General features: G+C 42.3%; 1 protein-coding gene and 1 long non-coding RNA gene across 9 annotated transcripts; both read left to right on the forward strand.

Annotated features, from left to right (window-relative positions):
- Window positions 1-1216: 1216 nt before the first annotated feature.
- Window positions 1217-73558, forward strand: LOC120499308. The gene is made up of 3 exons (XR_005626844.1): window positions 1217-1617; window positions 68587-68672; window positions 73376-73558. It is a non-coding gene; the product is annotated as an uncharacterized LOC120499308 (long non-coding RNA).
- Window positions 73559-85928: 12370 nt separating this feature from the next.
- Window positions 85929-127640, forward strand: TPD52 (tumor protein D52). Of its 8 annotated transcripts, none has more exons than XM_039702944.1 (8): window positions 85929-86068; window positions 115454-115569; window positions 117169-117317; window positions 118201-118302; window positions 119312-119338; window positions 123616-123657; window positions 124986-125034; window positions 126146-127640. In XM_039702944.1, exons 1-8 carry the CDS (start codon window positions 86047-86049, stop codon window positions 126260-126262), a joined length of 624 nt encoding a protein of 207 aa, XP_039558878.1. In that variant the 5' UTR covers window positions 85929-86046; the 3' UTR covers window positions 126263-127640. The 8 variants fall into 8 exon arrangements, with proteins under 8 accessions (XP_039558878.1, XP_039558880.1, XP_039558879.1 ...); XM_039702945.1 differs by lacking the exon at window positions 85929-86068 and adding an exon at window positions 94514-94566; XM_039702941.1 differs by lacking the exon at window positions 85929-86068 and adding an exon at window positions 109798-110255.
- Window positions 127641-144179: the final 16539 nt, after the last annotated feature.

The following is a 144179-nucleotide window of genomic DNA, read 5'->3' on the forward strand; positions in this document are numbered from 1 at the left end:
TGACTCTTCCAAGATAGCTTCTGAAACTGATGGATTGTTTTCCTATCCCTAGAGTCTGTATCTCTGCATTGGGTGTTCAGTAAGGAGGATTCAAGATTTTTTAAAAGAACTTTCAAGGCTCACTAATATGATATTTTGTGTTATGAAATCTATATTCTTAGCCATGTGAAAATTTCACTTCAAATACTTCTGTATATTGAGGGATTTTGTAAACTGGAAGTTGGCTCATAGGAGAGAAGGTGCTCCTATCTCTCAAAGCATTTCTCTGCTGTGGGAATCAACCAGGAAAGTGAATGGATTGGAACTGGAGCTTTATTACCAGGGTAGAAACAAGTGCACATTTTTCCTGATACCCCAGAAGTGGAAAAATAGATCATGGCAAAAAATAAATATTATAAGCTGTCACTTTGCAGTTTGAACTCTGCTATTCCACAGCACAAGTACCAGGAAGAGAATACAATTGAAGCTAATAAGGAAGAACTCAGAAACCTTGATGCCATCCTTAGTTTGCAGTTCTCCTTACGCTCAGGTGTCACTGAAGTACACATACCAAAGTAGATTTTGGTGGCACGTGTTCAGCTGCCTAGGGAGCACTGAAAGCCATGGGAGGACTTGTGTGTGCTGGAATTTCATTGCTTCCAGCCTGGCACAGGCATATCTGGTCATTTCACAATCCTTGTCTCCAGATTACAATTGGAGAAGACTTGAACATGTAATTCCTATGAGTAGAAACTCTCACATTGGTTGTGTCAGCAGAATGTTTGGACTAAATCAGCAGCTGTTTCTGAGGTAAATTGAACTCAAATTGAGCTTGCACAATAATTCATCTTGGAATTACCTTGTAAATGATATTTGGAAAGGTAAATCACAATCTTTTCAGGTCAATTACTTAGTTTTGCACAATCACATGCTGTGACCTTAGGTTACAAAGATATGAATGAAAGCTAACTATCCATTGTCTGATACCTGTTCCCTTCGCTGTGACCTTAGGTTACAAAGGTATTATGAATGAAAGCTAACTATCCATTGTCTGATACCTGTTCCCTTGCATGCTCTTAGTACACAACAATTATGAGATAATGTGCCTTAATTTAGCCCATGGTGGAAGAATTTTCAGTGTAATTGCATCAACTTTGTGTTTCCTGAAGAGTAACATATACACGTGGACAGGTGTTGTGTGTGTAAGAGGGTATAACTTGTGCTTACTTATAAATCTCTGGATAACAGTGTGTACCAGTGTGTACCAGATGTGAATGTGCCCCTTGAAGGTTTTGCCAGGTTGTACCTTCGTGCCTCCCCTCTGATGCAGCTGTAGCTCAGCTGGTAAAAAGGTTTGTTTGGGAGCACTTTCATTTGCTTCAGGCAAAGCGAGCAGGTTGGTTTATACCCTCTTTGTTGACTAATCCATCTGACTTGTTGGAAGCACACGAGGGAGTGCTCACTTAATTCCTTCTGCCAACAGAGCTGCGGGGGTGGAATCTCTCGGCAGAGGAGTGGTAAGGAACAACTGGAAGAATGATCATGTCACCGAGCAGCCGGCACACCTGTCTGCGAGCTGAGTGCCAGCGCATGACCTACTCCTGTCTGCACCATGGGTTTTGTAGCTCTTCCAAACAGGTCTGTGCCTTTCCTGTTACACATTCCTGGCTTAAATCTCCTTCATGCTAAGTTCTTTTATACCACTCTGGCAATACAAAACAATTTGAAAGCATCCAGAGGTGTAATAGCAGCCTTATTCAACAAAATATGTCAGAAGGTCTAATAGGTGAATTTCAATAATTGCAAAATTAAATGCATAATTTCCTTATCCTGAACTTGAGCTGTTCCTGTCAAGGATGCCAGATGCACAGGCAGCACCTGGATGCAGGGTGGCAGTGCTGCCCCTCGGCCCAGGGACAGTCTGCTCTGGGGCTGTGTCACTCTGATTTTACACTACTGGTGAAAGTTCACATCCAGGGAGGGGCTCCAGACTTCATTCCCAGTTTGTACATTTTCTCGTGGTCATGTGAGTGACCTCCTGTTACTCTTAAACCTAGAGGGGTCCAGTGGCCCACAGGCTTCTGAAAGGGGTTTTGTCTGTCTGGCTGTGAAGAGCTGTCCTTGCCACCCTCTTTCCAAATGTGCCCTTCCTGTTGCAGAGCCTTCCCCTCTAGCTGCATCATCAGCTTGCCTGCAAGGCCCATGGGATGCATAGTGCTTTCCCTTCTTTCATGGATCCCCTGCACTGTCTTTTCCTAATCTCTTTAGATTACATTTTCTTGTATTTTCATGTTGGAGTTCCTAAACATCCTTATGAAGTGATTGTGCTTTATCTACCACTGTTGTTGTTATGACTACTAACTGTCTCTTCTTTTGGAAAATTCTGCTTAGTCTGATCTTAATGTTGTAGCTTCACATAACTGGTTTTTATCGTTTCTTTTTTTCCCATTCTTTTTTTTTCTACACAAGGACAGCCCTGCTTTTTGTTTCAGTCTGTCACTTGCAGCCTAAATGATTTTTTTTCCAGTGAAGTACTTGAACCTCTAGATATTTTCGTGTGCTTCCATGACTTCCATGAAGAAAGAACGTAAGATTTTGCTAAAAAATTATTTTTCTGAAGTAGAAATGAAAGACCTTACCTGAAGCATGCTACAGGAGTCTAAAATCTGCTCATTCATTGTGGCCAACTGCTCAGATGATGAAGGGATTTTTTTATTTTTTTTAATTCCTACGGCTACAGCTATGACCAGTTTAATCTTCACAAATGCAGGGCATTTCCACTTAGCTTCAACCTCTTTTAAAGTAATTTAGCATGTTTATACCTAAGATTTTTTATTCCTTCTGATTCACAGGTTTCTGATCCTTTTGTCTGTCTGGGTTAGGTATTTCTTCTGAACAGTGATCAGTTCTGAAAACATCTGGTTTTCAACCTTTGCCTGACTGAAAAAATAGTACATTTTTGTTCTTTCATGTCTTTTGTTTCTTTGGTGGGCCTCCATAGTAGTCCTGTATTTTTCAGTCTGCAGCTTGGATGGATGTGCTTTATCAGGCAGTGAATGAGCTGTCAAAGATACTCTCTAATCAGGAAGGGAACAAAGTCCTTCTGGGTACTTAAGCAACTGCATTTTCCCTGTGACTTTGATCAGTGCCCCTTCAGTCAGGTTACAGCCTCCTCCTAACACTGACTGCTAACTTTGGGTAATCCAATGTATCCCTCTCTTTTTATACAACTATCCAATTCTTGGTTTTCTGGATAATCTTACACACTTTTCCTACTTCAAAATCTGTTAGTGGACCAATGGTACTCTTTATCTTAAGCTACCAAAGTTCACGGAGGGCATATATCTCCATTCAGCCTGCCTTATATTAATTACTGAGCAGTTATTAACACTTATCAGGGGCTGCAGAATCTCAGCTGGGTGGAGTTAGTCCACACAGTGTTAAACAGGAATGAATTTGAAAATTGTTCTTATTGAAATGTCCTTCTTGTAGGACAATGTTTGTGGATTCCTTTCTTGGGAGGAGATAAAGAAGCTATACAAGCCAATTAATTACTGGCATACTTTGCTAATCCTGCAATTCTATACAGCAGCCATAATTATAACTGTATTTGCTGAAGGGAATTAAAAAGATTCCTTAGAATATTGTATATAGAATAGCTTTATTCACTCAGAAAATAAAATTTAAATCAAAATTCCTAAAACTGAGTGAAATGTGCCAGCAAAAATGGTAATGCCAGGCCAGTAAGGAACAGGGCTAGCACTCTCAAATGTTAATGGTGCTGAACACAGTATAGATGTTGCAATTTCTGCTGTTGCCAATGCCAGACAAAGTTGTGCAAATATTTTTCTCTGACAGTCTGGCAAGCAATGCACAGGCATGGCTGCAGTGCTACTGCAGCAAAACACAGGCAGAGTCCAAAGGGAAGAGGAAAGTGAAGAGAATCAACTTTGATGCAGGTTCCAGGAGAAGGAGGGGCAGCCCTGGCTGATGCCACCCTGCTCTACTTTCAGTAAGAGTTTTCCTCAAGGTCACCACCTGCAGTGTCTCTGAGCTGGCCCTCAGCCCAGACAGCCAAACCCTCAGGAAGATGAAAGTGGGCTCGAGACCCTGACACTCCATTTTGCCCTTAGAAATATCCCCTGCCAACTTCAGCAGCCATTCCCTGAGCTAATGCTCCCTTTTTTTTCTGTTTTCCCAAAGCAGGCTAGTGCAAGCAAGGGAAGGACTCCACAGCAATGCTGGCTGCCTCTGCACTGCCCTCGTGCCATCCTTCTCCCTGACATTGATTTTCCCAAAGCCAAACCATCAAAGCTCTCAGCTGTGCCAAAACATTTCTCGCCACAAACAGTGCTACAAGGGGCTCCCACGTTCAGTGTTGGTGACCTTACACCTAATGCATTCCCTGATCTGGATCAGAATCCTAGTAGGAATGCCCATTGTTATCTTGGACACTCCCTTAAGGCCTGGGAAAAGGTTGCTGAAATATTAGTCGCTGTTCCCTTCTCTGTGGCATGGACCTGAAGTGTGTCTTAGAAGCATCAGCACTTCGGGTGCCACCCTGAATTGTTCTTGCTCAACATCCTTTTTTTCCCTCCTCTTCCTCTTCTTTGTGGTACGGACAAGCAGTTGTCCTAATCTGCTACATCTTAATGTTCTGTGGGGAACATTGTTGCTAAATTGGCGTTTCAAAAAGGCATCTCTTGTTTTCTCTAGGAGCTCCTCCCCTCCCACATCCCCCCATTTTTATAGTACTGCTAAAGTGTGAACTCTGATGCTTTGTGAAAACCTGGTTTAGTCGGGAAAACTTCAGGCTTACCTCAGTATAATACAAGGCTTTTCTGGAAGGTGTGAATAAACTGGAAAATATCTAATTGGTTTTGTGTGGCAGAGAATGGGTTAAGGTATAGTACTGTTGAGATTAAATCAAAGTGGCTACTTCAGCAAAAGTCTTGCAGACACATCTCTGTGTATGTATTTTCAAAGCTAGTGCCTTTGTAATAATTTGATTTAATCTAGGGAGGCTACATATTCAAAACCAGGTGCTAATGCTAATGCACTTAGCACAGGTCACCCAGCCTGTGTCAAATCAACACTCACATCAACAGTTCCATTGTGCTTTCAAGGACAGGACATAAAGGTATCAGCTCTTGAACCAGAAGACTCTGGAAGACAGAAGTGGTTCTCAGAGAAATTACTTTTGAAGAATTAACTGTCCACTGCAGTTTCCTTGGTGGGAATGCACAAACCCACAGTCAGTTCAGTCTACAGTTTGGGAGCAATTCTGGGTTTTGTGCTGGTACTCTAGAAGCAGCTCATGAGGGCAGCAATATTGAGTCATTCCTGGCCAGGAGACTCCTGTGTTCGCAGATCTGTTGTGCTCTATTCTCATATTTCTTACACCTCTTGGTTAGAGCACAGCTACATGCTATTTCTGCTGGGGATTCTTGGCACCAGGGAAATCAATGTGGAATAGGAAGGCTGTAGCAACTCTCCACAACAGCAGCAGTTTTAAAAGCATGCTTGATGGTTATATTAGAGGTTTTTTTCCATTGGTTTATAAATACTGATCGAAATCTGGGATATCAATGTTATTAGGGTGCACTATCATTAGGGGATAGATAGGGCTCTCTAGGACAGTGGTTTCAAAAGGTTTTGGTAGTGTACCCCTATCACTAAAAAAAACTTTGAGCATAATTCCCAATATATTTGTATTTTTTATTTATAAATTATATATATATCTAATGTCATAATGATATATTATGCATGTTAGAAAACAGAAAAAATTAAAACTAAAGGACTAAAGATAAAGATAAAACTAGAGCTAAAGATAAAATTAATTATTTATTAATGGTACAGAATGCATTTTCTTTGTGCACCCCAGTGGATTATCTTTCATACCCCTTGAGTCCACACACCTTGTTTTCAAAACCAGTAATCTAGAAGATGGACTAAAATTCAAGATGAAAAAACATTACAAAAATGAAAAAAAAATTACCCCCTTGGCCTTAAAGTATCTCCTTAATGCAGGTGGTTAAAAACTTTTAAAGTCTGGTCCAAGAGTATGGAATTAATTCCCTCAGGAGCTAAGACAATTGCAAACATCATCATCCAAATGTAAACAAGGTTATTTAACCTGCCTTTATGACATAAATACATTGCAACATATACATTAAAGAGAAGCATCCAAATTATCAAAGCAAATCCTCCTACAAACGTCTCCCCTGGGGCAGAGGAAGAGAGAACAAAGGAGGTGTTGCTTAATGCACTACTGGAAAGCAAGTGGGTGTTGCTGCAATGGGGTGAGAACGTGGATAGACTGGCGTGTGACAGAAAACCGAATCTGTTACTGTTTCTACTCTATTAAAAAACGGGCACCAGTGTGAATTAAATGTTCATTTCAGGTCAACAGACATTATATATCCATTTTTTAATTGGGTACTACTTGTTTTGGATTTTCCTATTGTTTTCTTCCTTCCACAGTGGCATCCTGACTGTAGAACCATGAGTAAATTACTATAAACCATGAACTCTAGCTCTGGCTGGCTGTAAAATAACCTAATTTCTTGATTTCACTTCAAGAGGCTTTCTTGGGTAATATTTCAGTACAGCTGGATTGCTTTATTGGCACAGCTCTAAATATAGATCAACTTTTAAATTGCTTGCTTCCAAAATTGGTTCAAAAAACTATTCTGAGTTGTAAATTGTGTTAATACACAGGACAGTGAATCCCAGCCTTCCTGGGGGTACAGTACTGTCTTACCTAAGGGTGACATTTATTTCATCACTGATGCCTGGCAAACTCCCCTAGCTGCTGCATGAGGTGGGATGAAGCTGGAATCAAGAATTTCTCTGCTCCTGAGTCCTTTACAAAAGGAAAAATGCTAGAAAACACAGGTTACATATTCCCACCTTGTCTACATACAAATCATTCAGCCAGGATCTGTTTTCCAAATGCATTTAGGAATGGGAAGAGACTAACTTTGTACTTCATCCACTGCTTTCCTGATGATGACAAGAAAGCAGGCTAGGTTTTTGAAGTGATTAGTGCTGGCTAGAAACTTCCATTCTACATTGGAAGCTGTACTTTCTGGAAATAAAAAATTAAATTTTATAGGCCGTCTTTTACTTTGTCATGATATCTCTATCATGACAGAAATGACATCTCTTACTGCAGCACAGGGTTTCCCTCTGACTGCTCTGGCTGATATGTTGTAAAAGATGTGGTTTGTCCTGCCAAAAAGTGGGAAAGAATGGGGCAACTTTACTGGAAACAACAAACTCTTTCTAACTGTGGAGGTAGATGGCAATGGAAAATGGAAGTCTAATGCTGAGATGACTTGAAGCAAAGAGTTTTAGCCTTGTTTCAATGTGATTTTCTACCCTGATGTTTCCTAAGCAAAAGCTTTGGAACTTATGTCCTGTACCAAGAGGAGGTACCTTGAAACTTCTCCAGTACCTTGAAACAGAATGTGTAAAAAGTTGAGTACAGCTATTGATATGTTTGAGTACAGAAGAATAACAATTGGTGAAAAATACAAACAACTTGTTTGACTAGTATAACAATGAATACAACTGCAGCAGAATTTCCATCTGTTAATAGATTCAGAGAATCACAGAATGGTTTGGGCTGAAAGGACCTTAAAAATTGCCCAGTTCCAACCCCCCTGCCATGGTCAGGGACATCTTCCACTAGACCAGGTTGCTCAAAGGCCCATCCACCCTGGCCTTGAACACTTCCAGAGACAGGGAGTTCACAACTTCTCTGAGCAACCCTTTCAAGTGTCTCACAGTGCTCATTATGAAGTGTTTAATGGTATCCAGCCTAGACCTCTTTCAGTTTAAAAATGCTGCCTCTTGTCCTGTCAATCGTAGGCATTGCTAAAGAGTATCTCACCAACTTTTTTATAAGCTACTTCTGAATGCTGAAAGGCCACATTAAGGTCTCCCCAGAACCTTCTCTTTTCCAGACTGAACAACCCCAGCTCTCAGTCTGTCTGCATAGGACAGGTGACCCAGCCCTCTGATCACCTTTGTAGCCTCCTCTGAGCGCACTTTAACAAATTTGTGTCTTGCCTTTTGCTGAAGTCTTTTCCTTGGTGATTACTAAGTGCCTTTATAATGAAAGAAATGCAAGAATATCAACTGTTTTTGGGATCATAAAACAGGGTGAAAAGGAATAATGACACTTCCCCATTTCCTGAAGGAAGTCTGAATTTAGCTTTATGTAGAACAAATCTACCTTGACAAGTTTTGCATAAACCTATCACTTAACTTTTCTCAGGTATTAAATGCTTCTGAAGCTGATCTGAGTGTGAAATAGGGCATTTCAGTAATATTTCCATAATATGATGTGTAATAGCTCAGGAAGTATACTAGCAACTTGCCTCTTGTCCACTTTTTTATAAATAATGCATGTTTTGTATCAAAGCCAATATTTTAAATCTACAACAGACATGGAAGGCACAAACAAATGTTCATGTGGGAAAACAAAAATGCAGGATTAACTCTGTTGGTATGAACTATTTGAATCTTGAATATATTAAACCTTATTTGTGAGCAACTGTTAACTTTGCAAGTAAAAGGCTAAAGAAAAAAATAAGCTGTAGTATGAAGGCAAGTAGACTGAAAGATTTGTGATTAGAAAAAGTATGACTTTCTAGTATTTCTAGAAGCGTGCCTGAAGAAATCAGTGAATATTATTGAGAGTTACCATATTGCTCAAAGGGCTGTTACAGAAACATGTCTTCTTTTTTTTTTTTCTTTCAGAAATTCTTGGCCAAAACATCACCACTAGCCTTATTTGGTTATATTTCTCTATTTACAGATTTGCTTGTGAATTTTTCTACTCTTTCAAGTGAATTAGTTAATTGATGTTTGTGCCATGTTTTCAAGACAGAACTACCTACAATGAGCTACAGTAACCCATGACTGCTACTTAAAATCTAATCTAAATTGTATTTTTCATAACTAATCTGGAAATGAGCCTCAGTAATAGTAGGATTTTACACAGTGCAAATGTTGCCTCAGACTTCTGGAAGAGTCATTGCTGAATGTTCCTGCAAATCTTCTAATATCAATTTGGCCTTTACCCTCATCTTAAAAAAAAAAAAAAGAAAAAAAAAAGTCATATTGTCAAGTTATACAGGCAATAAAAACATACAAAGTTTCCTACTCTTGTGGTTTTGCACTTAATACCAGAAGGCTTTTTGGCTGATGTGTGCAACCCAAGAGACACAGATGCAGACTGAGTACCTTGACCTGCAGCTAGGCACAGCTCTTGTTGGAGCTGGAAGCTCAGGCACAGAACATTCTAGTGTTACATGGCCTGGAGAGTGTGTTAAACCAGGTAGTGCTCATGGGGAGAAGAGGACTGCCGACCTCTTAGCTAGGCCCTGCTCTTCTTCCCCTCCTAATACACAAACCCTTGGGCATTGTTGTTGATGATAACAAATAGCTCTTACTATGGTCCTACTGTTATGTTCAGGAAGAATAAAATTGCAAATTTGAGTGTTCTGTTTCAGTTATGCATTCAAAGGCAGGAAAGTTCACTAAGTTACTGTGATGTTATCACTCAATGTCCCACTCTGTATCACAGGTTAAAGCACACATGCTGCTGTTTACACAGTTTACAGCAAGTTTTCAGCTCCATGTCTTTAAAAAGTGACTTATGTTTTACTGTTATATCCACATCTGACTTGCCAACCCTCCAGGCAGCAGCAGCAACCTGCTCCTGTGCTGGGAAGTTGCTCCTAGTAGCCTCCTGCAACAATAGATGATGGAATTACATGGTTTGCCTGGGAGTTCTGAGGGTGCTGTCAACTCTGTCAAATTTTCAGGACAGTGGAACTGCACTTCTTAGGGGTTATAACCCTACGCCAAAGCTGGGAATTAGTATGGACAAAAATCTTACAACCTGCATCAGATGTCTTCAGTCTGTCACATCACCAGCAAACCCATGTGACTTGCCTTCAGAGGTCAGGTATCACAGCTGACACATCCCCTTCCTGTCCCGGATGTCAGATTTAAATCCTTATGAGATACCAGGGTAGTTACATGCAGGAACAGGTCTGGTTCCTGTCTGGATCCATGTAGGACAGCAGGGAGAATAGAGGTGTGATGAGCCTGCAGAGTGTGTCAGCAAACACTGGTGCACTTGGAACCTTCTGCCCTGGGATCAGCAGGGGTAGACAAGATCTCTCACAACAACTAACTACACTTTAGCTGCTGTAATATCTTCCCCTCCCATTTTTTAGTTTTGTTGATTTTTTTTGTTTTGTCTTGATTGTTTTTTGCCTTTTTTTGTTTTGGTTTTTTGGTTTTTGCTGTGGGCTCTTGCAGAATGTCTTCAGCAAAGCTGGCAAATAATATTTTATCTGTGGCATCCAGCATCTGGTGTCCACTGGAGATGTGTGGCCACAAGCAGAATGCCACACATCTCAAGAAGAATTTTGGCCATTAAATCAGACCACTTGTGGTTCAACTCCTTTTAGATGATCCCACATACTAGAAAAATTTCTGTATAGAATTCTCCCTCAACATGCTTGTCCTAGAATTTCCTGCAAATAACATGGTGACCTTGGGTAGGCAGAGTAGCTGGTTATAGACTTTGTGTGTCTTGTTGTGATTCCTTGTCTTCAGTCTTCTTGTTTCACATTCTGGCATCTGTGACACTCCTTAGCATTGACTGGTTCCTGTTTTTCATGTTGCTGACACCTTTGGCTGTTGAATGGAGCTGGAGGAAGTCCAGGCTTCACACTGGTGCCTAATTCTTCAAATCAAATCCATCTTCACAGGTTTGGTTAGGCTTTTATTTTTGGTTGATGAAGATAGTGATACTTAGGTTGCTAACAATGATGTTTGTTATCTTCACAAAATTGTTTCTGCCTTTCTTCTGCTCTTTTTCCAAGGCCTTTCTTTTGTTTTCAGTCTTCTGTAATATGCATGCATATTGCTACATTTTTGGCTGTTATTTTTTCTTTACTGTCTGATCTCCTGTTCTATTTATAACCTATGTCAAATATTTTACCCTTTGTGTTTTAGTGGGTTGTCCTGGTCCCATATCCAGCAAAATTCTAATAAAGTCTTCAGTAGGTAGTCAGTGTAACAGTCTCAGTCTGTCCCCAGCAAGGGATCCTTGCTATAAGATCTGTGTCAGGAAGAGGTTCCTGTGTCCCTGCTCCTCCAACAATTGAGATACTCCCCAGACACCATCTCAGTTCAAACGCAAAGATGAACCTGGCCATGTGTCCTTTGACATGTTTTCTTCAGCATGGACAAGTTCTTCTACACCTTTCCTGTTCCAGAGTCTTGCCATTGAAAAACCCCACTTTATTTTTGAATCTGAGTATTTTCTGTCCTGTCTTTATCTTCTTCACCCAGTGGGAAGGTGAGTTCTTCGCTTTTCTAAGAATCTGTCATAGGCTGAATAATCATTGTGTAACCTTCCTTCCTTCCTTTCCTCCTTCCTTCCTTCCCTCCTTCCCTCCTTCCCTCCTTCCTTCCCTCCTTTCTCCTTCCCTCCCACTTATGTCCACCTTTCCCTTAGCTAGATAATGTCTTGTGTTAATATATCCCGTCTTACATTCCTAACTAGTCCATCTCCATGACCTGCACTGATGAAGCTTTCTCTGTGTGGTTATGTTCCCTCTCTTTTCCTCTCTTCACAGACATTCCTCTGACATAACTCACTCCAGATTTTCTTAAGGCTGTTTTATAGGCTGTTGGCACTTGAGTCTTCTTTTATTTTCTATCATTCACATGAGCTCTTCTATATATTTTTGGTTATTTTTCACAAAACATCTGGCTTCCCTAAAATCTGCATGCTATAACCTGTTTAAATAGTTAGCTGTTGTAGCACTACTATCCACAGCATACTTGCATAGTGAATATCCTGCATTTGAATAAAATGTTTGCAATGATTTGCAAAGGCTTTGACTTTTACACTTGTAAGCTGTGGTCCATTGTCTACCACTGCCATTATCAGTGAGCTATTTCTGGCAAATACCTTGACTGTGACGTTGGTTATATGCTCATCAGCTGTGTCGTGTTTCTGGATAGAAGAAATCATAACTTAGAGACAGCGAGTAAATTTTTTCCACATGCAATCACAGACCAGACAGCCTCTCTGCAAACTGTGTGGTCAAAGTGGGGTCAGCTGGAGCAGGTACCCCAGGACCCCTGGGGCACCCCCAGACTGGCCTCCAGCTGGGGCTTGTGCCTCCCATCACAGCTCTGTGAGCCCAGGTCGTGGCCAAGGGACAAATCTGCATACCTCAGTACAAATACTTTTTCTAGAACAGTAGTGTACACAACATTGTATTCTGGTCTTTGTTCTAACATTTTTCAAGTCACAATTGGTAGTAGCAAAATTTTATCCATTTGCTATTCATCTCCTTCTTGTAAATTTGTGGGGTTTTTTCCCCCATAACTTCTATGCTTGTATTTAGTATTGTTTTTTTCTTGTCCTCATGGGCCTGTCTGGCTATGGTGAGTGCTCTGCTCCTGACACCAAGGGATCAGGAATATTTTGCTGGTACCCAGGGTGTCCTAACTGGCATGTGAGAAATCCATTTGCACTGATGGATAAAGCACAGGGTCTACAGGACAGCCATGCCCTATGGGAGAAGTAGATGGGGTCTGTAGGGCACTCTGAAGGAAATAAATTACTTATTTATGTAACTGAATGGAGTCCCTATTACCAAATCCATGTTTTTAAACCCTTCCCACTTGCTGAAATGACTACAAGCATTTCTTTCCCAAAATAACTGTTCCCCACACTCTGTATTGGTGGTCTATAGCAGCACACCTGGATTTTCTTCACAAAGTCTGCATGGTGACTGCAGATACCAGAACAACCTGCTTGAAGTTTGTGCAGAAAATAATTTTAGTATTGTAAATACAGCAGCTGTGGGGAGCTGGGTACTGCTGATCTGAGCCTGTTTCCAGGCTGCAGGCAAGTCTTTATGCTTATCTTCTGGCAAAACAATCTTCTTGCCTTGCGAAGCCTCTCCCTGAGCTTTCACTTTTGCTCTAGCTGCATATGCTGTGTATCAATCTGTGGTTTGCTAATTTAAACTGCCGTTTGTTTACCTCCTTTGTCCTTCAGAATTTGCTTTGGGTCTTTTGCTAGGCAGCAGAGCACACATGCCTGCTTTGTAGAGAAAAATAATTTAAATCCAGGTTTAAGTCAAGAGCTTTTTTTTTTGTCTTGATTCTCTCCTTCATATTGCTCCAGATGACATAGATCTTCTGAGGGCACTGAACCAAGAAGTAGTTAATCTGTGGTAAGTGGCCTTAAAGTGTTGACTCTTCTATGTTTATATATGTGTGTATGTATATATACAAATAGCTTAAAGAAATATAATATATATAAAATATATGTTTTTATCCCAAATTCAGTATTTGTAGGTCTGCAGTATATTTAGGGTATGTCATGTCAAGAGCTTCTCTCCCTACATGTGCATTGCAGGTTTATTCTCTCTGTTCTCTGTCTCCCATCCAACAGGAGTCCCTAAAGGACTGTCCTGCTCACCTCTCTTGCACACTAGGGAATGGGTGGGAGATTATAAAATCAAAGAATCACTTATGTTGGAAGGCACCCTAAGGACCATCAGGTTCCAACCCCCCTCCATGTTCCTTCTAGTGGAAGGGGCACCTTCCACTAGACCAGGATATTCAGAGCCCAGTCCAACCTGTTCTTGAACACTTCCAGGGGTGGGACAGCCACAACTTCTCTGGGCAACTGCTCCAGTGCTTCACCACCCTCACAGTAAAGAATTTCTTCCTAATCTCTAATCTAAACCTACTCTCTTGCCGTTTGAATCCATTCCCCCTGTCTTGTCACTACATACTTTTATAAATTGTTGATGGCCAAATCTTAGACTTAGGACAGGCACGAAAAGTTCCCACTTGTCTGGTAAAACAAAAGCAACACAGGAAAGTGTGGTGAGCTGTGATGGTCTTTGGTTCCTCATTTCTCTGCATGGCAGGTGTCTGTCCCAGCCTTGCCTGGGAATGAGAGAAGAGATCATATGGGATGTTACAGCAGTGTATGCTGTCAATCATCTTTGATGAGGAAATACAGTGTTGATGGACTAACAAGAATGACTTCAAGAAGAATCTGTTAACGTAAGCCTGTAGCTAAAGCTGGGCTTTCAACACAAATCAGCTGATATAAAACTTTTAGCATATTTTTGTCAGAAGGGCTACTGTAGCCAAAAAGAAAAAAAAAAAAGAAATTTTTCCTGATCAGCTTCCCCTTCTGTAAATAGAAGTGGTCACTACTTGTATAATTTGAACTTAATGCAGGATGTAGTAATAAGTCTAAAGGAATAATACATATTTAGTCTAAACTTCTGCTTAGAGAGAGGTTTAAGTCATACTTCAAAGGTTTTCTTATCTGGAGTGAATGGCAACAGATCGATAGGACAGAGGGATTCCTTTACCACCAGTAGACACACACTCTTGTGTACAAAACAGGTGTTGCCCAGAGTTCCTGTAAACAAAGGAAGAGTTTAATGATATTTGTCACTGGAAAATCATAAGGCCCTTGAGCCTGATTTTCCCTGTAATGTCAGGAGAGTGAGACTTATCCAATCCCACCTCCCTGTGCCACAGCCTCAGTTGTGACACTGTTTTGAAGAGAAATTATGCCAAATTGATTTCTCTCAGTAGCAGTGGCCATTTTGCTGCTCAGAGCTGTTTTAGTGAGTTACAATTTGAGGTCCAGCATGTCCAACCTCCTGCTGTGCTGCCCTTCTCTTGCCATGAAATACATACTGAGTTGTTGAGGGTGAAACTCTGGTCTTCAGCATTCTTGCAGTTTTTTAAGTGCAAAGATGTGAACCGTCCTGGCTGAGACTTTGAGGTAATCTTCCTTATAGTTCTCTTCACCAAACTGTATGGTTTTAACACCAAGTAGCTGACAAAGTGGTGGTTAACAGGGCTGTAAAAATGGTCTGTGTGTTATAAAGACAATATGGTGCCAGGAATTTGAGACCTTTTCTTATGAAGACCCTCAGCCAACCATTATCTTAGGGAAAAATATCAATGGCAGCAATTGAGGCTGAGCAAAGCCATCCCAGGGAGTCTCTGGGATGCTGGCTCACCAGGCTGGTGGCAGCTCACCATGGCAGCTGGCTCACCAGACTGGTGCCACCCTGGCCAGTGTGGCAGCTGAAGAGAGGAGCTCAGCCTCTGCAGTGGATTTGGTGAGAAGGAGTCACAGGTCCATATATTACTGCTTTGCTCAGAAGATGACAGCAGAGTCTGGAACATTTCAATTTCTCTTTTTGTATACAGGGCATGAGCATGAGCCACAGACAAAATGGTCTTTATAAGGCAACGATTCTGGGGTGCCTGGGGCAGCACTAAGGGGATGATCCGTGCTCTGCCGCAGCGCAGCTGCAGCCGGCTGGAGGAACCTGGCACTGCCCTGCACTCATTCCCCTCCTGGGTGAAATGGGGGCTGCCTGGGGTGGCTGCAGTGGGAGCCTGTGCAAAGGCACTGCAGCAAGGTGGGGTGTTCCAGTGGAGGGGGAGCTCAGGGTCCTGCAGATCAGTATCCTGGCAGCCACGGTGCAGAAGGAGCCAAGCCTGGATTGCAGCTGAGGGAGGGTGAGAGAAAAGTAGTTTGCAACCTAAATTCTTGGCAGCAGCAGAAGCTGAATGAAATGCTGTTGGTGTTGCTACAGCAGTGGTCTCCGAGCTGCATAGCAGCCAGGATCCCCACTGCATTTGGAGCTAAATCCTTCCTACATGACTGGCTCGCTGTCATCTGCCCTTAGCCTGTGCTGTGGCCACTTATACAGAGGCATAGTATAAGGCTCTCCTGGAGCCATTTTTTTTGTCCCTGACAGGTTTGGATTGGTCTCAGTAACCAGAGGCTACAGTCTTTTCTCAAAGCTATTTGGTATTAGTCATCCTCAAAGTTTGCTCTCCTTGTTGTGTGGCCATGCTTGCTCTGCATGTACCCGTGCTCTGGAGCTGCCTCCCTCCTCTTGCATGTCCTGAGCACTTCTTTCTGACATGCAGAGTCCAGAGCTACAGACTACCTGGGGTTTTTTCCCAGAAGATAATGCATGCTTTGAAAGGAAATCCACCTTAGAGAAAAACACAAATTTTTACTGAACTTCAGGCTGTCTTGGAAGTCTACAAAAGACAGAAGAATGTTACAGAGAGAATTTAATACACATTTAAGTGCAACAAAAACCAACAAACTATTCAAGAACTGTAAGCAGTGGGAACCATGTATATGAGATTTACTTATTATGTTTCAGCTTGCTGAGGCAATGTAATATATCTGCAGCTAAATCTGAAGTTTTATATCTTCCTCATGTTGAGAGGCTGAATGCACCATAACATTGTTCTGCCAGGCATGTTTTGGATGATAAAAGCAGCATATGAAACCTGGGAAGTGCCACAGGACTGCTTGACCTCAGACAGCACGGTTACATGGACAGAGAAGATGTTGGAGCTGGTGCTTTGTACAGTGAAGGAAGGACTCTGTGTTTGGAACTGTCCCCGTCACGCAGCAACAGCTGAGTCAGATAGATGTGGTAGAGATGAAGTGGCTGGATGCATTCGGTGTGTGGTCTTCATGAGTGGTAAATAGTGTGAAAGATTCTTCATAGGAACACAGAATAAACTGAGTGGGAAGGGACCCACAAGGATTACCAAACCCAGCTCCTGGCCCTGCACAGCTCCACCCCCTGCACATTACAACATGTGCCTGAGAGCATTGTCCAAACACTTCTTGAACTCTGTCAGGGTTGGTGCTGTGATCACTTCCCTGGGGGGCCCTATTCCAGTGCCCAAACACCCTCTGGGGGAAGAATTTTTTACCAATACCCAACCTAAAGATCCCCTGACACAACTTCAGGCCATTCCCTTGGGTCCTGTCACTGGGCATCAGAGAGAAGAGATCAGTGCCTCCCCTTCCTTTTGCTCTCATGAGGAAGCTGCAGATTGCAATGAGCTCTCTCCTCTTCTCCAGGCTGAGCAGCCCAAGTGACCTCAGCCTCTCCTCATTCAGCTTCCCCCCAAGGCCCCTCACCATCTTCATGGCCCTCCTTTGGGCACTCTCCAGTAGCCTTATACTGTTATGTTGTGGTGCCCAAAACTGCACACAATATTCAGGGTGAGGCCACACCAGAGCACAGCAGGACAATCCCCTCTGTTGCCCTGCTGGTGATGGTGTGCTTATGCACCCAGGACACAGGTTCCAGAACTCATTGGGGAAAACATAAAAGCCCATTAATTTCACTTTCACAGTCATTTTCTGGCCTTGTCTGAACTCACTGTGTAACATTTGTTATTCACATTTCTTACTGTAGATTCCATGTTCTTTAATGAGATTCAAGTGTCTGTGCAGGGGAGTAAAACCCCAAATTGGAAACCTAACTGCTCTCCAGGTTAGAAAATTAAGCTCACACTGCTCAACACCTAGATTCAGCAGTGTTAGATCTGTACAGGTTCCCAAAGGACTGAAAACATAAACCACTTATCTTTTGGAGTTTGTAAAGATTCTGAAAACAGCTCAAGAAAGTTCAGCTCCTGTGAGAGTGTGTCTGGGGTGTTTCATTACTGGGAGTGTTTCATTCTGCATTTAATCATCCTGGTTTTATTATTAACTTCAGGAGAGTTAATCCTGATCTACTCCTATACAGGTAACAGCAGAAGCAAAAATTTTTGCAACACTTGAGACTAACATAATGCTCCTGAACAGAATAATAGATGTGAGTTAATACTGAGGAGCTAAGAGTTTGTACATGTACAAGTAGCAATGCTTCCTACCTCATTACATGGAAAAGTAAGCATTATTCCCATTTTTCTGTTTAGAAGAGGGACACAAAGAGATTCAGCAACCTGCCGAAGGTGAAGGTGGCAATTGTTGGAAGAGCTTGAAATAAGATTTTATTTCTTGTGACTTCTGAGTTCACTGCACATAGAGACATCACAGAGTATGTCAGGACATGGAGGTGCTCTGGTTAAAGCTGTGGATAGCCACCCACTAATGACCCGATTGCAGGTCTGCTGTGAACTCATGATTGTTTTTGTGTTGAATTACCCAGTAATGTTAATGCCATCTGGACAAGGACGGATAACCTGATCAGGAAAAAAAAAAAAAAAAGAAAGAAAAATGAAAAGAAAGCCTTTAGGGATAAAACTTCCCCTTCAAACCTCTTTTGAGCATACTTGAACTGGCAGAAGGATTTTGCACCACTTCAACACCTTTTGTCAGATAGCTGTGAGGCATTTCAGCTGGCATCAGGAGCCCTCCCAGAGGAAATGGCACCCCATGGAGTCACTGCTGGGTGTGACAGCCCTGGAAGCTAAGGAGCAATCAAATGCCAAGCCTATCTGATGGTTTTTTCCATCTGTTTCTCTACCAGTATGCAACAGGAAACTTGCCACCATTTCAAGGGAAGCAAATTTGTGTGATCCTGTCTATGTCTGCGTGTCCCTGCCATCACCTTCCTTCAGCCCTCTCTCTGCCTGCTTTGAGCACACTTCATACAAGGATATATGACTTGATGCAAAATTATTTTCCTGCACAACCCAGTATAAATAAATTACCAGGAAGAGGAGAGAACTGAATTTGAGTGGGCATGAGATCCTCCCTAGTGACTTCTGATGATTGAATCAAACAGGTGAGCTTGGTGGAGAGCACAAAGCTGACAACCATGTGTACCATGAACTGAGTTAAGATTTTATCCATAAAAGATAGCCAAACAAGAAACAAAAATCCTCAAGATAAAGGACTCATTAGTATGCTACAAATGGAAGCTGTTGGGGAAGAAATGAGATAATTAAGGTAATGAAGAGTGGATTTAAGGTACTCATTTTTTTTTTAATCAATATTTGGGTTTTATAATGTTGTGATTATGTTTTTTTTCCAAGCTGCTCCATGGATCTTAGGTTTTAGATTGTCATACCCTCACAGATTTTGAGATAGGAAGGTGCTTAAAGAGTCCATCTGTATGTACTTAATTGTAAGTCATATTAGCTAACCTGTTTACTCAGGAAAATAAGTGTTTAGGAATGTCTTTACTGATGAAAATCACATATTGTTAACTGAATATGTGTTCCTTCTCCAAGCATAAAGTATTGAATTATTTTAAGGTAGAACAAAGACACTCAGAGTGTGTTTTGGAGAGAAAAAACCCAAAGTTTGATAGAGATATTTTAGGTTACCTCCTTCACTCAGCACACATGCTCCTATTTTAGTTTCTCCAGGAATAAAATGATACTGGAGACACCAATCCTTCTTTCATTCTTCAGCTCCTAAGCAGAACAAAGTGGACAGACTAACCATGGATATGGCCCTACTACCTAATTACAGTGTGTCAGCAGCAGCACATCCAGCAGAAGTTTTCTGATGTCTGCACAAGGCAGAAGGACAGTCAGAGCAGCCTTTACAATGACACCGCTTTGTTCTTGATCCAGGGCTCTGCAAACTCTCCATGGCTTTAGGGGTGTAGCTTTCCTTCTTGGTAGTTGCTGTCAGTCTTTAATCTCAGTTCAGTATACAATATGCAAGGTTCAGAGCTGCAAATGCTGCTGATATTTCAGTGGGGAGAGGTACTATGGATGGGAAGGAAGAGAGGGAGAAAGGAAGGAAGCAAGAAATTAGAGGAGTGGCAGAGGAAGGGTAGGAGGATAATAACTGGTTCACTGTTATTATTAGATTACTAAGACAAGTGCTTAGACAAGGAAATAATTTTACTGCTTGTGCCACTGTAATTATTTCTCCTCTGTGCATACTTAGGATGGCGCTGATTTTAATGTCATAACCACATGAACACAACTCATGTTCTCACTGATAGGGCAGCATAAAATGAATTTAACAAGAGCAAAACAGCAATTGGACAGATCTATTATTTCCTGACTTCTAAGTGCCTGAATTTACCATCCAGGCATCAGTAGTTTTAAATAGCTTGAGTTTACTGAGTCAATGCAGTTTATAAAGCTCTTGGGATCAGAAGAAGGCAGAGAAGCCTCTCAAGTACCGTGCCAGGAAGCTTCACAGCCAAAGCAGTGACAGCTGGAGGTGGGAATTGGAGGCTGCTGTCAGTTTTTAAAAGATTGATGTGTTTGCAGAGCAGGACATCATGTTAGTGGCAGAAAAAAAGCAATCTTTTATCCCACAGTAAGGAGTCTGATGCAGAAAGCAGCACCTGAACATCAGTTCTGCTGTGCCATAAGCAAAGCAACCCAGCTTCCAGGCTATCACGAGGATCCCTCTGACCAGCTTCCACAGGTCCCACAGGTTTCAGTTGCTGTCTGGCTTCCAAAGATCAGCCATAGTGTGTTCCCCAGATGGAACTGGTTAAAGAGCTGGTTAAAGCTCTTTTCTGACATGAGGTTCAGTCTGTGGACTACACAGCCTCCAACTCCTGTACTTTGAAGGACAGTAACTGTGTGAGTTTCAACTGTGTTCCTCCTGGCACCTGTCCTTGAAGGAGGCTCTGTGGGTATGACTCTGAATGGATGAAGGGGCATAACTTTTTCCCAGGTTCTGGTTGTTGTCTGTGAAGGAAGCAAACAACACACCCAAGCAGACTGAGCTGCTGCTGGGGTGCACACAGTGCCTGTGCTGTGCTGTCAGGGGAGAGGGGGAAGTGTCTGAACTTGATTACTCTGCAGTGATTGTACAGAGCAATACTGGATTGGATTGCTTCCCAGGGCCAAGTGCCTGAAAGTATGATGAAGTGGCATCTATATTCCACCTCTTGTTTTTTTCCTTCCCACAGAACCTTTCTTACAGGACTTGCCAAAAGGAGAAGACAGTTTCCTTTCCTGCACTTAAAAGGCATATGGGCTTCAGTGTGAGCAGCAGAAGGAACTTAGCTAAAACAGGGTTTTCTTATTCACCATGTCATTCCTGAAATTTGGTCTTGCAATGTATTTGTAAGGACAGTACTACTGTTCCATGAAGCATTAATGCATTCAAGTAACTTTAAGGAAAAAGGGTAGGCCTTAAGGTCAAATGCATTCTGGAGTTAGGGCCAGCATTGAGGAAACCACCAAGGCCCTAGAGAGAAAGCAAACAAATTGTGTAAATAAATGGGTGAGGCTTATCAGTGCAGAGAAATACGTGATGGGGAAATATAACAAGACCAATAATATGACATGAAAGATAGTAATATGTCTAATATTCATGTCATAACATTATGACATGTTGTATTATGACATGAAACATAATAAAAAGACATAAGAACAAATAACAGAGTTAGACTCTCATGAGTAGTATCCAGTGAAAGGACAAGAGGAGATAGGCACAAATTTAAATACAAAAAAATATTTTTAAATATAATAAAGAAGTTCTTTACTCTTCAAATCCTGGCACAGGCTGCCAAGAGAGGTGTGTAGTCTTTCCTTGGAGGTATTCAAACCCCAAAGAGACATTGTCTTAGCAAACCAGTTCTAGGTGAATGCTTTGGGCAGGGGGTTGGAATGGAAGACCTCTGTGATTCTGTGTCTCTGTGAAATCCACTTACAAAGCAGGTGAAATGTGGCAGCCTTAGCAGCACTGTCCCCAGTAACAGCTAAATCATCACACTGAGAGCCTAGAAGCCACAGGCTGAATGCTGAAAGGCATCAGTGCACACTGGAAATCCTGCATTAGTGATGTGATATAATGCATTCATTAAATAGCTTATGAAGAGTTGTGGTAAACAACAGGTCAAAGATCTATCCCTGTACTGTGGGATTTGCTCACTAATAAGTAACACAGAAAAACAATAGATCTGTGTACTGATCAAAACATCATAAGACAGAAGTGGAAATCCATGCTTTGGCCACAGTCCTGGGCTTCAGTGTCTGTACACACAGCCATGATTCCTGCTTAGCCTTTCATTAAATACAAGCAGTTGAAACAGAAGAAAACACTTTTTAAACAAACACTGCTATGGAATATTGTGCTTAAAATATTATGTGTGTACTGTGACTTCTTGGGCACAGCTCAGTGGAAATTGTGCAGTATTTCAGTGCCTGCAGTTTGTGAGCCAGAATCATCATTAGTTAAGGAACCTTGAACTTTTGGGGTAATTTTTAATGATGTATTTCAATGACAGTAATTTTAATGGAGCATACATATATGAATAAAATCTCTATATCCTCTTTTTTCACACTGTGTTTTTTTAGGCTGAAGATCTTCTTTCTTGTAATTTTTCAATGGGGTTTAAATTCCTTTCTATATCTTGTCTCACACTTGCATCATTCCTTAGGTACCAGAGCATCCTATGAAATCTGATCCTGCTGGCTTTAATCTTTGGCTGGCCATTTATGTACTGAACGGACAGGCAGGGCAGCTACAGAGTCTGGGGTCATGATGGGGAAGCAAGAAAAGGTAGAAATGTGCAGGTTTTTCCTCTTTTTTTAATCCACTTTTTTTTTTTCCTAAGACTGTTTACATTTAAAATCGTAACTTTTGTGTGGTTTAGTTCCTTGACATTGGAAGTAGCAAAGGGCTCACTTGCTACTTCTAGATGTTATGTGGCAGTGTTAATAGTAACATACTTGTTTATAATAGAAAACCTTTCTTTGACAGCAAACATCTTTATGTTGAACCACACAGTGACTGTTGTGAATATATTTACCTCAGTCTTTCCATTAGTCTTTGATGCTAATCTAGCATAATTGTCAGATATTAACCATAGTGTTAAAATAGATTACTGAGACAAAGTCCATTAAAGTAATCAATGTTTGATCTTAGACAAAAGAAACTTCAGCTGCCAGCACTTGGAGGTGAGAGGCTGAGTTCACTGAACACAGCAACCCTTAAATTGTATCATTAGCCTTTATGGACTATTCTTGTTTGTTCTGTGCTGAAAGGGCCTATTTCCGTTCTGGTATCACTGCTCCTTTGGAAGAACTCCAGCATCCCTATGAGCTCAGGGCCACTGCAGGAGCTGGCACCTGTGCTTAAGGCACTGAACTGGGAGTTGCAAAATCAGAGGCAGATCTACTACTCTACCTCAGATTTCCTGTGTAAGTTCTCTATACAGCCCAGTCCAGAAAAGCAACCAGGTGCCTAACGTGCAATCCAGGTGGAATTTGGCCACCTGGCTGCAAGTGACAGCAAACCTGCTTCATCCCACAGAATCTGCTCTTCTGGGACACTTGAAGACGTTTTTGCCTGTAAAATTCCTTAGGTGGCCTCTTTGCCTAGCCTATGCTGGGCACATGGTTGCTATTTTATTTACATGTTTGGTCTCAGTAACTGCACATCCCTGCCCTTCAAAGGGCCTGTTCTGATAGATGATTGTGCCTTACTCAGACCATTCACAGTCAGCAGCAAGGACAGGCATACACATCAGAATGTATCCTGATGCAGGGCTGCTGGTGGTGCCAGTAGTGCTTTCTTTATATGAAATATCTTTTTCTACAATCCTTAACCCTTTTCCCACAGGGTAGAAGACCACAAACATGAAGCAGTATGGCAAAAGCTTTTGTTTACATGACTTGGTCAGAATTAAAGTCTAGTTTGTTTAAACTTCCAGCACCAGATATCCTCACTAGCTTTGCTTCATGAGTTGTACCATTACACCTCTCAGACACATCACTCAGGCCACTTTGCAACTAGCTATTGGATTTTAGGCTGTAACTCTGATATTGGATGTATCAGAGGTCCATATTCAGTAACCCAATGTCTGGGCAGATAGTACTTGCAGAGGAGGCCTCTGCTCCTGCAGCAATCTCCCCCAGGGACAGCTGGTTTTTACAAATGCTTCTGAAGTATCCTGGTGACAGTCCTGATGGTACATCTGCACTGCAAACTGCTGAAACCTTTTTACCACAGATCTGTGTGATAAGACTGCAAGCAATATCCCTGTCAGACGATTTCAGCAGTTACAGAGAGATAAAGCCTGGAGGAGAATGTGCTATTTCAAATGCACGCATATATATTTATTTTCTAATTTGCTAAGGTTTAAGATTATGCAGATATACAGCAGCGGTTTAGCCTGGAGTAAAGGCAGCTATGGAGTGTGTGCAAACATAAAAGGGTGTGTTGTTCTGGCTTCTTGTTTAGAACAGTTATTAAGGTCTGAGGGTTGGGTTTTTTCTGAAACACATGCAGCAAGAAGAATAAAAGCTGGCACAATGCTATATAGAGCTGATTTTAAAGGGTCATTTGAGAAGCTAGTGCTCTCCCCTGACTGCTCTCACTGAGTGCTTGGCCAGACAACTGAGACCCCATGGCTCTCACCCATCATTGCTGCAAAGCCCTGCCAGGTGAATGGCCATTGGGGCTGAGGAGGCCAAAGATTGCTCTGAACTGCCTTGAGTGCGATAGGAAGGAGACACTGAAAATGAGACTAATGGTCTTCAACTGTGTTACCAATATTTGCATTTACATTTAGACACTGTAGAGTAACACATATGTCCTTGCACATGGAAGTTCTCCTAGCTGGCAGATAATCTGGGAACAGACTGGACATGAAACAGCATCTTACATAAATGAGTATCCAATTAAATTATCATCCTAAGGACTTATGGTTAATGGCCCAGCTTTCAATAATTTCAAAATCTGTGGGAGATGTAACTTCTGCATCCTGACTGCAGGGTAGCTGGGAGGTTGTGAACTCCACCCACTGGTGACCTACATTTTGGCTGTCTAGTCAGCCTCTTCCCAAGAACTGCTTACCTCAAGCATCCACTGGCAAATTACTGAGCCTTCACTCGACACTCCTAACCACACACAAAGCAGCTCAGTTCAGGAGAGTCTTGCCAAAATAAGCACATTGTCATTGGAATGGCTGTCTGAAGGCAAAGGCAGTTAAATATTTCTCTGGGAGATGTTTTTGTCTTGCTGGAAGGTAAAAGGTCCTCATTTCCATGTTGATGTACTTCCAAACTCCATCATTTTCATGCAGAAATCCTTGTTCTGGGATAAACATTGAAAAGCTTGACCTTTGGGTCTCTTTCTTTCCTTACACAGAACCAGGAGGAGCAAAGGTATGCTTGAAGGATCAGAACCATGGAAAACCAAGTTCAGCATGCTTGAATTAAAGCAAACCAAAGCCCAGTGCACTCCCTGCTTGAAACTTTGGTGTATCCTAATTGCCCCTTGCTATGCTGGGCCTCAGTCCCACCCAAAAGCTCTGTCCACACCTGGGGAGGCATCAGGTTTAGAGTGAAGATGGCCAAAGCTGTTTCCTTGGTCCTGTTGCTCCAGCTGTCAGTGTAGGCAGGCTGTCATTGCTTATCTGGCTGCTAAATCCTTCACAGCTCTACATGTGATGTCTTACAAACATTTTGGAATCAACTAATGTGCAGATTTGCAAACTACTCATATGAATCTGTGCCTCTGCTTGCAGTGTGTCTTTTCAGAGTCAAGGCAGGAAACTGGCTGCCCAAAGTCATGAAGTTTTGGGGGAGCAGAGTGGGAATGGGCTCCAATCAGGGATGCTGGACACCCTGAGTGACCAGTGGATGGATGGAGGGAGGGTGTGGGTATGTGCAGCATCTGCCATTTCTGTGCTTTCTGTTCTCTGTCTAAGGGCTCAGTGAAGAATGACCAGGGTTTGCAGTTATTTTCAAGGGTAGATGGAGTGGGAAAGTGGATATCCTGGTACCTGGTGGTCTGTGGTGAATGAGTAAAGGGAGATACAGTTCTGTGGAGGCAGTAGAATGTACTGGAGGCTGGGAGAGAGGGGTTGTAACCAGGACCCACTGTAGGACAGAGGTGTGGAGTTAACCTGTGATTATTTCAGGAGAACAAGAGAGCAGAAGGAGCTTTTTCATCCAAAACAGGAGAGTGCTGTTCCACTGATGCAAGGAGTCACTGATGGCAGCTGAGATTTTCAGGTCTTTCTGTGCTTGGTTCCTTGTGTGATGGCAGCATTCCTGTCCCTGGCTGCTCAGGAGGCAGCAAGGGAGCGGCTGGAGGCACGTGGCTTCCGCCCAGCTTCTGCTCTGCCCAAGACAAGGAAACCTCAAGATGAGATAAGGCAGGTCTGATAGGGAGATTGCGTATTTTCAGATTTTCCTTTCCCTCCATAAGATAAACAAAAGAAAGGAAAAAGGAAAGTCTTCAGAGAAAAAAAAGTATAGGGTTGAAGAATACCACTAAGAGTCACTATTTTCTTTTTTTTTTGCCATTTAAAATATTGTTTTTCTTCTTTGAGAAAACACCAATTGTTTAATTGACTCCAAAAAGGAAATGGATTTTCTATTATTTTATAAGAACCCAGTATGCTGACATTTCCATCCTGAACTAGAATTAAAACAGCTGCAGTGAGAAAACTTAGTGTATTTTATTCATCAAAGAACTGAGACTATTTTGAGGGAAGGGTTGAGAGAGGCTGTAGTTTCATGTTACATTTTCTTTGTGAGCAGTGCAGCTCTGGGTGTGTTTTGTTTTGAATTTTTTTGGGGATTTTTTAAGCCAGTGAAAAGGTGTGCTCGCTGCTCCGGTTTGCCAGGCACACAGTCACTGTTGGCACAACTGCCAGGGCAGCAGGGAGAGTGTATGGGGGGGCAGACAGGCCTGTCAGGCTTTGTCAGAGAATAAAAGAGAACATGAAACCATTACACTGTACATTTTTCATTAGTGAGATGCAGTCCTTTGTATAACTATAACTATGATGTGTGGTTAACAGTATTCATTGACACGGTGTAAAAGCAGTGGTTGGGAGGAGAGGAAGAATCTAGTCCTGAAGGAAGAGACCCAGGTTTATTGTCTGGCTGTATTGATACTCACTGTTGTGGGTTGGGCTACTTGTTTTAGTAAATAGTCCCACAAGTTCAGCTCTAGAAAATAGAGCTGTTTGTTCTTTGAGATAACTGCTCGTTGTCTTGGGATGCAAAAACTTCAGTGTCCCATGACATTTTGGGAACTCTCTTAACTTTGCCTTAAATCTGTATTTGTGCTCATAGGAGAGACTGGCCTGAAACAATGTTTCTTTATGCAGAGGGACTTCACTTCTATCCAAAATAATCCAAGTCAGGTAGCTGAAATAATTTGTGCTGGTGACTGTTGATACAGTAAAAGTCCACGGATTAATGTTGCATAGCCACTATTTGAATAGCTAGGAGAACAGGTTTCTTGCATGCATCAGTTAATTAAGGGACAAATTATAAAGGCAACTGAGCATGAATTACTGTAAGGCTGAATTCCTGTCATCTGAGTCACCCATAGAAGGAGGAGTTCAAGGAGTCCTTGTGCAAACACACACTTAGCCAGGGTCTGGGGGCTGCCTGGCACGGAGCAGGGAACTGGGACTGGCCAAGGGCTGAGGGCACCCCATCTTTGTGCACTGATGTGGCCTCAGGGACTCTGAATGAGCTGGAGCACCCAGGGGTGCTTTCTGAGTCCCACAGAGGAAATGATTTATCAACAGGAAACACCAACATCAAGGACACGAGGGAGTGCAAGTCAGTGGAGATCATCTGAATGTTCTGTGTTAAAACATGTTCATAAAAAAAGATTTAGAGACACAAACCTACAAAAAAATCACCATGAACATATTCTTGCCCTAAGAATTTAAATAAATTACAAAGCATTATATTTTACATATATATATATGAATCAGTTCTGATATAAATTTAGTTTGTTATTTTGCTTCCATTTTTAAACACAAATTCTTGTAAAAGAAAAATGACTGACCAACGTTTGCAGAGAAGGCAATTCCTCAATTAATACCTGCATATTTGTCTTGCATGTTTCCCTTTGAAATCTGAGGCCTGTAAATAACTGAAGAAGTAGATCTATCCTGACAAGAATGTTTGCAAAAAGTGTAACAGCACAAATCTACAGTAGAACTCTGATTCTCAATGTAAAGGCTCAGGTAGAAGAATACTGAAATGGTGTGTGACCTGTTGGTCAATCAATATATTAATTCTCAGATTTGTAATGTTATCAAAATTTTTCATTAATTGCTGACTTGTAGAAATAATCAATTCATTATTTCATATGAATTAATTCATAGAGGAAATATGTATAATTATACTTTTTTAAAAATTTAATTCTGATGAGTCTACTTTTTTATGGAAGACAATCAAAATAGAATTAGTCTAGGGCAAAACAAAAAAAAAGGAGAGAGCAACAAATAACAATCAAAATCTGAAACATTTCAAGCATTTCAAAGATATTTTACTCCTCTAAACAAGATTAAAGGAACAGAGGAAGACACATGCTATGTTCCCACTGCATTTTGGTTACTTATTGGTATTTTAAAATGAATCAGAAATTACAAAGAAGAGGAATTTAAAAATCTAATCTGAGAAAATTAAGATTAATATACCATTGATAATGAGCTTTAACAGAACATTATATACACAATTATTAAAGAACTAGGATTTGCAGTCTAGTGAATGCTATAGGGAATCTGTGTGTGAGTATTTGTGTGTTTGGACATGTACACACATATACACGCAAGTATTTGTGAAAAAGAGAATACGTACAAGTTGTGGTGGAGAAAGTTTTTAAAAGGCAAAACCCAGAAGTGCAAATTAGGCAGAAGGAGACTGTTTTGAGAACCAATAACTTCTGTTTCTATTTTGCTTGTTACAGTCAAACCAATACACCTAGAACTAAAGGAAAGCAGTTGCTGGAGGAAAGCTGTGATCTCAAGTAGAAAACACAGAACAAACAGCCTGTTCTGAGTCATGCAGTTAACAAAACACATTGCTGTCCTGTTTCTGTGAAATTTCTCTTTCACCTAATGTCCCAGGTACAGAGAAACCCAGGGCCATGTTCAGAGGTCTGGAGGTCTTGGGGATGGCAGGTGTCTGTTTAACTCATTCAAGCCCTGAAAAGCTATTTTCAACTTGTTTGGTTGGTTTGCCAGTAGATACTTGGCCAATAACATAAACCACATCTTTGATGGTTCATTTCCTCCACATCTTTGATGGTTCATTTCCTCTACATCTTTGATGATTCATTGTAAATCCCTCTGATGAATGGGGTGTTTGGACCAAATTCCTTGCTGAAGCATCCTTTGAACCCCAAGAACTGGAAATCCTTGGTTCTATGAAAATGGATTTTTGTATCAAATACAGTGGTTTTGGGCTTGAAATAAACAAAGGCCAAACTTCAGATGTCACTCCTTATCACCCTGCGTATAAAGATGTGGATTCTTGGTGTAATTATACCTCAGTTCTGTTTTCAGCACCTAGTTGTACCCTGTTACAATTACCATGGGGGATGTTTTTCATCTGTGGAGACAGAGCTTGGCCAGCCATTCCACCAAACACCAAAGGTGGTCCATGTAGAAAGCTTACTTTGCTGACACCCAGTGTAAATATGATTAAAGACCATAGATGCAGGGGAAAAAGGTTTGTCCATCAGTATGAATCAGACTGTAGAGATGATTTTAAACCATTGGGTCCTGGCTCCCAATACCCACAGCTGGCCCTCTGCCAGCTCTGGCTGCACAGATGTGCTGCTCTGCACAGACCAGATGTGCCCCTCTTTCAGACCACAGCTTTGAGTTCAAGTCCTGTTGGCTGCACACTGAGATGGAGCAGCTAAAAGGCTGAATCCATCTTTTCATCTGGCTTTTATGCTCAGCCTTGGGAAAGGCTGAATGCATCTGCTTCTGGCTTTGCAGCAACTTGCATCCGGTGCTCATAGTACATCCATAGCCAGAGCTGTATCCAACCTAGATTGTGCTGACCTTCTTCTGTCAAGGGGTTTTTAAACACAGTTGGACAGACATGGCAGCCAGTTTGATGTCTGCAGTTTTAATAAAGCCAGGCACTCACACTGGTGCCTGAGCTGCAGGAGGACAGGCTGTGGTGTCAGACCTCATGTGGTTTTGAAATAGTTTCTTGTGGCATGTGTGATAGCACTGCAGAAACCAGCTCCCTCGGGCTTCTAAACACCAACACTGCATGTGGTTTCTGTAGGTAATGCATCCTCCCTGTGCTCCCTGAGCCTCTGTGCTACTGCAGTTGCATATTAATCTGAAATTTAAACATCGCTGATGCACAGGGATCCTCCTGACCAGTTAGGTTTTTTCTGTCTCTGGATGTCTGTACATTAGTGTGTGCTGACTCTTCTGTTTTGATCCTAATATGTTAACCAGGTGGATGTGGTGTCAGGCATATGGTAGGGTTTACCTTTGGCATCTGCTGGCAGAACTCACTTCCTAAGGAAATGTCAGAGGGGGAGTTGCAATGGACATATTGTTCCCCTCAGACCCTGTGGCCTCTCCTCATTGGGAGTAATTTTTCTGCTACATCCTTGGCAGAAGGAAAAGCTAAAGCTCAGAAGAGCTGCAGTATTTTCACTCAAGATTTACTTTTAAAAGTAACGAAAAATGTAAATAGAAGATTATTTAAGAGAGTTGAGTGTTTGGATTTTAAAAATTTTTTTCATAGTGCTCTGATCACACTGTGAGTGAGGTCAGTGTAAAGTAAGGCATGAAATGCAGCATCCCATGCAGTGAGTACAAAGTGTGCCACTTTCTTTGCAGCCAACAGACAACAAAACTTGTCATGTTGTTAAGACCTAGTCCATTTTATTACCAGAAACAGGACAGCAGCTATGTTAAAAACAGCTGTGTCTTCAGGAAAAGCTCAAAAACCTCTTCTATTCTCAGTGAACATGGAATTTTTTCTCGCCAAACAGCCACCCTGAGTAAGGCGTATTCAAAGCCCAGGCTGTCCTCACTTAGATGCCAAAGACTGAGGAAGAGGGAGCTCCCTCACCCCACATACCCACGGGCAGCTGCTGCTATCTCCCCATCTCCTGTTTCCAAGCCACAGTGCAGCATTCCTCCTGCCTTCCTGCCTGTGCAGGCACTGCAGGCGAGGCAGCAGTCACCTCCCTGCTCCTTGGAGAAGCTTTTTCCTGGAGCTGTGAGGGCAGTGGAAGAGAGCTGGGGCATCACTCCTTAGCTGGTCCATTGCCACTGTGTGCACAGCGCCAGCAGAGCACCACGTGGATGGGTTCATTTTTCTTTAGAAAAAGGCCATACAATTAATAAATTAAACAATTAATGAATCAGTTCAGTATGATTTCCCTGGAGGCTACCTCCCTGGTTGTGCCCCACTTCTGAACGCTTTTCCTCTTTATGGAGGTGAGGGATCTAAACCAGGCTGAGAGAAGTCTAGCTTGTGTTAGCTTACACTTCCTTCAGCTTCAGAAGGCTTTGCTTTTTGCAGTTTCTTAACATTGTGCTTAGGTAAATTGAGTGTTTATAGAACTAAAGACAGCTGTGGTGTTACAGGATGACCCTGATGACACGTAAGATTTCTCATTTATCCATTTCTCAACATTTTCTGCTGCTAAAAGTAACAAAATAGTATTATTAGTGATGCTGGGAGAATCAGTGAGAAAGTCAGAAAGCAGTATAGAGGAATGGGTTGGTTAGTGGTCACACCATGAAAAAGAAATTAGTGGTTCTCAAAACAGTCTTCTTCTGCCTAATTTGCATTTTTTAGTTTTGTCTTTTTTCTGTACCTTAAGTCCCTCTGTGCAACCGGAAACACTGAACAGCAAAGTCATCTTTTTTTAGTATTGCAGTCTTTGTACTTTGTAGTTCATTAAAAGGTGGTCATAAATGTGAATGACTTGGGGAAATTGAACTGGCCTAAGATCTTCCCTGCTTTCCCAGTTCAACTGGTTTGTTTCTCCAGAAAGCAGGATCTGGCATCTTCTGACCTGTCAGGAAGGTTTCCAGGCAGCTGAAGATTTTCTGTTCCAACCTCAAAATCTGGCTAGTGATATCCAGTCTGGAAGTGTTAAATATTTGATCACTTGGTATTGTCATGAGTTCCTATCTCAACTGATGGACATCATAGGCTTGTTTTGGGGCTGGATCAGGTTTATTGACTGATGGAAGTGCTTGGACCCTGGCCATGTTATCCAGGGAGCTAAAAGAGGCATAGCCAAGAAAACAGGTGTTGCAATTCAGAACTGTGCTCTGTCCTTGGCTCTGTCACAGAAATTTTGGACAAGCTGTTAAAATCAGGCTTTTCCAAAGTGGCTACTGATAGTGTTTTACTCTGCCAGGCTGCCTGCTTGAGAGCTGGCTGCTTCCTTCATGAAAATATTGTGGGCATCTCTGACTGCATCTCAGCTGTCAGCTGTGAAATGAGAAATTCACAGCAATTCTCTTAGAGGCAATGTGAAAAAATGAATTAATTTGGGGTTGTGTTGTATTTGGATAACAGGATAACACTTCTTCAGGACAGCCTGGGAACAGATTAATAATTCTGCTTTCAGATAAGGGTCTCAGTAGTGTGTAATAGGCAAGGGAAGAGAGACTTAAAATGAGGATAGACCAACTGTTCATATACCTCACCTTCCCATTCCCAGCTGGGCAGCAATTCCAGCAAAATAGTATGTTCTAGTGTGACTAAATAGCCATAATCTAAATGCAATATCTTATTTCTATCCTTTTAGTCCTATCTATTGTTTGTAAATATTTCACTTTGCAGCTTCTAATGTTCTTTTAGCCTCTCTTTTTTAATGGCAACTAGTATTAAAGCCCTCCAAATTAATCTAAACAAAATTAACATCTCATTTCATTGAGGAAATGGCAATGTTATCAGTACTAGTATCCTCAGAAAATAAAAGCACATGGGAATAAAATGAAAAAGGTAGGAAAAGGTGTCCTCTCTTCCTGGTAGGTGTTACTTTATCTCCAACTCTTCTGCAAATGCATTAAATCTCCTTTTGCTTTGGCATTCCAATTGCCTTCTCCCACTCCCAAGGGATTCACACAGGGCAGAGGAGGAGGAAGTGAAGAGGGGTGGTGCAGTTTACAGGAATTTTATGGCTGTAACTCATTAACGAAGAACCCGTCTCCAGTGAGTGGAACAACTTTAATGTTCATTTTGCCCTTGACATTTTTCTTAGACTGGCACAGGCTTAAGGTGATGCCTACTTTGAATTTCATTATAAGCCCACTTCTGATTCTTTTTTTTTAACTCTTTTTTGAAGCAGGATGTCTAGTTATCCAGTAAGTGGCAGCAAATGGCTTAAAGATTACTGAACAGTAAATTGTTATCCAGAGAATCTTTGACCAGCGAATGAGCAAAAGTCATGGATTTCTGTTCATGACTACAGAGGGTGCAAGAGGAAGGAGAGGTGTGCAGTTTCCATGCTTGTTAACCCTCAAAAAGATCTTGCCCTTAAATTTTGTGTCAGTAGAACAACTACTGTTCACAAGATGCTTTAGCAAAAACTATGCTAAATTCAGTCTGAAAGAGCTCAAGCTGCCTAAACAAAAAGAAACTTTTTGGTGATGTCTAATTCATGTATCTCTTGTGGGAGGTGAAGAAGCAAAAAACTGAAGGAAAAAAAAGAAAACAAAAAGAAAGGAAAAACAAAGGCAAATGGTATGCAAAAAACCCCCACTTTATCTCAGGGGTTTTTTTAATAATGAGGAAGGTAAGTAAGTAGGAATAAAAGAAACAGTCATAAAGAGATGCATTTCGATGTCATCCTCTTCTTTTCACTTTCTTTCATAAAAAAGAGAACAAAAACCTCCAAACTGGATTACAAATGAATATATTTATGAAATAAAAGGAAATGGAAACAAATGTTTTACCACAAATTGTGGCTAAATAACACTTAATTTTCTAAAAAGGAAATATGAGAAAGGACTGTCTAAGAAAAAAACCACATCTGGTAAAAGTTATGTAAAACCCGAACAATAGCATGTTGAAGCAGCAATTAGCAAGAGCATCCTAACAGTTTTCTTCTACTTCTAGTAGAGACGGTTTTTCAAAGTGGGAAGACATCCTAGATTCATCTGTTTCTGAGATGAAAATCTCCAGGTCAGTGGGCTGGACAGCAGTGCAGGCCATTAACAACCCATGCTAAGGTGTGCCAGAGGTGACTGGCAAATTCCATGGGTCCTTGTGGGCATTCTCAGGTGGGGTCAGAGTTCCTCAGTAGTGAACACTGTGCTGGAAAAAGCTCAGAGTGAAGCACTGAGTGCCATTTGCCAATAGTAAGGAATGAACCTCCATGGTTTTCTTCCTCTGCCCAGGCAGATACAGCTGTTTATCTGCCTGACACGTGTAAGGGGCTGCTGAGCCTGCTTGTGATCTAAAGGGAGGCAGTGGGGCTGACAGGGTGTGTGACACCATCGTGCAGAAGATAATCAATCCAGCATTGGCTTTCCATCTATTGGCATGCACATGGCTGAGACAGACATATGGATGACAGGGATGGCTGTGAACTGCAAGTGACCCACAGCAACTAAAAAGGGAGTCATGCAATGAAGCTGATTCTCTATGAAGTGTCTTTCAAAGACATCCACTGAGATTACCCTTGAAATAGATGACAGATAATGGATCCTGCTGAATCCATCAGGATCACTTGAAGCTGCTATGATTGGGTAAGGGACTGGAGCCATCTCCAGCAGGGCAGACTTTGCTGTATTCAACCATAATTTAGTTCTCTGTGGGTCTAGATGGTACAGTGTCTTCAATTTTGAGTGTTGTTCAAGTGCACCTCGAAAAGAGGTCAGATCCAGATGAGTTCTCCCTTCCCAGCTATGATAGCACAGTTTAGGATGGCTGTATAATTCTAGGGCTTGCAGTTCTGCTCTACTGATGGGTAAAATTCAAGAGGTTAGTTTAAAGCTCTAGAAGAGTAATGACACCTAAGCTTTCCCTTTTGTCATGATGAAGTCCCAGATTGCAAATCTGTGTGTGCTGGTGTTATGTGAGAAGTAGCAAAGAAACTTCCATCTGGAAGGGATTACCTTGGTCTCTCATGTAACCCCTTCTGTCATAGGCAACCCTGCCATGTTCCCTCAGAAAGGTGTTGCTCAAAAGGAGGAGCCAGTGCAGTTGCATTGCCTTATTGCAGTACAACAGCACTGCTGCGCTGTACAACGCTCTCCCAGGTCAAGGATCCCACTTAGCCCAAAGCAGAGCCTTCCTCTGAGCTTCTGCTCTCTGAACCTCATTTTTAAACATGTCTCTTTCCTGATGGAGGTCTCTCTTCCATTTGGGTGTCCTGCTTCCCACTGGGTAATAATTGCAGGTAGAGTGGGAAGTGAGGATCAGCACAGGGCCATGAGGATGGAAGAGGAGGGGCAAAGTGCACAGAGGGAGAATAAATCAGGACACAATGAAAAGTAGTAAAAGTCAGATGAAGAGATAAAAAAGAAGATAAAGAGATAAAACCTGGCAGGCTGTATAAGTGAAAAGAGTAATATTTGGGATTTCAGAGGATGCCTAGGCAAAACCTTGCAGTTTCATGTTCGCATTCCCCTTTGTCTCACAAATACACCTCAGGAGATGCATCCTGTGGTCATGGTTTCCTTTTCCATGGTCATTACATATTTTCACAGAGGAAAAAGACATCAGAGTACGTGATCGTAAGTATAGATAATACTGACAAATGTCTCATGGTTGTTCTGTAGTTGACATCTGTGTATGGATTTTGCTCCATTGCTCCCAGCTTCACAGATGCCAGGTCACAGTTTTCTGTTTTAAAGTTTTACAAGCTTTTGGCAGTTGACTTCCCCCACCCCACCCTCAGCTCTCACAATCACTGTCATGATTGAAGTGCACAAAAGAAGAAAGTGTGGATTTTTGCTATGGAAAGAAGTTTTTCAGAAAACATGTCTGAAGTGTTGTCATAGTCTGTACTGTTGGGCAGCACCAGATAGTGCACTGTTTTCAGCCTGATCAAGTCAGAAAGAGGCAGTGGTGCTGAGGCCATAAGATGGACTCTGAGGCTTCTTGCTCAGGCTGTATGTCTTGGTTTAAATGTTCTGTTTCTTTCACACCAGCCAGGGCACGCTGTGCTGTGCTCCCTGCATCAGGCAGGCTGGTGTGTAATTAACCACACAGGATGATGCATGAGGAAGAAAGACAACCAGTAAACAAGACAATCTATGAATAGCAGTGAAAACAACTGTATAATTAACAGCCTTTTAATTACTTTTATTAAATCCTGGTTGCCAGTGGTTTTTAGTACCACTCCTACAAATCTGAGAGATAAACCATACGGTGGCGAGTTGCCCAAGGTTCTGTACCAGGATAAGATGGACTTGATCACATGGCTACTGGCCTGTGTCTGAGGGTAGTCAGGGCTCTGTGGCCTCCAGCAGTGACATGCTCACTGGGGAGATGGCAAGCTGAGGAAAATCCACAAAGCAGCATGGTAATCCTTGCTGTGATTTCCTGGAAGACAAGCAGGGTAAGTACCGAGCAACTAGACTATTTCATATCCCTGGGAGTCTTCAAGGCCAGGCTGGATGGGGCTCTGAGCAACCTGGTCTAGTGAAAGGTGTCCTTGCCCACGGCAGTGGGGTTGGAACTGGATGATCATAAAGGTATCTTCCAACCAAGGCATTCTGTGTTTCCATTAATATTTCCAAAATGTCCCTCTTGCCAGCTGGCTAAACAGGAAAATTCACAGTGCTTCCCACAGCTCCGGACAGTGGCAAGTGGTTTAGCTCCAGCATTAGCCTGCTTCCCTGGGGAAACTGTGATCTCCCAGTGACTGTTGAACCTGTCCAACTGCATTTCAAAGAAGGACTTGAAAGGGCACTGCTGACCTTGTAGGCTTTCCATGAAGGTCAGCTACTGTTTAAATAAGAAAGACACAAAGTCACCTCCTTCTCCAGGAGGATGGTCATCACCAGCAGCTCAACTACAGCAGCAGCAGCAGTGCTGGGGCTGTGGCTGGCTCCAGGGAGACAAGCAGGAGTTGGGGGAGCTGTGAGGAAAGGTGTTGGTATCATGGGAGTCTGCTGAGGGTGAGAATTTGAGCTTTCAGGGTGCAAATCCACTGGAAAAACAATATTAATTAATTTGCTGCTTACATGAAACCTCCTGAAGTTGTTCTTACAGAGTTTTCTCATCTGCAATGGAGGCTGAGGGTTTTGTCAGGAAAGAGTAGTGAAGACATACAGCTGAAAGCCTTGGGACTGGAGGTTAGTAAGCTGCTCCTAGCTATGGCCAAGGCTTTCCATACAGCCCTGAACAAGGCACTTAATTTTTCCATGCCTCAGTTACCTCATTTGTAAAACTAGAATAAAGATTACTTTTATCACCAACTACCAATTTGGTAGTTCCAAATAACATTTCTTAATCAGTGCCAGATGTACAGTATCTCACAAGCTTTTGACTCCATCTTTTCATAAACTTGGTATCAGATTCTGACTTTTAGATAATAATCTGCCTTTCTGTACAAATATTTAAAACAATGACATATAAAACTGTGATAGAGATAATGGTCTTTAAGAAGGCAGCTGCTTACAAACTGTTACCTGACAGAGGAAGATTATTCGAGACCATACTATCAAAGCCAAATCTTCTTCTTTATTCAGAGGAAGACCCATCCCCACTGAGATGCTGATGATAAGGTCCTCAGCCCCTAATTGCCTGAGGCACCCCATTGAGTGTGCCCTCGGGGGAGAACAGATTTACCAAACAGCTGCCTAAAACTCATTCAGCCTTTCAGGGGCATCACATGCAACTCCGGAGATGAGTTCTCACAGCCACCAGGCTCTTCCTTTTTCAGCTCGGTGCTTTCTGTGTGAGATGTTCCTCTCAGAAAGGGGGTGTGTTGTGCAGAGGCTGTGTGGGACAGGATACACCCAGTGCTTTCAGCCAAGGGTCAGTCTGTGCCTCGCCCCTGTCCCCAGCTGTGAGTGTTGCTATTCAGCCTTACTCTGGATGGCTTTTTTAACTTCATATTTGGGACACCATGAGTGGCTGTCGGATTTCATCTCCTCCTTTTTGGAGAACACCTGAGGCAATAACTTTATTGTCACACAATGTGGCTTACAGGGGAAAACTCTTTTACTTTTCCCCCCCAGCTTCTCTACCAGGCTCATTCACCAAATTCCCCTTCCAGAATTAAGAGCTCAGCATTTGAGGGAGAACACGTCAGAGCACTTCTATATTCTGGTAGCTCCTTTTCCTTCCAGGGCTTTGCAGCTTACCTTGCAAAACCAGGGCCCTCCAAGACAAAGTTCAAAAATGACCAACAGGGTGTGAGGGTCAGGGAGGAGAAATGTGCTTCCAAATAAGACCTTTGTGTTTATAGATGGCCTCAGATTCAACCGATGACCTTTTCTTTCCTGGTGAAGTCCCATATCCAGAAGGAACTGACAGCGAGTTATATCTCAGTTAGCCAGGAGTTTTGTGATTCTTTAAAAATTTTGTAATGAATTATGTTTAATTATTTAAGGAATGTTTGAATGTTTTACTTTGCTGGTTTTGATTTAGATAAGTGTTGGTTGAGTGTCAGTAGAAAACTCTAAGAAATTAGCTCATTGCACCTGCTGTGCTTCCAAATAAGACCTTTGTGTTTATAGATGGCCTCAGATTCAACCGATGACCTTTTCTTTCCTGGTGAAGTCCCATATCCAGAAGGAACTGACAGCGAGTTATATCTCAGCCAGGAGTTTTGTGATTCTTTAAAAATTTTGTAATGAATTATGTTTAATTATTTAAGGAATGTTTGAATGTTTTACTTTGCTGGTTTTGATTTAGATAAGTGTTGGTTGAGTGTCAGTAGAAAACTCTAAGAAATTAGCTCATTGCACCTGCAGAAAGGAACCCCATGGACACCTACCCCTTAGAGAACTTAATCAATAGATGAAGAACAAAATTTAATAAAGAATTGTTTGATATTACATAGTTAGAGATAAATTAGGTGTTATAGAACAAGAAAGATACCATGAGGAAATTAAGTAGTTAAAGGTCTGTACACCGCAGAAAACTTGATTAATACATTGCAGGTGCAGTGAGGGAGCCACTCTGTAGGCTTGTGCACCCCAGAAAACTTAATCAATAGTAATTGTCTAGCTAGGACAGCAAATTTAACAAAGCACTGTTTAGCTGGATAAAACTTGAGTTATCCATTAAACAAAGATAAATGAGGTGTCCTCGTAGTAATTAAAAGAAACAAAACACCTACACCCATGATGCAATAAACTGGGTGAACTTTTGGGAGTGTCTATAAAAAAATCTTGGCTGTTATAGTGAATATAAATGTCTGAAAATGGTTGTTTCTTGTCTATGGTGAATAAATTCTTGATATGTTCCAAATTTTGACTCAAAGTTTTTATTAAGAATGTTTGTCTAGCAGCTTTTTGCTGTTAGATTTAAAGCTCTTTGTTTCAGAACCTGTGCACCTGTAGTAAAGGTCATGCCAAGAGTCAGGGAGGTCCATAGTTGCAAGGTGCACAGGCCACAGAAATCCCTTGGGAAGGCTGTTGGGGGCAGATGCCTTCACATCCCAGCAGGACCACCCTCTTCATTCACCTTCCAAAGGCTTCAGCCAGCCTGAGCAGCACCTTGTGCCTGGCAGGTGTGCTCTGTAAAGTATCCCCCGAGCTTTCAGGTTTGGCAGCATTTCTGAAAGGCTCTGCTTACCTTTCCCCAGCGAAGCTCAGCCTCCCTGAGCCACACAGAGCCCCTAAGGGCAGGTGCTGTCCTTGAGCCAGCCTTCAGCCTCCTCTAACCAGCAGCTGTGCAGGGATCTGCCATGCCAGACTTAGAATGCTGAAAGAACAAACTGAGGAGCTCCTTGGCTTTGAAAGAAAGAGATCCTCATGAATATTCCTGCTAACCTAAGGAAAAGTGACTGTGTATCTTTTGTCTGCCTCTAAACCCCTGCCAGGCTCTCTTCACCTACTCCCTTCTACCACCAAGCACAGATTCAGGTGGAGTGGAGAACTTCATTTTGTGCAGAGAGAGACCAAAGATGGCCCTTATCCCTGTCTCCTGGGTAACCTTAGGACGTGCAAACATGGATTGGATTTTGTGGTTGTGCTCATAGGATAAGGACTGAACTACTTTGCTAAGCTTCTCAATGCTCAAGGAGCACTAAGCCAAATATAACTTGCATGGTGAAATGTTATTTATGCAGAGGATTAACAGATTGCTCATATAAATGTGTTTATTTTGATTGCTTATCTGCCCTGGGGAGGGCAGAGGAGCAACCCATGTGATTTTACATCTAATTGCAACACCTTTTCAAAGAAAACTTTGTTAGCATGACTGGAGTTAGACTGCAGATCTCCAGTTTCAGCTGAATCCACTTACAGTACATGACATTCTCCTACTAGGCTTTTATATCTTATTTGCCTGTAATATGATTGTTGGGTTTGGTCTTGTTTTCTACTTTTCAGTAATGCTACACTGAGAGTTACCTACCTGAGTGTTCTGGGCTGATAATTTTTGTCACTCTTTTGTTGATGGGAGAGGAAATAATTAATCATTGGAATCAGTTCAGGCTTTGCAGCATTACACACACCACTAAGTATTACTGCTCTTGTTTCTGGAACCAGAGTCAGGCTACATCTGCCAAAAGCATCTGGCTTTCTGAAACTGGCATAGGTAGTCCCCAGCTCTCTGCAAGAGCTTAATTTGTCTGTGTTTGGAGGTCAGTCTGCTTAATGTAAGCCTGATTTATCTAGGTTCTGACTCCACCTTGGATCTTCTCTGTGATGCTACAGTTTCTAAGGGTTTATCCCAGTTATCCTTTGCCAAACAGAGCAGCTGGTCTGCAGCACACTGTGAGATATCCCTGGCTGGGTCTCCATCTCTTTCCTTCTCACACATTTACTGCTTTGCCAGGGCATGATCCTCCTCAGCTTCACATGTTTGATAAGCAACAAGAGCTTCTCATGACAGTGACAGTGCTCATCCATGATAAATGGGCAGCTCTTGGAAGCACTGGGGATCTCCAGGTCCCTGTGATGTCAGAGGATGGGGGCAGTGGGGAGACTGAGAGCACGTGGCTGTCACACAACATGCAGTCAGCTGGAAGCCCTGCCAGGAGCCCAGGCCTGTCTCACAGCCATGTGTCAGGGCCAAGGGCCAAAGAACTTCTGGGCTGTGCCTTTCCTCTTTACAGAATGCTGAATTGTAATCAGTCGGGACTGTGGACCAGCTTATGACTGCCACCAACAACTTCTGTTTCATTGTGTTTGAAAATAGACCATAATGGATTTCAATGTATTGAAATAGCTGTTTGTTTTAATCATGGTGTGGTAAATCTAAAACTCAGCTCTAACTGTGACCAGGCATCACTACCTCTGTCTGCTGCATCTCTCACCTGTCCCCTTCCCTCTTTCCTGCAACTCAGTGTGGGTGCTGAAACCCACTGGAGATCTGGAGTGGACACTCCAGCAGGTCATTGTCCCTGGCAGAAGCCCACTGGAGACCTGGAGGGGACACTCCAGCAGCCTCCTGGCAGCAGGACAGCAGCCAGGCATGACAGGCTGGGTAGGAAGGGGATTTACAAACTGGACTTGAGGGAGAGAGCTTTGAGCCTCTGGGCTGTGTCATCCCAAATGGTGGAGAAAAGGTGCAGGAAGTGTCATGTTCAGGTCTCCCCAGGGAATGAATAGCTGAGAAGTTCTGCAGGTGAGCCACTTTGGGTGTTGAGCTGTTCTTTGTTTTCAGGAATGCTGTACAGCTCCCTGGGAGAAACCCTCCCACCTCTGAATTTCACAGGGTTTTAAATTCATGGGTCAGATGACAATCAGGAAGACCAGATGCCTGTTTGTGCTCCCCCACTCCCCCCTCCCTTAGCAGATGAGATGAGATGAGCCAGCGTGGGAGGCTAAACCTGCTATCCAAGCCATTTTTTGTTCCTTTTTTTGAGGTTTGTTCAAATGAAGGAATGAAGGAGCCGGTTGACATTTCATTTGCAGGTCTCCTCTCCCAGGCAAACAGAGCAAAATACAAGAGCTTTTTCTCCTGCCCAGCTTGCTGTCCTTCCAGCTGAGTTCCCAGGCTCCCTGGGGCTTGTGCTCTGCATGGAGCTGACAGCAAGGGCCAGCAATCTGTCAGCTGAGCTCTGCTGCTGCCCTGCACACGACCTCACCAGCACAGACTGCATCTCACCGGCCTACTCGGGACACATCTCTCACAGTTTATGCTAATTCTCTAATTTATCTGTGCCATCTTCAGACCTGGACACAAGCAACTGAGGTGCACACTGTGTTCAAGAGGGGTCAGTTAAATTTTAGATGAAAAACAGTAAGGGATATTCACTGATACCAGGAATGGCTGCATACCACAGGCTTGCCACATCCATCTGTGCAGGGATAAATCTACTGACTGGAGCATGGTGATGGTGCTCCCAATTTCCAGTGAGATCCAGCTGTGTGACTTCAAGGCTAGTAAGGGACAGGTAGCTTCACTGATACCAGGAATGGCTGCATACAACAGGCTTGCCACATCCATCTGTGCAGGATAAATCTACTGTCTGGAGCATGGTGATGGTGCTCCCAATTTCCAGTGAGATCCAGCTGTGTGACTTCAAGGCTGTGCTGCAGATGTGCATAAAACGCCATCTGGATATAAGGGGGCATCCAGCTATATGGAGTGGGAAGTAATATCAGCAGATGCAAAAGCTAGAGACAATGCTCTCCTGGGTATTTTTGGCTGTTGAATTTACTGTGTCACAGCTTTGGGATCCAGATCTTCTAATATTGCAATTTTTACTGGTTCTTGAGCATATCTGACAAATTCACAACAGCAATTTATCACCTACTCTGCTGCTGATAAACCTCAAGGTATAAACCTCAATGCAGTTTGATTCCCGCGGTCTTATCTTCTATAGGAATTTCTGGTTTAGGTGTAATAAAACTTATCAGTGTAAGTGTATTAGGCAATAGCCCTGGCATAGTTAATGCAGCTGATAACAGCAAAAAAAGCACAAGCATGTGCCGATCTTGCTGTAAGAGTTGAAATAACCCATCAGATATTAATTTTTCAAGACGCAAACTGCATCTATAAATGAGTGGCCGCCCACCTTTCTGAGAGGCGATCAGGCTTTAGTTTGCAAACCATTTGGAGCATGAATTGTCCCTTGTCTCAGACCCCACAAGAGCAGAGCCTATCAGTGCTGTGGTTAGAAGAGCCTTCAGGCTGACTAGTCACACCACAACTTGGGTTTCTTCCATGTGAGCACTTAATTAGATTGAACTCTGCTAATTTAAGATAACAAGATAAGGTTAGCCCAGTTAAGTGTTTGTGGCGATTTTATCTGCTATCAGCGGTAGGCTTTGTCTTTTTCTCTTACGTGTGTTTGACTTGCAATTCCCCAGGAGGAGTTATCAGCTCTCACCTGGGTGAGAAGGAGCCGGGAGCTGCAGTTCTGCAGGGGGCCCTGGAGAGAGGGCGAGTCCTGGAGCGCCCCGCAGACCTTGGGGGCACCGGTGGCCCTTCTTTAAAGCTGGCTGGGGCTCCTCGCCTGCAAACAGTGCTCACACACACATGCACACGCGTGGGTCGAGCTAGACCCAGCTCTGCACTCTGTTTTTTTAAAAGCCTTTTGATACCATGTTTCACACTCTATGAAGTGAAGACAAAGACAAAAAGATTCCGTGATTCAGCGGAAGCTGAGATTTCCATCTTATCAGCTACTTTCAAGATAACTGTTAAAGAAGTAAAAAGAGGGCGGGGATGTAAAATCATAGAGCTGAATATTTTCTAAAGTACCAGGGATTTCCAAGGTAGGAGCAGAGCTTGTGTCCCAGAGAGGGGAAGCCTGTGGCTCTGACCCACGCAAGGGCACGGGATGGAGGAAAGTTGCTCCCCTAAGCCAGGGAATTGCTGATCCCAGAGTAGCTGCTGTTTCTGTCTCAGCAATCCTGGAAACAGCCACCAAGATTTCCTCCAGAAGCTGGAGATGGGAGATGCTCCCAGATGAGCAGCATCTCCTGGTTAATGACGTGCCACTGGGACCACACATCTGCTCCTCTGGTGCTGGTGACCCGAGACTCAAGAGATCAGGACAAACCAAAAGTGCTCTGACTGCTGCTTGTGGTCTCATTGCATCTGCCTGGAGCTGCAGTAGGAGCAGCAGCATTTCCCTAAGCTCCATTTGCATTTTATAGGAGCTGACTTCAACCTGCTCCATGGTTTGGAAGGCAGAAGGGAGAATAAGGATACAGGGCTCAGGTAACACTGTTCCTCTGTCAAGAGCAATGAAGATGGAATGAATCAGCATATATAAGAGAAAAGCCATTTTTCCTTCTTTGTTCTTGTTATATTTATTCTCATTAGTATTATTCTCAGTAGTATTACAACAAATTAATAATATAATCATCACATAACATTAACATATATAATAGCTATTATATTTGTTGATAGTTATTATATAAGATATAATAATAAATAATTAGTATAATTATTAACAGTATTAGGCAGAAAAACTATATGCCTGAAAAAACTTCCTCTCCTGAGAATGGTGACTTCACATCCAAGTACAGTGAGAAACGCTGAAGGCATGCAGGGAAAATGTCCTCCCTTCTGTTGTGTGCTGTCTCATAATAATAATTTGGGGCTTCAAATATGGAGCACAACCTCCCTCAATCCTGTACAAAATAAACACTGAAAAGAAACAGTCTCACCCTAGAAGTGTCTATAACCTGTGTATGAGGCATCTGTCCTACAGAGAAAGGATGTTGTTTTGGAAAGCTACCACTGTGCCTTGATTTTAAGTACCATAGTCAGCTGAATACTTGCACATTATTTTATTACAGTTCTGGAATTTGTTCAAGTTAGCCTTTCCAGCTTCTCCTCATCCTGTGATTCATGCAGGTGTCACAGCACATTTAGAAATCAGTCCTATCTGAGGTCAGCCTATCTATAAAATTAGCTACTTGGCAGATGTTGGCACCTCAGCTATTGTAAATGACCTACTGCTGATTACTGATAACACATATAACATCCAAGATAATTTTGTCATGCTAAAGCTTACTACTTCTTCTTCTTTGTTCTGCCTTTCTGAGTTAGAATCTGCAAAAATACCTCAATACTGTAATGCTTTTTTTTTTCCTTGGCTCTATAGTTTCTTGACATTCTCATCTTCATAGGTTTTTTTCAGATGTGGCTGACAGGGGTCTTGACTCACAAGTTATCCACTTCTCTCCAGCTGGTGTCCATGACCTCCAAGTGTGCCTCTCCCCTCCCCTTTAAACATAGACATTGAACTCTTTTTTACATGTTTTCAAAAGGTTTGGATTTTAACCACCAGCAGATGCAGTGATCAGTGATCATTTAGTATCCACATTTTGAGACTAACTTCAGTAAATGGCAGTAGCATGGGACAGATTATGTGTATAATGTATTGTCACTATCACATTTATTCAACACTAATCAGATATCTGTAATTCTGTACTCATTAGTTCATTGGTAAATGGAGCTGTGCTGCCAGATAACATTCTCTTTTTTGGCTATAAAACAGTTTAACATTTAGGTCCATGTTTGGCACTGGGATATTGTAGCTCAGAGAAAAAGTTGATGCTGTAAACTAGTGGTGCTGACTGAAATGAATGCTCCCCCTGCTCCTCTCTTTGTTTGCAGTGAATGGCAGCACCACAGAAGCAGCAGCCAGGGAGCATCGAGAAACAGCCACAACCTTTCTGTATGTGCAGCAAAATGCTATGCTGAGAATAAATATTTGTCATACCCTACAGGTCCTACAAAGCTGCAGATGAAAAAAAAAAAAAGGAATCTAGTTTCAGGCAACAAAGAAATTAGTGCTACAGCTGGATTTTCCCCATATTTATGTACTACATCCCCATGTAAATTTTTAAGAAAGTTTCCAGCATGTTCCCCTGAAACATGAGAATGGGGGTCTATAATATTAAATATTAACATAGGACCTGGGTATTAATGTTTGACCTTATCATTAATCTAAAATTGGATATTTAATAAACATCATGAGACAGGGAAATCTCTTCTAATAGCATCTTGAATATTTAAAGTGCAGCTTCCCCTGCTCCATTTCCTGCAATGAGCTTTCACCATAGCCTGTGCAAGTATTTGTCTAAAACATGAACTTCATGCCAGCTCTCTTTAATCTTTTAAATATTGCTGGTAGCACATTTTTTAGTACATCAGGTCTTTTTAGGTCCCCCTTGCTATCTCCTCTCCTCTCCTCTCCTCTCCTCTCCTCTCCTCTCGCGAAGAGACAGGTCCTGGCACCTTTAACTTACAGTAATACAGTTGCAAACAGCATTCCCAGTTTAGGATGCCATTGAAATGGGTAAGCATTTAGCTTTTGCCCCTGAGCTGGGCCTGTGTTAGCTTCTGTATAAGTAATAGGTTTGTCTCCATCAGCATGGGCAGAAGATGAGCTTGGACTCAATGCCAGCTTGGGACTATTGCAGAATACAGCGTGGCTTTTTCTGTCTTCTCCTTCCTCTGAAATATTCCCTCTGTGTTCCCTTTCTGACAACTATCTGCATGTTTCACTACCAATTTAATCCTGAAGCAGGAGAAGACAGATGTGGTGAGATGTTTCTGGTGAAGCCTTGGTATGGAAGGCAGCAATGGCACCATTTTTGTGCAAAGCTGCATGAGTACCACAGGGTGAGCACACACAGCATGATCAGAGGTGTGTGAGCCCTGCCCTGTGGAGATGTGGAAGTGCCAGCTGCTACTCACAAACCTAGGGGGGTGTGTCAGCTCTTGGAGCTACTGTAATGAGTTATGCACTAAATGGACACACCTGAGAGCCAGGACATCATCCAGAGGGATCTGAATGAGCCTGAGGAGTGAGCCCGTGTGAAACTGGTAAGAGAAAACCAGGCCAAGCACAAGGCTGAATCTGGGTCAGGGCTGCCCCTGGTGTCAACACAGGCTGGGGGATGAACAGATTGAGGGCAGCCCTGCTGAGAAGAATGTGCTGGTGGATGAAGAGCTGGGTGTGAGCCGTGTGTGTGCACTCACAGCCCAGAAAGCCAGCCATGTCCTGGGCTGCATCCAAAGAACCCTGGCCAGCAGGTCAAGGGAGGTGACTGTGCCCCTCTACTGCAGCCTGGTGGGACCCCACCTCCAGTGCTGCATCCAGCTCTGGGGTCATCTGCACAAAAACCCCATGGGCTTGTTGGAGCAAGTCTAGAGGAGCGTCCCAAAAATGACTGGAAGGCTTGAACACCTTCTCTATGTGGAAAGGCTGGGAGAGTTGAGGTTGTTCAGCTTGCACAAGACAATACTCCAGGGAGAGCGCATTGCAGCCTTTCAGTACTTAAAGGAAGCTTTTAAAGAAGATGGGGACAGACTTTTTAGCATGGGCTGTTGTGATAGGACAAGGGTAATAATTCTAAAATAAAAGAGGGTAGATTTAGACCAAATATAAGGGAGATTTTTTTTTTTTTTTTTGGTAATGCGGGGGGTGAGGCACTGGAACAGGTTGCTCAGAGAAGTTGTGGGTGACCCATCCCTGGAAATATTCAAGGCCAGACTGGATGAGGCTCTGAGAAATCTGGTCTGGCTGAAGATTTCCCTGAACATTACAGGAGGGTTTGGACTAGATGACCTTTAAAGCTCACTTCTAACCCAAAATATTCTGTGATTCTATGAAATGACGAATGTCATTGCATGATTAATGTCTGTGACCTTCTCATGAGATTGCTTGGGTGGAATAGCTTGTTGAAACTATATTTTGATAACTTCCCTCCTGTACAAAACCATGGACTTCATTGGTAAAAATTGGTGCTTTCTATTAAAGCCTAGTTAGTCCTGTAGTGAATTTAATAATATTAATGCAGCTGGCCTAAAAAGGTGTATGAATTTTCATTTCTTTCTCCTACTGGCTGGCCTTGCCAGTATGGTGAGCAATGTGGTAGAAGGAGCACTGGCTAATTGTCTTATTCTAACAGAACTTGTTCACCTTTCTTATACTTAGATAAGGCAAGCTTTTGGTAAAGACTGCACCGAGCTCTCGATACAAAATAACTGCTTAGCTAGAGGATGACAGTGGAGACTGAAAAGCAAGAGCTCAGTGCCAGATGAAAGCCTTGAGGAGAGGATTAGTGCGTGTGACTCATGGCAGTAAATCCAGCCCAGTGTTTAGTGTGGGCTCAACCAGAAGAGTCTCCCCTGCAGGTTCCCCAGTCATCTTTGCAGCCTCGGGTTACCAGGGTTGTTAGCCCAGTTGCAGTCTTCCTTGGCCAGTCTCCACTGCTTCTCCCAAAAGTTCCAGTGCCTGTAGTGGGGATCGTGCAGCTCCCTGCACCTCCTCTTTCCTGGGGTGCTCTGGGGGAAACACGAAGCAGAAGCACAGGAAAAGGGAGACGATGAGCTGGGTATGGCCATCCCCGAGGCAGAAGAGTGCCCTGGCATTAGTGTCAGTGTTTGTGGTGATGCTGGCACAGAGCCCTGGCTTCCACCGCCGCGACCCCGCAGCAGCGCTGCACTCGTGCCATGGGAGGAGGCCACGGGAGAGCCACCAAAATAAACACGAGCAGAGAGGGATTACTGCAGCATAGAAAAATCTTTGTGGCTGATTTTAGCAGTGGAAGACCACAACAGCAGTGTAGTTACATCCAGGAAGGAAGTGTGTCACATGCAGAGATCTTTATGCACAGACAAGCAGTTCAGAGTGGGAAATGCATAATATAAATAGCTCCTTAAAGTCTGGGCTGGTGCAAGTTCACCTGGCCATCTATCCTAAAAATGCTTAGAAAGTAGTTCTAAAAACACCATGTGCAGTTGCTGTGGGATAAACTGAAGTTTAAACTTCCATTATGTTCCTGTAAATGAACATTAAATTAGTGAGATGAGCACCAGTCCACTAAAAGAAAGAAAAGAAACTCCTTTCTTTGCTCCTAAGACTGACTAAGGTGAGAATGGAGACACATTCACACACAGGACTGTACATAAACTGTGGAGTTTGAGTAAGGGAAATGAGATCAGTAACAGTTGTTAGCTATGAGTCATCCCCTCACAGTTTTTTGGAGCATGGGAGTGAGCAGCGTGTTCCAAGCAATATGCTTACTGGAGTAAAAAATTCAGTCACCACGGCCTATTTACATCAAACAATATTATTGTGGCTATGGCCTCCAGGGAAGAACTGAGCTGAAACCATAATGCAACTTTTGATAGCAAATAGAAGTAAATAGAATGACTGAGAGGAAAACTAATTTAATGAATGTAGTTTATTTAAATATTTATAGAAAAAATTTTGCTCCAGTATGTGTTCTACTGAAGGCAAAATGTGGCTCTCCCCTGTTTAAATTATGAGGCAAGTAATTTAATTTAATTTAAGTTAATTTAAACTAAAAACGGTTATTATTAGATCCTGTAGAGTTTATTGCAATATCTAATTTCTAGATGGCTGCTTTCTTTCTTCTGCATATGGAATGCAGAGCTAAGCACCCCAGCTTCCTTTGTGGTGTATCAGGGAAGGAGAGGGATGCAGAAAGAATAAGAAACTGCATACTTATTTGCTGGGCTTTTTTGTCAGCTGCAATTTATTGTGAACTTGCAGCTTCTTTGTTCCTACACATCACTTCTCTTCTAATCTAAATTTAATCTATTTCAAGCAGTCCTTTTCCTTGCCAACATTAGTGTTTTAGTTAAGGGATGTGCTTTTGAAACAGATTGTCCAGTTGTCCTCACCTACTGCATCTGGTGTTGCATGCTTGGAGTCTGTAAGCTAGATCCCTTTCAGATTAAATTAAGCCATGAGATCCTCCAGGAGCACATTTGAGGTGTGTGAAACACTAGTGCGTGCTCAGCCCACTGGACCAGATGAGCTGGTCTTAAGTAACCCTCCTAAAAAGCACCTAATGTAGAAGTCAGGCTTTCAGCATGAGCTGTTTCATTCTGCTGTTCCTTCCTATAATGCTGCATTACTTGTTGTGCAGACAGAGCCCTTCTCTCAGGTCACTGTAGGCTGCCTGGACTGAAATGTTTTTCTGCTTCCCATTTACCACTGGCCCACAGCGAGTTCTCACCTTCACCAGCATTCAGTTGCCTCTCTGGAAATCATATGAAAAAACCCTCTCTATAAAGTGCAAATCCAATATTAGCAGGCAGCTGACACATAGTGAAAACAAGTCATATGGTTATGGAAATAAAAGTGAGAACCAGCACTTCATTGATTTGCAGGAAAAACTTCTTTAAAAGTTCAATATGTGTCTGTTTCACATCTCCTTAGGGCCATAATCACTCATATTTTGAACTCTCCTAAAAACCTGGTAACACAGCTGCACATGAGAGAACAGATTTCTGGCAAATCCCAGCTACCCTGCATCAGTCCAGGCAGGCATTTCTGAGATACCTGGATGTGACTGTCCACGACGTGATTAGCACTGTGAATATGCTGTGTAGCTGAATGCCTGCCTGGCTCAGAGGATCAGGGTGTGCAGGGGATTTGTGTCCCGGAGCACTCCTACTGCCAGCCTGGCAGGTCCTCCCCTCTGTGTCCCAGCTGTCATTTCCCGTGTGAAGAATCACGCTCAGTGGGATGGAGAGGCAGAGCCCTTGTTGGGAGCCCACCCTGTGGGTGTGCAGGGCGTGCTCAGAGCAGAGGGTGTCCCCCATGCAGGAGAGGGACACAGTGCAGATCCTGATCTCTCAGGCTCGGGCACTTCGGTGTTAGGCTGAGCTGCTCTCCACTGCCAAGGCAGAGCAGCACCACAATCTGCTCTGAGGAAACACTTTAGGTGTTTGCAACAGGATAAACAGGCAAGGAAATGGAAGCAGCTCCTGAAATTAGGAATTTCCTCACATAAGCAGAGTGGAGCAGGTTGCCATGAACATAATTTCAGGGCACCTGAAGTTTCTGAAGTGAAACCTCTTTGAACTCACCACATTTTAGCAACACAGGGGGAAGTACAGAATAATTAATGTGCAGCAATACAAGCTTCGCTTATTTCAAATAATTTTCCTTTGTAAAATTTCTCATGAGTACTGTCCTTTAATTACCATTCACACAAGTGATTTAAAGCCTATCTTACTGCTCTAGTAGAGGCTATTTACATTTGAAATCAAATAACCTGCTATAGGCAAAAGGCAGAGACCTCATTAAGAACAGTGGGTAATCTATGTAGGGTTTCTCCAAGTCAAATGGAAAGCGAAAAACAGCCTCTGAAGGCCATGACAGCTCAAAATAGTAGGAACTTACATAAAGTGTATCAGGAGCTAAAACTTGGCCTGATGGTAGGAACTTACATAATGCATTGCATATAGTGTATCAGGAGCTAAAACTTGGCCTGATGGGATGAGTTGCGAACGCTGAGGAAAGCACACTGGCTGCTGAAAGCATATGAGAGGCTGGAAGCCAGGAAAAAATAAGGAAAAGTAATGGAGAGAGTTGTCCTGGGACAGATCTCCTGGAGACAGAAAATTTGGGCAAGCAGAGCTGAGAGGAAAAGCTGTCTTGAAAAGAGTGAGCAATACAAATATGTGCTGTTCATTTCCAGGTTGTTTTGGGGACATAGGCATGCATGCACTTCCCTGTAAACAAACAGGACTGCACAACCAAGAATAACCTTACTTATATAATCTCCTCTTGCTAGAAATAAACCTACACTGCCATTGAGTATTGGCTGACTGAAACTAAGCAGTCACATAAAATGAGCAGGTTTGAACCAAAACAGTCATATAACATGAGCAGGTTTGGACAGCCAGCTCCTGCTGCATCAGCTCCTTTGCTGTACCTGGCCCTTCATGCACAGGAATGCAGATGGAGGAGGGTCCCATGTCCCTGGGAAGTGACATGTCTGGTGAACCAACCCACCTCTGACCAACATCTTAGATCTGAAAATGGTGGCTCCTGATTGCATATTGGATATGCAGCCAGACAATCCAGCCCAGGACTGTCTCCAGGGAGCAGGAAGCAGCAAAGCAGCAAAGTGTGAGAAGCTGCACTGCGGTTACAGGGTCAGCTGAGCACTCTGACACTGCTTCTGAAGCCAAGTGTGTATTCCTGCAGTGTCACTGATCTAAAGGAAGAGCTCGGTTTTAAAGCCTTGGAGTGCAGCCAACAGGGAATCTTTCTGTGACAATGATCCTCCTGTAGCTCCTCACAGATGACACATTTCCCTGGGCAGGCAGGATGCTGGAGGTGTAGTCCTAAACATTACTTTCAGCAAGCCATGAGAGATACACAGAATTTCCTGTGGAATATTGAGTTTGTTTGGGTTGGTTTGTTAGGGTGCATGGCATTTAACATATTTTACAATGGTCTTTTACAACAGAAGGGTGAGAACAGAAATCTAGCTAATTTAGGAGTAAGCTTGCTGCATTTGTGCTGGTACTTGGATGATGTGGTTGCTGTAATAGCAAAGGGCTGGCCTCAGCCTGTTTAAAGCATCCCCACGGTCCTCCTGCTGCAGTGTGTTTGAGGCTAAGCTTTCTGGCAGTTTACATGGTCTTGACCTTTAATATCGCTTGGAGATCACTATTTTCAGGTGCCACAATACTCATGTTGTGTAATACAAGTTCATGGCACAGGCAGGAAGCTGGGCTCTCACACAGGCATAACCTTGTTACCTCACAAGAAATAGGACCCACTAAAAGTATGGTAGGGACTTAAGGGGGTGTTTCCTGAGCATTGGAGGAGAACCTCACACTGAGGTCATCTTGGAACAGCTGTAAAACTTGCCCCCTCAAACTTACCTCAGTCCTGTGCCCTGAGAAGCAGAAAACTGTCCAGTGAGCAATAAACTGCATCTTCTGTAATCCCTGTAGCTCATGCCTCCTCCATGGTTATCAAACACTGCAGCTCTTTCCTTGCTTATAAACTCCAACACTGATAACTGAACCCCAAAATGTTGTTTTCCTGAGAGATTCCTGTGCAGATTTGGGCTGTGCTACTGCTTGGTTTTGGCACCAACCACCTAACTCCCTAGATGATGAGCTCTGCCTGTGTTTACAGAAGTTTAGCACCATTTGATTCCTCTGCATCTGCCACAGGTACTGGGTTTGTGCCTGCTTAGCAGCTCCCTCCACTGGCTCTGCCCATTCCCTACCCAGCGTGGGAGGCAGGTCTGGCTTGCCCCTTGTTTTTGTACAAGCACCAGCAGAGCTGTGAATGCACATTCCCAAGGGCACTGTGCACAAGCAAAGGAAACAGCAGAAGGGCACTTGGCTGTGGGATGTGCACCCTACCTACTCCTGCTGCTCCAATCCAAGTGTTTGTCCCATGGCTCTGTCCTCCATCCCAAGATGTGATGCTAGATAATTCCCACGGGATCCACATGGAGCTGTGTCACTCCCAGGCTGAGAACTCCCATCTGGGGCTGTGAGCACACATCAGAAATACAGTTCAGGATGGGTTGCATTAGGATGACAAGTTAAAGTCTTGGAGACAACAAAGCAGGACCCTTTGGGGTCCACAATCAGCCATGCTACATCCTCTCAAAATTCACTGCCTCACATGAGGGGCTCTTTGGCCACTTCCCAGCCTTAGACCCTGCAAATCCTGATCCCACATTTCTGCACAAGCAGCTTTTGAAAGCAGGTAACAAGGCTGCTACTGCAGCCTTTCGGGTGGGCTGTCAGGGAATTTCAGGGGCTGCAGCTTGAGCATGGTCTGCCAAGCAAGTAGTCAAGGCATCAAGGAACCAGTTGGGACAGCTCTTGCAGAGTGTTTTCCTGCCTGCTCTGCTGTCCTTATGCCTGCCAAGGTGGCACAGTGCCTGCCAGCCTGCTGCCAACCCCCTGTCACTGCCAGCCCAGCCAGTGCTACTGCCACGGGGCACCCACTTCTTGCTACATATTCACTCACTCCTTTATGGAGGTGTCTGTAACATGTTCACACTCTGGTCTCTTTGGTCAAAGTCTTCTGTGCTTAGAAAATAAATACCCAACAAATTCTTTGTGCAGCCCTGGGAGCATTTATCCCGAACTAGAGATGGTGAAGGGAACTATGCCATACCAAAACTATACTGCAAACATACTTTGTCCTGCTCATACCTGTACTACATTCCTTTGAATGCCTGAGATAAAATCTTGTCCCATGTGGGAAATCTGGAGCATCCTGATCTGTACAGACTCCAGTTTAGGCTGAACCTCTGAGGTGGATGACCTCTGTAGCTGACATGTAGGTCAACACAAATGCATTCAGGTTTTGTGGTCACTGCACTGGAACTCCAGTGCAGCTCCTTGCCAGTATGGGGCATCACCTTTATCCCCCTGCCTTTCTGTAAGAACTTGGTGCACAGTGCTCACCTGTGCTCCATGTGTGTGGTATGAATAAGTCAGAGTCTTGGAGGAAATGATACCTGAAGGGCCTTGCAGGATAACTTGCAAAGACTTATGAGAAAAGTGTCACGCTAAAGAGCACGGGATTTGCCCAGGAGCTGCAGTTCAGTGCTTCTCCAGTGGCACCCTCTGGTTGACCTCTCAGAGCACTGCAGATATGACTCATGATTGCTCACAACACCAGTCATCAGCAGGGGGATTCCTTAGGTGTACTTTCATTTGCTGTGCCAGGTTACTGCTCTGCAGAACTACCAAGGTCTTGGCACTCAGAAAACCTGAAGAAATTTAAAGCTTTGTTCAAACATACTGGCCAAACTATGCATGCTGAATATTCACATGGCTCAGGCTGTTTCAGGGGTGACTGTGCAAGCTATATGTTGGGTATAAGTTCTCTTGACAAGCCCCAGCAGAATGTATTTTAGTTTCAGGCTCAGCAAACTGTTACTGACATAATTCAGTCAAAATACAACATGATCTAAAGGAATATCACTGCCTGCTCACTTTCAGGGTAACACCCCTTGTCATTTGGCCATGAGCAGGTTATCTTGCGAAAACCCCAGATGTTTCAAAGAAAACTAAAAGTCATGCCCACATGATATAATAACTTTCAGAGAGATTGAACTGGGGAAGTTTTACCTGGGTCTTGCCCAGGCTAGTGTGTCTCAAGACCAGATGTCCTTTTCCCCACAGATGTCTCCAAGGCAGCTATTTCCAGATCTATCTTTCCTTAACTGTATTCATGTAGTTAGAGCTGTAAAAGCCAGGTGGGTCAAATTCCTATGGTCAGACATTGCCATAATGACTTTCAACTTTGTGCTTTACCTCACCCCCTGAAAATCCTACAGGGAAGAGTTCTTAGTAAAAATCTCTTGTCTGCTGGAAGTGGGATGGACTCTTATACAAGCAGCACAACTGTCCAAGCCTGCTCACCACCTGGAAGGCAGACAAATAAAAGGGGGTTGGAGAAGGAGACAGAACACACACATTTAAATGAGTTCTTTGATATAAATGACCCCTGAGGAAGATCTGTTTGAATTTAGTTGGAAAAGGTCTTATTTTCTACAGGGTCCTCTATGAAGACCCAGTGACCATTCAGGTGTGTCCACAAGGACAGTGATAGTGTTTGCTGCTCCATGAAGACCTCTGGTGTGTGCAGCAGTGAATCTCTTGTTTTTAACATAAATGGAACCCATTTTTAACACCCTGCTTAATGGTACATTTATGGCAAAAGAATGACTTTAGCAGAGGATACAAAATGCTATATTTAGAGACAGACTTGCCTGTCATTTGGAGGTCTCTAAGTAATGAAGCTGTCACTTTAGACCCTCATCCCTCAGGAAAATGGGCAGCTGCACCAAGCCTGCAGGCAAGAAGTGGTGACAAGACCAGCTCTTGCCAGGCAGGTCTAGATAAAGAGTTCTTCCATCAGCTTCACATCACTGGAACAAGAGAAGGAGAGGAAATCTGCCCATCCTAACAGAGAGCGCTGATGTCATGGCTGTGACACCATTTGCTTCAAAAAAGGGATAGAAAGCAAAATCATAGGGACATTTGAGTTTGTGGATGCAATCCTTCATTGTTGGTGATTGTTACATCACAGTTTTACCAGAAAGAGATATGAACAAATCCACAGAGGTCACACATTATTATTGGCTTCATTATAGGAAAATCCCTTTTTGAGCAGTAGGTTGCAACTTGCATATAACCATGTAATGAGTAGAGACCCAAAAAACCCCTTGTGTGTTGCAAGTAATGCTGAAATTCCCATTAATAAGTGGCAGGTAAGGAGACTGAAAATGCACTTTCATTGAAAACAAATGTTAATTCTCAGTTCCATAGTTAGCACTATGAGTGACAACAGTGACATGAGGAACAGATTGAATATAAATGGAACATGACCAACAGCAACATTTGAAGTGGCTTCTAAAAATGGGAACAGGAACTACAGAAGGTCAAGCAAAAAAGCTCAGTACTTTCCTGATGATGTATTACTACCACATAAAATGGGCTTAAGCCACAAAAAATGTCAAGTGTGCACAGCACAGGCAAGCCTTCTGTTGAACTCTCGGCTGAAACAAAGGTCTCATTTAGGCAGAAAGAATTTCTGTCAAAACAAACACCCCCAGTGTTACTTATCTTCCTGGGCATCTTTAATGGCCTTGGATTTCTAAACACAGGCCAGGAGCCTGTGAATAGCACAAGGAGAACTGTGTTCACCAGAAAGAGAGTGAAGCATCAGTCTGACAAACCTTCTGTCATGCTGCAGGACCAAGAGAGAAGATGCCTTTTCCTCCTGTAACTTTACAGGTATTCCACTGACTGAGGAACCTAGAGATAACCCCAGATATCATATGATCACCCAGGACAGTAAATAATCCTCACTACTCAAGTCACTCATAGGCTGGAATCTTGCTTGTGCTTTGGTAGTGATGAAGAGCATAATCCTACAGCTCTGAGAGTCATTTAGTCCAACCTGGTGGAAATGCTGCCTCCTTCTGTTCTTAGCCTTCATGTAGCTCAGCTCCAAATATTTCAGTTTTATTTAGAGGCAAACAGGAGGAGCCTCATCAGAGGTTACTTAGCTCTGAGCTGTCACCTGCATCCCCTGCCTTACTGCCCATAAAGCAATCCAACACAAGCACTGTAGGCTTTGGGGCAAACAAAGAACATTATTCCAGGTTCTGGTGCTGATCCTTGCTATCTTGGCACAGAGAAGCCCTCTCTCCTTCCTGTTTTGACAAAGTTTTATTTCACATGCAGCACTGACAATTATGAAAATATTGTGCTGGAATTCTGGACAGACAGCTCCAAGCAGAGAGACATTTTGAGGCTGTCCTGCCTGCTCCCCATGGGTAGCATAGAGCCCACTTACAGCTCTGGAAAATCTGCAGGGAGCTCTGGCCACTCTTCCCACTCCTCACCTGAGGGCTCTCACCCACATCTCTCACTTGGGAATCACAGAATCACATAATGGATAAGGTTGGAAGGTAGCACAGGGGGTCATCTGGCCCAGCCTCCCTCGAGCAGAGTAATCCTAGAGAAATATTAACAGAATGAAATTGTTAAAACAGAGTGGAAGGGAATGCAGATCAGCCAGGACTGTTTTCATCTACTGTCCAAAAGGGGTTGTATGTGACAACCCTTAAAACCATGGAAAACACAAATAATGGATAACTTTATATTTTCAAAGCATTCCAACACATGCTCTATAAATGTCAGCTGCACCATGAAAAGGCACAGTGCTGTGTATTTGTAGCTCGATTGGGAAGTGAAGTGAAATCTAATAATTGCTACTCCAAAAAGGGGAGTCTTACTGACATACTCTTTTTGACTTACCACAAGAAAAGAAAAATTGGAAGATTGGACTGCCCAGGACACCCTCCAGACACAGTACAAGTGAAACATATTTGTTGGGCACAACATTTCAATTGTTTAATCTGTTTTGTTCTCGATTTTAACTGCCAGCAATGAAATGTGAGACTGGACTCTAAGAAGCAAAGATCAGGAAAAACCTTGAACAGTAAAGTGATTATAAATGGAGTAGAAATGGATAATAAATCACAGTGGATTAACAGCAAGAATAATGCATGAGACCTAGTGACTATCAAATTATGTGAAGTCATTTGCTGTGAAGCAATTACCTCCCACAGCATTTCCGATTCTCGCAGTAAGTGGCCAGCTCTATTGATTCAAGATACCTTAATAACGTCAGGAGCTAACAAAAGTGTTTCCATGCCTTGGGAATGTGATTTTTGTTAATGCATTACTAGCAGATACTGCCACAGAATATGGGACAAAGCAACAAGAACACAGATGAATGCAGGTTTACTACAACTGCGTTACTAGTACAAAAATGCTGAAGAATATGCTGATTAATTTATTTCCAGTTGTTAATTTATGTACAGTTGTTACTTTAGCTTTAGTCTCAGAATTGCTATTGCCTTCAGCTGAATAATTTTAAACTGTTTTCTTTCAGGTAGAATTTTAAAGGGGAATCTCTGCACTTCTATATTTATGAAATGTTAACCTGTGCTAAAAAGATGAGTTGGTATAAAGCAACTGTTTGCCAAAAAAGCCACTAAATAAATAATAAATAAATGCAAAATATTATTTACTATCACCTGAGAAAAATTTACCAAGTTATCTGCTTCTGTGAGAGTATTAGGTAGCAGCTTTAAAAAAAAATGTTTACTGGTACCCAGATTAAGCAGAAAGAGATGAATTGTAATTTGCTCATCTGGTTTTTGCAGCTCTTCCCTTCAGTTCAATATCTTTGCAGGCTTCAGACTTGGGCTGGGGAGCTTTATATCAATGATACTGCATGGCTCATTGCTCTGCCAGCAAACAGGCAGATTTCAAAGCTTGAGTGTTCACATACTTTGGGAAGCAGGCACACTGGTGCGCCCATGTGTGCCCTTACTCAGGAGCTACGTTTCTAAAGGGACATCATTGTGGTTGTTCATGGGCTCTCTAAGGCCAAGGATGGACACAAAATGAAAGTGTAGGATTTGTCTTCTTGTTTTTGACCAAGAAAAAAAAAATCTAAAAGAAAATGCTTTGGACATACATTTCAGTCACTGGACCACAGATCAGCAGCTGGAAAAGTCTGAATTAAAACCCAGACTGGCAATGCCTTCTAATGAAAATGTTATTGTTCCTCTCTGCTGTAGCACTTTAGATGCTGTAAAGTCACAAAGTCAAAGCCATTAAAATATTGCACAAACAAACAGAAGATAAAAATTACAGGGGCAAATACAGTGAAATCATTGTGCAAAGCCAAAATCTCTGCAAACACAGAATTTTGAGACGATTTATCCAGCTTCAGAAAATTAGAAGTGGTGGGGAAGTTCTCATAGCATGTACAGCTCAAATTCAACTACATCCCTTGTTGCTTGGAAGTCCGGTGGATGAGCAGGTGAACTTATAAACTAGCTGCCACTTCAAAAACAGCCTTTCTGAAATATGGATACCCTGTGGCTTAACGAGTCATAGGGTATAGATTACCTTTTGTTTAGCCTTTGCCTCTGATTTCTGCAGGGAACCTGCTGCTCTGGGCTCATCCTTTTCAAGGCCTCTCTGTCCACAAGCACCACTTTGAAAAGGAGCACAGTGAAATGGGAAGGGAAAAGCAGATTGAAACGTGCTTGAGAGCATGAAAGCCACAAAGCTGCCGAAAACAGAGCATGGTGAAGCTTTAGCTGTGTTGAGACATCAGCTACAGTGGGAAACCACAAGCTACCAAGCTGCTGAGAAAGGTGGGCAGCAGGCAGTGATGAAGGCCATGTCTCCACTACACCCTGCAGTTTGCTGTAGAGTTACTTTTTAGAGCTTGGGCACCAAAGGGAAATGGTAAAATGCCTATAGATACACAAAGGGAAAACATTTAAGTCAGTCCTAACGGTACAGCTGGAAGCCCTCTGGAAGAATTGTGCACATTCCCTCCAGCTCTGGATGTCATAAAAGACACCCCCCACCTTTCCATTGCTTGTCCATTCTTAACTGAGGCTCCTTTGTGCTCACCAGGTGTGGTCTTCAGTGGTGTCATCTTTGTGATTGTGCAGGATGTGATCTGCTTCAGGGAGTAATTACAGCTGGCGAGGAGGCTGCGCTCTGTTCCCTGAGACTTTGCTTTAAATATTGCAAAAGTTTGCTTTTAGAGCACATGAACATGGGAGGGAAAGAACATCACTTTACACTGCAGGAAAGGCTAGAGAGTCAGTCTCTGCATTCTCCTGGGAAACAGGAAATTACAAAAAATCATTAATAGGATAGAGTAGCAAGGCCATGCTAAATGTGACATGAAATGATCAGCAGCACGGTGTCAGCACAGCCATGGCTGAGTGTAAAACAAGAACAGACACACATTTATTTACATACTTGCATCTGTGAAAACTATGTTTGTTTAAATGGATAATGAAAGTTATCTTGTAGTGTATTTGAATAGGGAAACCAGTATTAGCTGTGCTAATGAAATAGCACTTTTGATAATTTAAACTGCATCTTTCCTAGTCCTGCCTGGAGAAATTAAGGATTTTGCACAGCATACTGTGGTTCTGGGGTAAAAAATGCCCATGGAAAGGGTGTTGTTAAGAAGAAAAATATTTGGAGGGGAGACACTGCTGATGAAAGGGGGGAACAATTCAAACAAGGAAGAAGAGATAGAACAGAGCAGCATTCTTCTTACATCCATTTAGAAACCTCTTCTGAGGTGCCCAGTCACTCCTTTGGGAAGGTGTTTGTGCTCTCTTGGATATCCCTGCTCTTTCACCCTCTGTCAGACTTCAGTATGGTGTCTCCCAAATCTCTCAGAAGAATGCTCTGCTGAGCATATTTCCATTTGGATACTGCTCCATTTATCCCAATGGGGATAAATGGGATACAGTGTCCAAATGGAAACATGATCCTGCTGCAGCTGAATGTATTTACAGAGAATTGAGAATAAGGAGAGGAGAGCCCAGTTATTCCTAGGGTGACAACCATCATTGTTTATCATCAATTTGTTATTAAAAAGCCTGAAAACGGGCAGCTAGAATAGATCATCTGAAGTATTTAGTAGCACTTTTAGCTTTGATGCTTTTTTCCCTTCATCTTCTCTGTGATTTTAAAATTATTTTGCTGTTCCTCTTGAAATTTTTCACTTTTTTCCCAGTCCTGATGAGTACATGACAGATCAGCAGGTGGTTCCTCCCCATCTACCTGGAGACAGTGGATCCAGCTGGCACCCACTGGATCTTTCCTTTCCTTTCTTTGTTCTAGGAGCCTCCAAGGAGCTACAGGGCCAACAGATCTTTGGTCCGGGCACTGCTCAACTCCCAGTATCAGCCTGAGACAGAGGAGCCCCTCAAAAGCAGGGTGTGAGGGTTAGCAGGAATGGAGGGAGGATGAATGATGGAGGAGGTATTGACACATGGACTTCATGCAGTGGAGGTGTCAGAGCTCTGTTACTGCAGAAATATAATAGGGACAATATTTGGGGGAGGGAAGGATTATTCTGAAGCACTAGATTGCTTATTCTTCCAGTTATTTCAAGTGCTGTAATAACAGCAAATGCAAACTGTCAGCCTAAGGTGAGTGGAAGTGCAAACAAGGATCTGGAGCGCCATCAGCCGCAGCGTGTGCCTGCTCTACCCCCATGTAAATATATCAACCCATGTGAATGATTTATGCATTTGGACTTGCTACATTTCCTTCTCTTTTCTCCCTGCTGCCCTCACTCCCTGCAGGACTTTCACTCCTCCTTCCTGCCTGGTCTCCTGTGTTGCCTCTGGCTGCCTGCCCCTGCCTGGCCTGGCAGGGCTGGACAGGGTCCCAGGGCTCCCCAGCTCCACTGCCACCACCCCTGGGACCTCAGGAATGCTTCATAGGTGGCTGTGGAAATTTAGCAGCGTGATGGTTTTCATGGGAAGGGTGGGTTAATTAAGTCATTAAATATTTCCTTATCTGTGGCAGGAAAAATTAGAGAATTACCTTTATTGGAAGTATTAAAAAGAGCTTCTCTGCTGTTTCCTCCTTGTTTCTCTTTCATACAGACCCCAGCATTTTAAAGTACAGTTTCAAGCTTTAAACTAGCTTGTGTTATGTTTTGGTTCAGCTTGTGGTTTGCTGTACCAATTCTGCTCTAGCATTTTGGAACACCCCAAAATAATTTCCTTTTTCTTCTCCTCTACTACTGCACCTGTTATCAGGAGCACGTTGGCATCTCTTTGGTTGCTTTCACCTATTTTACAAAACAGAAAGTCTTACTCATAAACATAAAAAATTTAATTTAAGCAATTAAAAAAAAAAACAACTTAACTGGAACCCACTGCCATAATTTTAAGACTTTTCCCCCAGTAAGTAGTTTGGGGAAATGGTGGCAGATGGAGGCAGTGACAGTTTGGTTTGTTTTTCCAAAAGGGACTGAGCCTGGCTGAGTCAGTAGTGTCCAGGACTGAGCTTGAAGTGCTAAAAGGCTTTCCAAACAAGGTCTGATGAAAAAGTTGAGAATACTGTTCTTTAGAGAAGGAAAATGTTGTTCCCTATAATGGCAGAGCAGCTGAGTTTCTGTTACCTTTGAAAATAATTCAGTGCTTAGGAATACATATTGCAAGAGTTATATCATAGATTCTGCAACAAACATTTAAATTGTGCATTTTCCTTCATTATTTTGTGAAACATTCTTCTAATTTTTATTATGTTTATTAGATTCCTCTGTTGGAAAAGTGTAAAGTAATTTTCAAATAGAATTTGCAAAGATCTTAATTTTAAATTCAAATAAAATATGGTTAAAACCCCAAACTCACTGCTCTGAAAATCAGTACATGTATTTTGAGGAATAGAATGAGATACTGTGTATTTATTCAAAATTTTTAGCTCTAGTAGCCGAGACTTCACATTTTCAGACTCTCTCAAATATGAAGCTTTCTATTTTTAAAATATTGCAAAGAAAAGTTTTAAATTCCTTACAACCAAATGATTCCTGGAAACGTTAAAGAAAACACTGGTCAAGGGAACACTTTCTGTAGAATTTCAAAAACACAAAGCAAGTCTCATTGACTTGTAAGAGTTACTTAAAGCAAAAAATATCTGTACCTACATCTGGGATTTCTTGAAAAAAATCCCAACAACTAAACCCCTCCCCACTCCTCAGCTCCCCCTACCCCCACCCCAAACTAAAACCAACAAAAAGAAACCAAATGAAGGGTGAACCTGGAAAAACCCCAGCCTTTTCAAACAACTCTGGTGTTCTTTTTGTGCAGCTATTGATCTGATGGTATTTCAAACGCTGGGGGCTTGTCAGATCCTTTGAAGTTCCTCCCCTGCTGCATTTTAGTTATAAATTTCAATTTTAGAGCGTGGTACTGCTAACCTCAGAATATTCATTATTCTCTTCCATGTTATTTTGGTACTTTATACATAAACTTAATTTCAAAATTAGGTTAAAAAGTAGTCTTTTCTATAAAGATAGCCTTCTGAGGAGCTCTTTTATTTACTTGCTTGTTTGTTTGCTCAGGGGGCTGTCTTTAGCTGGAGTTGCCAAGTCCTCTTCTCTTGTAATTAAAAGGTATGTTTGGAAGAAAAGGAAAGTATGCAGTGGTTTGTTTATTCAGGAGAAAATGTTTGATTTAATTTAACAGATTATATTCTTGAAAAGGAACAGGGACAAAAATAGATCCTGAACCAAATTCTGCCTTGAGCTACATCCTGCTTAAGCACTGCCAGAGCCATGCTGGGGAGCAGGTCCCTGAGACAGGGAGGTTGTGCTGGGGTCGTGTTCCATCTCTGCAGGAACATCAGGGGAGATAAAAACCCTGCTCCAATAGCTGGGAACACTGCCCTTTGGTCTGCTTTTCTGCCAGCTTCAACATCTGCCCCTGCCGAGGGGACGAGCTGGGGAATGCTCTCTGCACGTGTGGCACCCCCGTGGTGGGGAGGCTCCCGGGCTGTGAATGGCTGTGGACACCCCGACATCCTTCCTCTGCTTCCTTCTCAGCTCCTGATCTCCACGATCACAGCACAAGAGAGAGCTGGGGAGTGGGGAAGAGTGCAGACAATTAGCATTGGTCTTTACTCTCTCTTCTAAAAAAGCCCAAACCACAATTAAAGGATTTAAATTATTGGGAGACATAGCTGCATATTTCAGGAAATTAGGATATTCCAGTCAATTAGAAAATAAAAGAGAAAGGAAATAAAAGATTTCCCGGTGTTCGTCATCTGCTATGCATTGCCATGATTCAGCTTTTCCCTTTTTTGGGTGGAATGAGATGAGAATGGGGCGTTTAATGTTTTTAGAGCTGGACATCCTAGATGGGGAAACTGATAACAGTGCCAGTGCAGGGGGAGGGTATTTGTCTGCTGTTCACTGAGAGAGAGCAGCAGCTACTGTTGAGGGTGCTTGTGTTCAAGCTCTGCAATTCTCCCAATTTAAAAGTTTGATCTTTTGATCCTCATTTCAATCCTTTCTTTACATGAGGCGAAACACTGAACAACAGCAGGTGCAGAAGGTAGAAAAAAACCCGAGATATTACACAAAGTATTTTTCTGGTCTACAGCCATTTGCAGCTTGGGACCACCTTAGATAGAAGGGATGATTAATATTAAACAGTATTTGATGGCTTTTTCTTTCTTTTTTTTCCCAATTGTTCTCTCAACTTATGACAGCTTTCCAGACTCCTGGTGTCCTGTGACACGGAGCTTTACAGCTCGATGGTGTACAGTGTTAAGAAGTACTTTCCACTGCTTTAGCTATTTTGTTTCATGCCTTATGATGTTTTGTGCTCTAAGAGAAAGTTATTATCTGCTTTTATTTTCTGCATCAACGATGATTTTATCACTCTCTGCCGTTAAGTCCCCTGCCCCCTTAATTTCTTTTCCCTGAGGGACAGATGACCTGGAAAATGGAAGGGTATGAAATCCTCCCAGGTACATTTAGCAGAACACACAGTCACAAACTGTCTCCCTGTAAAAGCAAAAGCAACAGCCTTAGTCTGCACCCAGAGTCTTTCTTGAAGGAAGAACATATTTGTGCAGGGTAACACTCAAATTTGAGTTCTAAAAGCAGGACCTTGACCTTCTGCCAGTCTAGCTGAACCAGCTTTACAAGTATTATAAATCCTGGGCTGGTTCAAAGCTCTTGAACAACTACACTTTGTTTTGAATCACAAGGAGCAACAGAACTTTCACACTGCATTCCCAGGACTGCTTTAGGGACAAATTTAAACTTTGGAGAAATAAAATGTTACTTTTAGTTTTTTTACATAAAGTATCTATATGGGGAAAGTATTTGTAATATTAGCAGCTAGTGTTTCTCCTCTGGCTCTTCTTTCTTTAGTATTAGCTGACCATATTTCTCATCAAACTGCAGCTGCTCTCTAGTATGGGTTGGGGGGCTCTGTTTTCCAGCTGTATTTAGGATATGCAGGAATTTGAAGGTATTAGGAAGGTCTGATGCTATTATGCAATGCTTCTACTGCCCCACCTGCAGGCCTTAGGGCTTACCTTTAAACCTACTTTGTTTGAACCAAAGAATTCTGCATTTTAGGGGCAGAGGTGTGTTCAAACTGTGTCCTGGCATAAGTGGAATTGAGCACCAGACAAGAGATTTTATTGCTCTTCGGTTTGGGAATAATTTTACATTTAAGAAAGTCAAAACACTTGTATTACACCCCTAAACTGCAACATTTGGTTTGACTACAGGTGTTTTCCTGCATCACTTTGCAGTCCCAGGTTACTCTGGTTACATCTGCAGGTGCCCAAGACTTTCTCCCTTTCTGGAGAAAGGGCTTGCAGAGGCTGTAAGATAAAACCAGTCCTTGCTTCCCTGCAGCAGGACTTCTGCATGAGACCCCAGAGTGAAACCACATTTACCTCAGACATAGCTGAGAAGAAGCTCAAGGACAGCAAGGAGGAGGGGGCAGCTGGGAAGCACTAAACAAATCTGCCTGCATGCCCACACCTCATTCTAGTCAAATGGCCTTGGAAAGTGTTTACAGACAAAAGAGTTGTGGATCGTGCTCTTTGGCTGTGCTGGGAATTACTGTAGGAAATCAGCGTAGAAAGCCTGGGTTAGTTTATTAGCTTCACAAATCTTAGCACGTTATTTTGCTTTCTACAAAAATATTCTTGTGCTAAGAGGCTTTTGATAGCGGGGCCTTTCTGTGTAACATTACATTTACTGCTGGTCTTATTCTGGTAACAAGCAAAGTACAAGGAACAAGCACATTGCAAAGCAAAGCCACAAACCCCTCTGACTCTGCAACTGCTTGCAAAACAGGACTGATAACTGGATGAGGAATCTGATCATGCTCACAAGGGAGATAAAATTTATTTCAGATTCAGAGAAGGCTGTAGCAAGGTGCTCTCTTATTGCCAGTCAGGTCTTGCTGTTGCTAGGTGGGTAGAGATGCCCGTGCTGCCCTTGGCTGGCAGGAGGCTGCAGGGTGAGGAGCACTGGGGCTGCACCTGCCAGGTCCTGGTGGTGCTTCACAGGTGCACTTCCCGTGCTGGCTCAGAGTGTGGTGTCAACAGGCAAGAAGGCTTGCAGAGTACAAACACCCAGCACCCATTGCCCATCTCTGCAAGCAGCTGTCACCCAGATGACCCCTGAGACCTGCCTTGCTTATGCTGCTAATCAGACTCCTACTCCTCTAGCCAAGAACCAGTACTGCCTCTGCCAAGAATCAATAAAATGCAAAGCAGCCCGCAGCCAATATGCAGCCCATTAGATACTAGATCCTCATGCCAGGGTGCTTTCCTGTATCAGCATACTATGAAACCTGAGAGGAATATCTGAAAAGGAATCACTGCCTCTAGGCACTCTAGAGTCTTACATCTCTATGCAGTGTCCTTGGCTTTCCAGAATGGGGTGTGATCAGATTTTTAGCACTGTTATCACAGAAACTAAGCAACCTGGAATGAGCTGACTCTTGCTATCCCTCAGAGCCATGCTGCTCCTGGCACTGTGCAGCCTCAAAGAGAAAAAGTGCCCACTGTGACTGTGAACCCTCTCCCAAACTTACACGCTCTCAGTGTTAATTACTTTTATTCAGTAATTTAAACATCTCTACAGTGTACAAGTTATCATATTTACTGCTGTTTGCTTTTTTTAGTACATGCAGTTTAGGGATACTTTAATTGCATTCTGTTTATGTAATTTATTTATAGGACTATTTCTATGAACATTTTGTGTTTGTCACAGAGAATTCACAAAGTATTTCCAGGACAGCTTTTGTATGGATTAGGAACCTACCTCGGCCTTGTACCCCAGCACTTAATATTCATAGGCCAAAAAAAGCACAACAGGTTGCACTGATAGTTCCTAACACAATCAAATGTGGTGCAGCAAAGAGGTGTATGCACCCCATATAATGTGTCCCACACAGTCAGGTTTTCAGAAGGGACACCAAAACCTCTGGAAACTCATTGAGTCTTCATGTCCTGGCAAAGGCACAGTTCCCTCTTTTGCTTTCCTACGCGCTGTGCAGGATGCAGTGCAAATTATGTCCGAAACAGATTCTGGTCTGTTTTCTTAATATTCTGGTTAATGCATGCTGTGTACAGCTCATCTTCCCAGGCTCTTTCATTAAGTCTTCAGGGAGGAGAGTTAAACAAGTTTTGCCCTGTGAGGCAGTAGAAGGCTTCATTGCTTTCTGCAGGAAAGGATGGTGTACTTTTATCTCGGGATAAGTGCAGGAAGGCTGGTTTGGTTACCAGGCATCTGACAGAAGAGGTTATGGTGCTTTGGGCTGCCACAGTGTGAGGACAAGCCCACATGTTGGAGGCTCACACGATCCTGTACTCACCATCTAGCTGCCCTATGGCATTCATTCTCCCTTGGAGAAAATACCTGAGATCTTGAGACACAAGCAGTGGCATTTAGTGCCCTAACACCATCACAGCACGTGGAGCTGCCATGCCCACAGCAATCTGCTGGAAATGTGAAGGTGTCACAGCCTACCTGAGCAGTCAGGTGGGGTGGGGAGAGGAGAGCCCTTCAATTTGTCCCATAAAATTGTGTGAAGTTGCCTCTGCCATGTGCTCCAACAAGACTTGCTGAGCAATCCTGCAGCATGCAGAACTCAGCATAACACAGAGACATCACTGTGCCAAGCACACACGTGATGGAAAATCCACCAAGCATTCCTAGGAAAGCAGGAGAAACTCTTTTGTAAAAGGTTTTTCTAATGGGGTGCTCCATTTCACGTCAGATAGTGTGAACCTGAAGGAAATAATTTTGAAAATATATCCACCCAGGCATGCAAGGCAGCCTGGAATTAAGTAACATTCTTGCCCTTGGGGTGAACTCTCCCTGTGTGTGCCTCAGTATCTGACCTTTTCACAGTGTTTTTGTGGGAGACACACACAGCAGGAAAGACAGTGAAGGGAGAATTCCTCTCTCCAGCACTTTGGGCAAGTGTGGTTCTGCATTAGAGCTGCAACATTTCTGCTGTTAGTAAAGGAGGAAGGAAAAGAAAGTGAGGCAGCCCTCGCAGCTGGTTCTCCCCTACCTTGGCTAATGTTTGCATGGGAGCAGGGAGAATCATTAACTGCCCCAGACAAGTTTTACTGCCTCGAGGTCACAGAGTAATGGTGCACTGAAAGGCCACAGAAATGCAGCAAAACAAGTCTCTTGGTGCTGGGGAGACCAGAGCATTTTGCCCAGGAAAGGCAGAGCTCTGTGCACTCCTATAAAGCTGCATCCAGGTTTGTTCCTGGGATCCTTCCTGGGTCCTTCATCTGTGATGCTGACATGGCACAAGGACATGAGTGGTGGACTTTCTAAAACTAGCTTTTTATTTATATGTTATTTCTTTATTTATTTTAATTTTTATCATTTATTGCAGTTCCAGGGAAAAAATTAGCCCTAGATGTCTAACCTGAGTTATCACTTGCTAAATTTCTGACATCCTAGCCTAGCAGTCTCCAACAGACTTGTTTTCCTTTTGGATGGCATGCTCCCTGTTCTCTGGCTGGTACCTGTTTTGCTAGGAGGACTAAACCCAGTGCTCCCCCTTGAACACCTGGCAGCTCCCTCACTTGCAGTGTGATTAATGAAACCTCTTCTCCTGACTGACAAGAAACTCAACAAGTCTCCTTTCTCCATGCCCTTGAGTACATGCAGGGCCTTTATCTGAGGTCACTTTTTTCTTGTAGTCTACAAAGCACAAGCAAGGCTTGTCCTCTCAATGTGTGACTCACCTTTTGCCCCTATTTCTCACTCCCCAGGCCAGGTGAAGATAAAGAGCATTTGTGGAGGAGGAAAGCAGATTCCACCTCCACAGCTCCAACCACATGCCCTCACCAATAAATAGGTAGGTGCTGCCCTCCCCTAAGGACATCCCCTCTCCTATCTCCCTTGATTATGAGTCAAACTCCACCTATTCCCCCTGGCAGTGCTGGCATCCTATTTCCAGGACAGAGGTTTGCTGCTTTCAGCTGTGCATGGTGCCTGAGATCCTTGAGCCAAGTCGAGTCACAGCACTGCAAGCATGGCTGCTCTGCAGTGTCCTGTGCTCAAGGTTTCATCCCAGACATCACACCAAGGTCACAGTACCTTCCTCCCCACTCACCTTCCTCCTGCCTTCCTTATGTGCATGGTATCCATGTGCAGCGACATCCATCCATCCATCCATCCATCCATCCATCCATCCATCCATCCATCTTAGAATTTACAAACTTAAAGGTCAGTAGATTTCATTTGGCATCAGCAGAAAAAACACACACCAACCTTGCAGAAAGACAGATGTGTTACCCTGCATAGGTTTCCTTTGTGCAATGTAAGCATGACCCTGAAATTTCAAGGCTTCTGCTCACCTGCGTTTTTGCTGCAAGAAAGCTGGAGTTGTTAAGGTGCTTCCAGCATGCAATGCCCTCAATATAATGTAATTAACATTTTGACCACTGGATGCTACTCTTGCTCCAAACATCTGCACAAGGGACTGCAGTGTGAAGACTTACTGGCAATGCAATCTTGTAATTTTTTAACCTAGAACCTAGTTAAATCAGTCAGTGACCTGTGAAGAGGTGTTTATTGCCTGCCCACCAACTGAAGATGAATAGTTAGGAAGTCGTTGTGGGGATATAAAGGAATGTCTGCATCAGCTACACACCAGCAGATGATTAAATTAATGTTAATGGACTGAGATTTCAGTAGTGAAGAAGTGATTTTTCAACCCCTTAGGTCTGGGATTTCTAGCACATTGACCGAGACAAAGAAATGGTTTTGTATGCATTATACCAGTGTGCCCAAAGCCCAGAAACAAACCACATTTTACTTCTGACAATTTATGCTGCTCTCTACTCACTACCACACCTGTCCTAGAACAATTAGTAAGCCTAACTAAGCAAGTTCTTTTATTATTATTATTATTATTATTATCATCATAATCATGATCATAATCGTAATCATTACTGGCAAACATTCTTGAACGTTTCCCATTCTCTACTTATTTTGCTCTCTCCCACATTCTTCCCCCCAGCCTTTCTGCATGGCTCCCACACACTTTGTCCCTGCTACTTTCACTGATGTGAAGCAAAGCCTTCCCCTCAGATGAGCACAGTTGTTATGGCTGAGACATGCCCAGAGCAATTCATCATTTATTGATTGGTATCTCTGTGAAATACTTCCCTTGTGCACACTCTGTTGCAGGAGCCCCTGTTTTCATCTTCCCCAAAGGAGGAGGAAAGCCTTTTAAATATGATAGTTTGTCCACCCTGGGCACCATGTGGGCAGCTGATCTATCCTCCTACAGGTGGACACAGCCTACACCCTACACAAAATGAAAGAAATTCTGTACCTTTACTTTGTACTTGCACAAAGACGATTCTGCTGCTCTCAGTGTTTTCTTTTGATTCCTCACATATTGCAGGAAACATCCAGGAACAGTTCCCAAGCAAGGCAGGGTTTTCTTACAGTATAATTCTATCTGAAGACCCAGTAGCTTATTTACACGTTATCTTATCATCCCCCAGTTCTGGTATCTATGAGCAGGCATCTAGAAGAAAGGTTTGGCACACTTTTCTGAGATCCTCATGTGATCCCTGGGCCAGTTTGGTGTGTCTGTAGATACACCTTGCTTGAAATCAGAGTTAAAACAAACTCCTGTTCAAGACATGAAAAGTATGAATCCTCACAGACGGGACCTAAATAGGGAACAACTCAAGGGTAATTCACATTGCCTAAATGTAAATGTTTAATGCTCCTAGAGGGATGAGCCAACTGAGACATGTCAGAAAACTAATCCAGGAAGAAATGAAACTCATGATGAAAATGCTGGTTTCTGGCCATTTGTGTGTTGAATGGCAAAGGGAAGGCTTAATCACTCTGCATACCAATGCAGCATAGATTTATTAAAACTGAAACCAATCAAATGAAAAAAGCTTTCTCTTTTTGACTCAGTGTTATCACTTACAAAGTGGCCGGCCAAAAATTCTGAGCCAATTCCCTTATCTCATCCTGATAAATTCTTAGAGAATAGCTATTTAAAATAGTTTATTTATCAAACTTCCTCTCTCTCAATTTTGTTTCTACCTTTTCTCTGAAAGACTGCTATGGGCTGATGTGATATTTTGAAATAGAAAACGTGGGAGCTTTTTAAACTGACATGTTAAAGTTCTTTCATATTTGAACCTCCTGATCTAACTCTGCTTGCTTGCTAGGACAGAGCAATCTACAGCTGTTGCTACACGCTTGCCTGTTGTCATTATTTATACACCAGATTAAGGTGAGGGATAATAAATTAACAAAGTGTAGCTCCACAGTGCATGATCCTCAGTGCTTTAAATTGGAACTGTCTCTGATGGGCACAAGAGTGATGAGAGCAGAATTTTGCCCTACAGGCATATTTTTCACAACCTCATCTGTTGCCCCAGATACTAGGGATGGAAATGTCCATTTTGCTAATTTTTCTTTCCTTTAAAAGCATTTTTCTCTTCTTTCTTGAGACTGTTCCAAATGACATAAGAAAACAACATTCAAACCAGGGCACAGTAGTGGAATGCATGCTACAAGCCAGAACAGCATAAAATATTCAAAGAAGGAATACATGTGTATTCAGGCCAAGTGAAGAGAGGGATTCCTGCAGTCAGGAATCCTTTCAGTGGCTTGAACAAATTATTACTCCTTTGTAATCATTTGCCAAGGATGCCCTCTTCTTTTAGCTCTCTTCAACTGAAGAGCTGGTGGCCTGACATTTGGTCCCTGGAGTCTTTCCATGAGATTTGCCTTCATCCCATGTCAATCCTCTTTCCAAGAGCTTGAAGAAGCAACTTTATCTTCCTGTAACCCAGAGTATGGAATGCAGGACACCCAGAATAGAATAGGTCAAGTTCAAAGCATGAGATTATCCCCCTGAATTTAATAAAGAGCTGATTTCTTTGGGATTCCTCATGAGCTAGTCAAAGTGAACTCTTAGCTAGATTAGCTCTGACAGTTTTGGAGAGAAGTATCCACCTGCAAGCCAGAGCAGCATCTACATCAGCTTTACCTATAAGATCTCCAAGAGCTGGTTTCTTTGGGATTCCTCATGAGTTAGTCAAAGTGAATTCTTAGCTAGATTAGCTTCTGAGAGAAGTATCTACCTGCAAGCCAGAGCAGCATCTACATCAGCTTTACCTATAAGATCTTTGCTTTCCTCTATCCTTTTTTTTCTCACTCCAGGACTATTATATCCTGCTGTGAGCTAGAAAAACATCTGTTCTGGGTGAAGATGGAAATGTGGGATGCTATTATTGCAAATTATTTCCCTTTTAGTGAATCCATTTGATTCTCCATTCTGGCAAATTCAGGGCCAACAGTCTATTTCAAGGTTTCCTAATTGTGAAAAATTCCCTCCACACATACTTTTGCCTTTTCTTTTTCTGCTCATATTCTGTATGTGATATTGCACAGTGACAAGCCTCTTTGCCATACTTGGATCTTGCTTAGAGCAACCAATATGTGGGAGTTCAGAAAAGTTCAATATGCTCATTTCCCCACAGCAATTTACCAATTAATGGAATTAAAACTGCTAGATCAATAAATAAACATAGCCAGATTTTTAGGCTTTGCACATAGAAATACAGGGCTAACTCAGTAAGTGTTCAAAGCTGAAAGATTGGACACTGTTGCATTCATAATTTCATATAACTTTGCAAATATTTATTCCTGAAATACTCCTGAGCTATATTATTTTACAGCTAAAACTTTGCAATTCCCTCCTGCTCCATGGAAAAAGCCAGCATATTCTAAATACTGGTCTTGACTGACAGAGATGCAGGATCCCTGGCAGTCCTGAACACTGACCAGCAGCATCCAGGCTTCAGGCTGTACCAGCTGCTGCTGAGAAAGAGCTTCTCTGGGGGTCTGTTGTTAGATCTTTGGAATTTGTTGAATGAAGATGGGGAAAAATGTCCCTGGTTTTTGTGACCTCCCATTCCAGCACAAACACTATGTCCATCCCTGTGTCTAGAAAAGAAGAGCCCTGGACATTCAGACATTTCAAGTCCAAATTATCTAGCAGTGATTGCTTCAAACACTGCTGTTCTCTGGTGGGATCTGGTCCTTGTAAATGTCTCTTTCCATCCTCAGAAGCAGATAAGTGATATAATATTCCTGCTGGTTCAGCAGGGAATCACTGGCCTCCACAGGCAGGCAGGCAGGTCCATCTTCCCAAGGCAGACACTGAGAAGTTATTCCACCAGTGAGGAGTCCCAAGAAACATCAGAATAAACCTCTGGGTCAGGAGGTCCCTGTCTGATTCTGCACACTCCCTAATTTTCCCTTTCTTTAAACCTAACATATGCTCCATCTCCATCATATGACTACTAACCTCCAAATATTTAAGTAATATGACAAGCACTGAAAAGTTTGTATATTTAATACTGTAATTGGTCCACATGTCCCCTCTCTGGCTCTCCATGTGCTCATTGCCTTCTCCATTACTGCTTCTTATCACCACACATATTTATGCCTGTACATAGCATGAAATTAATAAAATGAAAGCAACCACATTAATCAGACTTTTTCTCTTTCCAGAGGCATCAGCATTTGCATAGAAGAATGAGGAAGGAGAGCTTGCTCCATATGCACTTTTGTCTGGTGCTGCTGGATCCAGACCCAGCACTGGTGTGCAGAGCTGTTCCTGGCAAGGGAAGCTGCCCATTTACTTGAAGCCTACCTGTCTTTAATAGGCATTAAAGCCACATTTAGAGCACAATCCCCCCAAAGGGGTAGATGTGCTTAGTAGTGGGAGCATTAGTAGCAATAACATGTATTTTGTGCGACTTTTCACCAGGGATGGACCAGCTCCTCTAAATGGATTATTTTATTTAAAGGGATAACTCCACCCCCTGGTTTTCATACTCCCTGCATAGATCAAGCAGTATGTTAAGGAGCTCTTCCTCTATCTAAACCTGTTTTCTAATCCCCCAGATGTATTCTTAAAATTAAAATATACTTGCTTTCTTCTTTTATTGTGAAGTCACTCAACAATTAGCCTGCTGAAGACTTGTGAAAATTTCAATTTGTACTAGTGAGATGCAGTTCTGACTGATACCTGTCAAAGAGAGTAGGAGAAGAAGGAGAAAATTGTATTTCTAAACAGGGATGGAAAAATGGAATCTCCTTGCAGGACCCTGGGCAAATCCCCTTCTGGAGCATAGCTGGCTATATCCAAGGTCAACCAAGCTCCACTGATCAGGGCTGTTGGGAAGACACACAGAAGCACAGACCTTCCCTCCTGCTTTCTGGGAGATGTTTTTAGCTGAGGTTTTGCCCCTGGCCCCACCGTGCTGCTGTGCTGCAGTGGTGCCTGCCCTGGATGCTGCTGCTGTGATTCTGACCCTGACCCAGCTCCTCCAGGTCAGCTTCCCGACTTGCCCTTGTACCTGTCCTGTTGCTACAGACTTGCTTGGTGACCCCCCATCCACGTCTGGTGCCAGCTGCTGCCCTGGACCTGATCCTGTCCTGGCTTCTCAGCACCCCAGCTCCTTGCTGGTGAGGGCTCAGCTTTGCTGGCTCTGCTGCCAGGGAGCAGCACAGTGCTCCTCACAGCACCCTGACTTGGTTTTGGGCTTTCCAGAGAACAATTTAACCACTTTCTCTAAAATTGCCTTCAATTCAAAATACAAGTGAAGCTGAATTGCCTTGTGCTGCCACATGCTGAAGCTGTTTCTGCCCAGTTCATTATTTCCAATGAATAATAGCAGATTTGTCAATATTTATATTGCATCCTCAGTAGAAGTCAGCTTGTCTAAGCTGAAGTCAATATCAACTATAGTGATGCATGCTGGTTCAAAAATCTGTTCACATTTTCTAAACACTTCAGTTGAGTTAAAACCTTTGCACCTTTAGAACAAGAAATATCTTGTGTTAATATTTTCCCATTATGTAGATGACAGGCTCAAGTAACGACATTAGCACTTTCCTTCAGCATCATTCATAGCTTTTGACAGCTTCCTGACTTTGATAAAGAGTGTTATGAAAAGCAGAGTCAGCAGGCTGAGGACACTGACTGGGTTATGTTTTTATTAAAAGCATTATTTGGCTGTCACATAATGTCACATGTAAATATCCTCATGACGTTCTAGCAAAGCAATGTCATATAAGCAAAAGGTCTCTGTTTCCTCTGTTGCCTTTGCTGTAAGTATTCCACACCAGCTGTAAGAGAAGGGAATGGGAGCCCTGAAGCTCAAATCCACCCCTCCTGGTTTGTGGGCATTGCTGAGTTCCTGGGCACAGGACACATGAATTCTCAAGCTATATGAGAGAGATGTTACCTTCCAGATAGACATCTCACAATCAAAACAAATATTTAGAACCACTATTTAAAATCAATTTTTCATGTGAACCAGTGCTGTCAGATTGATCTGCATTATAAACTCAGCTCTGAACTCAACTGTGATATACTCTGTGGAGATTATCACCTCTGAACTCAGTTGTAATATACCCTGTGGAGATTATTTGGACCACTCCCATTGCACTGTGTACCCTACGACAAACAAAAACACCTCTTTGCCTACGGGACTCAACACTAAAGCTATGTCTTACGGAGTATGCCCTGACTAGTTCAGGATCTGGTTATGTGCAGCTGTGCAAGCCCAGGACTCACCTGCAGTCCCTATTTCTGCTGCCCCATAGCTAGATGATAACCTGCAATTCAATTTCTTGCTCTACAGCTACATTACTGAAAATCCCAGAGCTGGGTACTGCAGAGCTGGCCTGGAGTAGCTGCATGGTTGGCACAGCAGGTCCTTCTGCCTGCCTTGACACAACAGGGTGAGGGACAGCAAGAGAGCTCCACAGAACCACAGAACAGGATCACAGAATCAATTAGCTTGGAAAAGACCCTTAAGATCATCAAGCCCAATCATTAACTTAACATCACCAAGTCCCCACTAAACCCTGTCCTTAAGTGCTACATCTACTCATCTTCTAAATGCCTGCAGGGATAATGAATCAGTCACTTTCCTGGGCAGCCCGTTCTGATGCTTTATAACCCTTCCAGTGAATACATTTTTCTTAATAACCAATCCAAACCTGTTCTGCTGCATCTTGAGGCCACTTCTTCTCCTGCTGTCACTTGTTACTTGGGAGAAGACACTCACTACCACCTCCTTTCTGGCAGTGAGAGTAGAGAGTGATAAGATCCTTTCTGAGCCTCCTTTTCTCCAGGCTAAAAAAACCTCAGTTTCCTCAGTTGCTCCTCATAAGAGCTTTGTGCTCTAAAGCTTTGTGTAAGAAGATATATATACATTAATAAAAAATTAATAGCAATAAACAAATATGTCTCTATTTGTTGCAGCATCACAACTAAAAAAAGCAACCTGACCTGCAAAATGCATTTCTGTTTGAATTTGTCATTGTTTTGCAAGTAAAGATAATAGTAATATGCTTGTGGGAGTGATATAAAAATAGTAACTAATGGGTTTGGAAAATGAGTTCTGAGCACAAGACATCAGATTTGTGGTGAGCATGTCTTGCAGCTTGATGTAAACATAACATTTGGGGGTTTTTTTGCCCAAGTTTCGCTGTCTCCCAGTACTTGATTGTGTATGGCATTCACCTCCATTTTTCTTCTTTTCTTTATGAAGTAGCATTAACTGAGCTGTTTTGACCCCAGTTTGCACATGACCTAGATGAAGACAGCACTATGTCGTTAGAACTGCCCAAAAGGCAGAAAGGTGAGTCTGAGGGCATGAACCTCCCCCAAGGTTCTTGATGGGAAAAGAAAGTTAAAATAAGCAGAATTATATCAAATGCCATGTAAAAACCCATTTGCATGATTTTGAAGACCTTATCTTATCTTCAGCAGTGGCAAAGAGGAGGCTGGAGTCTGGAGGCTGGCCACTTACCACTGCTTACTACCCTTTCACATTAAGGCTGTGAAAGGGTACATTTTTGCCCAATCCTTTTAGTATTTATATTTCTGCTGACTATAAAGAAGAAAAGACAAGGTAAATAAAGACAAGCCACGTAAGAAGCTTCATGAGAAAGGAAGGCTGTTGGAGATTTGTCTTTTTTTGTCTCTGGCAATGCCTCCTAGGAATGTCTTCCTCCAGCTGCTGTCTTAAGGGCTGTTTTTGCTCTTCGGTCTGCTGGTCTCTCCTTTCCTCCTGTTTAGATGGGGGTGAGGGATCCATAGGGTTTGCAGGCTGGGAAACTGCAAGCAGTGCATGGAGAAGCAAGGAGGGAATTCTCTGTCAGCAAACCAGACTGCTGAACTGCAGCCCCTGTAAAAATGCATTGCACAGTGCCTGGAGGTGCTCTGGGGGAAGCTCATAAACATCACATGGGGGGTGCTGGCATTTTCCCTGGCCTGATAAATAATTACAGGCACTTTCCAAATGTTGTCCGAGGACAGTGAGACAGCGCAGTGGCAGTGAGGTGGCACCTGCCACAGAAATGGGTCGCTGGAAGAGTCATGCAGCTAAGGCAAGTAAAAGCCAAGAAATCATCCATGTGGAAACTGACTTCCTAAACATCCACACCTCCTCTTATTGTGTGCACTTTTGTGCAGAGAGATGAAGCGTGGAAATAGGTGGAGTACTTATCATCAGCCAATTTAAGAGGATTGTTGCTTTGGTTTTTTTTTTTTGGAGGGGGGCAGTGGGCAGGGCTGAGCGGAAGTAGTGTACATGCTCTTTAAATATGAAAGAAATGACCACTTAGAGCTTTTCTAAAAGCTCTGGCTTCCACTGTCCTTATTTATTATTTAGTTCTTCAGCTAACATATTTAATACTGCAAGGCAGTTGGAGACTCTAGCTTGACAGAAATTCTCTGCACAAAATCAAGCTCCCTCACAGGAGCAGGATACATCTTCAAATGTTAATTACTTTTTCATCATTAGACAAACCTCTTTTTTACTGCTTTACTCAATAAGGAAAAAGAATGTGCAGCATGTCTTTAATTTCTTCAGTGTGCATGCTGAATTCCCCTTTCATTTTCTGTTTTGATAACAGTGAAAACTGCACACCAGTGAGTTGACTCTGACTGTGTCTTGGTACACAGAAGAAGAGAATTAGCTGTGTTATATGTGATATTTCCTCTTAATGCTGAAATTGGCTGGAGACACAGAGCTACATAATGATTTACTTTATTAACCTTAAGGATAAAACATATAAGAGCTGCAAAAGAAACTATGGGCCTTGTCATAGGCTGTTTTATGCTGACAGTGGTAAATAAAACATTAAGTTGAATGCACACTGAAGATACCATTACATACCATTTTCACAAGAGAAATAAAAATAGAGAGTTCAGTGTTCTGAGACAACAGCCACAAATATTAGTTTTTCACCCAGAAAAGCAGGGTCTGGCTCCAGGCTGAGTAACAAAACCTTTCACATGCTTGTTTCCTTCAGCAAACCAACATATTGTTCATAAAACTCCTCTGAATACCTCGATTAAAGGATTAATTGTCATGAACCTGTGAATTGCAGGACATGCTGCCTTACAGCTTTTGGACTTACACACTCTTCTATGCCTTTGAACTACAGCACCTAGAGATGTCTGTGAGTGTGGGGAGGATGTCTTGCATTGATTTCTGGTTTCCAGTGAAAGGAAGTACATTAAAATGCTTTCAGCAGAAGAAGGAAGAGCAGGCAATCAGCTGTTTCCTCAGACCTCCCCTTGTGTTTTGCATTCTCCCAGGGCTTTACAGAATGGATTAGGAGTTTGCCCTTGTAGCACCCCTTACTGCAGTGCAGAGTGTCACCATGTGTAGCACGTCCCTGCTTTGAGCCAGGAGGAGCTCAGCGGAGCCAGATTGCCCTTGTAGCAATCTCCCGTGCTACACATGATGACACTCTGCACTGCCCTTACTGCAGTGCAGAGTGTCACCATGTGTAGCACGTCCCTGCTTTGAGCCAGGAGGAGCTCAGCGGAGCCAGCCGTAGGAGATTTAAAAGCACAAAGCTGGGAGCAGATTCTGGGTTGCTTTGTGGGGTCCTGCCCTGCAGTGGGGCAGGTGCATTGACGTGCCTGGAATGACTGTCCTCCAAAGTAACAAAGGAAAGCCATCGTGCAAAGTGCACACTAGGAACAGTCAACAGCCTCTGCTATCACAAAGGGAACAAAATCTGTACTGAAACCAAGTCTAGCTAATAGTCAAATTCATATGAGAAACTCAGACTATGTATTTAGTGAAGTAATGGGAATGAAGAATATGTCATGAAAAAATACAGTTTTGGGAGAGGAGAGGGAATTTCTCAGACACAGGAGCTTCACAGTTATTCACCCAGTTCACATCTATATATTGATCTGGAGAGCTGCTGCAGCGAGGACTGAGACTGAAATTCTCAAAGCACGAACTGAGGACACAACCAGAAGTCAAGAAGGAGCTGAGAGACACAAATTTAGAATGAAGGTATAGACATCCATATGTGGCCCAGCTAGTGCTGTAGGAGGGCAGGGTACTGCTTTAAGAGGCATAAATTCTCCTTTGGGTTAGTGGGCAGGTAACTGCATGTGCACTGCTTGCCATCAGCCTGCAGTGTGGCTTTATCACTGCTTACACGCACAAACCTCAGTGAATGCACAGCCAAACAAGAATATCCTCCTGCTTGCATTTAGCACATGCAGTAATGTATAATTCAGACACGAAACCTACAGGCTATTGCAAATGAAATGAGTACAGTAATTTTCTCATTGAAGAGAAAAACCTAAAACCGGAATCTGCTTGGGCTGGGGGCTGACGGGTGTCTGACTTCTGTGCCCCCTTGTTGCTGATGGGCAGGGAAGTGGCCACCCCATTTTTGAAAAGTTCTGGTGGTGATGGTTTAGGCTCTCTGAGAAACTGGGTAAACTCAGTGCTGCTTTTAAACAAATAGATATGTTGTGGGAAAGGAAGGGAGGAGACTTGCTTTATCTGTTTTGTTGTGACTGGAATTGGAAGTATGGTCTGTCTTCTCTGGGGAAATTTCAAGGCATGTTTTTTGCAAGGAGTTTCAAAGTGAGCTTTATAAGATCAGGTAGGAACTATGTTAAGACAGGTATCGTAGTTGGCTTCACAACAGTCTGGAGGAAAGGCTAACTTACATGAGTTTTATCTGATTTGTGCATCTCTTACTGGAAGCATTTCTAAGTGAGACTGTGATGGAGCTGCCTAGTCACTATAATAATGGCACCAAGGAGTTGACAGTGTTATTAGTAAAATATTAATGAGATGAATGAAAGTTTAATCTCAGTGTTTATAGTCTAATTTGTTGCTCTTATTTTCACTTTACATTTTCTAGCTCAGTGGTATGCCTTTTCAGTGAAAACAGCTATATACTTAGAAGCCTGAAACACAGATTTTGTCTCTGCAATAGGCTAGATGTTACATTATCAAGGAACTATGAGCCTTGAATTCTTGTTTGTAAAATGAATAAGGAAAAATGTCTGAGGCAATTCAAAAGGCTGGAGTCCTACAGCTTCTGTTATGCAAGCAAGCAGGCTTTCCCATTAGTCTTCTTCTGCTTGTAAAATACATAAACAATTTGCAGCAATTTTAGTTAATTGGATCATTGCTTTTTTTTTCTCCCTTGTAACCTTGTAATTGCACTCCTACATATTTCTTCTGGCCCCAGTTCTGATTTTCTTTTTTTTTTTTGTCTGCTTCTAAAAAATATTAAATAATACTTCTGTTTTGGTTTACCAGTAATAAAGTGGACCTGATAGTACAGTCATCTCACAAGAGCATTCTGAAAGTTAACTACAATTTAAATCTAGATCCTCTGGTTCTTAATTATCATGTAGTAACTATACAACACTGCAGCCTTAAAAATAATTTAGTAATGAGTTACTGAAGGCATGACCTCATTTTATTCCCAATATCAATTTTAGAATGTTAAAATGTTCTATTAATCTATCATTTCAAGGCCCATAGTTCTATTTCATTTTAACATTTTAGAATGTAAAATGTTCTATTTCTGAAATAGAATAATTGTAACTAACTAATTAACAGCAGTTAATTGACATGGATTTAGTTTAGCTGTGGCTTTATCTACAGTATATTTACTACAGCAATAAAGCTTGCTGCAGATCATGATGCATGGTGAAAAGAAAAGACTGTGTGCTCCAATCAATATATTTATGTCATAACTGGAAACAGCTAGAAGGCTTGAGAACACTTTATCTCATCATTCCTGGAGCTACTGGAGCTATAATAGAGCAAATGCTATCAAAGACAGTTGTGGCACAAGATAAATAGGTAATGAGAAGTTAGAAACATTTCTTCTGCTCACAAGTGAAAGTAGCAGGGCTGGGGAGAGGGGGGAAAAGAAATATGAGGTATTCCTAGATATACATTTACAGCATTCATGCATCTGTTTGCACATCTATGCTCAATTTCTTGTATGCATCTCATACACGAAGATCTGTTTGGAGATTTGGGCACTTAATTAAAATAAACATATAGGTACTCTTCCTTCATTGGGAAATAATGAAATAACCAAGAGACACGGAATTTGCGTTGCTCTAGCCCTCCCCCTAGTGCCCCTATAGCAGATTTAACACGGGATTAGAATGATTCACTTATTTATTTATTTATTTTAAATGTTTTCTTCCCACCCCAAGCAATTTTACCCCACATCTGCTAGCAGCTGTACACAGAGGGTGCCAAAAGCTGCTGTTGGCTTTTGGGAAGTGCAAACTCCCAGTTAACACCCTTCTGCACGCATCCAGTCAGATTAGTTACAGGAAAAAGCTCATGTGGGCACGTGAAGCTTGGTTCTTTGATGGAAGGTTTAGTGCCTGTAAGGATTTTGGATTTGACCCAGGACAAATAACAGTCCCACAGCTAGCTGACCACTGTGCAATGCTCATGGAGGCTTCTCTGGGGTGATCTACTCAGCTGAAGACCTCCAAGGTCTTTTGGAGTCATCTCCAAAAGCCCTGGCCTCAATGTGTTCTCACTCAAGTGCTTAGAACTGCAGGGTTTTCAGCATTTAACCAGTTAAGGATTGGTTTCAAAAGTGGCCTTGGATTTGGAGACACTCAGGCATTTAAAGAGGTGGAAAGGCAGCCACAGATATTTTCAGCAATGTGCTGCTCTTCACTTGTGGGAGCCTATGGGCTTTTAGACTGCCACTAGGCCCCTGCTTATCTATCCCACCAGGTACCATGGTATGACCTTGACCTGTAGACACTAAGAGGTATGAAGAATTTATTTTCCACAAAAGAGTTTTAGCAATTTTAGCATAGTAAAAACCTATAAACTCTTTGACTTGTGAGTCAGATGATACCAGCATAAAAAGGCTCTTACACATTCAACATATCTTCTGATTGTACAGCTGATTTGTCATAGGTAGATCTGATTTTAGGGACTTTTAATGCTTCCTCAGGAGGGACATATTGCATAGCATTTCTGATCCAATGTATGCCCCTCTTTGCCTGCCAGGACTTTGATCCAGTTAAGTGCTTTCAGGGTTATGCTTGGTGTATCAGGCAATAATGTAGAGAGAGGCAGTGTGCTTGCTTGTCTGTTTTCCTTCCACTAATATCCCCCATGGTATTCACCTGGCATATAGTAAATACAGATTTGTTACAGCTTTCATTTACCTGTTATACTGGTGGTTCAGAATGTATATGTGTCCTCTGCTAAACAGGTTTTGAATTTTTACTTTGCAAGAGAGTGCCCAAGCCAGAGGTTATGAGGAAGGGGCTATGAGGTGAGCCAGAGAATGGTGTGCTTAGCTACATCACAATGAATATTTATAAATGTCCTCAGCAGAACACAGCTGAGCAACAAGGTTCTTCTCTCACTAAAATTGAATGCCACACTCTTTTGGTCCTGTGAACTTTCTTCATATGCACTGCAACCATTTCCATTGGAGGTTGGGAACATGATCCTAACCCATGGCAGAATACTTCCCCCTGAGCCTAGGACAGATTTATGGGAGCTAAGGGCTTACTTCTCTGCCTAGAAGAGGTAGTTGAACAGAGGTTTAGCTTAATAAAATCATTCCAGGCTTTGAAAGAAGCCAAGTCAATGGTACTCTTTTATTGCATTTTGAAATAAAATGGAAATTAAATAGTCTTAAATGTATATTCTTGAATATACATTCACCTTGTCAGTATTAAATCTTTGACCCCTTGGCCTTTATTCGCTTCTGACTGCCTTGCCAGTTATTTTCAATAAACAGCTGATCTAGGGAGAATGTATTTTAAAACTGGGCTCTGACTCCACAGTGGGAGTATCAGTATGGCAGAATGCTGGGAAGGCTCCAGGGTCGTGAGTGGGAAATGAAATGTGACATGCAGCCATAATGTCAGGTGTTTCTGTGTGTGTTGCTTTACTCATATTCCCTGGCAATAAACATCTCTTGCACAGGACAGGCCCAATACCACTCAGGACAAAGTATTTTCAAGTCCTTCCACTAGACCAGGTTGCTATACATGTTTTGTTTTCATTTGTTATAACTGATTGAAGAAAACAAGAAGATGCAGGAACTGATTTCAGTACACCCATTGTTCTACACTTCTGTCCTTTTTCATAGACACCACGGGACCTTCAGGACAGATGCAGTCTTTTCTTCTCAGTTCATGTGTTTATGTCCTGTGATCATAATTGGAGCCTGTAGGCAACATTCATACAACTTGTAAAATGCTTCTGAGTAACAGATGCTTGTTACAATTCCATCTCCTTGCTAGTCGGGGCAATGAGTAAAATGGCAGTGACATCATTCTATTTGGAGATGGTGAGGTTTGACTGTGTGTCTTGTATCTAAAAATTTTCTGGGCAGGACAGCTGGGGACCTGCTTGGGATCTGGTACCCCATTGCTACTTTGAGAGGGCCACAGCTGCTGGGGAAATTGAACAGCGCATTATACAGCAGGACTGGGAAGGGGGTATTTCTAAGCTTAGAGGTCAGCAAACTGGGAGTAAAACTGTGCATTCAGGCTGCACTTGCTTTCAACAGGGTGTTACTTGGGTGGCTGGGTGGTGAGTGAACCAGCAGTGCTCTACTCTACTCAAACTCAGCTGGGCTGGTGGGAGTGTCTCTACCAGAGGGTACTGAATCAGCTCTCCATGTAGTAGTCCTTTCCTGATGGCCAGCTCTTGCTTTTATGGATGTGCTAGTGAAATGCCCCTTCCCCTACAAGTGAGATGCTGACAGCTTCACTGCCCTACAAATTGGTTCTTGACAGGCATTTCAGAGCTGCCAGGCCTGCTCGTAGTAAAAAGTACCTGCAAAGAAAGGCAAATTTTATTGCTACTGATATTCTTCCACTGCGATTACAGATAATGTATCACATATCTGCTGGTCAGTGGGAAAGCTTGGGACTTCAAGTGGAGTACTGTGGGGGAATTTTTTTTTTAATAGAAGCAGGTGTACACTCTCAAATATCTGTTTGAATTTACTTTTTGAAACCATCATAAAACATATCTGAGATATGTGTTGAGTCATATATCTGGGAAAAAAATATAAACATTCTGACTGACTTCCTATTTTCATGGCATCACTCTTAACAACCTCCTGCTGCAACTTTGCATATCCTAGAATATAGACATGCTTTCCTTTTCACTAGCAAGAGCTGACATTCCTCAGCTGCCTTGTGGATCGAAAACTACCTGGATTTCCTGCTGCTGTTTGTTATCCAAAGCAAGGACATTCTGAGTTGGCACCTCATGACTCTCTATTGTGCTCTGCTTTAGCATGTGACTGTGCATGCTGAACGCTGGGGACAATTTGGCCATTCACACAGCCCTGCCATGGAGGCCTTGCTGCTCATTCTGCACAAACATTGATCTTTTCAAACAATCAAATCCATAGATGTCAAGGCCAGGGATTTGAAAAGGGTGAAGCAAAAATCTATTTGGTAGCTTAATATTGTCGGTAAGGCAGCCTGCTGGTCAAAATGCATAATGAAAACTTCTCTGCACTGAATGCTATTTTACTAGAAAGAGCTGTGATTGCAGCTAGGATTGCAGCTAGAACAGTTGTTGGTTTTCTCTTCAGCTGCTGAAGTCTCTTTAAGGCAGCCACGGCCATCAGCTCACCTGGCGTAAATGCTAGTGAGTCTTGCAGGGCAATCTCTGAAGTGAGAATAAAATCACAGTATAACCTCCGTAATGCAGCACAATTTGTGTGGGTGGGTATATTTTGATATGCACCAAAGTGAGAATAAAATCTGCCGAGTCCACAACAAAAATCACAGTATAACTTCCGTAATGCAGCACAATTTGTGTGGGTGGGTATATTTTGATATGCACCAGAAGGAAGATTTCACAGCTGCACAAAGGCACTGGGGCATATCCAGAGAAAGACAAAAGCTGGTGAAGGGACTGGAGCACAAGTCTTGTGAGGAATGGCTGAGGAAGCTGGTGCTGTGTAGCCTGGAGAAAGGGAGCTTCAGGGATGATCTGATCACTCTCTACAACCACCTGAAAGCCAGGTGGAAATCTGCCTCCTGTCCCAGGCTATCAGCAACAGGACAAGATGACACAAGTCTTAAGCTCTGCTGGGATGGTTTAGGTTGGACATTAGGAAGAATTTGGTCTCTGAAAGGGAGATTAGATGTGGGAACGGGGCCGCTCAGGGAAGTGATGGAGTCACTGTCCCTGGAGGTGTTTAAGCAAAGATTCGATTTGGCACTTGGTGCTATGGTCTGGTTGACAAGCTGGTGTTTGGTCATGGGTTGGATTCGGTGACCTCAGAGATTCTATCCAACCTAAGTGATTCTGTGAACTGGATCTCTTCGGTGGTAGCTTCCTCCTGCCCGTCGCACCAGCTGCGGGCAGCACGTTGGTTGTACCTCTCTCACGGAGCCAGTGCCACGCAGAGTCAGCCAGCACAAGCCGAGGTGCAGCAGCACTGCAGAGCCAGGCGCTGCCCTGGAGCCAGGGTACAGCCGGTGAGGGGCTGACCGAGGGGCAGCTCGGGGCGGCTCACCCCCGAGGGCCGGGCCAGGCCGGGCCGGGCCGGGCCGTGCCGCGCTCAACCCCGAGGGCCGGGCCGCGCTCACCCCTGAGGGCCGGGCCGCACTAACCCTGAGGGCCGGGCCGCGCTCACCCCTGGGGGCCCGGCCGCGCTCACCTGCGCGGGGCGGGGCGGGCGGCGCTCGCTCACCTGGGCGGGACGCGCCGCTGAGTGACGGGCGCGGCCCCGCCCCGCGGGCACGGGCGGTGCCTCCGCTGCCACCCAGGCGCCGGCGGGGGCGGGCGTCGAGCCGAGCCGAGCCGAACCGGGGTAGCCGCGACGAGCACCGGGACGGGCGCGGGGCCGCCATGGAGCCCCCGAGGGACCAAGGTAGGGCGCGGGGTGGGCGCTGCCGCTGCGCCCCGGGCGGCTGGCGGCGCTGGCGCGGCGGTGGTGGTGGCGGCGGTGGCGGTGGCTCTCGCAGCCCTTCGCTGCTCGGCCCGGACCTGCCCTGCCCAGCCCAGCCCTGCCGGGGCCGGGCGGTGCGGAAGGGGCTGCCCGCGGCCTGGGCAAGGCTGCGCCGGCCGTCGGCTCGGGAAATGCGGAACCGGGGCCGGGCGGCGGAGCACGGGGCGGCTGCCGGGCCCCCAGCCGCGGAGCACGGGCAGCGCATCCCGGCCTTCCCGCGGCGCTTCGCGGGCAGAATAAACTTTCTACTTTCACCCTGCCGAAAAGTAAAGCTCTTCCATTATACGAGTGTGCGACTTCGGATTGACCAGCGCTGTTCGCAGGGTTTGTTCCCTTTCAATCGTCTCCAGCCCGGCGTTGCTCCACAGCTGGCAGCGCTGTTAGGGCAGCTGTCCCTCGGCCCTGAGCGGCAGCGGGGCTGGCGCCTCTGTGGCTCTGTGGCGCTTCACTGGTGTGCATTTTGCCTGGGAAGGCTGGTGTCCTGACTGCCGTGCCTGCAACACTCTTCCTAAAACTTCATGGTTAATTGAAACCCAAAATCCTTGGGACTGCTCGCCCAAGATAATAGTTAGTGCCCTGATAAAAACTGACATGAATGCAAGCAGAGCACGTTCTCTTGCTGTATAAGCTTATCCCACAGAGGTGTACTACATTTATCCAACCCATTCATGAATCAGTTGGAGCCTTTTCTGTGGTGTGGTACTGAACGACACGCCAGCTGCTCTCCTGCAGGCGAGGCAGGGCAGGCTGGGGTCACTAAGTTACCTGCAGCAAGCTGGCAGGGCTGCTTGGCTCAGCTCAGTGTCTGTGCCCTTGGGCTGATTTCATTCAGGGTTTTCCTGCTTGGCATGCTGGGGATGGCAGGAAGCCTGCACTTGTGGCAGCTGGGATGTTGGAGGTGCAGGAGCTGCCGGGAATGTACCCCTTATTCTACCACGGTCAAGCTCTGTGCTCTGCCAGCTGAGCAGGTGCCAGCCTTGATTTGCTCCCAGTTGAGTGTTTCGAGGATTGTGTAGTACACTTGTACAACTAACAATGCCTTCTGAGTTTCTGTGTATTTACAGAAAAGGTCAGGCTATGTCTGCCTGAGCAGAAGGTAATCTCTGAGGGGCTGAATCACCTCAGGGAGGTTCCTTCAACCATTTTGAAGTCCTGTGTCTGTCTTCAATATAGGTGTAAATTAAAAACAGAACAAACAAAAAAACCCCAACAAACTCCCCCCAAAAAGGAAAGAAAACAGCTCCCAAACCCTATTCTTGGGTACCAACAAACAGAATTGTGCCAGAAAATAGCACAACTGTCAGTTACTTCAGAATTTTGATTCCAACTGCAGGAGCATTAAAGCTGATTTCAGTATTAGTTTCAAAGTTCTTGAGGCTATAAAAAAGGTCAAGGTTTTTATTGCAGCTGCAGGGTCTTGAACATGTAATGATGGGAAAGGAGAGTAAAATAATATGGTCTTTTGAAAAACTTTAGTCACAGTCCTGGTCATTCCTAGAGGCTTGTTTTGCTATTGTACTCATTTCTGTTATAAATTGCTTCGTACTAAGAGGGTATTGCACCTCAGGATGTTTATCAGAATAGTGTACCTAGTGTGATGTAAGGGACTATTACAGAGCAAAGGTGGTGCAACACCTTCTTCCTCTGCCTTCTTTTGGAGTAATTATGCTGTTTTCTCTTCATGGTGAGGTGGAGATCTGCAGGTACAGTGGGGAAATCTAGAATAGCCAACACACTTGTGCCAGTTAATTAAAGGCTTCTAATACCCTGCCAGCTAGACTTCAAAGACCCCCTTGGCAAACTGGAGTGTTTGTACTGGAAACTGCTTGATGATACAATATTATTACTCACTAAAGCCAACATATATGGTTAAAGTCCAGGCCATCAGGTCCTATCTGGTGTCAGCGTAAACATTATGGATTACTACTTCCAAACAGAAATTAATTTGTTTAAAATTGCGAGTCAGAGGTTGCGCTCTTTGTTGTTATGGTGACAGCTTTCTCACATAATTAGGAAGTAGGAAGAAAATCTAGGTTATGGTTAAGACTGCAGCCAAACTAGACGAGGCTAATGCTCCAGGTGTAGAACATGCTTAAGTCTCGACTCTCTTGAGCAGTCAGGTTTGGTAGCAGTCCTTAAAATTTGTTCCTAGCCTACCACCACCAGCATCAAAATCACTGGGCAACTTTTCACTTGAAATGTCTTTGTTTTCAGTGAAGGGATATTTGGACTGACTGGATGGTTCCATATGATTCTCAGTGCACTCCAACAGCTCTGCAAATAGGTCTCCAAGCACTCAGAGTCTCTTGCTCTGTGATTACAGGCACCAAAGCAGTAGTGGCAGCTCAAGCCAAATGGATGTAATACTATCCTGAGATGAGGAGTCCCTTGTTCTGTTGCTTTGCTTTAACTTGTCATGAACAAAAATCTGATTCACTGTATGGACTTAGCTGCTGAATAGATTAATAACTGCAGTTTTGCTTTCACAAAGATGCTGTTGTCCCCTCTTCCTCCCTACTCCCCCCTGCCAAAGGAAAGCAAAGCAACCAAACCACAGCCACACCTGATTTTGCTTGCAAAATGAGTCTCTCTCTGACTTGCCACTGTTATTGTTGGTGCTGGTACAGTCTGTCAGTGGAAAAATAAGGATGAAGCTGCCCCTACAGTGGAAGCAGTGTTCTGAATGAGGAGACTGTGCCACTGAGCAGCCTCAAACACATGCACCATAGCAGAGTTGTCTGGTAATGATCCATCTCCAATGTTGTGTTCAGGGGTTCCTCTTATGCTTCAGCAACACTTCACTTATGTAATTTGGTGTCTTTCAAAATCTTCAGGCTTTTGTGGTACTTAAAAGTAGTCCCAAAACACTACATGTGATTTCTTGAGAGACTACGTAAGCCTTTCTTTTCCTGTAGCCTTGACTTGTGCTTTTGGGGCTGACAGAGTAGACTTTAATATTCTTCTTTGTGTAGAAAGAACTTGTTGCTGGCAGTAGGGCAAGGTTTCCCCCCATTGTCCTATTGGACAAAGCTGCACCTTTTCCTACTGCTTTATTTGTTTTCTTATCACTGGGTACTTGCAGTACTGTAGGTATGATTTTTTTTTTCACTTAATGTGCAATTGTGAAATCAAACACTTGTAAGTAAATACAAGTGGACAGCTGTTGTGGGAACTGCAAAGAAAGAATGATTTCACTGAGCTGAGTGTCTGTAGCAGTGACTTGAAGATGACAGAAGTATCAGCAGGCTTACATGAGCAGGTGCCATGAACAGCAGCAGGCTTTCATTTCTTTTGCAAGAAAAACTGTATTGGTGGGGAAGACCTTGTTCTGACTGAGGCTGAGGGTCCTGACGTGATGAGGTGGCATTACATAGTTATTTGATGGCACTGCTGTCCTCTCAGCCAGTGCATGAGTGAGGTACAGAAATGTGGGGGATCAGTGTGCTGTGTTGGAGGGACACTGGAGCAGCTGATGCACAACTGTTGGGTGGGCAGCTGGAGGCTGGAGCAGTGTCAGCTGTTCCTGCCTTCTGCAATGCTTGAGCACTGGAGGGTAACTGGAGCTCTTCATTCATACTCACACCCACTTCAGTAGGGTCTGGAGAATGGGGCCAGCCCAGTGCTCCAATTGTGGAAAGAATCCGTTGCTTGTGGTACGCATGGATCTTTTTCCCTGTTCCCTACAATGACCACTGTCCCAAGCAGTCAATACAGTCCTTCACTCAGGCAGAGTAAGATCTACTTTCCCCTTTCGGTGCAGGGAAAGCTTAGCTAAGGATCTATGTCCTTTGATCCTCCAATGAGGCCAAGCTGTAACTGCTCGGGGCTTTTAAAATCCCTGAACTACATTAAACTGATGCAATTCCTTTTTATTCCAGTTTCCCACACTTTGAAGCAGCCCACGAGTTCCCCCTTTCTCCCACTGCGAATGCCCACCAAAGCAATGGGAGGCCTTGGGGGCTCAGGCTGACATTTCTGGCCTAGAATAAAGCACTGCAACTTGGCTTTGGTTTAAGAACGTGCTGGTGGAGGTTGAACAAGTGTCTTGCTCTGCTTGATCTGGATGCTTTGTGGGTAAAGTGGGAACAGCTGGTTTTCACAGCCGAAAGTTGGCTGCCATCTGTTAACACCTCTCCTGGCCTGGGCACGAGTGCTGTTGAGCTGCTATGAACTGTGCTTGGAGGCTGCAGAGCACAGCCCCTTCCATCTGCAGGGGCTGTCAGTAACCACATACTGCACTACTCTGCCTTGGGAATGTTATCTCTATTCATTTTTATGCCATTCATATCTCTGTTCACTCTCCTGTCTAACTTTTATGTACATTTTTCCCCCCTTGTCTTCTACAGCTGCTGAATACAGCAGCCTTTGACTAACAACTTCTGCTTTGTGAGCCAGATGTCAGTATAGTCCCAGGAGGAGCTGGGTGATAAAGGAAGTGGGTGTTGGGGCTTCTGGTGCTTTCTACCATGCTGGGTAAGAACATCTCAGAATCTGCTTTGGCTACCTTAGTGTTGAAAGGCTGTGAAGGCTTTGTCCTGTTTCTTCACAACTATTTGCTCCTTTAACAGGAGGATGTCCTGGCAGTTTTTATTGGCAGGAAGTCCCTCAGCCAGTAAAGAGAAGTCTTGCAGGAAAACAAGGGACTAGATTTGCCATGTAAAATCAGTGAGCTGTTTGTGGATTGCTGATTCCTGAGGGTGCTGGACATTGCTGCAGGTAAGGGAGGATATGTGCTATATCTCTTCAAAAAGTGATGTTTCCATGGCAGCAGATACAGTGTAGGGAGTGTTCTTGAAAGCCAATGTTTCTTGACCAATTTTCAAATGAAAATAATCCAAACTCTTCCTTCTTAATTTAATAGGAGAGAGCAGCAGTGTTGTTTGCTGAGCCCTGTGCAGCAGACACCTGATAGGTGTGGGGTTTTTGTGCTTTTACGAGATGCTGCCCTCCAGGTAGGAGAATGATGATCCCAATGTTGCCTCCACTGGAGTCTTTGTAATATTGGCACTTCTAATTTGAGATTTCCTATATGGAGGAAGGGAGGTGTTTACCCTTGTTCTTTTAATATCCTGCAGTGAGTAAGCAGAAAAATGTCAAACAAAGGGTGACTGAAAGGGAAAGCAAGCATTAAGTGAGATTAAGCACTAAATTGAAATGCTCTTGTTCAGCCAACACAGTCACTCTGTATCAGCTTCAGTTTAAGTCTCCAGAGGGACAGCTTTCTCTCCTGTTAAAGGTGGAGTGTCTTCAAAATTGCTCATATTTGGGTGTGTTAGCCAGAGTGATTGGGAATCTTCACTTCAAAATCTAGTATTGGAGGACAGGCTTTCTACTGCAAGCCTTCTGTTTTGAAAAGGGCTGCAGTAACAGACCAGCTACCCAGAACTTTCTAATCTGGATCTCTCCTGAAGGTTCAGTGTAGTGTCACTCCTGCCATTTCCTCTTACTTGTCTTCCTCCTTTTCCTCTGCCTCTGGTTAACGGAGCAGAAGTGAAAGAATATATAGCTGTGTGTTGGCTTTGGCTGTTTGGCAAGATGATACCATGAGTTGGGCTGACTGGTCTGTAGTATCTGCTATGAAAACACTTCTGGCAGAGGTGTAGATGGCTGTATGGATTTTCTACTAGTATAAGTTCAAGTGCAGCTGCAGGAGTCTGCAGCCACTTGTCCCTGGGTGGGGTAGGGGGAACAGCACAGCACTGGCTGCCAGCAAATGCTCATGTGTGGAAAAATGCTCACTGTGCTGTTACTTGCTCTTGAGCAGAAAGGGGTGGATTGATGCTATCTAGAGAGAAACCAGCACTACTGCTGTGGTGTGAATGCTGTCACTGAAAGAGGCAGCTTTCCTGTTTTTGCAAGCTGACTTCTCTATTCCAGAGTGGGAGAGCAGAGCACTAAGTGTTCTTGGGTGCTTACTGACGGTGAAGTGGCCCAGCAAATGCTGCCTTGGCCAAGCCTGGAATGCTCCCTTTTCTGCAGAACTGAGGTCTACAGGTACATGCTGTGACACGTGTGGCTTGGAGTGACAGGTTTCTGAACTGCCCGTTCTGCTTGTAGCCTCCCAGCAGAACAAGAAATATGTACTATGCTTAAAAACTTCATAGATAAAGAGGAAGCACACTTTGTGTGTGTACATGGAAAGAAAACCTGCTTATTTTTAGTGTGGTTGAAATATTAGCAGTCTAATTCAATAATAGTCTAATCAATAATTCAATTTAGAAAAATACTATTATGCAAATGAAGTCTTAGTAATAATAAAGCTAACATACAGACTTAGTTTCTGCACCTTTTGCTTGGTGGTTTACTCATCCTACCTCTGGCTTCTGAGGCTGGTAGTATCGTTTTAGTGTGGCAGGGGTATTAGAGGAAGTTCTCATATTGTGACTCCTTTTCTGGGAGCACTAGGATGGTGGTGGTTTCTTCCTCACTGTAGGATCCACTGGAATCCTTCTGTTTGCTTTTTACATATCTGCTGTTTCTTTCATCGCTTTTTAGGCTCTGTGTTTCATCCAAATCTATTCTATAAAGTGCCTTTTATATATGCTAGATATTATTCCTTTGTTCTCTGTTATCTCTATAATAATTTTGTCCTACTGCACATCTCAACTGGTGACTGCTGGCTTTCTTACAGCCATGGGATCTCCATTGTCAAATCTGTGCTCCTTTACTTGTACCATGCCTGTATTCTCACATTCTCTGTCTCTATTGAGACACACCAAGTAAAACAAACCCTCAAGCAAATTAAGAAGAGTACAAACAGAGCAAGCCTGACAAGTCTCTAGTCCTGGGGTGTTGCAAGCTTGGCTCAAAACTTATGTTCTGTCACTAGCAATGCCTGTGTTGTGCTGTGGAGTAACAAAGAGGCTGGGGAGTACCTGCAGCTTGCTGGGGCTGGTGGGCTAGGCAAGCAGAGGCAGAAGAACAGGTATTTTTCCTGTTTAGCTTTCCCTTGTCTAGCAGCTAGAGGGAAGTGGTGCTTCATCAGAACCCCCTAACCCTGAAAAGAGATGAAAAGATGTGCCAAGGGAGGCAATCTGGACTGGAGTTGGTGTTTTCAGACAGGTGCTCCTCCTGTGCTTTGCTAGGATTGGACTTTATGTATGGCAGTGGTGTTGGTTCATGAGAAAAAAACTCAAAAATGTTGAAAACAAAGCTTTGTAAGTAATGTTTTTTAACTTCTCCTTAGCCTGGCAAAACGGTGTATCTCAGTTATGAGCATTGGGGATGTTGCTTGCGTCTATTTTGCATTGTTTAATTTTGCCTAAAGTATTTTAACTAAACTACTAGCAGGGATCCCAAGATGAGCAAGAAGTGACTTACTCATGTCTCTTTGTCTATTCTCTGCCTAAATGTGTATCATATCATGACATTAGAAAGACTTGATTAATTTGATCAGGATAGCAGAATTTGAAAGAAATTCCCCTTATGCTTCTGCTCGAGTCCTCTCTGTCTGATGTTCATTGCAGTGTTCCACAGCAATCCAGTCCCTGGGAATAACATAGCAGTGGACATTTGCAGCTGTTGCCAGGACAGGCTGCCTTTGAAGAAGGCCATTTCACTGAATTTGTATCTTCTGATACCCTGTAGTCCCTGCAGGAGTACTTCAGAGTTCTGATAAGCCCCCTTGCTTTTCCTCACACAGGTTCCCAGAAATGGGGCTGTACAAGGACTTATAAGCACCTTTAAAGAAGTTGTTCTTTAAGTAGGAACCAGTACTTTCTACTCAAAAGAAAGGTCTGGGTTATGAAATGGGCACAGCTCCCACTGACTAGAGTGCCCCTTTCTCTCTAGTGCCTGTACTGTTATGCAGAAGAGAATTCCCTTCAGCACATCTCAAAAGTGTTTTGCCTGCATCTGAGGAGTCTTGAAAAGCAGGGTGAAGGCCGAGCTGAAAGCCCCCAGATCAATCACTGTTTTTACTTGCTGACTGCTCAGAGCTGCTTTGATGACTGCTGGCAGAGGTTAGTTCTGTGCCTGCACACACACAGGCTCGGAGTGCGTGAGCGGATCACGCTGCTGTGCAGGCTGTTTCCATAGCACCAAAAAATCTGCTCCTGGCAGTCCCTGAAGAGGCTTTGCTGAGCAGCTGACGTGCATTGAGGACTGAGGAGCATCAGAAGTAGTACCAGCCTAGGCATAGGGTGGGAATGGAGCCTGATTTAAATATTGACTTTCCTGTTGCCAGATGTCACTGTCTTGGCAGAAGGAAAACAGGCTGTTTTACTGCAATGTGCTTTGCTTTGAGCTATGAGCTCTTAAAAGCACCATTCATGCTCTGTTTCGTCTCCTCAGCAAGCTACTTGCAAGTGTTGTGTTGCAAAACTGTATTTTTTCTACAGGAGTTTGTTCTTGAGTAAAAAGAAAGACCTGAAATGACTTCTTGTCTTTCTCTTAAGACTGCTCTGGTGCCTGCATGGCAGGTATGTTTTACCTTCTTGTGCTCTGACTTCTGACAAGCCTTTTTGTCTATTGCCTGGGCAGAATCTATAGGTGCTGTGCAGCTCTGGTATCCCAAGTATGTCATGGGCCTTCAAGAAAGGGATGGGTTCACCTGCTTTGTTCAGAGCATTACCTGTGGTCTGTCACCACCTCTGAAGACACTTGAAGGGACAGGGAAACAGAAATTCCTACAGAGGACCCCAAGGAGAACTGTCTAACCATCTGAAGAAGGTCACAACCCCAGCTTCCCGTTGTCTGAAATGGCAAACTAGTGCTCTGCTGCTGTTTGCCAAGCAGGTGTTCATCCCTGATCTTCTGTTGAGCAAGACTTGAGCCCATTGTGGGTCTGGCTCCCTGCACAACCTTTTTCTACCAGCCCCTGCTTCAGGGTGTGGTTAGATAAAAGGTAGGAGAATAGAGACAGTGAAGGTAATCTGGCCCCTAAGGAGTTACAGCTGTGCTAATTGTCAAGCATTAAGAACGTTATTTGTTTGATATACGTGGAAAGGAAAAAAAAAAGAGAAAAAAAAAGAGAAAAAAAAGAAAAAAAAGAGAGGGGGAAAAAAAACCCCAAACTGTGAAATATAGTGTCAAAAAGGGGGCAAGGCAGCTGCAGATTTGGCTGCCACTTGGAAATCATTCTATAAAGACTTTAAAAGAATGGAAAACTTAAAACCACCGAGAAGGTATGGAACTTTGGCAGTAGGACAGCAACATCAGGGTATGTGGGGACCTCAGCTCCAAGCTTGTTGGGGGGATCCTGTGAATCATGGAAGTTGTTGTTTATGTAGTTTAAATGCCAAAAACTCTACTGTACTTCTAGATGGCTGCCACTGTCATATGATGTAAGTGCAGTAATTTGGAGGGAGGGGAAGACTCTGAAACATTACTGTTATTTTCTCCAATGAAGCAGTCCTTAACTGCAGTAAAGATGTGCTTTAGATACCCACTCTAAACCTCCTTGCCTGAAAACTCTGATGATGGAATAAACAGTTGCTGCTACCGTTTAAATAACTGTTTATAGCAATCAGTCTTAAATACTAGCCTTCCCTAAAATACATTTGAATTTCTTAGTGCACTTCTAGAAAATGATGAGGTAGAACAGAGACATCTGTCTGTACTTTGTGAACTGCTACTTGAGCTTTGTATATCAAATTTGTTAACACTTGATGTAGCAGAGCTAGTGTGGACACTAAGCAGGTAGTAGTGCTTCTTGGGAAAAGTGAAATGCAGTGGCTTAATGTCTCTTTTTGAATATAGTCTTGATTTTTAGATGCAAACAAATTTTGCTTTCCTGCCCTTCAGTTTAATCTTTAAATACTCAGTTAACTTAGTTGTTTTTGTTTTTCTGGAGGAATCTTTGATTAGTGTCGGGAGAAGAATTCGGTTTTGGACTGTGGTGTCTCCAATGGTTGACTTTTTCTGCAGAAGTCAGTCTACTGGAAATACATTCTTGATTATTCATTTCCAGCAGTGCTGACATTCAATAGAAACTTGTTTAATATCAAAGGAGGAAAAAGCCAGCAGCTCACCAGACATGTAACAAGGGAGCACCAGAGAGGTGCTGTGTGTATTGCAGGACGTGGCCTCTCTATGCTGGGCTGCACTAAGTGCTCACTGATTGAGTTGGTTGGACAATACAGAGCACTTCTGTAAAGAAGCAGGAGTTTCATGGTTTTGCTGGTGTATGTGTGGGGATCCTTCAGGTTCAGGTGTGGTTTTGAGGACTTGGTTTTACCAGAAATCCCGCAGGGAAGGTGGTTGGTGCTCTCATAGCACAGCTGCAGTGGTAGGTGAGCCTTCTGCCTAATGCACCCCTCTGGGTGCATTGCTTAAAACACCAACTTCTGAGCTGCAAGCTCTTCACACTCTTAAGTGTGTAATTTGTTCCTGTAAATTATTCTGGGTTAAGGCAACCTGTGGTATATCAGTATAGGCTGGGGAATGAAGGGGTTGAGAGCAGCCCTGCAGACAGGGACTTAGGCTGGTGTATGAAAAGCTGGACATGAGTCAACAGTGTGCACTTGCAGCCCAGAAAGCCATAACACATCCTGGGCTTTATCAAAAGCAGAGGCCAGCTGGTCAAGGGAAGTGATGCTGCCCCTCTTCTTGTATCTCATGGGATCCCACCTGGAGTATTGTGTCCAGTTCTGTGGTCCCTAGAACAGGAAAAACTTGGACCTGTTGAAGCCGGTTCAAAGGAGGGCCATAAAAATCATTGGAGGGGTGGAACACCTATTATATGAGGAAAGGCTGAGAGAGATGAGCTTGTTCACCTGGAGAAAAGAAGGTTCCAGGGAAATTTTACTGCAGCCTTTCAATAGTTAAAGGAGGCTTATATGAAAGATGGTGTCAGACTTTATAGCAGCACCTGTTGTGATAGGACAAGGGGTAGTGGTTTTGAGCTGAAGGAGGGTAACTTCAGACTAGATATAGAGAAATTTTATACAATGAGGGTGGTGAAACACTGGAACGGGTTGCCCAGGGGGGTGGTGGACGCTTCATTCCACAAAACTTTGGAGGTTTTTAGTGGTCCACTGGACATTTGGAAGGTCCAATGGAAATAGTGGATGTGGTTCTGAGCAACCTGATCGAGTTTTAGATATCCCTAGCAGGGGAGCTGGAGCTCCCTTCCAACCCAAACCATTGTATGCTAAAACACAGATACTAACCAAATCTTTAACTGGGAAACTTACACCACCCTTAAAGGGTATTTGGGGCATCCTGCTTTGGTACCTTTGTGTGTGAATTGCAGATGAACGTGAGTACTATGGTTCATGAGCAGCGGTGAGCAGGGAGAATTAGTTTCTGCCCATTTCTGAACAGTAGCAAGTGAAACCTGTTGGAGTTGCTGCTTTGAAGCTGAATGGTTTTGATTGGCTTCTGTGCCTGTCACTGGGCAAGTTTTTTGGCATGAAAGATTTTTGGAGATTGTATAAGAAGGAAAACAACTTGAATGTCAATGGAATCAGCAGAGTGACATGCTGAGTACTTCCTCTATGGTGAGGAAGTGTTTCTGGGATAAATGGCAAAAGGGAGAGCTTTACTGGAGTGAATGTACAGACTTTCATTCTGTGTTAGCACACTGATATATGAAGTCTTTAGTATGCTTCTGTTTCTTGTTTACAATTCAAGACCAAGCTTCACCTTGAAACATACTTCCCTCCCATCCCCAATGAAGAGTACTTTCCTATTCAAAAGCAACTTTTGAGAAAGTGAAAATATGAGAAGAGGGATACAAAAGTCAAAGCAAGACCTCTGTGTTTTGTGAAGAGGAGCTAAGAAGACTTGTAAATACTTTTAGAAGGGAAAGCTGATAAATTAAGGATAGAGCAAATGCCAAGTAAAATAACTTCTCTAGTCTTCCTGTTCCAAGGTGATATTACTGGAAAGGCCTTGTTTCCCCTTCATGCAAGGTGGTGCCAGCAGCATTTCTGAGGGATATGAGTGCTTCTTAGTAATAATGCTGTGTCACAGCTCCCTGCTGCAGGCCACACTTGTGGATTGACAACTGAGGACTAGCAGTGTCAAAGCAGTGTTTCAACTTCCACCTCCACAATATCCTGATCAAGTTTTTACCAGAATGAAAAATTGTGGATTGCATTATTCATAGCTGTTTAAGCTCTGAGTTATTCTGAGTGGTTTTTTGTGCTGATGGCCGAGCTGTGATGTGCCAAGTCTGATGTAACAATAACCTGGGTACCACCTAGAGCAGTCCTAACCATAAAGTTTGAAAAGTTTACCAGACTAATCTTTCTGAGTGGTTTTTTGTGCTGATGGCCAAGCTGTGATGTGCCAAATCTGATGTAACAATAACCTGAGTACTAGCTAGAGCAGTCCTTAACCATAAAGTTTGAAAAGTTTACCAGACTAATCTGTTAAACACAATGGATCCATTAAACTAGGGCATGACTAGTACCCTGAATGGCTATGAATAGATGTATTTTTTTTTGTTTGACATTTACAGTTGTGAAATCAGCTTGTGGTAAATTAGCTTGTGCAATAGGGAGTGGTGCTAAACTTAGATTTCACATAGCAGTGTAAAGCTTTATTCATGGAGTTTGCACTCATGTTCTGTTTCAGGTCAAATACTAGGAGGAGGCAACTTGTGGAACAGTGCAGTTCTGGAGCAGCTGGTTACTAAAATCAGTGGAGGCGTGCTTTCTTTACTTAAAAAAAAAACCAAAACACCCAACCACAAATCCCAACATAAAAAACCCACAAACAACCAAACCCACATAAAACTAAAAAAACCCCAGTCACCCACTCCCCTTCCTTTCTTTCATTTCCTGTCTACTTTTAGAGATGAAGCTCAATATCCTTCAAACTTTGCTCCTTTAAACCTGCACTTCTTTCCTCCCCCTGTAGTTTTCATCACATCAACTGCACCAGAATCAGGAAAAATGCCTGCCTTTGTGTGCATTAGGTAGGTCTTTCCAGTTTTGTCCACTATCATGTATTTCAGTAAAATGAATGGTTAAACTTATTGTACTTACTTTGCTGTGAAATATGAGGACCCTAGACTTACCTAAGCATGCTGGTATTTAGGAAAACTGCCCTTTTTATGGAATAGGCTGGTACACAACTAGGTGATGCATAAATATATTAATATTGCTTGGAGATCTTGAGAGATTAGTTCTTTGATGATCTGAACCTGTGTAGGTTGTTAAAAAGGAAATGTTTGCCTGTATGTTAAAACGGAAAAGGTTGCCTGTAATGTCACCTAGCAGCAAAAAGTAGCATTGCATGTCCAAAGTCTGATCTGATGGAGGCAGGTATGCTCAAGTCTTCTAGGACCTGGAAGTCCTTTAAAGCTTTATATCTTTTTGTGGAATCATCACTGGACAAACTTGTTTGACCCTTATCTTTGCCGCCTTCAGCTTTTGGAGTGATTAGTGTTTTATGACTGTCTGTTGATTTATGTGACAGCAGTATCTCTCTAGGCTAACAGTTTCATTTAATTTACTGTCCTAGTGTGACTTGGAGTAGGGGCAAATGTCTCTTAACAGGATTTACTCAGCTGAAGCAGCATTAAAAGTCAGTCAAGGACATACCAATTGGATAAAATCTCAGAGTACTTATTAATATAATGGCAACTTCAGTGGTCATAATAATCTAAAGGTAGATGCATTATCTGCATTATATTAAAAAAAAAAAAAGCTGGTCAGTGCAGTTGGTTTGTTAGTGAACTGCTACTGGTTGCTGCAGGCACTGTTGCAGGATTCTGCCTCTTATCTGTTAAATGAGATTAGGAGCAGTGCAGAAGTATTCAAGCCCACATCCTGAGTTTGTCCAAGGTCCTTTAAGCAGTGATAGCTATTGCTCCAAATCCATTCGGAAGAATGTAGGAGTTGGTGCCTCCCAGCTGGATATGGAATTTAGCAGTATGGGCAAGCAGCAGTCACACTCCATCTGGAACAGGACACTTAAAGCACTACACAGTTGAATGGGTGACTGGTAAAGTGCTGGACTGTAAAGGAATAGATAATGTTTCTTGTTTGATGCTGCAGGGAAAACAACACAACTTATTATGGATTTTCAAGTGAGAGATTCCCAGTAATAGTGAGCTGCTGCACAAGTACTTTATACCAGCAATCTGATGGTGTGCCATTAGCACTGCTTTGTTAGGTCATACGTCCTTAAGTTTAGGAGGGTGCACTGAAACTCTGCAGTGTGAGAGATGTAGATGAATAATAAGGGTTTGTCTTCATTATGGACTTATCTGCTTGGAAAAGCTGAAACTGGCTCAGTGTCTATTGTCAACTTTTGGGTACCTCATGAACAGGTTGGTTCTCTGAAGGGTTTGTGCAAAACCCATTACTGGTCTAAAGGTGTGAATTGACTGGTTGAAGAAGGGAGATCAGGAGCAGGTTCTTATGACCTGAAACATTTCTGGGGCTATATGTCTATGAATTTATCATACTAGTGCACTTTGCTGCTGACTAGGCTGAGTTTTACAGTTTCACATAGATTTCATACTATGCTCTCAGATAGATAAGCCAGGAGCAGAAATGTTAATAGGATTTCTATACAGCTTGCTACTTGCAGTTGCTTGCCTTTGAGAAATTGTACTTTAAGTTTTATGTAATTACACTTGTTTAACAGTACAAATCAAAATTATAAACTTACTTAGTCAAGTCCTGAGAAGGGAAAAAATCTGGTGGTTTGTAGAGTTTTACAGTTTCACAGAGATTTCATACTATGCTCTCAGATAAGCCAGGAGCAGAAATGTTAATAGGATTTCTATACAGCTTGCTACTTGCAGTTGCTTGCCTTTGAGAAATTGTACTTTAAGTTTTATGTAATTACACTTGTTTAACAGTACAAATCAAAATTATAAACTTACTTAGTCAAGTCCTGAGAAGGGAAAAAATCTGGTGGTTTGTCATTATTACTAAGCAAAGAGCTGATCTTTATCATGGATAGCAGAATAAGATGCCAGGCTACAGCAGGAGTGCACCTTAACCATGCAACCAGTAACTTGTGTGAGGTGAAATTAGCAGTACTTCTAGAAAATGTCACTCCTTTTGGTCTTGTGTGTGCATTCTTTGTGGAAGCTCACATGGAGATTACTGTGCTCTGACTATTTTGGGGACATTTGTGTGGTTGTGCTAAAAATTACTGTGTCCTGAGTGCAGAAGTGACTCTCCCAGTGCTCCTAAAGGGCAAGCTGACATCTCTAGATGAACTGAGATGTGTTTGGAAGCTTTTGTATCAGCTTTTTTCTGGGCTGAGAAACTTTGCTCTCAGGTTCCCCTACCGTGCAGCAGAGAGAGTTTCCTTTACTCCTCCAGTAACTGCACTGGAATGGATGAAAAATAAATTGAGGAATCTGAGAAGGGAATTCAAAAACTTAACTTAAGCCTAATTTCCTTGGGTTTTGTACAATTGATAAAGGGTAAAAGGAGGAGAGGCTCCTGCTGAAAGGCAGCTTTAGCTCAGTGACACCGGTAGTTTATTTGTTTACTGCAACTTTTTCTTTCTGCACAAGAGTGAACTCTTCCTGCTGCAGAGGCATACATTCACTTCCCTCCTGGAGAAGGGGTGTCAGGGGGAAGTAGATGGCTTTTGTAGTTGCCAAGAGCTGCTTCTGTGTCTGGGGTCACATGTCAGACCCAAAAAGTTGCTTGTTCATTTAGTAAGCAAAGTGTAAGCTGTCCCTTTTATGAAAATACAGGAGACTTTTTTCCTCTTCCAGAATCTGTCAGCTTTTCCCTGCAGCCTTGTAACAGAAACCAGCAGTCTTTACTGCTGCAAATGCTTTTGCTTTGCTTGTCAGCTGTCATAATACTCCTGTACTCCATAATACTTCTGGGTAGATGTGGAGAAGTGAAAAGTCTCCCATGAAGTCTCTGTCCATATTTCAGTTTAGAAAGTGTGGGAGAAAATGGAACTTTATTCTGTCAGCAGGTAGGTATTTGTAAATCTACTTCACAAGATGAAGGGTGATCCACAGACCTCCCCTCAGGCAGGGTGCCAGGACCCCTTGTGTTCCTGAAAAAGAAAGGTCCCTGGAGGATCCTTGGAGAATATGGAGGAGCAGCCTGTGACTTAGTACAGCCATTGTGTTAATCACAGGCTGGTTAAGGAGGGAAGGACCTCTGGAGGTTCAACCCCTCTGTTAGGGCAGGGCTGCCTGGAGCTGGTTGCCCAGGACCATATCACAGAATGGTTTGAGTTGGAAGGGACCTTAGCACTCATCAGTTCAGCCCCCAGGCATGGGCAGGGATGCCACCCACTAACTAGATCAGGTTGCTCAGGGCCCATCTAACCTGGACTCAAACACTTCCAGGGATGGGACATCTACCACTTCTGGGCAACCTGTTCCGGTACCTGACCACCTTCTGAGAAAATAATTTCTTACTAATGTCTAATGGAAATTTCTCCTCTTTTAGTTTGAAACTGTTCCCCCTTGTCCTGTCACTATCTACCTGTGAAAAAAGTTGTTCTTCCTCCTTTGCAAGTCCTCTTTAGATACTGCAAAGCCACAATGAGGCCTCCCTGGAGTCCTCTTCAGGCTGAACAACCCCAACTTCCTCAGCCTGTCTTTGTAGGCTCTCTTGTAGAAAGATCATCTTTGTGACCTTTCTCTGGATCAGCTCTAGCAGGTCAATGCCCTTTTTTGCTGAGAACTTCAGAGCTGGATGCTGTGCTTTAAGTGGTGTCTCACAAGGGCAGTGTAGAGGTGGAGAATCACCTCCTGTGACCTCCTGGTCACTCTACTTTCAGTGCAGCCCAGGATGTGTCTGGCTCTCTGGACTGTAAGCACACACTGGTAGCTCATGTCTGGCTTTCTATCCACCCAAGTCTTTCTCTGCAGGGCTCTCTCAAGAACTTCTCCCAGCCTGTACTCGTATCTGGGATTGCCCTGACTCAGGTGCAGCACCTTGCACTTGGACCTGTTGAACTTGATGAGGTTCTCATGGACCCACTGCTTGAGTTTCCCCAAGTCCTTCTGGATGGCACCTTGTCCTTCTGTTCTGTCACCTACACAGTGCAGCTTTTTATCATCTACAAACTAGCTGAATGTGCAGTTCATGCCACTGTCTGTGTCATCAATAAAGATGTTAAAGACTACTGGTCTTTGATAGCCATGTCCACCTTGATGATCATGTCCAGATGGCTTTTGAATATCTTCAAGAATGGATTTTAGGAAGTACTTACCCTAAACCCTTGCTGCTTGCATCAAATTGTGTGCTGCTTGGTTGCTTCTGTACTTCTGCCCTTGGTAGTAAATGATGGAATTTCTGTACTACATCAAATCCGGGCTTCAACTTGGTAATTACATGGTGGGACCTACTGAGTACCACAAGCAATGAAGATTTTGTTGGTATTATTAAGGTGCTGCTAACACTACAGAGGGTGCTTTTTTGGTATTTTTAATTTTAGATATCACAATCTGTAATTCAGCTTAATGTGTAATTGAATTTGCTTTGTTCTTAAAACGTCAGTGTCAATTTCATGGTGAGACCTGGTAACATAGAATGGGGATGGTGAACTTTTCTGGAGCTGCTTTTCAGAAATGGAGGCTCTGGGATGCTGTGTTAAGAGGGAGGTTTGCTTTAAGAATGCAGAAAAGCAGTCTTGTCTTCTGAGGGAGGCTGGGAGTCACTCCAGAGTCACTCAAGTAAAACTTTTAATTAGGTTGCAAGGTTGCATACTGAAACTTTGCTTGAGACAGTCCCATTTCTGCACTGCAGTGCTCCTAATCTTTTCCAGCTATCATCTAGCTGCAGCTCAGCACTGTTTTTTTACATTTTTGACAGGGTCAGTCTCTTGCCTGACGGATCAGAGTCTATAGAGAATGGCAACATAACTGGGATAAGTGGCTGAAGTGAAATAACTAAATACATTCCTCTAAAATCTACCTGACAGTGTTTTAACTCTATTAATCTCACTTGGAAGTGTTCCTCTGTGTTTGCAGGCCTTGATCTGACTTCTCCAAAGTCAGTGCAAACTCTGATCACTGATTCTGGGGTGGTGCTCTGTCCTTTGGCCTCATCCTTTTCCATAGATCGGAAAGCTTTTCACCTGTTACTGTTGGAGCTGACAAATGTGACCTTTGAGCACTGTTTGAGACACACAACTTTGTCATAAATCTTGGATTTCTGCTTAATCTTCTAAATGCTGAAACACTTCCAAGATAGTAGAGAATATGTGCAAATTTGGAAAATTTTGTCTGACATGAATGGGTTAAGTATTTTACTGTAGTGTCAGCTTGTCTAGTCGCAGGATATGCTGGAGCGTGGATATACTCCCTCACAAGAGCTCAGGAAATTAGTCTGAGTTTATAATTGGATTGAGAGGAGAGACGAGAACTGCTGCCTTCGCCAAGACATGCGTCAGCTGTCTGAAATACTGTGGGCTGAGACTTTGCTTTAAGAGAAGAGCAGCACTGGCAACCCTGTGATTCCTACCTGTAACACAAACACTTTGGAAGTGTTTGTGTTGCAAGGAGATACATCTTCAAAGAGGTGGTGGTTTTTTGGGTTTTTTGTTTTAATAAGAGCCTCTTTCCATTTGGAAGTGTTTGTGTTGCAGGGAGATATATCTTCAAAGAGGTTGTGGTTGTTGGTGTTGGTTTTTTGGGTTTTTTGTTTTAATAAGAGCCTCTTTCTTAGGCTAAAGAAAGTGCTGAGGAAGATATTTCTGTAAAAAGAACTGTACTGAATGATGTAGTTGTATCAGGCAGAGCTTGTCCAGAGAAAGCATGTGGGTGAGGCTGAAGTACTGAGATTAATATCATGGTGTTGAGTTGTACCCTGCTACAAGACAGCAGATACTTAACCCCTTCAGCCACATTCTGCTGACCATTTCTAACGGGGCTGCAGAAGCCTGTACTTGTACTATTCAGGAATTGCTGTGGCTGTGCAGCTCCATTCATGCCATGCACAAATCTCAGGGGACTGAAAGAAGTGTTTGCTTTTAAAGGAAGGGGAGAGAGCACAATGTGATAGGAACACTAATGTACGAATTTCAGGCTTGTTTAGTCTTTGGGCTTCTGTCCTCTTGCTTCACAGCATCTTTTTCTCTTAATGCAGTTTTAAGGCCTCAGATCATGTGCTGAAAGGCTTTACTTGTCTGTAAACTGGTAAGACTTTGAAGATCAAATTGATGCCACAGAATCTAGATTGGCTTAAGATGCTTAAGTAGATTTATGGCTCTTAAAATGGCTTATGCCATATAAAACTCTGTTGGAGTGGGGAGAGGAGCCTGACTGTTGCTGCCTGATTGGGAACTACCTTGGAAAGATGGGAGTGGTGGAAGACCACCTGGCTGGAAGTCTTTGCCCCAGACACACTTACTGGAAGGCCTCTTATCAATCTTGCCTCTTAGCAGACTGCAGAAGTTGAAATTCAAACCAAGTATAGGCTGAGAAGGCAATTGAATCCACAGGCAATCTTGAAATAAGAGACTGAATCTTTTTGCTGTGCCCCCAAAGAGCAAGTGGTTCTTGCACCTCTTCTCCCCTTTGTCAATAAAGTCTTCCCATAATTTTCCCCCATTTTCTCTTGCTTGCTTGGTTAAGTCCTGGAGTCATGATAGCCTTGCCAAAAGTATGAGCTGTGGTGCACACGTTTGACAGCTCCGGGTACAATCAGGACATGAACACAGGGTCGTGTTCAGTGTGGTGAAGGTGTCTGTGTAACAGCAGAACTCAGAGTAGATCTTGTGGTTTAGTTATTTAGATATCTTTGTCCAAAATACTGTTTAGAAAGTGTCTTAGGGTAGCTTCTTCATTCCTCCAATCCCTGAGGCATGAGTGGTAGCCTTTCCTGAGTTTAACTGTTTGTATTAAACACTCCTGAATACATGGCTCAGTTTCTTCACAGCCCAGAGGTGGTACTCATTCTATACTTCATCCTGCTTTCTGTAGGGAAAGAGGGATATAAGGTTTCCATGCATAAACAAACTATTGTTCTGTTAGACCTATGTGTGGGAAAAGCAGCTTCTCCACAAGGCTACCATAACATCCTGTCCTTGCTTAGCTGCCATCAAGTTAGAAGTGCTTCAATACTGTGTTGCATTGCTTAAATTGTTGCTAGAGCCTTTGGTTAAGGTGGAAGCTGCAGACCTGGGTAGCAGGTGCTAGCTGAAGAAAGAACCACGCCTGAGACTAAGCAGGCAAATATCTGGTGAACGGTGTTTGTTCAAACTTAACAGCTTTTCGAGCTGTGGAGGGAGTTCCCTTCCTTGTGATTCATGAGCTGCACAATCTGTACTGACTGTTAATGCTAGATAGTTACCTGGGAAAGCTTTAAGTACACTCTGTAACCTTAACAGAGGAGATTACAACATGGTTAATGGTAGGAATTGTGATGGTAATGCTTTGCTGAGGCTTGTCAAGCCTTCCTGAGATACTTGTGACATTCAGGTGAACTTGTCAGCGATTGGTTCAAGCATCCTTGACAGAAGATCTCTACCTTTGTGCCAGTATCTCAGACACCAGCTTCTAAAATACCATAGATGACTTTAAGTACTAACCTCTAAGTTATCCTGAAGTGTTAAGGGCAAATGAATGCTTGTTCTGGAACGGCAAAATCTTCAGGTTTAATCTCTTGCATAGTAAGCAAAGAACCACTGCTATTTTGTTCTGGGACAGCTCCTTCATTAGGCATCAAGATCTTTGCAGGTAGCAAGACCTTGCAGCTGGTATCTGCAGTAACAACCAAGGTACACAGCAAAACTGGATTTGCAGTGCAGGGCAAAGAACAGAGATACTTGAGGATGCATGGTTAATTACTCTAAGCCATGTAACAGAAGCCTAAACTTAAGCTTCAGCTCTGAAATGTGTGTCTGTCTTGCCCTGGGAAGGCAGCATCCATCTATTAGGGTATGGCTCTACAGCCTCAGTTCCACCTCCAGCCAGCTGCAAGTGCTCCGAATTATAGTGAAGAAGAGGAAGCCCATCCAGCAGGATTTTGGTCAGGGGAAGGCCCTTTAGAAAGGCTTCATAATGTGCCTGTTTTCATAGTGTACAGAAATCTTGATTGCTGTGGCTGTCAAGAGCTGCTAAACTGGTGAGAAAACTTCACACTGCAGAGAAAAACCTTGCTTTTTGGTTCTGTGCAGCTGCTGTTTGTCATCCCCATCCTGCTTTGTTTCCTTAGGCCATCACTTGAGTTTGGAAAATCCATTGGAGAGAGATTGATTCCTCCTCCAAATGCATCACAGCGAGCAGAACTTATCTTCTTTAGACTGGCTTTAGGCAGTATGGGGGAGTTGCTGCCTTGGTTTGCCCTGAATGCCTGGATGTGCTAAGGAACTTCTGGGGAAGAAGCAGATAAAATAATTATGGCTGGCAGGGGATCTCTTAAAACTAAAGATTGTCTTCAGTACTTCAGTTGTGCTTCAGTTAGAAGACTGTTAAATTTCCATAAGTGATAAGGAAGAAGCTTGTTCAGCAAAACGGCTTCCATCATCACCAGGTAGGATTTGTACCTGAGAAAAGTGAGGAGCAACACTCCTGTAAACTCCAGCAGGTAAGAGAGCAGGAGGCTGATGTGTTTAGGTGATGTGTTTGATAGGTGCTGTAGCAACCCATCTGTATGGCCACTATAACTGAGCAAAGAGAGGACCTTGAAGTAAGGAGCAGTTGCTTGGTGTCCCTCTTTTGGCAGTGACTTTAGAACAGTAATATATCTGTAATATTTATAAAAACTAGAGATTGTCTTGGGTGACCTCTGGGCTTGTGCTCAGCCTATGTATAAGGAGGAACAAAAGCAGAATTCAGCCTCTCAGGTGGAGGCTCAGATTTGTAATTCAGCAGATCTTCCCTGTAAGCCAAATGTATGTTCCAGCAGTGGGCCACGTCCTGTATGTGTCTCTGACTACACTGAAGAGGTGTTGAAGAGTTTGACCCACACAGATTTCTGTCAGTAGGGGTGGCAGGCCAGCTCAGTCGTTGAGACTGGCAATCCAGATGTCTCTAGGGACATGAAACCAACTTGTGCACTTGTAGGAAGAGTACCAGATTTTTTTGAATGGTTGGTAATGAGTAAATCTGAATGTAGGGAATTTCCTGTAAAAACAAGAATGTAATGTTTGCTTCAGGAAATGCCTCGGAAATGCTATTCTTGATTGTTAGCAGGGATCAACAGATTTTCATGAAGGGTTTTTTTTCCTATAATAGCTACTTGCAGTTGTAGCCAGCTAGCACTGACCAGTGTTCAAGTGAATGATTATCTAGGGTTTGGCAAAAGTCCTAGGGTGTAGCCTCCCCTTCTCTCTCTCTGTGTGTTGGGAGAGTGATGGTAGAAAACACCCAGCTCTTTGTGTGCCACATGTGATAACTTGTCATTTTGCCTAACTCAGCACAACTGCTGCCTGAGCCTTTTGCACAGAAGGCAGCCCCTGACTGCTGGGTTATACAAGGGAAAGCTGTGAAGCACAATCTGTAGCTGTTCATATTAACAAACTTGGTTAATAGAGTATATTATTACTGTAGCTGTGTTACAGTTCTCTGCTGCCTCTGGATGCTTTAACTACAATCTGTGACCAAAGCTTTGACCTTTGCCAGGTGAACTTTGCAGTGTTTCTGGCAGATGTCACAGCCACGTGTCGGAAATGCAGAGGGGCGTTCTATTTTCTTCTTTTCAGTGGGCTTGGAAAATAGCAGAGACCTGTGTTTCAGGCTCCAGCACTCTCATTGTTATGAACCTGCAGGTACTCTGCACCAAAAATGAATGTAGGTCTTTAGCCTAAAGGATCTGCTTTTTAATTAGCTGGAAGGTCTGTTCCTGTGGCACCTGACTGACTGTAGTGGAAATGGGAAGCTAAAATTCCAGAAGGGGGGGTGTGCTTTATTCTCATATGCGCTGAGATTACTTTGCTTGGACTTGACTTTGGAATGCTGAAAGGCTCCTTCACTGGAATAATGCCTGATCATCTCTGTCCTTACTGTGCAGGCAAAGATTAACTTACTTTTGATTATGCTTCTCTGTGTGCAGGCTGCAGTGAGGATCCCAGGTGAAGGTGTGGGGTTTGGGAGGAAATTGTTGCTCAGCTCTAAAGGTGATCTACATTGATAGTAACCTTGTGTTTTCAGTGAAAGAAGCTGACCTTGAAATAAAAATACAAAAATGTAGTGAAGTGCTGCAAAACTGTGCTGAGTGCCTCTTTTAGGTAAGAAGCGTTTCTGCTTCCCAGAGTTGAATCTTGAAGGCCTGGCATGAAGTCAGATGGCTTATATAAGTTGATCTTTCTTTATGGTATATATGTCAAAACAAATACATTTCAGGTGATGCATTACTGCTGTTACTGGCTGTTCTAAACAATGCTGGTTGAAGCACCAAGTGTACTTCATCAATATTTAACAACGCCCTCCCCCAAACAAAACCCCCTCACACCCAGATATGTTTAGCCTCATGAGCAAAAGTCATAATGCACATTAGACTGTTCATCAGAAAACCTAGGTAGTGTTTATAGGCCAGCCAGTGCTGCTCTCTCCTATTCTGAACTTGCACTGTGGTGTGGTACCTGGGCAGCAGAGACTTGAGTTCTCACTAGTGGTTATTACACTGATGGAAGCAGCTGGAGAAATAGCTATGCACACAGAATTTTCCATTAATCAGAGGAAAAAGTCCAACACAGATGGTATATAGGATAGATTAGGCTGGTAATCCTTTTGTGTCCTAGAAGATTAAGGATATCCTGGTGTAGCTGCAGTCAGCTGACCTTTTGTTATTTAAACGATTGAACACAGTTGATGCAGTTCTGCAGAGGACCAAGGCTCTTCCAGAGGCCATGAGTGGTGCACTGTGAATGTTTGTTAAAGGAACGGTCTGTTGGAGTCCAGCCTCAGTTATAAATTTACAGGAACTTAACTTTGTGCCATGTAAACAGCAGCAGCTACAGGATGGCTAAGAAATCACTTGCTGGACAGCTCTATCATATGTAGCAGAGCTGGATTCTCAGAGGAGGCACACTGAGTGTCATGTGGAGAAATGGAGGGTTTCTGAATGCTGCTGTCTGGGTTGCCCCAGCAAGTGAAGATGAATGCTTCAGTGGAAGAGGAGGATGGCTGCGTGCACTGAACTGTCTGGCATGGATCTATATGAGGATTACAAATCACCCTTCGATTTCAATGCTGGAGTGAACAGAAATTATCTTTATTTGTCACCTGGCATAAACCTTTCTCCACCTGGATCACCTACACTGGCAAAATCTGGTAACTCCCTTCTCTTCCTTCCTTAAAATCTCTACAAAATGCTTAGCAATTCATACCTGTAAAGCTTCTTAAATTAAAAATCTATAAAAATTGGCCTCCTGTTAATTCTAAAAGCTGCCTCCTGGTAGTGTGTTAGCTTCAGTGTGACATGTAGATTATTATAATGCTTTACATTATTTGTTATTTATTCAGCAGAAAGGCAGTTTGAGGGAAAATGAAGTGGCAAAAACAATTAGGAACAAAACTGCTGCAAGGTTAGAATAATTTGCCTAGTTTGACTGTTAGATTTTTTTGGAGGAGGAGGTAGAAATTGCATTTTTAGTAGGACTTCAGAGCTGTGGATAGTCTAAAATCTGATTTTACCTTAATACTTAAAGTCTCACTGATTAACGAAAATACCCTCTAAAACCTTTATTCCATTCCACCTAGCATTTAAAATGCTGCAAACCTTCCACCTGCAGATACAGACTGCATTGGGATTGCCCTGTGCTGTGCTGCAGTGGCATCCATTTAGTGCTTCACCCTATGAGTTTCTTGCTGGTAGACTGTTGTACAGAACCCCTATAGCTGAGCCTCCCAACACTCCCCAATCCTAGTTTGTAGTCATTCCTTTCCATTCCTTGCTTCCAGATGTAATCTTCCAAAGTAATTTTAAATATAGAAAACTTAGACCTACTTCACATGTGGCAAATCAAAGTTACATAGGTGTTAGCTTTTTTTTAATGGGCTTGTTACTTAAAATTTTAAAGAAACATGCATCCCTTGGGGAGCCTCTGTGTGAACTATAACAACCCTCTCTGTGAACTTCATGACCTAGGGGCTACTGGGAAGTGGTCAGCATTCACTTCTGCAATTACTGCTTCTCCCAGCTCTTCTGAAGGAGGGGGGAAGCAGCTCTCTGTGTCAGGTGATGATGCATCACCATTACCACCAGCCTTTTCTGGGTTTTATTTTCTTTTTCATTTGCTTTGAATGAATACCTCGCATTTGGGAGAAGCTCAAGAATTTTCTGCCCCATGTTGAGGAAATATGTCTCACTTTGGCTTCTTCACTGAGATAAACGGAAAGCACTTAAATCTGATCTTTCTTCTATACTGCAGAGAAAATATGCTCTGTAGTACTCTGTTACTCAGATGTTAGAGTGGTTCTATAACTTTGCAGCTCCTGAACTATAACAAGCACCTTTTTTCTTTAGCTTTGCCAACTGTAGAGTGATAACCACACAGAAGGTAGCATTTGGGAGAAGCCCAAGAATTTTCTGCCCCATGTTGAAGAAATAGGTCTCACTGGCTTCTTCACTGAGATAAACGGGAAGCACTTAAATCTGATCTTTCTTATATACTGCAGAGTAAATATGCTCTGTAGTACTCTGTTACTCAAATGTTAGAATGGTTCTATAACTTTGCAGCAGCTTGTTCTCCTGAACTATAACAAGCACCTTTTTTCTTTAGCATTGCCAACTGTAGAGTGATAACCACACAGAAGGTGAGTCCACAGGCTCTGCAGTCTGGATCTGGGAGGGCTGGGTGTCTGTCAGTGCTTCACTAATAGTGCACTCTGGTCTCTCCAAAGTTCAGGAATGCTCCTGATTGCTGTTGATCTCTGAATTCAGGTTGGGGAAGTAGGGACTTCTGGTCAAAATAGAGCATGAACTTGGATTGAAACTGGCCAAAGCAAAACACAAATCAGAAAAACTGAATGTTAATTGAATTACTCTAATGCTTTGCCTACCCTGGCAGAATAATAGGGACTTAAATGCCATTTCCCTGAATATGATCCATGGAGTCCTAATCAACTAAGTTGCTCATGTCTTTATTTGGTTCATTAAAGTAGATCTAATAAACTGCTGGGAAGATATGTTAATCTTCGAAATACAGACCTAAAAACTGACCTTAAAGCTAGGTAAGTTTTCTCAATACTAAGTCTTTATGATTTTTTCCTCCAAACAGATTTTTTATTCTGTTTGAGAGACATGAAAAGTTCAGTTAAGCTTGGTTAAAACAGAGTACCAAATGACTGAATATTAAGTTCTTCACAATCTACTGATGCAAGAGAACTAACATAACGAAAGGTAACAAGTTGAAAGCTGTAATAATTTTACATAGCAATATAAAATAATAATAGCAACAGTTCTGTTGGTAAAAAAGACCACAAGTGAGAAATGCTCTTTTAGTAGTATTTTGAGCCAAAGCATTTACAATCTGTCGGCTGATTGCTGATTTCCTGGTTTCTTGCCCCATGCTTCATAGAAGGATCTAAGGTGGGCTGTGGATGTTTCCTTGCGAAGTTTTTTCAAAGCCAGGATCTTACTGGCTGCCAGCCCTACAATTTGGATTGTAGCCACACCATTGTGAAGGTCTGTGAGTTGTTAGCTGTGTAGACAACTGCTCCTTGATCAGATGGCCCAGCACAGCCTTCCCATAGCATGGATGATCCCTGTGTCCTGCAGGTATTGAACTGAGGAATGGGAGCAAAGGGAACAGAGGGGTGAGCAGTGACAGGAGAGAAAGAAGGTGCCAGAGGGAAGATTGATGGGAAGATGTCTGTATACTTCATGTGGAGCTCAAAAAAGTAATAAATGGGAGGGGCTCCGAAGGCAAGAAGAGGAAGGCATGGGTCAGTTGTGCAGGGTGAGGTATGGAGGACTCTGAATAGCAGTGATTTCCTGTTTGCCTAAAAACTCTAGGAATGTGAAGGGGAGGAGAGACGATTCCCTTGCTTCTTAGCATTGTATTAAATTAAAATTCTTAAATTCTGTTTGGTAAGCAAGAAGCAGAACAGTCTTAAAAATGAGTTTTCCAAAGAGAAGCTACATTCCCCAAATGGAAGCTGTTGCTGCAGGAGACAATCTGGCGTGTTTTCTTACTGGTGGATTCAGTTATCTATTTTTGGTGATTTAATCCAGATGACTCCTCATAATCAGATTGAACAGATTTTCAGCTGGTTGTGCTAATGCTCTTGGAGTCAGGGTGGTTTTGGTACTTGCAAACTTTCTGAAATGGCTTTGTGATGGCAAGCAGGTGATCCCTGAAGGGCTGCAGGTGAGAGCAAGGTCAGGAGTCACAGTAGAGCATACTGAGGGGGTGTAGGGTGTGGAGGAGAAATGCAGTTCAAATTGTTTTCCTTCAGGGTAGGTTTATGTAATTAATAGGTTAAATAGCAATTTAACAAAAAAGGTGTGGCATTCTTAACTGTTAAGGAAATATGTTGATGCATAAAACAAAAGTTATCTGATGGTGAAGCATAATCCTTTGTTTTAGGTGCCATAGTGCTATGCTTTGGTTTGGACGTTAGACTTTGAAGTTCTTACTGCCCTAGACTTTTGACAGAAAGTAGTATATTGGGAAATCCACAAGGCCTACATTATGTTTGTGTAGAAGACAGATATTAATCTCTGGGAAAACATGGCACAGATCTCATTAATAAATGCAGAATGAGTTTAATTTTCTTCCTGTTGGCTTCCTTCTCAGTGCACTCGGTAGAAACACAGAAGTCCTGTCCAGGTAGCAGTGAGCTTCTAGAGGACAAGTGTTCTGGATACAGACACAGGCAGACAGCATGCTGTTTTGGAAAGAATTTGTGGAAATGAGTTTTACCTGAGTTCAGTAATTTGATGCAAGAACAAGGTTTTGTCTTTTTTCAGCTTGACAGCTGCTAGGAGTGTGTTTCATAGAATGCATACAACTAATTACAGACTCACAGAATCTTTTTTCCCCCTGGTTTTTCAGTTGATTGTGATGTAGCTGTTTGATATGAAACCTCACAGCAAAATCATAGTGGTGATTAATGAGGTTTTGATTCCCAAAGGATAGTATGGAGTGCCATCAGAAGCTGCTGAAATGAGAATGGAATTTTATTGGCTAGATGGTTAATTTCTATAGTGATTAATAGGAAATGTTACTTAATGTGTCTTCAACTTATATGAATATTTATGTACATATACACACACGTATATATGTATATACACACACACATATATGTATCCCTACACACACTCTTCCTCGCTCCTTATTAACAGACAATCCTGATCTCTTTCCCCTTGTATTTTAAGGTTTTTATTTGGCTTCTTTTTTCTTTATTATCTGTAAGGCTGTTTTATGTCTTGAATAAAGAATTACTTCTGGGAATCCACAACCATTCCAGCATGCAGTCTCCCTGCAATTAGAACAGAATTCCTTGATTTTGGCAAACTTTAAGTGTCAGCTACAAAGACTCAAAATGGGAAATCTTTTGCTGGAAATTTTGTTGCATAAAAGGTGTTTAAAATGGTCTTACTGCAAGCACTAAGGAGTAAAAAACTGAATCATTACAGTTATTGCATCATAGTAATACAAATAATATCATCCTCCTTCCTTGCACTGAAGCTGTGAAAGCAAAAGTTGAGAAAGACCATGGGGATGTTTGTGGTTTATGTAGGAAAATCAGGCAGAGTTTTGGTTTCTGGATTTGGAAGAGGCAGCAGTTTGAGTGCATGCACATTCTTAGTCCCTTCTCAGTACTCTCCTGCTTTGAAGCAACAGCCTTTTGTTCCTGAGCTCTGTTTCTGGGCTTCCCATCTGTCTTAAAAACCAGCAGCTAACCTCCAGTTCCATGATATCTGCAACTCCCAGTTCCATGATATCTAGGCACTGTGGTCCCAATTACTAGGGACAGAAAGCTCAAGAAGAGTGTAGAGTTCATACTTGCAGTGCAGTAGTTTTCTCCACTGTTGATAACCTTGCTTGTGGCTGCACCCAGTGTGCTCAGAATGGACACTTTATAATCTGATCCAGAGAGTAGTAAGGGAGGATGCCTCTGCATTGGCCTTGAGCATCTCTAGCACTTCTAGAGTTTCTGTGCCAGATGAATGAGCAACCTGAGTGTGCACAGACTCCTGGGCAAAGTTGTGTAGGAAACACTGGGCATGACGTAGCATTCTGCGTCTTGGTTTCTGCACAGAGTAGTGGGAAGTGTTGTTCTCAACAGGTTTCCAGTCTCCTATTATAGCAGCAGTTGCCATTATATTGAGCTTTAATGCAGCTTGACAGAATGAAAAATAAAATGCCTTTGGTTTCCTTCCTGTAGTTGGGGAGCATGACTTTGGTGTCCTCTCATCAGGTTTTTTTTGTGCACTGGCACAAAAAGCTGTGTGCTAATGTTAGCTGTTGTTTGGCAGACTTGTGACAATCTGACTTTTAATGCTTTTTATTCATCTCAAGGGCTGCTGAGGAGTGACTCTATACCTGAGGTTGGAGAGGATGCTGCTGCTACAGTCGGTATGGCAGAAACACTCTCAGAAGAAGAACGGGATGAGCTAAGAAAAGAGCTTGCCAAGGTAATTCTTTTGCAAATAGCTCTTAAACTTGTTTTGATAATGAAAATATGGGATAATGTTATCTTTAAACATACAATTAATGCTTTGCATAGTTATTCAGTGAGTGTCTAAAGCTGGCACTCCTGTGTATTGCACAGATAGGAAGGAAGGGGGTCAAGGAGAAAAGAACAGCCAGTTCTAGTGATGGGGAATTAAGCTGAAAGTGCTGAATGTACAGATACATTAATACCTAACCCTTTTTTTTTCTTGAGTGATGAGGGGTAAATCAGCAGAGAGAACATGATTGGAAGCCAAAACCAGAGTGTTGTCTCAAGTGGTGTGGAGTAGCTAAAACTATTTCTTTCAAAAACAATGCTTTGTAGTAGTATCTGTGTAGGCACTGTATTGCTAGTGTCTGACCATGTTACTGTTCTTGTCCATAACAGAGTATTTTTAAGAGTGAGAAAAAGTAGCATTCTTTGAAGAAGAGACAGGCAAATGTACAAGCCTGATACATGCCAAAGTCAAGCTCTATGAAGCAGCCAGTCTTTTTTCTTTAGTAGCTTTATGGGACTTTAGGACCCTTATGAGAGACACTAACTTAAGCCGAAGGTTAGCAAACAAAGGTTAGCTTTAAATTAAGCACATTTAATGCATTTTTGTATTTGGCAGTCCTGAGTATCATTTCATGCCAAAGATAGTGAGGATGGGCTGGTCCTGCTAGGATATGTCATGCTGGACTTGAGGCAGATATCCAGAACAGAGGTGCATTGAAGATACTGTAAGGACTACAGTAAGGAGCTGTACTCCTGTAAGGAGCTTAAATGAGTGGGCAGCCTGCTGCTCTAAACTGGGGTCATCTTGCCTGGATGAGGAAGTAGGATGGGAAGGATGCCCTTGCCTTTATTATATGTATGGCCTTAGTCCCTCTGTCACTTCTATAAAGCTCACAGAATGGCATTGTAGAACTGTGCTGACATCTCTGGTCATGTTTCCAGGAGAGGCTTAAGTGGCCATCTGAGTAAAGAAGGAAGTACACAAATAGAGTTTTCTAGTTACAGAGCTGGTGCTGTGTTGTGTGTTCATGTGAGTTTTGACAGCTCAGTCTGCCACCATTTCCACACCTGCTCTGGGGAAGGCACTCCTGTGGCTGGATCCGGTTTACAGGTGCTGGCTTAAGCCACAAAAGGACCTTTCTGTTGAAGCAAGGAGACAAAATTTGTGTATGACAGACATGCTCTGAGCTTCCTGATACTCGTCACACATTGGTATATCTTCTGACGTGGAAGTAGAATACAGGCTTGGCAATTGTCACAGGTTTGGCTGATCTTCAACCCATGTCATGGGTAATACTTTCTAACTATGCAGTCTTTTAGTTACCAGCTTCCTTGCACATACTGCAGTAACAGAGCTAGCTGCAGGTAGATTACTTTCTCACTAGCTCTTGTAGTGTCTGTTAGATTTCCTTTTAGTATTTAGGAATGACCGTGAGGCAATATTAAAAACCTCTGCCCTGCCATTACTGATGTCTAGTAGATGCTTTAAAGAAACACATAGTTAAATGATTGGGTATATTCCTTGTTAGCTGTTAACCACTTGTTAACAACTCTTGTGCTGCAGGTGGAAGAGGAAATCCAGACGCTCTCACAAGTGCTAGCTGCCAAAGAGAAGCATCTAGCAGAAATCAAGAGAAAGCTGGGAATTAACTCACTACAGGAACTAAAGCAGAACATTACCAAAAGCTGGCAAGATGTTACATCAACCACAGCGTATGTACCAGCTCATGATGATTGTTTAGACTGTTGAAGTGAAAACTGTTTAGATCTTGTGTCATGTCTAAACACTCTGTTCTTGTGAAATGAGTTTATATAACACAAAGTTTAGTTGTATTAATACTTCTCTGGGTAAATCAACATAGACTTTTTTAAAAGAAGAACACTGCAAGCTATATCTCATGTGAAAGAAGAATGATTGACCAAAATGTGGGCTATTCTAACACACTTTTATTTGTCTGATACATCTGAGATACCAAGGTGTCCTAAGTCCAACAGAATACCCTTCTTTTCCACCCTGAAAAATTGTTGTAAACTGAGCCCATGCAGGAAGAGTGTGAAGTCAGTTACTCTTCTTGCCAAACACAATTGTTAGCTTAAGGTCTAGAGCGAGCTGCCTTCTGCAATTAATACCCACAGAATGTCACAAGATATACCTCAAACTTTTTATGGTGAATTTTATTGACAGAACTGTGCGGTACAAGAATTTTAGACACTTGGCACAAAAAAGTAGACCTTTCTTAGTGTGTGGGCATAGGTTTTTTATTTGTATTTTATTTTCTTTTGTATTTTTGAGTGTTTTTTTCTTGATTGGGACGTTTTCTGTGCGAGTTTATTTTGTATTTTAGTAAATCCTATGATGGCAGATAGCATCTGTTCTAGGGGTGGGATAGTAGGTGCATGTTGGTGAACTGTGTCTGGTCAGTGGTGGCAGAGATGCTGTAGCCAGAAGGGGCTGCAAAGGCTCAAAATAATGTCTTAAGCAGGTTCTCCATTTGGCCCCAAAGCTGAAGTGTACTTATGCATTTAATGCAAATAGACACACACTAACAGTTTCCTTATTAAACTAACTAAAAACTAAATGTTTTTTTGAACACAGATACAAGAGAACATCAGAAACCCTGTCTCAGGCTGGTCAGAAGGCTTCTGCTGCTTTTTCTTCTGTTGGTTCAGTCATAACCAAGAAATTTGAAGATGTCAGGTAGGATTATTTACCTTTTCGCAAGTAATTGCATTTTTTATTTAAGTGGATGATCAAGAAATTTATGCTGTTGACATACCTAGTGCTTCTAAAAGCTAATCTATCAAAAGCCTTCAGCAGCTGTTGTAGGGGAGGTAAGAGACTCACTGCAGAATCTGCTTGTATGTCCTCACTGATGCTGAGGAGTTCTGTGCTGTGTGTTTTATGTAGGAAGAGAAGCAATGTGTGCTACCACCTCCACTGCTGCTCTTACTTTTCTGGTGTGATTGCAGGTGGCACTGTCTGCCTGCCTCTGTGGGGTACACATAGCACTGTCATTTCTGCTCTCTTTCTCAGCTTGTGGAATATTATATTTAAACAACTGCTATCTTTAATTGTTTGTGTTTTGTTCGTTTGCTCTTTTGTTGTTGTTGTTGGTTTTTGTTTGGGTTTTTTGTTTGTCTGTTTTGTGTGTTGATTCCTTCCAGGTCTGTTTTATTTCTTTCTAAGCTGTTCTGCCTCATAGAAGTGGCTTGATTTTATTACATTTCTAAGAGACTATTGGCACTTTTTAATTCTTAACTATTATTGGCATGCAATATATTTTGACTTTTGTGCCAAATGACACAGCCCTTCATACACATTAGGTATGTCTGCCAAGTCATTTTTAGAATATTTTGAACTGCTTGCAAAAACCCTGCTGGATGCAATACAATCAGATGCTTAGCTTACAAATTCTTGATTACATAATTCTTAGTATTGGAATCTATACAATTTTTCATGCCTTTTCGTAACTTGTTAAACTTATTTTTCAGTTATTGGGCAAATAAAAATTCACACATTCTCACAGAATATTGCTGCTTGGGCAGCAGTGTAATAAAATCAGCCATTTTAAAGTGCTGCCATTAACTTCTTGCTTTTTGAAGTCTAGTGAGAAAATTCTTTGAGTACAGCTACACAGTTACAGATTTTTCTTCAGATTTATCAGAACTTCATTTCTCTCTTTAATGCTTACTCTGGCATTGTGCAGACTACAGGCATTTTCACATTCCTTTAGGTAAGGTGGGCACAAGAATTGCTTCTCACACTAAGCATGTAGTCAGATTGTCTCCATTAGAGTTTTTTATTTAAGTTTTGTCTGTAAAAGGTTATTTCTTCTTTTCTTCAGTGTTAGTAAGGGTAAAACTGAAGCCCTTTTAATGTCAGGGAAGATGTTGCTTCATGTTCAACTGGTACCTATCTCAGAACGTGAAATCTTGAGTATACGTAATAATTAATTAGTCTTTCTTCCTTGTTAGAAAGAAACCCACTAAAATGATTCTGCAAGGCTTTTTATCAGGAGACAGTATATGGTGTTGAAGTCAATGGCATGCAGGATTCCTCCTTCTTTGTCTGTACAGTGTTTGTGCCGTGGCAGAGTAGAGATTTTCCCCTTTTTGTGTCTATTACAATGCTGTTTAGCATTGTGATTCTAACTAAATTACTAGAATCTAAATGTAAAATAGTTTATGCATTCTTTGTTCATAGTTTGTCCAGTGAAACAGTCCTTGAGTTGATTGCTTTAGCAATGCCAGTATTTTAGTTACTTCATCCACATTAACTTTGATCTAAGCAAATACTCAGTGTTTTCAGCAGTTAAAATTCCTGTGTAACAACTTCTGTCCATTTCCTCTCAGCCCATCTAAGTCTGACTTAATCTTTTCTGTACTCCCCCACTAAGGAGCTAAAGACAGCAGTAGGATCTCTATAAAGATGTTGGATTTGGCTCCTAGAGTACTAACTGGGAGCTGTTGTCCCAGGAGAGGAGATGGGCAGAGAGGCACAGGATGCTATGAGAACTCAGACTCTGAAGTGAGCTCAGTTTGATCAGGTATAAGAATAGCAGCAAGTCTCAGATATGTCCTGTTCAGTATCAGTGAGCCAGTGGGAACCTGGAAGACTTCTCTGTTCCTTCTGAAAGCAGAGCTAAGCTGCTCACTTAACAGGAGTCACTTTTCTACCGTAAGGCTGTGGTGTTCCCCAATTAATATTGGACTATTGGACTGGACAAGGACAAGTACAGACTCGGAGCTGTCTTCTACTTCAGGAATACCTTAAGAGTGTCCTAATTACTCTAGATAGTGGCTCTGTGGGTGTTGAGTACTCTGTCAGAAACTAGGCTACTGGGAGAGAATATAACAGTACCAGAGAAGTCTGCACTGTTGGTGTGCTTCTCAGGGAGAATTGTGATGATGGAAATGCAAAGTATTGTTATAAATTCAGGGGTAGCTGTGTTTAGAAAACAAAACAAAGGTGTGAAGAATTAGTGCTGTTGAAGATCTTAGTTGCACTTGAAACAAAATATTAAATATGTTTTTATGAGAACCAAATTCATCTGGAATTCAGCCAGTGATTCAGGTCTGAGGCTAATAAGAATGCTCAAGGACAAGTCTGACCTTCGGAAAGGTTTAGATGCCTAAATTTTTTTCCTGGAAGTTAGAGTTGATGGGCCTGATACTTGAACTTTTACTGAATATGCAGGTTCATTTTTGTTCTTAAACTCTTGCATTGGCTTCATTGTGGCTTCACTTTCCCTTGTATTGTTTTGGTTGAGGGACTTCTCACCTACAGTGGTGTGATTTTGTCCATGTTGGACTATTTCTACATATTCCATGCAGCAAACATCACACACAGATATTTATTTGAGCACGGCAAAATGATGTAATAGGGAACTGCAAAAGGGAGTGAGGCAGCTGCTGGAGCTGTGATTTTGGAAACTACCGAAATGGAGAGGAAAGGAGGACTGGTAGTGCAATGTCAGTGTATTCCTTTTTGTATTTGTTTCCTCTGCTCTTTGTTATGATGAAAATGAACTTTGTTCCATCTTGGGTTTCTCTTAATACCTTTATTCTCTTTATAAGAATTTGTTGAAGTTTTGATGAGCTAACCTTCCTTCTGTAGGCAACATCAGTATTCTGTGCAAAGTAGTAGTACCAAGATGTATCTTCTGAGCAGTCACGACTTTCCACTTGGCTCTTCTTGCACTTCATCCCTGTAATGGAGCAAAGTCCATCTTTGCCTTGCTCTGAGATTGCAGAATAACTTTCTTTGCTTGCTTTAGAAGTCTAATCTATGATCATGGATTCCTAAATACCATAAGATATCAGCATATCAGCTGGAAATTTAACTACAAAGTAACCAGCTACTGTGTATGTTAAGCTGTGTTTTCTAAGCTGGGACTCTGGCATACCTCTCGTGCCTTTTCAAAATGTGAGGCAATGGAGTAGCTTTAAAAAAATACTGTGTAGAGGATAAGAAAGCTTTAATACAATACAAAATACATGGAAGACTGGAGAGCAGCTTACTGTGCCTTTTTTATTTATTGTCTTTTTTAAACTCGGGGTTTGCTTTCAAGCATTGCAAAGAGGGCTTGTCTTTCAAACTGCCCAGGTTGATGGCCTAGTTGAGTGAGTGCTTTAGTGTGGCATTCTGTCATTTGGGAAAGAAATGCAAGTTCTCTTCTTCATAAAGCTGTTCAAGGCTTAATTCTGCCCCTTGCATTACCTGAAGAATAGGTGGTTTATGTTAAAAAAATCAACTGCATTTATCTAATTCAGTTCTCCTGCAAACCAGATCACTGTATGATAAAACTTATGTAATATCTTATGGTGTTATTTTGCAAACTGGATACTGAGGTTATACAGAAGAGTATTGTCCAGCAGCAAGTAAAGTCTTCATGAATATATGAATAGTTCTTCTATTAAATGATGTCTGAGATGAAACTAAACTTTTGTAGACACCTGGTAAAACATCTGTTATACACTATAGGTTGTTGTTTTTCACTGTGAGCAGTTCCACAGTTTGTAAATATATGTATTTAATCCTCTTTAGCCTTAAACTTCTTGCAGGGAGAAACTTCTTGCAGCATGAGGGAAATTGGCTGAGCATTGACTGAAATTAGTGTCAGTGTAGCTTTGTAATAAAACCTGCCATGTAGCAAGCCCAGAACTTGTAGTAACCCACATCACAGTGAAGAATATATATTACAGTCCAGAAGACAATCAGCTTGTCTGTGATCTGGAAAAGCCTGTGGAAGCCAGACCATCCATAAGAATGAAACACAGGAGAAATGGGATTGGGGAAATCGATGAAACATAGCTGTGCATTACTGAAGTGTCAGGAAAGCATCTGGCCTTGTGTATCTGATTCCCAGTACACTGTAACTACAAATCAACGTGCAGTTGTGTATCTGCCTTAAGGGATCCCAACCTTTTTCTCTATTATGGTATTTTACTGATGAGCCCTCATAAAGGATCTCTTAAAACTTTTTCTGCAATAAACATAGAACTTTTTTTCTTCTGTGAATGTATCTTCCATTGATTGTGCTGAGATGCTAATTGTAAGTTTGGAGGTACATTTTATGAGAGTTGTTTCCCTTCCCTCCTCTCCTTCCCTGGCAACTGCCTGGAAAGTATTCTCTTGAAAGACATCATAAAGCCCAGACAAATTTTGACATTCCATATATAGTCATGAAAACTTGCATAGTCATGATCATCACTTGTAATAATTCTAAGTTGCTGTTGTGGTATTTGGTAAGAATTATTTAACATATAAGGCTTGTTCATATCTGCAGTAAACAGGGATTTCCTGTATGGAACTAAATTAGATGTGTGGTAGTGGTGTTAAGGCTATGCAGGAGCTCCTTCATCTATATCCAATTAGCTTCTAGGAGCAAATGTGTTTTCTTGCTAGACAAACAATAACTGTATAGCAACACTGATAGGTTATAGAAATCCTCCATGAATTTCAGAACACAGGATTTATCCTGCTCCCAGCAAAAACCTGACCTTGAATACTGACTGATGTGACTGCTTTTGTTGATTGATGAGTAGATAATTTGTATTGATGAGTGTAAAAAAACTTGTACTGAATGTAAATGGAAGCCTTCTGGACGTAGATAATTTTTTCAGTAGGAAGATTAGCTGATGTATAAGACTCTCAAGTGTTTGCTACTTGCTATTGCCAACACTGTAAATGCAGCATGACCCCTGTTGCTTGAGAAACTTAAGGAGCAGACAGACTGTTGCAGCTGAGCAGAACAAGTACTAACAAGCATGGCACTTGAATCTTTCTAAAAGAGAAAAAGGTTGCTGCAGCTTTTGCTCTGATGTACTTGTGTGTGTGTGTGCATGGCTAAGCAATTTAAGAAAGCAAACCCAAGCAGTTACTAAGACTGTGTAAGACTGGCTGTTTACCAAAGACAGTTTACAGAAGTCAGCTCACTAAGCCAATTTCTTCTCAATGTAATACTTAAACTAACTTGTCGCTTTCTTTTCTCTTAATGCTGGCATTTAGTATACGCTCCATACAGCATTCAATTAGTATGCCTATTATGAGGTAATGTATGCATAATCCAGCTGTTTGGTTTATTTATTTTCATGTGTGGAATCAAGTCAGATTGAACTTAAGTCAACTAACATAGTTTTATAAAAAACCAAAATACCCACCCAGCTTTGTAGTGGATTTCCTGTACTAACATATAGGATAATTTTTTTTTTTTAATTTCTGGTTAATGGAGGTGGTTATCAAACATCTAGAAAGTGACATTTCCTTACTGTTTGGAAAACCATAACAGCTTTTCCCTGTCTGTTAGAGTGTAATGTTACTAAGTGATTCCAAGTTTAAAAGGCAGTAGCTTGGCATATGTTTTTGAAAATGAAAGTGAGTAAAAAAACCCCTGTGTTTTCACAAAAAATCTCTTGGTGATCTGGGGTGCTTGCCTTTTCTCTCCACTTGCTTGGCTCTGTGTCACTGTGTGCTTTCCCAAGGAAAAAGAGTGCAGCTAAGTGTGGCTGACCTACACAAATGTCAAGCAAAGGAAGAAGGGAAGCTGTGGGCTTCTTTTGAATAACACCCTTGTCTTCAATATTTATATAATACTTTTTTGAGTAATCCTCAGTTCTAGTCCACTGAAGGCAAGCATTTTCTATCCTACATAAAGGCAGAAAAAGTGTACAAAGTGTTGTACAAATTTGCACGTGGCAGTGACAGCTACTTGGAGCATTAAGCCACTCTTCTGACCCTAATGAATTATACACCAGTCCTCAGCACTGGAAATCCCAAGCTGTCCTGCTTTTTGTATGTAAAGCTTACTATTTGTAATTACAGCTGCCTTTGGCACTTATAGGCAAGGGGGAGTCTCTCTTAAATTTAACATGTTAACAGAAAATGCCACTGTGAACCATGTTTTATTTATTGAACATGTAGCAAAGTAAACTGAACTAGTTTTCCTATAAAAAGTGAAAAAACTCTGATGAGCTCTCTTCAGCAATAATGTATTAGGCTAACCAGAAGTGATGACTAAGATTTTCTGAATAAATGCTTTAAGCCAGAAATGTGTTGGAAATGACTGGCAATATAAGCTAAACCTTATAAAACCTTGCTAGTTCTCCCTTCCATGGTGATAGAAAGGATCCTGGACCTGGCAATGTTTAGTTGCCAAAGATGAAAGTGAGCCTGCAATTTGAGTATGTTTGAATTTTAGTTTTGTAGTACTTGGGGGGATCCAGATGTAAACTGGTTTTAGGCTATCTTTAAAACAGGGAAAGACCCCCAAGCAAATCTCATGTTACTGTTGGGAAAAAGGAACTGTTGCTTGTTTTGTGATGTTTATATGTTAATTAGATGTGGTTTTAATTCTGTGGTTCCTTTTTATTATTTTGTAGAAATTCTCCTACTTTCAAATCCTTTGAGGAAAAAGTTGAAAACTTCAAGGTAAGAATTTCTAAAACACTTTGGTGATTGTGCAGCTGTGGATGTGGAGAAAACTCTCAAGTGGATTCCGGGCAGCCTATTTTTTAGTTACTGGTAAACTGTTGAAGAGGTGCTTAGAGGAACATCTTTTTAAGTCCTGTGGGAACAGTTTCTCTGCCTAATGATTTGTAAATAAAGTAATGGGCTGCCTGCACCTCTACAGGAGGATGCCTTTAGAAGAACTAACAGCCAGCTGACCTGCACAAACAGCTAGTGTTAGGTATGCAAAAATTAATACCTAATGCTAGGTATCCAGAATTGTCTAGGCTTTTATTTCATGCCTTTCTAGGGACTAGTATCCTACCCAGGAGAATACCTTGGGATACATCTCTCATTTCTGGCATAAAAGACAAAAGGCCTTTGCACCTTAATTTTAACTTCACTCCTGAAAGCCTCAAGTGCCAGAAACAACCATTAATAACTTCTCCAGGTAAAAACTCACTTCAAAAATAACTAATCTGTGTAATCAGAACCAGATTTGACTCATCCTGGGCACAGTGGGCTTGATAAGAAGCATGCAAGTGATAGCAAGGGAACTGGGCCTTCTCTTGCAATTAACTGGATTTACACCCCTGCAGTCCCGCAGAGTGCATGCTGTGGAGGGAAGTGAAAAGGCAAACATGTTACATGGAGACAGTAACATAGTTGCTCTGCGCCTCTGAAGATCTCAGGGCTTGCTCTTGAGACTCCAAACTGTCCAAAGTTCTTTCTTGAGAAATAAAGTAGCGAGTTTTAACTCTGAATCTCTTAAAGACTTCATGGTTTGAAAGGCTTCATACCTTTATCCACTTGTACCTGAGGGTGTATCAACCTTTGGACTCTGGAATCAGCCCTGGAATAAGGGCTGCTTCATGTACCTCAAAGGCAAAGAGATTGTGTTAATCTGCTGGTGAGTGTTTCCTGCCACATATGTACAGATTCGTTGTAAGAATATTGTGGAGGTCTCATAGACCTGGAAAAGCTGCTTTGTTGAAGAGAGTTATTAAACCAGATGTATTGGTTTTGTACAGTTAAGCATGTTTGACATGCCAGCTAACTACTATGCTTTGTTGGGCCTCTCTCTGTGTTCTAGTCTAAAGTTGGAGGAAGCAAACCTGCTGGGGGAGACTTTGGAGAAGTTCTCAACTCTGCTGCCAATGCCAGTGCCACAGAAACTATTGCAGAACAGACAGAGGAAGAGACCCACTGAGATTTCTGCCTCTGTCCTGCCACCCACTGCCAGATGCTGCAAGGAAAAACCAAGCACACTTGTAACATTCTCTGCGCTCTTTCCACCAGATGTGCTTTTATTTAGCACGTAGTTATTTTACCCGATTAACTGATACCAAGCTTGTTTGTGGGTTCAAAATATTTTTGAAACTAAAATACATTGGTTGGGGTTTTGTGTGGGAAGGGGAGTTTCTATGCCTTTCAAGCATTTAAAGGACTTACTTGTAATTTGAAGACAACCTTTAAAATATAGCAATGAAAAAAACTCTTTTGAGAAGTTAATTATATTGTACAGATACTGTGGATACATATTTTCTTTTCAATCTGTAATTACTGCTCAACTTAATCCTTATGAATCTACTGCTGCTGCCAAACTGAAGCTGTTACTTCACTCCCTTGTGATTGTTTCAGTTGAGTGTTGCCTGCAGGGGACACTGGACTAGGAGGCCGGACAAGGAGGAAGGATCACTCCCAGCTAAAGAAGGACTTCAGTTTCAGCAGGCTCTACACAAGTTATGGCAGGATCACACATGAGTAGGAATGTACTGTCTTTTGAGCGTGTTCCTCATACAGCAGGTGTGGATAGGTGATAGAACATGTAAAACTTACCCATCTGTCTGTGCATTGTCCACCTCAGAAACTTCTGAGCAGCGCAGAGGCAAGCAAGATGCCTCATAGTGCTGGTTTGGTTCAGTCACCATAGCATTTTCAGTCTTGTTTTTTGTACAGGTTGCCACTGTGGTAAGATAACACTCTTCTGAACATTGGACCAGTCGCAAATAGATTCATTCACACGTGGTGGTGTCATATTCACACTAACAAAGCATGGGATAGAAGAATAAGCCTGACCCTCTTTAGTCATCAAAAGAATTGCTCCGATAGCCTAATGTTGTTTCTCTTGTAGGCTGGACCCTGGAAACATCTGCTACACCATCTTACTCTTTTTTTATGTATTTAAGCCAACACCCCTGTTCCCAACCCCAGAAGTCTGTTTTGAGAGGTGCACAGTGTCATCATTCCGCATTGCTCTCCTAAAAATGTGTCCTCCTACATCTTGTTTTGTCTGCTGTACTCCTCAAATTTCTTGTGTTTTATATCTTTCTGCCACTTGGTTAGAACATTTTGTCACTGTGCTTAGAACTGGAAACAAGTTTTGCTACATTTGTGTGAAATCCATGAAACTTCAACTGCCACAGGTGTCTGGAGGAAAAAAAGTTGGCTCCTGACAACCTTGCTAGCATGTCAGATGTAGAATGTGTGCTTAATTACAATGTGAGAAGCTTAATAAAAGTGTATGTGAGGAATGTATTGTCCTGTGAACATGGAGGATAATGTAAATAAGTAAGGAAATGTCATTTCTAATTGAAGCAGTCCTTTAAGTTTGGTTCAAAGCTGTGCTGATATGTGCTACTGTATTGCTGGGACTCTGCATGGCTGAGTTTGGCATTTCTAGAGAAGACTGAGCCTAGGTTGCCTTCTAGTGGCTTACATAAAATTACAAACCACAGCACTGTTAGGGTTGTAAGGGACCTCTGGAGATCATCTAGTCCAAACTCCCTGTTGAGGCAGGGTCATCTCTGGAGCAGGTTGTACAGGACTGTGCTCAGGTGGGTTTTGAATGTCTCCAGAGAGTGAGAATCCAGGACCTTCTTCAGCAGCCTGTTCCAGTGCTCTGCCACTATGTAAAATTAAACTGCCCTGGTTACATTGTGAAGTTCAGAAAACAGGTTGCTGTGTTCCCTCAGCCTCTGACAGCTCCAGTTTAACAAAGGAACAGAGAATTTAATGGTTAGAGAGCATGGAGCTCTTCCTCTTTTGAGTCAGTACCAAAAGAGGGCAGGTTCTTCTGGAACATGATCCTTTTTGGATGTGTCTTTATTTACTTATCTAACTGACAAAGAGAGAGGTCCAGAGTTGAGCTTTCTGTCTTCTGAAGGAAAGCTGTTTTGTTTTGTTTTGGTTTTTTTTTTTTTTTAAGGCCACATGGCAGTCCTTTTATTGTAACACGTTATTATACTCCAGGAGCTTTTGCTGTATTTTCCCCTGCCCACACCTTCCTTTCCTCTTGTATGCAGGTGGCTTTGGGGCTGCTGTGACCACTGAAGCTCTGCTTTCAGGGCTGGTGTAGTAATCACAGAATCAATTAGGCTGGAATATACCTGCGAGAGTGGGACTCCAGTCTGTGACCCAAGAGCACCTTGGCAGCTAGAGCAGGGCACGAAGTGGGGCTCCAGAGGGGAGGGCAGAGGTTGTGTCAGGGAATGTTCAGGCTGGGTGTTACAACAAGGTTTTTCCCGCAGAGGGTGTTTGGGCACTGGAACAGGCTCCCCAGGGAAGTGGTCACAGTGACAGGCTTTACAGAATTCAAGAAGTGTTTGGACAATGCTCTCAGGCTCACGGTGTGACTCTTGGGCTGTCCTGTGCAGGATCAGGTGTTGAGCTCCATCATCCTTGTGGGTCCCGTCCAGCTCAGCTTATTGTATGAAGTGCCACGTCCAGCCTTCCTTAAACACCTCCAGGATGAAGCTTTACGGAATTCAAGTGTTTGGACAATGCTCTCAGGCTCACGGGGTGTGACTCTTGGGGTGCAGGATCAGGTGTTGAGCTCCATCGTCCTTGTGGGTCCCGTCCAGCTCAGGTTATTGTATGAAGTGCCACGTCCAGCCTTCCTTAAACACCTCCAGGACCGCAGGGCCAGCGGGGCCGCGCCGGGAGCCGCCGAGACTCCCCCGCAGCGATCGGAGCAGCGCCCGGGCAGCGGCACCGCGGGCTCCGGTCCCCGGCAGGTGAGGGCGCGAGGGGATCGAGCCGGGGCAGCGTCCTCGGCCCTAAGGCGGCCACATGTGCAGTGCTGTGTCCGGTCCTGGTCTCGGCAGCACAAAAGAGAGGAGGAGCTGCTGCAGAGGGACCAGCGGAAGGCTAGAAAGATGAGGACGGGTCTGGAACATGTCTCTCACAAGGGGAAGCTGCGGGAGCTGGGCCTGTTCAGTCTGGAGAAGACAAGACTGAGAGGGGGTCTCATCAATGCATGTAAATATTACAAAGGCAGGTGCCAGCAGCATGGTGCCAGGGTGTTCTCAGTGGTGCCCAGCGACACCGCTGGGATAGGGAGCAGTGGCCAGAAACGAAAGTACAAGGAGTTTCACCTCAACGCGAGGAAGAACTTCTGCACTGAGGGCGGCAGAGCACTGGAACAGGCTGCCCGGGGAGGCTGTGGAGTCTCCCCCTCCGGAGGCATTCCAAACCCAGAAAGCCACACATTCCAGTGCCACCTGCTCCAGGTGACCCTGCCTTGGCAGGAGGGTTGGCCTGCATGATGTCCAGAGGTCCTTTCCAACCCTGACAACTCTGATTCTCTCTTCTCACCACTTCACTCTTCATAATAAGTAGCCTGCAGAAACGTGGACAGCTCATATTTCTTTTTGAGATGCTCCTATAAAAATGTAATGTAGGAAGCACGCAAGCAGTTTTGGTTGTGTAGAATGCAAGGTACTGCTGCAAGGGCAAAGCTGAGTTCTGACTTTTTACAAGCTGGTTGGGAGGATGTGAATGATTTTATTGGATCAGATCAAAGGCCTGTTAAAAGTCTCTGTATTCCAGAGACTTTTAGTGGAAATATAAAGGCTTTTATGAATGAAACACCTGCAGAATTGTATGTGTGTGAAGCCAGCATAAGAAACATCAGGACAAGGGTTGAAAGGATGCTGCGTGTTATTTTGAAAAGCCACATTTCTCTGGGAAGCTGTCCTTGGCTGTAAAATTAGGATGGTGTGCTTGGCAATGCATGCACTGTGGTAAGCTGCAGCATGAATGATTCATCAGGAGCAGACCCTGCTCCTGAAGTGCACAAGGCAGGTTACAGGGTTGAGTCTTGTATCTTATGTGCCATTTGTTTTCCTGTTACTCCACCATGAATCAGTCATGGAGAGAGAGACAATGAGCAGCAGTCTGCTGTTTACTGAGGCTGCAGTAAGTAGAATTCTGGAGCAAAGGACCACCCCATCAACAGCTGTTGACTCCTGAAGGGTGTAAAAGATTTGTCCAAAACCTAGTTCAGGAATAATGTCAGAGGTGTGGTGAGGCCTTGATAGCTGGCAGCCTTCATCCTTGGTGTTGTACCCAAACGGGTTTTCCCCAGATGCTTGTTGGGAGTCCAGGGTATGGGAATGTGAGTAGGTGGAACCTGGGAGAGAGGGAGTGGTAAATAAACTTAGAGATTTTGTGAATAGCCATCACTTTCTCTAGCAGTACATTGAGTTTTGTCATACTGATTTTTCCCACAGATTGTGACAGTGCCCATTAGCAGACAGGTAGGGAAACAGAAGACAGCTCTGTGTGTGTACTGACACATTCTAGAATATCTCTTCCAAGCTGAAAACCCCTGACCTCTGTTTATTCCTCAGGTGGAAGTGATTCCATGCTGGTGTTTATCCTTGACAGTCATATTTTTGTAACTTTTTTCAGTTCTTTTTGACTACACCTGTATGTGAGATTATTTGAAATGTGCTTGGTAGGGTATGGAGATGAAGGCAGTGAATTATTATTACAGGACTTATTTGGTACCACAGGTGTAGAACTGGAAATGCCTGTCACTGAATCCAAGAGCTGATATCCCAAGTTACTGCATAATCTATAACATTCTGTTTTCCATTGAAAATCCACACTAGCAAGGCTGGCTGTGCAAAGATCAGAGGTTTGCCTAACCAGGGGCTCAGGACATGTCCGAGGAGATGTCCACAGAAGAGTTCAGGAACAGAATCACTTGATGTAGCTGAATGCTACTCTGGGGATTTGGGGGTTTAAATTTTTGCCCTTTTTGTTTTTCTGTTGAAGTGAGTAGCTGGAAACATTATTTTCTATCTACATAATCTCTTTCTCTCTGTAAATGGATTGTTATCAAACCTTTAAAGCTTCTTAACTAACTCAAATGTTACGTTTTATTCACAACATGTGAATTGCATAGACAAATACAAATAATGCATTTCTAGAAATCAAACTAGGGTTTTAAAATGAATATCTGGACCACAACTCTGAATTTCTGTACACTTTGCTGAGCTACATTTTCACTTGAAACAGAAGAAGGAAAATAGCTTGCTTTGCAGTGCCTAGTTGTGTTCAAAGCAGAATAATAAGGTGAAGATTACCATGAGTCTGCTTTCATGGTCTTCTCAGCCCAGGTAGTGCTCAGTGAGTCTGAGTGTGATTAATGTTTATTCACTGATTGCTCTTTGGGTAGTTTACTGAAGAGGGAGTGGGTTTTGGTGAGAATGAGTTAGCAGTGGAAGGTGGCATGAAACAAGAGGGAAATGAAAGGGATCCGACTGCAGTGTAATTTGTTCATTTAGTGTAGCTTTCTTGAAGTCCCATTATCACCACTTTAGCTGCTATTTGATTGCTAGAAAATATATTATTTGGTAAATAAACTTCCTATAGATGGGAGCAACCCTGATGCTACTTTGGTAAAACTGGGTAATACTTATGGTAGGATGCACTGGATGCTGATGGTAAAACTCAAATATTTAGAAGACCTTTTGATAAGATCCTTCTAAGAGAAGCACACACTTCCCTTGGGAAAGGCTGTGGTGGCTCTACTTGCAGTCCCTTCCTGTGGTCCCAGCAACTGCAGGAGGATCTGCTCTTTGAAGAAGGAGGAGTGTGGTCTTGCTCATCCCTTACCTGAGCTAAAGTCAGAGGAAAACTTGTGTTCCTTATCTCGTCTGACAAGTGCTGCCTGTCTTTTACTGTGCTTCATCCTGTATGAGCCAGAGCTGGTGTGTGGATTCTTTGTTTTTCTCTTTCTTTTGGACAGAGGCTTGATAACAGTTTCTGTATGGTTTTCCTATGTCATCTGTTCCTTCATTTTTGAAACTAGATCAACTGGCTGATATTTGGGTGGCAGTGGCTTAGTTTGGACAAATATAAATAAACTTGATAAGTGGGCATGTTGACATGTGTTTGTCTTCAGATGATTCAAAAAGCACAGGGTGATATTTTTCCTAGGTACCTCTTTAAGGTTTCTTTGCAGCAATGTGTGCTGCTGCCCTTACCTCAGAACTGCCTGGTGGTGTCTCTGCTGTGTTGGTAATTTTACAGGGGTTCAGATTTGTGTTTTAGCTTTCACCTTGAGTTTACAGTTCTGTTGTTACTGTTTTGTTGATAGTGAAACTTACAGACAAGGCACCTAAATGTTCATTAAAATTGTTGAAAAGGTAGCAACTTGGTAAGCCAAATATCCTGATAAACCCATATGACATTTTCTGCACCAGGCAACTCATTTCTTGCTACATTTGCCTTTTATATTTAAGTTTTGCATTATAAACAACAAAGAAAAAAAGACAGGTTTAACATCCTTTTTTTCCTCTATGGAATTGCGTAATGAAATTTTTTAGAAGGACCAAATGCTTTAAGTGTTACCTTCATTAATGGTTTAAAGCTACTTGCCTAGTGAAACAGGAAACCTTGTCTTTAGGAAGGATGAGATGATTTTTGATACAAGTAGAGAAATGTTTTTTGAGCTGTGTTGTTAGCTCAGTTACCAAAGTCTGAAGAAAACTAACTAATTAAGGATAAATGGACATTTTTTTCTTCACTGGGAACTAAGTAGTCTAAAAATGTTTCAAATGGGAGTGATGAAGTTTGTCAAGTGCCCTTTTAGGTAGAAATGGGCTGTTGTTAAGTGAACCTCGCTGCTAATCCGCTCTGTGTCACAGGGTGATGAAGCTGCTCTGCTGGGATTTTCCACGTGGGAGTAGCAGGGTACAACCATCAGGGACCGGTCACAGGAGCAGAAAGTTGTCCTTGCTCAGAAGGAGGGGTCTGCAGCCCCTGGCTCGGCAGGCTGTGGGTGCAGCCGGCAGGGACGGGTGACCATCCCCGGCCGGCACAGCAGAGGGCACTGCTGGTTTCCAGATGCCGCAGCAAAAGCTGCACGTTTGAGGGGTTCCTATTTAATTCCTTGAATACCGTGCTGGAAGGGAAAGCATCTGTTAAGAAGAAACCTAATTGATTATGTCTAAAGTTCAGATAGAAGGGATTGGATTGGTATCAGTACATTACAATATCTAATTTGCGAAAGAGAGAGATTAGAAATTATTCTTCCAGTCACATGCATGTTTTTAAATTAACTTAGCCACAGGTTCTTTGCTGAAAGGATTAGTAAATTTGAGGAAGGTGTCTGTGTATTTAAATGTCACTCTTTAAAAAAAAATAAAATCTCAGTACTCATTAAGAAAGAAAATTAAAAAAATTCATAGGTCATATAAATAACTGTTTCATCTGTTTATGTTTTAGGGGAGAAATTAAAAACTAAAACACAAAGTGACAATTTAAAAGGAATGTATTACATTTCTGAAAGCTACATGGGTGTCTTTGTAAAGAATGTGTAGTTGACTTTTTGTGCAGTATCTGGGCATCCTCAGGTTAAAATAGTGTGTGACACTGGATGTTTTGAAATAAAATAGTAAAAAAAAATTAAAATTATTTTAATCTAATAATTAATGGGAACTATTTCTCTCAATCTATCTTCCCACCTAGGTTAACATCTAGAAGATAATTTCCCTGAAGTTGCAGTAATTTGAGAGCAAAAATACTAATTAATATTTAGTGCAATTTTCACTTGTAATTTTCGTAGTGTAATACTTCTTAGTATACCCAGAATCTTTGTGTGACTGGAGTGCTTTACTAGTGCTAGTAAATAACATTCTTTGTTTGATTACAAATGTGACAGCATTCTGTAAAACCTATATGCCAAGCACAGAGGTCACTGTTTTGGGTGGATTATCTTCTGGCCAGCATTCAGGTGCTGGAAACTGTGGCTAACTGAGAGAGGGACATGCCAGTTGTGGGGTTTGTGGGATCTGGAAGTTTCTCTTGATTTCCTTTGCCAGATTGTAATTCTGTGTTTGAGAAGCTTGGGTTATGTGTGCTCATGCTATGCTGTGAACTCGTCCTGGTGCTTTCAGGTTTGTGCTAAATAAGGACTATGTCACAGCCTTCTCAGCATCCTCTCAGCTGGATCTGCTTGAAATGCAGGTTTGTATTACAGTAGGAATCAACCTGTTTGTCCTTCTTCTGACCTCTGTGAAGGAGCAGTTCTGTCTTGTGCCTGCTCTGGCTGAGGCACCAAAACTTGTCTGTTCTGACTTGGATTTGTCCCAGCTGAAGGCTGGGTCAGTCAGATGACCTGCTTTGCATGTGACACAAGTGCTTGCACGACAGGATTTTGTCAAACTCACACGGAGTGACACTCTCTGGAAGGAAGCAGACAGGACTTCTGATGTTGGGCAACAGAAGAATGATGCATGCTGCCCTTTGGAGGACTTAATTATAGTTCAGTAACACTGTCACTGCTGCCTATCACAGCCGTGTACTCAGGGACACAAATCCATGTGGGAAGGCCCTTAGTCCTTGGCTGACTTGAGGAAGATGAAGATCACAGCTCTGGAGGAGTTCTCTCTGGAGCTTGCTCCCTCAGATAGCTCCGGGCTGGCGAGTTGGTTGCTTTGGCATTGCTGGGGGTCCATGCTGGTAGGTGATATACCCTTGATGACTGGCTTTCATAGTGAAATCCCCAAAATTAAACTGTCTTGGGACTGCCAGTATCATGGAGAAGAGGAAGTGCATGGCAGCTGCCTGGGCTTGATTGACTGCGAGTGAGATATCTGGAAGAAGGTGCATGCAACCATAATGTGACAGTTAAATAGGAATTGAAATCCTTCCTAGTGGTTACTATTATCAACAGGATATTTGCATCCCCTGCTGCTGTGGGAGAGCCCAGTTATTCTGCTATTATGACTATTGAAACAGCATACTGTCCCCCAGGAACCTGGAAAAAAAAGAAGTGCCTGGAAGAGCAGGGTAGTGATAAATGGAGAAAGGCAGATACTGGGCTCAAAACACCATGGGCTGTTCTCAGGACTGTGTGTGCTCATCTGGTTAGATTTTCTTTTTGGCATAATCCATTGCAGTAGGTTCACCCACTTTCTGTGATTTAGATGCTAATGTTCTATTTGTTTGCTGTAAAGTTACCCTTGAAAGAAATATATGGATAAATACTTCATGTTTTAAATTCTATATAGAAGTTATTTAATTTCAAGAAAAAACAAGCTGCTTTATTGTGACTAAATTCTGTGCTATTTTGTGTTGTGAAATAAAATCTTAGCTCAGCGTTGTTTAGTGAATGATCCACCTGGCTAGTCAACAGCATATTTTCAAAGCAGCATTTGAAATTCTTTATGAAAGTCTTGTTTTGCAGTTTCTTTGCTCTGTATCCAGTCAAAATGTGAAGATAAATGGAAAACCTTCCTTTTACTACAAACACAAAGAAGCTGGTATTGAGTCAACCAGTGCAGCAGATTGTACATTTATAAGACATGTTGGGTAAGCCTTGGTGGTTTGGGTAGCATTATAGTGTGTTAGCAATATGACTTTCTGGTTTTAAATGGGCAGCTGATTGATGAAAAAGTTTCAAAAAAGGATCTAGAAGTAGCAGATGATTAATTTTTGTGATACAGCTGGGCTGACCTTCCCCTCCCCAGATGTCCTCTAATGTTTTGTGCTATTCCTCCTAAGCACATGCTCAGTTACATAAAGTGAAAGGAAAAAAAGAGTATGTTATTAATTTTAGTCATGTGTGTCACTGTTTATAATACCAAAACACCCAGACCCAAACACAATAGTGTAAACCTTTGACTTTTCTGATAATGAGCAGGGATAGCCATAATTGACTAAAAAAAATCACCTTAATTTGCATTTACTGTGGTAGCACAATATTTGTTGTAGGATATATGAGATGAGTCTGTTAACTGAAAAAATTGACATTTGTTTTGTGAACAGTATTGCTACACTCGACTTTGTAGCACGTAGTAAGGCACTGGTAAGTTAAATACATTTAGAAAGTATTCTGAATAATTATGTCCTTTCATGAGTTGAAGGACAGTTTGTATACTGCATCTCGATGATAAGGTTAAGAAACACCCATCTTCAAATAGAGAAAAATCTGCAAATAGCTTTAACAATGGAGATTTGTAGACAACAAAGAAGTTTTGATACTGAAAGTACAGTTCAGGAAAACCTGTTGAATATTAGGCACAGCACCCAAATCCTACTCCTGTGATCTTGTCTTTTTCTTTTGAGATCTGCATGATCCTCCTTGAAAAATGTAATCATGAGAGGCAAAGGTAGTTTTCACCATGGTATTTTACTGGTTTAGTACTACATGTATTTGGTTAATTGTTACTTGCATGTCTTTTAAAAATGTGCTTAGTTCACAGTATTATGTTGTTCATTATTATGAGGGCAATATATATACAAATATATACATTCAGGCATATCATGTGTTCTCTGCACAGCTGAGATATTTTTAATTAGAAGTTGTTCCGTACACAAAAATTAAACTAGGTTTGGAATATGCTGTATTCATCAGTCAGCACTGCAGTGAGTACCAGAGTATGGAGCTTGACGGAAGGTTGTTAATGAAGATAAATTTATATCTAGTAGTGTATGATGAGACTTTTGTTGTTTTTAAAATTGAACTGTAATCCTTTCCTAATCTGCAATCAAAATATGATTTTAAACACTTCAAAAAAATATAGAATTTCATTATGGAAAGTTGGCTTAACATTTGTGTTTGTAGCCAGGCAAAATCTTCCAGTGGTCTTTGCCAAGTATGACAACCCTTATAACTTCCTATATAACTGTGCTTGCTTCCCTTTGGACAATGCTACTAAATATGAATAATCCTGTTCTTGGTAAAACTGGAGTTTACTATTCTCCATGTTTTTTCTTTTTAGAATAAGAAAGCTTGTGAGACAGGAACTATAACTTGGACAAAATGAAGATATTCTTCCGTGAAAATAATTTATTCCTGCATTACATGAATTTCAAAATAACCCTGTAGATATTTTTGTGCAGTAGCTTCTTTCTTAATTAATTACAGTTCTTGCTAGGTGGAAGTCGGTGAAGCAGTACAGTTCTTACATTTTTTTCTTTAAGAGTTGTGTGCCAGAAGGTTTTATGGCGTGCATGATGTTTGTGTTGTTGAAAGTATAATATGTACTTATGTTACTGAATCTTAGACTATTGATTTTTAGGCTGGAGATGATCACTGGGGCCATGTAGGCTGACTTTGACTGACATAAGGCACTGAATTTCAGCCAGAGACTTTTGCATTTACCCTAGCAAGCATGTCTTTCAGGTAAATTTGTGGATTTAAAAATTGGTAAATACCCTTTGCTCTTGTGAGACCCCACCTGGAGTACTCCATCCACTTATGGAGTCCCCAGTATATGAAAGATGGAGCAAATCCAGAGGAGGCCACAAAAATGATAGCAGGGCTGGAGCACTGCTGCTGTGAAGAAAACAGGCTGAGGGAGTTGGGGTTGTTCAGCCTGCAGAAGAGAAGGCTCTGGGAAGATCTCTCTGTGCACTTTCAACATAAAGTAAAAAGTCCCTCTCAGCCTTTATTAGTAGGGCCTGTAGTGATGGGGGCAATGGTTTTAAACTTGGAAGAGGGTGGCTCTACGTTGGACAAAAGGAAGAATGGTGGGGGTGGTGGAGCACTGGAATAGGAAGCTGTGGATTTCCCATCCCTGGAATTGTTCAAGGCCAGGTTGGAGGGGGCTCTGAGCAGCTGGATCCAGTGGCAGATGTCCCTGCTCATGGCAGGGGGCATTAGGACTAGGTGGCCTTTAAGGTCCCTTCCAGCCCAAACCATTCTGTGGAAAAATATCAGTCGTAATATGTGGGTGTAAGAAAGCAACATCCATCCAAGTTTCTATTCCAGTGTTACCTTTGGTGTGTTCAGCCTTTGAGGGCAGTTGGATATCCAGTTGATGTAACTATCTAAATGGGATTTCCTAGAGGCTTTTTATTAGTGTTATTTTAGTGTTTTTTAGGTCTAAATTGATAACTAAGTAGGATATTCTTCATATTCCAGTGCTTATAGCTTGGATGATTTCAAATGGAGTGGTAAGAGCAGCTCTAAGTTTGCAACTAAGATTTTAAATACTGTCAGATTGTTTTGTCCAAGTTGCAAAGAAGGCTTATGGAGTATTTCATGCTGTCTGAGATATTCCACAGGGGAGAGGGTGCTCTTCTCCAGAGAGTTCAGTTCAGTATGCTCACAGGTATGCTGGGACTTTGAGACTTCCAGCACACGTGTGCAGCAGGCACTACAAGATTTTACCTTCATGCCAGCAATGAGAGTGGAATTCTGTGCTCCTTAAAGCCTAATCCTGAAGTATGAACCAAAACAAGGACTCAGGGCTTTCATGAGGGGGATTTTACAAAATACTATTAGGCTTTGACAATAAAATCTAAAATCCACCAAAAATCTTAATATCAGGAGGGAAGTTGAAGTAATGCTTTGCCAAAACACTTAGTTACTGCTCCTCATCAAGGGATGGTTCAATGCCTCATTTCAGCTTCTTCCAACCTTTTTAGCTGACAACTTTTGTGTGGTTTTCATTTTAGAATAAAACCATATTTCTTCACTGTGCTGAGGAGAGTGTATGGATGTTCCACTTTTGATTGAAACAGCAGAAGTTTGCTTTGCTTACTGGTCATTCTTTAGGGGTACTTGCAGTTTTAAAATTATGGTAAGAAATAACTATGGAGAATTAAAACCTGAAGTATGCAAAGTTTTGGACAGTTAATAAAAATTTTATAAAGAATGAATACATAGCAGTCAATTTAACTCATCCTCTTATAGGCAAAACAGAGCTGTTTCCCTTGTTTTTTTTCACCATAAAATCAGAAACATTTTTTCCCCCTCCAAATGCTACAGTTTTGGAGGAGAATCTGGTGCTTACCATGTTCTTCTTGAATATCATTTCTGTAGTACCACATTGTATTAAAAAGTGGTTCTGTTTTCTTCTCCCCTCTCCTACTTTTTTCAAAACTTTACTTTAAAAAGTTGAGTACAAATACCATCTGTGTTTATTTGCAAACTATAGAATTAAGAGTTTTCTACCACTGTTGGTGCAATTCAAATCATTACTCAAACTGAGAAGAAATGAAGGAATATGGTGTCTGCTGGAACTCTTAGTTACACTGTTATTTCTTCTACTGGCCTGTAGATATTAAATAATTAATATTAGACTAGAATCCTTATAACTAAAATAATTCCCTTATAGAATTCATAACATGCTAGCTGGTGTGGAAGTGCTGTCTTCATGGAAATTTGGCCTTGAACAACTGTTGCATAGGACGTGATTAATATGAAGCTTTTTATAAATATCGTGTCTATCTATCTATCTATCTATCAATCTATCAATCTATCTGCATCTGTATATCTTGTAAATATCTAGCAGGGAAACTTCCATTTTTTTCCTTGACTGCTTTCAAAGCTCTTCTTCGTGACTTTGCAGTCATTAAACTTAGATTTTTCCCTAAATGACTGCTTTGAATAACAAATCCTTGTTTTATGCTTTCTGTTTGGACTCTTTCCCTTCAGTAGTTTTATTAAATCTTGCTTTTGTTTAAGCTTCATTCAGTATTTAGTCTTCAAAACCTTTTGTTAACAAGAAGTTTAAATCAGTTCTTCACTTTAATCTTTATTCCACAGAATAAAGTGGAAAAGTCTCTTGTTTAAAGGAAACTGAAGAGGTCTTCCCTGTCTTTGTGGTTGCCCACTTTGGGTTGTAAATTGAATCTGTGGGGAAACAGCATAAACTTCAGTTTTTTGATTTTTTTTTTCATTGGAACAAAACCTCAGGCCACTCATTGGGGAGGAAAAAGAGCTGTGTTCTTGGGAGGATAAATGTAAAACAGACAGTGGACTTTAAAGAACAGACTCTGTGTTCATGCTGTATTTGGTTATACTTGTGCCTATGCTGTATGTGGCACAATGTGCTGTTATTTAGGAGTATTAGTAGGTGAATTTTATGGCTTTTATATTTAGTTATGTTTATGCTAGGTAAATTCTGTGTCCTTGTTTATTCTTGTATAGCTCTGCCTAATCCGATCTTCCTCTTTTCTACTCTGTTAATAGTTTCACCTGTCTGTTTTATCCATAAATATGCGGAGTTTTTAAGTAATAGTATCTTAAAATTTTCCCTGGTACATATTACAGAATTAAACATTTGGCTTCAAAAAAATTTTAAAATAGCCTTATACATTTTTGAAGCACTGGCATCATGCTGCTGTTTATTTTCTGTGTTGTCTATGTATATGAGTGGCATATATTACTGAGCAATTTACAGATTGTCTTCCTTAATACTGCACAAGATGAATGTCTTTGGCAAATAAGAGAATAACAAGTAATTTGATACTTTTTTTCCAATGGTTGTCAAATACTAGAATAGAGATGGAGAAGAGATGGTTCCTGTCTTTGCATTACTGTTCACATTCAAGTCCAAAAGATGCTCCTGAGTTATATTTCATCTTAGACTTCTAATTTCATAGAATCATAGGATGACCTGAGTTGGAAGGAACCTTAAGGATCATCTAGTTCCAACCCTCCTGCCATGGGCAGGGACACCTTCCACTGTACCAGGTATCTCAGAGCCCTGTCCAAGTTGGCCTTAAGCACTTCCAGGGATGGGAAATCCACAGCTTCTCCATTCTTCCACGTACTACAGAATACAAACAAGTCATGTAATGTACAAGTATTGGTCAGATTTTATTCCTCTTTATTGTTTACTGTTTGTTGTTATATCTGTTGTATAATAAACAAGTTGCAGAACTATAGTTTGTGTTGTGTGGAAAAGTAATGGTAGGCACAAATCTTCTCCAAAGGAGTAGGTTGTATAATACTGATAATAAGCAAGTAGGTGAACCCCTGCAGAACTGTAGTTTGTGTTGTGTAGAAAAGTAGTGGTAGGCACAAATCTTCTCCAAAGGAGTAGGTTGTATAATACTGTAGTTAGTTCTGTATACTGACGTGTCACTAATGGTTTTCTGGATCTCAGGATGTATCTAAGCTGTGGGACACGGTTTAAAAAACTTGAAGGAAGGAAAAAAAACCCAGTTATGTGTGACCTTGTCCCTTGGGTAGAAGTACAGGTGGTAGAGACCCAAGGTGGGCAGTGCAGGATGTTTTGCTCAGTGCAGAATTACTTCAGAAGAGACAAAATGTCTGTGACTACTCGAGGTGTGAGGTTTAGTGGAAATGCTGTCTTGGTAGATAATGGCTGTACAGTAAAATGAGCCTGAATAGTCAAAGCTTAGTTGATTTTTAAGAAATGCAGCTCAGGCATGTACTAGATGTTGGCTGTATTTTTTGAGTAAGTAAGTAATAAATGCTAATGTCCATTCTTACACTTTAAAAATATTTTTCCCTAAACTTTTTTTTCCCTACTAATATGGGAAGCAGAGTTTTTTCTTTAGAAAAGCTCTAAGAATCACTGTTTACACAGTTGTGAACATGTTCAAAGTTGAAGGTGGAGAAGCTACATGAACTTACTTGCTCAAGGGGAGACTGAGAGCTGTTCATCCCTGAAATGAGTTAAAGGCATGATGCCTAAAGTTTGAGTGGTTATATTCTGGAAGGAGAATAAGATACATGGAGCTTCTCAAGAAGGACTCAACCAGCATTAGAACAAATAGTTTAATATATAAAAAGAAGTCAGCACCTAGAGAAGACACTTTGAGATGCAATTGCTTGTATGCTTATATGTTAAAATTTCAGTCACTGTAGTCATGCCAGTTCACTTCCTGCTTCTCATGAGTGTTTGTTTCTTGGGATAACATCAGTATCAGGGAAACTGTGTTGGTGAAAACAAAGCTTGATGGTTATTCTTTGATAAATTGAAGAGAGTTCTCAAGTCAATGCTTCTTGGGCTGCTTCTGGATGGAAGGCTGCTAACTGTTGGATGTCAGATTCTGTGGTGTAGTGTCTGAGCTGGTCCTGCTGTCTTTAAGGTGATATTCTTCTGTATGATGGAGTTCTGACAAATACAGATTGTTGCTTTCAAGTAAAAAGTAGTAAAAGAGGAAATTTAGTAAGTAAACTGCATGAATCTCTATGACCTGTTACCCTAGTAATGCCTTCAATGTTTAACAAAATTCTGGGATTTAGGTTTCTATCTAAGCAACAGTGCACACTTCCAATAATTATAAGGTATGGAAAATTAAAGTTTGCTGGGCTAGTAGATAGTAGAATTTTTTACATTGCTTGTTGAAATAACTGCATTATCAATATATACTTGTTTTGTGGGGAGCTTAATATGTTGAGTTTTGTTTTAATATTCTTTATAGCAGATTCCAGTCATCTTTCCTAAGTAAAATAGTCCGTGTTGAAAATTAACTCAGGAGATTATCTGTTCACAGCCCTTGTTCCAAGCTGGATATACTTAGCTGAGGTTGCTCAAGGCCTTTTCCAGTCCCATTTTGGATATCTAAGCTATTGGGGCCCTTGGCTATTGAGGATTCACATTAACTTATTACTGCATGTTGGTTTTTCCATTTTGTTGTTTAGTGTAATTAAGTTTGGACAGAAAGGTCCATCTAGCTAGGGAGGACTGTGCTGAGGAAAACCAATTTGATAGTTACAGAGGGTTGTGTTCTTTGCATGCTGCTAGATGTTAATATGTCATTCACCCCTTAATTGTAGCAATCAGATTACCAATCTGCCATCTCTCCTCATCTGTATCTCTCACATTCCAGTGTGCATTCTACTTGCCTTTGCAAGCAGACATAAAGCATGTAGCCTGTGTTTTCAGATATTTTGCTCAGTGGGTGGGATAGGGCCACCCTGCTTGTACAGTCATAGGCTTTGCTCCACAAATAGTATGTTGCATTCCTCCATTGCAGTTACTTCTTTTGTTTGGATCCTACTGGGGTTTAAGTCTATGACTTTTCCCACTCTGTGGTTAATATGTATCATCTTGGAGAGTTCTGTTTCTGAAAGAGCTGCTGCTTTTTTGTTGAACTGTGCACATTGAAAGTGGTTGGTATCCAAATATGTACAAAAAATACTTTAAAATCCAGAAATTAGAAGGAAAATTAAACAAATTTGGCATTTAAGGAGGAGGAGGGTAAAAAAAAGCCTTTATACTTCAGGTAGTTGAAAAAAAAGTACCATTTGTGCTTCTAAATTTTGTAATAATCTCCAGTTTTTTGTGACTTGACATGTTATCAGTGCATCATCTATCAGAGCTGCATGGCTAGCACTGCTTGAGAATCAGAAAAGTAAAGTGCTTAATAAAGAGTGTTGCCCTGTTACTGTACAGTCATACTGTTTTTCTGTAATGCTACTGTGGAGAATCCAGTTAAGGAGATTTAGAAGTTGTAGAGGAAAGCACTCAAAATGTCATTAAATCTCTTTAAATGCTTGAGATAAATTACTCTTTAATGAGATCTGCTGTAGGTTATGCAGAAAACAGGAGAAAATACTGCATTTTATCTCACTGTATTTCTAGAATGTCCACAAAAGAGTCCTTGATGGCAGTAACTAATGGCATCTCTTGAGGATTATTTTATACATAAATCAGCTATTTGTGCTTTTGAGAAGTTCCCCTCCAGGTTGCAGAATAGAGAAGGCTGCAGACTCGTAGGCCCGTGATAGAATTCTAACAGATTCCTGGTGGCTTCTCGGAAAACTGTCCACAGTGAAGAAAAGCAAAAAATTTCTCTGTACATTATCATCTATATTTTACTTTAATCTGTTTCTAGTAAGCAATGAGCACATCTATCACTGTGTAAAGATAGCATTTATTTGTCTGTTGTGTACAGAGATTATTTCACAGGCAAGTTTGCACGTGGGAGAATTTTTTATCTGTATTTTTTCTTGCTGGGGAAAAAAAAAGGAGAGAGATGTTATTAAGTAGAGTAGACCATTTTTAGGTGATGTAAACTAAGATATTAGTGTACTCATCTTCATGAAGTGCTGTGAGATTTTTTTAGTGTAGAGAGCCCTGTCGAGTGTGCCATTGTATGAAGGCAGCATGGATGAGGTG

This window comes from Passer montanus, unplaced genomic scaffold (assembly GCF_014805655.1).
Source record: "Passer montanus isolate IOZ18808 unplaced genomic scaffold, ASM1480565v1 scaffold16, whole genome shotgun sequence".
Lineage (NCBI taxonomy): Eukaryota > Metazoa > Chordata > Aves > Passeriformes > Passeridae > Passer > Passer montanus.

Bases quoted from the DNA above. Each gene is read 5' to 3' on its own strand.
- TPD52 (XM_039702941.1), top strand. From the start codon at position 110,084: ATGCTTCAGTGGAAGAGGAGGATGGCTGCGTGCACTGAACTGTCTGGC. The intron at 115,570-117,168 runs GTAATTCTTTTG...CTTGTGCTGCAG, and splicing joins TAAGAAAAGAGCTTGCCAAG to GTGGAAGAGGAAATCCAGAC. The intron at 119,339-123,615 runs GTAAGGTGGGCA...GCTGGCATTTAG, and splicing joins GCATTTTCACATTCCTTTAG to TATACGCTCCATACAGCATT.